This window comes from Nipponia nippon, unplaced genomic scaffold (assembly GCF_047370975.1).
Source record: "Nipponia nippon isolate SJK-2023a ecotype South Korea unplaced genomic scaffold, ASM4737097v1 scaffold_8, whole genome shotgun sequence".
Taxonomy (NCBI): domain Eukaryota; kingdom Metazoa; phylum Chordata; class Aves; order Pelecaniformes; family Threskiornithidae; genus Nipponia; species Nipponia nippon.
This window is the reverse complement of record NW_028262402.1, coordinates 25,908,108-26,047,286: the sequence shown is the minus strand read 5'-3', so window position 1 is coordinate 26,047,286 and position 139,179 is coordinate 25,908,108. Positions and strand designations below refer to the sequence as shown.

General features: G+C 46.9%; 1 protein-coding gene, 1 long non-coding RNA gene and 1 pseudogene across 3 annotated transcripts; 1 reads left to right on the top strand and 2 right to left on the bottom strand.

Annotated features, from left to right (window-relative positions):
• Positions 1-18,113: 18,113 nt before the first annotated feature.
• LOC148050529 (uncharacterized) lies at positions 18,114-50,885 on the bottom strand. The gene is made up of 3 exons (XR_015701070.1): positions 50,788-50,885; positions 48,974-49,257; positions 18,114-20,149 (listed from the first exon to the last, which is right to left on the bottom strand). It is a non-coding gene; the product is annotated as an uncharacterized LOC148050529 (long non-coding RNA).
• A 7-nt stretch (positions 50,886-50,892) lies between these two features.
• On the bottom strand, positions 50,893-56,719 carry LOC148050528 (chondroitin sulfate synthase 3-like). The gene is made up of 2 exons (XM_087742300.1): positions 56,480-56,719; positions 50,893-51,561 (listed from the first exon to the last, which is right to left on the bottom strand). Exons 1-2 carry the CDS (start codon positions 56,717-56,719, stop codon positions 50,893-50,895), a joined length of 909 nt encoding a protein of 302 aa, XP_087598426.1.
• Positions 56,720-60,803: 4,084 nt separating this feature from the next.
• On the top strand, positions 60,804-108,635 carry LOC148050527 (chondroitin sulfate synthase 3 pseudogene; annotated as a pseudogene). The gene is made up of 4 exons (XR_015701056.1): positions 60,804-60,842; positions 61,925-62,406; positions 64,235-64,518; positions 106,614-108,635. The product of XR_015701056.1 is annotated as a chondroitin sulfate synthase 3 pseudogene (transcript).
• The last annotated feature ends 30,544 nt before the right edge of the window (positions 108,636-139,179 follow it).

Here is a 139,179-nt window from a genome sequence, read left to right as displayed (position 1 = left end):
GGGCTCCCTTTGGAGGTCAGAAAGCAGCAGCCGCAGCCCTGGGGCAGGGCAGAGATGCAGGGCTGGGCTGGGATGTGCCTGTGTCTCTGTGCCCCCTTGGAGGTTGGCTGCAGGGAGGGAGAGAGGGATGGAGAGCTGGAGGGAAGCCCGGATCTCTTCCACACCTGCCCAGTGCTCAAGCTGGGATGGGCGAGATGTGCCTGAGAGGGGCGCACTCTGGCAAGCTGTCGGGGTCCCCTGTGGGAAGAGTCCCCATGCGCTCCCCCAGACAGCACCAGGTTCACACAGGGCACGTGCAGTAGGTGCTCAGGGAAGATGGAGGAACTCACCATGAGTCTTCACTGCTGCCGACATCCCCAGCAGCCTCACACCCACCCCCCTGGGACAGGCGTCGATGGGACCTGTAGCACTGCGCAGCTGAGCAGAGGGGAGAGTAGCTCTGGAAGGGGCTGCCTTTGTGCAGTGCCCAGACCTGCTTTTCTCCCCCATGCAAAAGCTGGCAGAGCAAGCCGAAGGTGTTGATGGAGGCTGCACACCTTGTGGAACCTCCCTGCCATGTTTCAGTTTGTGCACAGTGCTCCTATCCCTGGGCGCCACTGGGAATAGCCTGGCTCCGTTGTCTTCGCACCCTCCCTTCAGATATCTTTGCAGCTTGATGAGATCTGCCGTGAGCCTTCTCTTCTCCAGGCTAAACAGTGTGAGCTCCTCCACCTTTCCTTCTGTGGGAGATGCTCTGGTCCCTGCATCACCAACAAAGCTGTTGAACAGTACTGGTCCCAGTATGGACCCTTGAGGGACGCCGCTTGTTACTTATCTGTGTTACTTATCTGTGTTTGGATACTTAGCCATTGACTGCAACTCTTTGGATGCCACTGTCCAGGCAGTTCCTTATCCATGGAATAGTCCATCCATCAAATCCGTATCTCTCCAATGTCTCGGCACGGCTGGTGTGTGGGACTGTAGCAAAGGCCTTACAGAAGTCCAGGTGGATGCCATCAGTTGCTCTTGCCTTATCCACCAACGGATAGAGGACCAGCACATTAGTCAGGTATGATTTTCCATTGGTGAAGCCAAGTTGGCTGTCTCTAGTCACCCCCCTGTCTTCCCTATGCCTTGACGTAGCTTCTAGGAAGATCTGTTGCATGATCTTGCTGGGCGTAGTAAGTTCCCAGGGTCCTCCTTTTTACCCTTTTGAAAAGTGGGCTCAGTGTTTCCCTTTTTCCACTCCTGGGGGACTTCATCTGGCTGCCAGGACTTTTCAAGTATGGTTGAGGGTGGCTTGGCACCTACATGAGCCATTTTCCTCCAGACCCTGGGATGCATCCTGTGGGGTCCCATGGACTGGTGTATGTTGAAGTTCCTGAGATGGTCTCGAACCTGATCTTATGCCATGGGAGGGAGTTCATTCCCGCAGTCTGTGCCTTAAGACTCAGGGACTTGAGAATGTGGGAAAGAGCATTTCTTCTGGAATTTATTAACTGATGCCATTTGATGATGCTTACTTTCTGCCACCCATTGCTACTCTTCAATTGACGTAAAATCCTTCTATTTATCAGGACAAGCGGAATGTATTTGGAGTTCCTTAGCAAAAGGATATTGCTTGTCATTAAGACAGAAGTACAGTAGAGACCTTTAAGACTCTCCTGAAGTGGCTTATGATTTTCTAGAGTGGCTATTAATTATACACAAGACAGTGGGTGAACATAAAGGAGGATTGCAAGACAAGCTGTCTTGACAGCTGGTTTTGTCCTTAGGCGTTGCACCTTTTTGCTGAGAGGTCTTAATGAAACGGACTGTTGCGATTTTGCTGTGATAAAGGGTCACACCCAAAATTGTTATTTGTGTTTGGAATCCTTTTCATCTGGTCTGTTGTCAATTCCTTTATCCTAAAATCTTTGTTGGTGGCTCCCGAGAGCTGGAAAGCAGCAGCCAGAGTTCAGGGTGAATAAAATGTGACAAAAAGAGAGATCCCTCTTAATGTGAAATGCTACCCAAGCTGTAGGTGATGCAGACAGGCAGTTAAAAAGTGCCGCTGTGAGTGATACTGCAATATGTTACTGTGTTGTAAAGGCATGCAGTTCAGGACTTAATTACACGTTTTATGAAGATGTGTGAAGGAGTATGCTGTGCCTTGTTAACCCCGTCATTTATGAGAAATTTTCTGTTTTGTACTTGCTATGGTTATATAGTTGAACTTGGTTTTGCCTGCATGCTTTACAAAGGAAGCAAGGTGTATCTTCAACAACCTAATAATAAAATCGGTGAAAAATTAAATGAAATGGCATTTGAGTGAAATTGAGAGGAACCACGTGTTAAAGGCCGTTTGTTCTTTGTGTGGGGAAGAACTGACTGATGGGATCGCCACACTCTCCAAGTCTCTTGGAAGGCTCAAAACTTGAGGTGGTATGGCATCAGGAGAGACAGGTGAAAGATTGAAAGCAGGGGCAAAGGTAGCTTGTTACTGATTGGAAGCAGCAACAAAACTATGCTTCTTTAAGGCCTTAAGGTGCTAATGGTGTCTCCCTTGATGTGTCTGAGGAGAGAGTGGAGGAGAAGTGATATGAAGTAGGTGGCAATCCTAAAGAGGGAACGAATTAGCTCAAATTGTAGGCAAACCAGGCCTGTTGAGAAGACAAATGAGACAGCAGGGTGGCCTACTAAAAAGCAGTAAAATCCTACTTAGTTCTGTCCTGACAAAAGAGATTAGGGAACTCACTAAATAGTGGATGGTATGTTACTTCTAAGCTTGAAAGAACACGTGGAAATGTTTTTGTTAAAGTTGCTGTTGTACTAGGGAGAAAAATGGGAAAAGTAAAAGAAGGAAAAAAGCAGTAGCAGAAGAGAGGGCAGCCCTCCCTCTCCCTCCCATCTGTAATTTTTTAAAATGAAAGGAGGGGTGGATGGAGGCAGTCTTGTTTCTTCTTTGTTTCCCTATTGTAAATCATTAGTAATAATGTAATCATTTATATTGCATGGGAAAAGAGGAATTAATGTTTTGGAAGAAACATAATAATGAGAATACCCTTAAGTGAAGTTGTCTTTCAAAAAACCTTTTGTATTTTAAGCTATGGAGCATCCTGGCTCTGGTAGTGATCCTAAAGTTGGGCAGGTCAAATGTTGATGCGAACTTGGAGCTGCCCCCAGTCTCGTGGTTATTTCTGATGAATAGTGTCGTGACCGGCTGTTATTTTGGGGTTGCGCGTGCCCCTGCTAGGATCGCCGCTTTTCTGCTTTGAATCAGGACAGAAGCTCCGAGACGTTGGTGTAGTGGCTGGGAACTGGATCCACTAACGCCAGTGCTCTCTGTAATACAGAAGCTGTGTCTGCCTGAAAGGATGAAGAATAGCATGTGGCCTGAAAACTTAGCGGAGAACTCTGGAAGCAATGTCAGGATGGAGAAATGGGCCGGTGACTTTAAGGGCCTTGTCTGTGCTGGGAGAAAGACATTTTTGACCCAACAGATGTGAGTGGATTTCATAAATTTTGCTGAGCGGGTAACAGATTTTAACATTGATGGTAATTCCCGAGAGGGAAAGTGTTTATCTTGGCTCTGAGCCTAGGCTAAATTTGCAGTACTTCCAGTTAGGAAAGGTTTTGGTCTACCACCTGAGCAAATTTGGCATGGAATCTATGAGACAAGATAAATAGTGAACCCCCAAATGCTTTTTCTAGAGTCTTCTTCTGGAATGGAGTCACACTTAAAGGTCATTTCTTCCCGAAGCCATGTGTCTTTTAGAGGATTGCAGGCTAAATTCATGTTTTGATATAATCATTGTAATCTGGATTCACAGGGTCTTCAGCTGGCAAAGCCAATACCGGTTTTAGGAATTACTTGTGGAATAAGGCTGATTTGGCTTTGGATGTTGCAGAAATTGTTCCAGTGGGCAGAATGATGCAATTTCTGTAGTTTGAGTTGGTGTGTATTTCTCATTCGTATCCATGAATAGAAAGGAGAAAAGAAACAATCACGCGATCCCTTTGCAATTGGTGAATACCTACCTGGGAAGTGTAAGTGATGAGAAGTTAATGAAATGCCTCATTGCATCACAATCACAATGTGAGAACAACAGGTGTATGAGCTCAGATTCAAAATAAGATCTAAACTGATGGCCAGAAGGAGGAAAGCCAAAGCATTTTAACCACTTGCCTAGGCAGCCGTTGTGTTTTTTTAATGCAGACCAGATCTCTTCCTGTTAGCTAATAGCTGTATACATGTACGACTATATACAGCAGCGGAAATCAAGGTCCCAATAAAGTTTTCTTATCTGACCTTGCACACAAGTTGAGACTACTCTAATACTTTCTCTGATGCTGTTACAGTTGTGGCAGTGTCAGTCTTTGTACTGCATTAGGGAGTTGAAAGGGGAGTGCTACTTTGTTGCTGTGAAGATGAAAGGCATTCCCCTTCCCTGAAGCTGTGTCCTTCCACAGCCCAGCCCTTTTATAATTCCCGCCGCTGCCAGGGTGTTTGGGCCCTCGCTTTGGAGCTTGTGGGGCTTGTAGGGTGCATTATTACAAATGTAGAGAGAGCACAAGGGAGCAGTAGTATAATGCAGTAGAGAGAAATGAATCTTTTTTTAACTGTGGATTTCCCTCCGACAGACAGACACAGGCACACAGACACAGGCGCAAGCAGACACACTCGCGCAGACACACACACACGCGCACGCGCAGACAGAGACACTCTCTCTCTGCAGTAGAAGCGTAGTCAGTCCTGCTGTTCACTGGTGGCTAGTGGTTTGTTTGGACTTTTTAATGAGGTACTTGAGGGCAGGCGATTGTCCTTGCTTGTTTGGAGGCTGGTGGGACTTGTGGCCAAAGGGCATCGTTCCTGCTGCTTTGCGTCACATGAGGGAAACCCCAGTGCCATCTGGATGTCAAGACCTGCAGTTGCCAGGGTGCTTCTATGTCAGATCATTCATGAGCATAGCACGAATACTTGTGCTGATCTTAAAATGAAGAATTTCTCAGGCCCTATTTGATGGGCATCGCTGAGCGATGAAACTGCCATTTTTGTCTGGGTTTGAAGTCCTGGTTCGAGAGCGGGAAGTGCTACGAAGTAGTACTACCTAAGTACTGCAAATGGAAGAATAGCAAAGGGGAGGATCTTCAGTCCGGGGAAGAAAGTTGTTGCCATTTTCCAACCTTGGACTACTCCCAGGGTTTTCCCTCCACTTGAGTTTTGGAAGTTGTGAGTCTTGGATGTGTGAAGTTTTGGCACACGGTCAGAAAGATTCCCCCCCCCCCTTCCAAGTGGCATGTAAATGGTGTTGGGAGATCTTTTTTCCAACAAATGCAATTCTGCAGTTGGAAAGAAAACTGTTTTGATCCAAGATGCGTCTATTTTAAGCACGTCTCAGTTTGGTCAACTGGAAGTGCGTGTGGGAGACTGGGAGTAGCATGCTTGGTCTGCCTGCAGTTGAAGTCCCAGTGATCGTTGGCTGACGAGACGGTGCTTTTTCCAGCAACACTGATCAACTCGTATTTCCTTAGCACTTAGTGGGGGATGTTTTCCTATTTTCTACTAGATGATAGTGATGTGACTCAAGGCAAAGCTTATAGCGCACAGGTCATGTTTGCAATACGGCGGTGGGTCTTTGGGAGACTTGTATTTTGGACACATGAAAAATGAACTTGCAGGAAGGGATCGACTTGGATCATTACGATACAGAAACTTCAGCAGATCTTTCCTGCCATGTTAATTCAAAAGCAGAGCACAGCATGCTCTGAAGAACTGAAAAGCGTGTAAGTATCTCCAGCATGTTGGAACTGGGCATGTGTTTTGTTTGGTTTGCTTTTTTCTAGGCAAGTAGCTTAGCCACGAGCATACAGCCTCTGGAGCATCAAGAGGTGTGTGGTTTTCTCTTGTGGGTGAGTTCCCATCAGTTTCACTAAGTTAATTGAGCTAGTGGGAGAAACACCTTCGTCTGCTCCAAAACCAGAAAGTTGTGACGATTTTGTTTCTTGAGTTCCCAAATGACTTTGTATTTGGACACTAATTTCAGCTCTCTGTAAAAATACCTAGCGTGCCAAAATCAAACTTTCACCCAAACAAGGTATATCATTCAGTCTGAAACGTACTGTCCTTGATTAGTCATTTGTAAACCAACCCAGAGCTTCCATTGAGCCCAAAGTCATTTGGCAGGCACAGCTCTCGTGCCAAATGTTATGGTAATTCTTACTGGCATGCACAAGTTACATTTTTGTGTTTTAAATGTGCTGCAGCCACTGGGTGGGCCAAGGTTGGGAAGCTTCTCACCCGCCTTATTGTTGTGAATAGGCAGCACCAGCTTTAGGACTACAATAGGAGAAAACATGACTGTTGCTAAGAAATGGGATGGGAAATCCAAAACCAGAGCATTGTCTCTCAGTAGGTGCCTGCACCCCTTGACAGGCTCGGTGGAGGTGCCTGTTGGCTATAATTTGCAAAAGAAACGGTAGCCAGAAGTCAAGCCAGACTTAGAAAAAGTAGACATAGTAAAAAATTCTTCTTGAGACTTTTTTCTTACTAAGAAGTGGAAAAAGAATATTGCCACTGGCCGCTCAGCAGTCAGTACTAGTCAATGTGGAGAGAAGTATATAGATAAAATGATAAAGCATGAACGGAATGTCAATTTTTATTTTAACCTCTTGCATGTTTTCAGGTAGAGGCCAGCAGTGAAATTGAGAGGTATCAAATTTAAAAGCAGTAAGAGGACTTCTCAGTGCAGTGTGTGTGTAAGCTCGGAAAGACAAGCCTGTGAGAGACCACGGTCAAGCACTTAGGAGAAAAAGATAAGTTTTATGGATGAATAGCATCTACAGTTACGTGAAGGATTATTTAAAAAAGCGTTACTCTAAAGTCTTATCATTTATAGCGTAAATTGGCTTTGATTGCCTGAGGCAATGAAGATCCTTCCTTTGTTTGCATGTGTTTCAGGTATGTTTTGGGGCTTCTGGACCTTCTTCTGAACTGTCTGGTATGTCCAGCATATCTAACTGAAAGACAGGATACTGAATGACATGAAGCATGGTCCGTTGATGACAGTTTTTATGAGCCCAAGATCCTAATTCTCGTTTGGAGAAAGCATGACAGAAGAGTTGGACTATTTGAAGAATTCTCTGCTGTTACAGTCACACGGCTGGGACAGTTTGAAATAGAAGTCACAAGAGAAACTGCAAGCTCTGTGTACTTTTTTTCTCGTTTTGAAGATGAAGCTAGCGTTAGGTGGACGAGAATTATAACTGACCTTTAAAAGTACATTGTTTCTGTGATTCTTATATATATATTATAACATTCCCTGCCTATACGGGGATGAGTACTCAGACCATGGCTGTTGTAAAATGAACACATATACTTGGTAGTGTTTGTGTTGTAATTGACCAGAGAATTGTCTGGTGTAGTTCTGTAATTGACCAAAGCAGGTAGTTATCTTTCTCAGAAGGACAGTTGCAGAGAATGATTTTTTTGGAGGTCTGTTCAAGACTAACAGAATTGGTTAGCATAAAAGCCAGAATGGTACTGTTATGCTCCAGTGCTCTAATCCAGCTCTTGCTTGACAGTGAACTTTAACATGCTGACAAAGTTTTATAAGATAGTCTGTAGAGGCTTCAAGAGAAGCAAGAAAAGATTTTTTCTGACCTTCCGGTTATAAAATCAGCATTGGAACAAAAAAAGAATTGCTAGGAAAAGCCTAGGCAACAGAAATAGCCACTGCTTTATCATATAGTTGCATGTAAAATAGCTGTCTCTCTCAGCATAAATGATTGCACTGCTTGCGGTCACTTGCATATGATGTTTGCAAGGCCTGGAGCAGCCGTAAATGAGCCTGTGCTGAGCTGGCCTGCTGAGTTGCTTGGAGTGCTGAGGCTTTCCGAACCTGAACAACTACCAAACCTAAGGCCCTGTTTTTTTGCAGGATGCATACTGACACAGAGCTGGCTTCTGATTCTCTGCTTCGATGAGGATGTGCAAAAGTGTGCTGCAACTGTAAATGCAAATGCTGGATTTTGTTCCTTCTTTGCATTTCACGTTTTAAGCTCGTTAGGTGTACAAAAAGATGTTTGATGGAAAATACTTCAGAAAGGAGAAGTGCAAGTATTCTTTTGTCATGGTTTAACCCCAGCTGGCAACTAAGCACCACACAGCTGCTCACTGGCTCCTTCCCAGTGGGATGGGGGAGAGAATCAGAAGGGTAAAAGTGAGAAAAGTTGTGGGTTGAGATAAAGACAGTTTAATAGGTAAAGCAAAAGCTGCGCAGGCAAACAAAGCAAAGTAAGGAACTAATTCACTACTTCCCATCGGCAGGCGGGTGTTGAGCCATCCCCGGGAAAGCAGGGCTCCATCACACGTAGCAGGTACTTGGGAAGACCAACGCCATCACTCTGAACGTCCCCCCACCCCATCCTTCTTCTAAGTGCCGATATCCATGCAGTCTGTGTTTCGCAGGCTTCAGCTGTGTATGAAGTCCCGTGTTGCCCTGGCATATAAAACTCCCTATCTACAACGATGATCGTATTCCCTCTTCTCCGTTACCCTCGGGGAAAACCACTGCGAGCCTGTGATCCGACTGTACTAATGTAAGTACAGAAGTACAGGTGAAGTACAGAAGTACTACAGGAGTAGAGGGCGAAGGGTGGTACACCTTCCACGGCACGCACATAACATGTTTACTCTCAGTTGTGGTGGCCTGCACAGTTGCTCACAGAAAGGTTGCAGGGTTGGGTTTGTTGACTGAGAGAGGTGGATTAATGTTTCAGGCTTCTGAAATACATGCAGACATTCCCATGGGGAAAAGCGGAGTAGGTTTTATGCTTGGTAAGAGTTGGAGAGTCTCGTGGTTTCTTTCAGCAGTATCAGAGCAAAAAACAGAGATAAGGTGCTCAAAATACACACGAAATACGAGACGGTCTGTTGGTGTTGTGTTTGTCACAATGAAGCAAAGGGATGTTTTTCAGGCGCTTCTGGTGCTGATTTTGACAGTTGAAGTATTTCCTAAATGAGGGTGTTAATAGTTTGGTTTTTTTAATTTTTGCAAGAAGATGAGAACTTCTACAAAGTTGTTTTTAACTCTCCAGTCCTATTTTGCTCCTGTAACTGGGAGACTGGTGTAGTTTAGGGCATGTAAGGGTGTGTCCTTGTTAAGATGGAAGTCCCTTTCCCTAGCTTGACTTCCCTCCTTCCTGCTAGCTGGACTAGTCCACTGAGTCCCCAGATCTTGGAGTTTATTGGAATTTCCCTGAGCTTTTAAAGGCTGTTGCTCCAGCTTGGCTTTGCTGCTTCTCCCTAACGGTGAAGTAAGTGTTGTGTGTTTAGAATACCATGTGTTTGACGCCATGGAAATTATTGTTGTTAATTGTTGAGCACCTGTCGTTGTTGTCCAGTGTTGGGTGCTAGTTTGCTTTTTAGCGAGAAGATCAAGATAAGAGCAAAATCTCAAAAAAATGAAAGGAAGAGGAGCGGGTACGCTTTTACTGTTTTATGGCTGAGTTGTAAGGCATAGTCGCTGCCTTGCCACCTGCAGCAAAATTGCCAGTGAACTGGTACCAACTAGCAAACTGGCAGAGCTGATGACAAGAGAAAGTTTCCTGGAGAGGAGGGGAATGAGCATGTTCATGTATACTGATCTTGATTAACAGGACTTTATTCCACAATACCACAAAATAAGCTTGTCCGATTAAAACAATTATGCTTGCGAGAGTCTGGAGAGCTATTCTAAAGATCATTCTATGTGGTCATTTATATCTAAGGTTTTGGAAGTTGTCTTTAATCTCTAGTGTCCTCACTTGAACGAGCAAACGTACAATACGGAAGTAATAATACTCACATACTGAAAAAATGGCCCCCGGAACATACTTTAAAAATACTGCAAGTGTTTGTGACGCTAGAGCTCCGTTCTGACAACCTTGAAGTGACAGTTAAACGCCCAAATAATTACCGGCAAACTGAGCACCTGCCTGTTCTTTCAAGTAGCGCCTAACTTTACTCCGACGGATGGTGAATGTTTTGCTTTTGTGCTTTTAGAAAGGCACTTCTGAACTGAGTTTTACTATTGCTTCCATGAAGCAGCTCCAGTTGCTGGCGGCCGACTCTTTGGTTTGAGGACGAGAAAGAGCACTTGCCACAGCTAGGATTTGTAAATCCTCGGGATTATACAGAGAGAGATGGAAGCAGGTCCATTGTTGCAATTTCGGTTTGATTTTAGTACGATTAGGTTTCAAGCTTACGTTCTGCTCTTGAAAGCCTGGGGGCTTCCCCCCACAAATGCCAATCAACCACCCCCTCTCTTGCTCTTAGCTGGAAGGATCTGTGCTCACTGGTCTGTAAAGCCATTGTAAATCCATTGTAATCTGGGCAGTAGAATTATGTAGGCCGTTACATAATTTGGGTATATTCAGGAAAGGCATCAATGAAAGATCTTTCAGCCTTCATGAGTCACTGAGCAAAGCACAGTATTAATTGTGTGAACCATCCGTGTGGCGCTTGTTATCTTTTAAGTGCAGAGGTACTGTGACAGGTGGCCGCTTGTACTGTCAAAGGCAGCTTTCTAAGTTACTGCGTCACCATCAGTCCTTTGGGAACCAAGTCATCTCTTGGTTTTCTGTGAGCTTTTATGAAGTTACGCCGTAGCTTCCAGACAAGATGCACTTCAAACACAGGGTTAGTCAAGTTGTAAGAGAAATTGGAAGTCGCTGTACCTTAATCCAAAAGTTTCAGTTAGCACGTGCTGTTCCCTCCTGCTGAGGCTGTGTCACAGGTCAGTTTACTGAACAGAGTACGTGGGGTGGAGTAACCAGAACCTAACTTGAATTTTTTAGCTGCCCTATTTAGCTTTGATATCCTGATGTGGCAGAACGGAGGTCAATATTTTGAAACGTTTAGTCCTGAGTTAAGCAAATGTATGAACTGAAGTAGGGAGAAAATCTGTAATCAAGTAGCCACATGATTCTTGGTGTCTTGTCAAACCACAATTGTTCTTCAGGTGTTAACTGCAGCACATTCGTATTTGTTTATTTATTTCTTAGTTGTGAATTTGATGTGTGTCTTGCCTATATGCAGTCTAAAAGTGTGGTGTCTTCTTTTTTTTTATAGAACAAACGCAGCTTTTTATAGAAACAAACAGGATCGCTACCCATGTTGTAGAGATTTTGTTCTGGTGATCTCTGCCCAGGACAAACAAAACAATGGTTTTATTTTGAAAGCCTTGGCCTTCTACAGTTGTTCAAGGCTTGTCTGACGAGAGACATTTCCCAGCTGTTGGTTTCTTTCTCCAAGCCCTCAGCAGTAAACATTGACTCTCTGACTTCCAGCAACTAAAACTAAGGTCCCAATTCTACGTGGGATGAACTTAGATGCTGAAGACTGACGTGTGCATTCTCACCTGTCCTCCCAGGCCAGGAGAACATCATGAGCACCTGGTGTCCAGGGCTTTATTGTTAGTCATGTCCAGCAGCATTTATTTGGCAGACTTTAGCAGATGTCGTTTGTATCTGAGGCTCTTTGGATTTAACGGTGTGTTTTAATGCTGCAAATTTTACATTAGTGTTAATGCCAAACCCGTCCCAGAAGCGCAGTCAGAGCTAACATCTCTGTCTACTCCGGTAGGTATCTCCATCACAGCCGTGGAGCTGTGCTCCCTTTCTGTTCTCATCAGTTTTGTATTTGTTTTTTTCCAGTGACCCCTCACTTGCAGCCCACAATCCTGGGGAACGGTAAGATTTCAGGCATACCCCTCTCTTAGGTGCTTCATTTGGCTGACTTAATCAGCACACTGAGGCAGGGAGAGGGCAGGGATATTTTAGATGTTACAGTTTTCAATTTTTTTTTCTTAAGCTCTGTGCCCTTTTGATGACTTGTGCAGGGAACTTCACAGGGTAATTTGGGAACGCTTGTACGTTATGACGGCAGAAGCCCAAGAGTTAGGCACTTGTGTGCTCAACATCATCGTGTGTTAGTGTTCTTTCTTGTATCTGGCTCTAAAAGGGCATTTCTGGCAACCTGGTGAGTAAAGCCTGATGTGAAAACAATTCCCCCAAGTATGTCCCTTATCCTTCTTGTGTACGTGATTAGTTGGCACGGACTTCTGTACAGCTATATTGTCCAAGGGTAAGCGATCACCGAGATGGAAGGTGACGGCTTCTGGCATTGGAATGCAAGTCCTGAAGCCCAGAAAAGAGGAGGGGAAAAAGGCGGGAAGCAGCGTAAGAGCCTTCTGCAAGCTATGAGGCAGGAGACTCTTGGGTAGTTTTTCCAGTAGGATAAGATACGGGAGGAGCCATTTGAAAGGACAAGATGACTGCGCAAGTTCAGCATGACATGGGCTTTTAAACCTGGCCCTTGATGCTGCTCATCAAGTCTTGCAGAAGTCACGTTTGTTTGTAATGTACTTGTTTTTCCTCCAGAACTTTCTTTTGTTGCTCTTCTAGCAGTGTGTTTTAGTCTGTTGTCTGCTACCTAGATGGTAGTTATTGTATTTGAAACACTTGTTAAATCTGAAACTTTCCTGAAGATTGTGAAACACACGCTTTTGGTTTTCTACATTCACAGCTCCTCCCGTCAGTGCTTCCACAGTTAGTCTTGTGTTTTGTTGGCAAGACTTACATTTCTCCTTTGAACCTCTTCCACGATGCATTTTATGAAGTTCTTAATACCTCAGTGTGTCAACCAGATACAGTCTTTCAGATAAGCAGGCCCTAAAGCAATGACTTTTGAAGTGGCAGTCTTGCAGCTGTGTCTTGTGACGAGTGCGACTACTGATTGCTTGTGTGATGTTAAAAAGTGGTATGTGTCTATCAGAAGTGCAGGAAGAACTGGCAAAAAAAATGGAAAGACAGAACATTAAAGTTGGTTCATGATGGTTGGAGGCAGCTATTGAGTACCAGGGGGTGCAAAGTGTCAGATTTCAGTTGTTCCTAAAGTGTAAGTGTGGAAGCACTAGCACAGGGGAAAGGAGGCTCGAATGAAAGGAGTTTCTGCTATGCTGATGATCTCTTGATTTTTGCCCTGAAATATTAGGATTTTTTTTTTATTAAATGAGAAAACAATTTTAACTCCTTGAGTTTTGAACTGCTGTGTGATTTTTTTTCCCCTCGAAGCCTTGTGCCTCACAGGAAGAATTTCTTGTAAGGAATGTCTTGTGCTCTTACTCTCTGGATGACATTGGGCACCCCTAAATAGTGCAGGACTTCTGCCAGGAGAAGACCATGAAGTTTGGCCAAAAGCCACAGGTCCAAAGCAGACTATTTTCCAAAAGTCCATGGCATCCTTGTGTAAAGGATAGAGGAAATTCACATAGGCCAAACTTCTTTCCATCTTGAAAACTGGAGACACTTTGAGCTAGAGGAGACACTTTGAATTGGAAAACCAAAATATTTTGTCTTCTCTTAAGGAGCGTTTGCCTTGGTGTTAAAATAGAAATATTTCCAGTGTGACCTTGTCATCACGGTAGTGCAACACAGTGGGTAATGACTAGTATTAATTCCACTGAATTAGGTTTGTTTTCTTTTAATTCCATCATGGAAGGGGATTTAGAAATGTGGATTTTTCCATCACCTTTAATTTTAGTCCATGCTAGAGAGTGAGGTATTAGAGCACAGAAATTTTAAGTCCAGCTGAAGACTTTGGGAAAATTCGATTAGTATACAGCAATGGCAGATGCAAAGTGAAGTTTTCCTTATTCAGCTCAAGAAAATAAAAACTGAGATCCTAAATTGTGCTCTGGGTGTATTAGCTTAGTATTATTTTTTTAAATAAGACTTAGTAAACTAACTTGTGTTTTTATGAAAGAGAAATATATTTAATGGAGGTTCAGGAGCTCTTTGAGTTTTTGCGTAGGGGTAGGATTGTATTTTAACAAGAGTAACAGATCTCTTTTCTGCTTGGATGAGGGTACAGCATAGCTGCCGACATAATGGGAGCACAAGTGTGATCCTCCTCTATGCTTTTGCCCAGCATATGGTGTCATTTTAATTCAACATGTTGTTCCATCTTGTGATACAAGAACAACTTAGCAATAATGGTCAATTTTTCAGAGAACTGCTTGACTTCTTGAATCAAGATTTACTTTGTGGAATACAGCTTTTTTCAAGGCTTGGCACTTGACGTGTAAGCAGTAGAACTTACTGAGGTCATTGCTGTAGTTGGGGAGAAGGCATAGCTCAATGGTAGCTGCTGCACCCTTTGTTTAGTGCTTTTATGCAGGTAAGAAGCCCTGCAGTGTGGCTATTGAGAATATTAGCAGAAATGATGGGGTTTTTGTCTTCCAGTTGAAGCCTTAAGGCAGAAGTTTATATGGTGCTATATTAGAAATATAAAATCATAGAGTCATGGAATCGTTTCGGTTGGAAAAGACCTCCAAGATCATGGAGTCCAACCGTGAACCTAGCCCTGCCAAGGCCACCGCTAAACCATGTCCCTAAGCACCACATCTGCACGTCTTTTAAATACCAGTGAGGCATGGGGACTTAACTGCTTCCCTGGGCAGCCTTTTCCAATGCTCGACAACCCTTTCAGTGAAGAATTTTTTCCTAATATCCAACCTAAGCCTCCCCTGGCACAAATTGAGGCCATTTTCTCTTGTCCTATGGCTTGGTACTTGGGAGAAGTGACCGACCCCCACCTCGCTACAGCCTCCTTTCAGGTAGTTGCAGCGAGCAAAAGGTCTCCCCTCAGCCTCCTTCTATAGTTTATACAATAAGAATGTAACTGTGAATTGATTTGCAAAATAGGTTTTCTTATTTTAGCTCTCAGGCTGGCTTGCAGCGTTTGTAGAAATGTGAGTTAGCTGTCCCAGATGAAAGAACTGAAGCATCAACAGAAGATCTCTGCATATCTGTCTGACAGCAAACCCCCAGAGAAGAGACTGGTGCTAAGTCCGTCTAGCTTTCCTCAGAATTTGTCAAGCCATTTCCCTTGGCTGTCCCTGAAGTAAGTACAGGTTTTCTAATTCCCACTTTGGTGAACAGAAAGTTTTGTTTGGGTACTAGGAGTAATAATGACTATCACAGGACTTGCTGTGTGGTCTGTTTCAAAATTGTATCGTTTGCTTTCCCTTGAACTTTATTTTGCAATTATAATCTTGCCTGCTGCCATTGCTGTATAAACAATTATGCTGCAGCTATGCCTATGGCGTTTCTCTGAGCAGCGTGTCAGTGTCATCTATCCTAAGACAAATTGTCCTTGCTTTGCTCTTACAACTACTTAGAGAGCAATAAAGAGGTTAACTGTTATTAGGCATTTCCTTGCTTGAAATAATTTCCCTTTTATTGTAATTAGTCGTTCTGTTCATCGAGGCATTGCTCTGAACTTTAACAAACATGAGTAGTGTTTGTAGCAAATGTTGTTGCTAAAAGGTTGTGTGAATGACTGCAGCATTTATTACAAATGTGACAAATAGCATCATTTGTCAAAAGCATAAACCATGTTAGTAATAGGTTCCATCATTTGACGTAATTGATGTATATGAATACTATCTTTGCAGTGCTGATTTCACTTCTTTTTTTTTTTATTACTAGACATAAGCCAGTGTAGCATTTCTGCATTTGGAGAGGAAAAGTGGAAATTGACAGGACTAAGACTAACCAGAATTAATCCTATTACAGCCTCTTTTGCACAGAAGTGTAGTGGATAAAGGCTGGTGAGGTGTCAGCTTTCTTCACTCTCTATTTATTCATTTCCCTTTTCGATGTTGTGTCTTGCTAAAGAGTGGTTGGGTTTTTTTCCTGTGATGTTACGGGGTTGGATTGGATTACGGGGAAGTATTTTTTCTTTCTTATGCACTATTCTCTGTTGTTTGGAAGGGAGTTTTGAGTGACTGTAATGACTTTGCTGCAAAGGAGCCCCGGCAGCGGCAGCTCACTATACATCAGTAGTGTGCGTGTTTGGAAGGTACTGAGAAGGTTAGTGTTCTGCAAGGTCCCTAGGCAGTGCTTGAGATCAGGTACTGAAGAGGTGGATTCCTGTGTTGCTTTTGCCTTTGCTGTCTGGAAGGCAACCTGAGTCAAGAGGCTGTTGTCTACGCCTCCTAGACTTAAGCCTCTGCCGTTGTGCTCCCAGTTTTTTCAGCCTGCTGACTCTCCATGCCTTTCTCTCTTGCATTGTCTTTCTTGAGGGCATCAGGTTAAAACGAGGTCCCTTGCTTTCTGCAGCCTGCTGTGTCTTCGTCATAGATAGAGGACTCTGAACAGGCAACTTCAGCCCTCTTCTGGCCTGTGCGTGGCTATGGTGGGTAGCTTGTGGTGTAACACTGGTCACCTGTGTTCAGGAGAATGCAGTATGTCTTGAGAGGTTTTAATTTAATTTAATTTTGTTTATTTCTTCTTGTGCTTTCCATCCTAATACTTGCTAATGATGAGACAGGATATAAACCACATAAAAACAGATGATCAAGCTGTGAAATGACCAAGAAGGATCGTTTACATTCTGCATCTGCCAAGAGGAAATAAACTCTTGGTCTTCTGTGCTAGGAATGTAGCTTGAAAAGCAATGTTACTTTCACATCATCTCACTGGTACTTCCTTGATACTGTGTTTGATGCAACTTTTCCCTACTAGATTTGTTGTGAGAAGATCCTGGGATGGGAGGAGACAGAACCAATTAGAAGAGCTAATCTGCTGGAATGCTGAGAACCCTTGCTTTGGAGGCCTCTCATCTGCGTGGCACCATCAGATGCACTTTGCTTAGGAAACGACAACTTGTTTGTTTTGGCCATGGCTCATGTGAGCAGAAATAGTGAAAAGCCAGGGAATCCAACTGGATAAAGAACATCTGCAAATGGTGTTCTCTTAATGCGTATTCTATCCAGAGAAGCCTTGATGCTTGGTCTCAACTCTGATCTTGGCCACACATGTTGCTTTGTCAGGTTCATTCAGAATCAGCTTTTGTGTCTTGTAAATAAAGGGGGTGCAGAGTCTGTTTCACGCTATTCCACGATAACAGTGTAAACTATTTTAGGAAAAAAACCAAAAACGTTGGGTACATGGAAATCCATTTTTGAACTAACTTAAAAAACTAACTGTGGATTTAGAAGCTTAGTCAAGTCTTTTGCTGTTTGAATCTTGCCTGTATTTTTCTATGTTTTCTCTTACTGTAGTAACTAAAGAAGATGGACTCATTTGGCAATCCATCAATAGAGCGTGAGAAATAAGTTGCCTGATGCTCCATGTTGGAGCCTGATTGGAGGCCAAAAAAAGATAAGATTTTGAAGAATGCTCTAGGTGACTTTAGAGAGGAAATTGGGTCATGTTGCTGCAGGAGGGGCTATTTAGTGTTCTTTGTAAAGTGTGATTTTGATCTGGACAGCTAGGAGGACTGATTTAGGTTGGACTTTTCTGCGATCTTGTTTCTATGGCTACTTGCAAGGTAAAGACACCTAATTCAGTATTCATTACCAGTTATGTGAACTAAGTTGCATTCTAGGACAAAGTAACTGGTCCTTCAGTCTGGTAATCTTTTTCTGAAGCAGAAACATCTCTTTAATTACTCATTTTCATGGTCCTAATGTATTCATAATCGTGAATAACTGGTTATTACAGTTTTATGATTTCTTCCTTCGGCACAAGTGTTCATTCTGTTCAGTTTATTTCTAGTAAGGTGGGATGAGCACAGGTTGTTGCCAGAGGGAAAAATATATACTGTTTTGAGAACAGAGAGTTGGAGAAAATTTGTATTTGGGACAAACTGACATTTAGTTCAATTGCTTGAAACCACAGGCTGAATTTCATGTCCTGCAGAGATACTTTGCATGGACTCACTGGAATCGACAGCTGTTATCACCTCCAAGGAGGTATTGTTGCAAGACCTTTTATGAATCGCCTGTCTCAGGGATTCAACCCCAGGTTTCGGTTATCTTCTCTGGAGCCTTTTTTTAGTGAAGAGAAAAAAAGATTCATCATGGAGTGACCTGTGACACTTTATTTTTTATGGTGTAGTCTCCAACAAGGTAAGCAATAAGTTGACGGCCAGTATTTCACTGTCTAACAACTGCAAACATGTGTATCTACAGTGTCCCCTTACAGGAATTGGCTTGTTTGGTAAATTAAGATAAGATTAAGACAATATAAGACAACATTAAATTAAGATTATAACCTTTATTTATGTTACTACAAATTAATTTACTCTTAAAGCGACTGAACATTTATACAGTTGTTTCAAACTTCATTATACAAATCAGAGGTTTAATATGCATTATTACTTGCGCAATAAACCATAATAAACCAATCAATTAAGCTTTCTTAATTGACTTTCTGAACTGACTGCTGTTGGGTTAATGCAAACATTTTTTCCCTCTTTTGGTTGCTTCTATGTTCTATGTAATGGATCTGTGTGACTTGGCTGACAGTGAGTGTTTCTTGGTTCTTTTTTGTCTCAGCTGAAGTTCTTTGATCCTCTACTTTTATTAAATTGATTCTGTTAAACTGCTAGGGAAAGAACACACATGGGCTTTCTTGGCACTCAGCTGCTGTTAACTAGACCGTGGTGCCGTGTTTCTAGATTATGAAGAACATAGAAGAAGACAGTGAGATTTCCAATATCTTTTCATCTTTATGTGTAATTCCTGTTCTCCCCTCTGCTTTTTCAGTACTAACATTATATTTAAATAATGAAAGGTCTTCACGACTGGAGTGTATCAGACTGACTTTTCAGCAGCTTGGACACTTAAGGGAAAAGAAAGCTTAGAATTGAAGAGATTTAGCTCTTTATACATATATCACTAATCTATGAAAATTTCATTTTGTAGCAACACAATTCTAAGTCAGCCTGTCAAAGTTGTCAGATAGCCTAAGGAGTAGCTGAATGCGAACCAGCTGCACTGGTTCTCTGTCAGCTGGGAGCTCCAGTCGACCTAGGAGACATTTTAGTTGAAAATGCCAGGCTGCTTTCCACTTGAGAAATGCAGAGAATCTGGAAGGCAGTGCAGAATGGACCTCAGTCCACAATGACGGACCGAATAAAACAGCTTCTGGTGAGATATGCTGCCTCTCCCCTCATCACATGAATTACTTAAATTTGAATTCCTGATGATGCACAAACCGAGTTAGCCACTGCAATAGAAACATAATTTAATATTCACCTGGCTTTTGATTCCCACGTAAGTATTTTAAATTTCAACTGGCAAATCAATGGACCTGTGAGCATAAATGATAGTGCTTAACTAGACTTGATTACTAATCTAACAAATGATTTTTTTTAACAGCCCAGATGCTTTTCTGAGGAAGCAGGAGAAAAAAGCTTTCCACAGAGCTGACACCTGAAAGTCTAATTAGCACAAGCTGTTCTGAAGAGCATCCCAGACACTGACCATTCCCAGGAAAAAAGAAAGCCTCATCAGTCATCAGTGAATCAGCAGCCCTTAAACACAGCAGCAATCACACCACCACAGTTAACAAACAAATCTCAAATGCAAACAGAAAAGCCTAGACAGATTTTTTTTTCTTGTTAAAGTGAGAGATATCAACGGTGATGGCAACCATATCTGTATGTGTGTCTTTATAGGTACAAAAGCACATACACCCCAATGCAAGACATCAGAACAACGGGATAACACCGAATCCACTTCTGCGGCATTTTACGCAAACGTAACTCAAATTTTATTCACCTGTTTTGTTAGTTTATGATTTATGTACCTCTTAGAAAACCTAACACTTCCAGGAAAATGCTTTATCAGTATCTCATAAGGATGTGATTTTATGTTTCAGAATAGACTGTTAAGCTTACTCTTCTCCCTTTAAACCAACTGCTGCACTTTAATCCTTAGAGTGGGGAAAAAGTCTAAAAACGGGGAGGGCGTATCAATGTCTGCCATACACGCATGAAGAAATTCTGAATGCGTGATTGTACAGTTTTAGGCCCTTAGTTCTTGCACCTTATGAACAGTCCACCGATGTTTAATATGTTCCTATAGGGATGGGATAGCAGAGCTGCTGGAAGATACCAATTTGCGTCTTAAAGGCAGCCCACATGGGAAACGATTCTCTCAAGATGAATACACAAATGAGACAGTAAGTGAATTTGTCCCCCCACTGTCCACTCCCGGACTTTGCTGACAAGTGGTGTGGAGATGCTCTGAGCTAAAGGCTACATCCATACTGTCATTTTTAGCAGCCACCAAAGCATTTATGCTCCCAGTCTGGGTATTCCTTCCTTTTCTCCACATTTGGCTTTCTGTTGCACCTGTAATGTAGAAACAGAAAAAAACTTAGTTAGATTGTGCATAATTGACGTTGAAGAGGTCCTAAGTCATTCCATTCAGAAGAAAATGTGAAAAAATCACAGTATATGGAGTAATGTGTCATAAAGATTTTCTTTGCTTCACATTTTTGCATACTATTAGTATGAAAGAAAAATCAAACTTAATCTTTCGAAGCAATAACTCAGTCTTCTTCTAAGAAATTGAACTAGTTTGATCCATTACTCTAACTTCCTCATAGCATGGTTTGCAGAAACTATTTTTCTGGATGTTTGTTCTACATGGCATAGAAAATTGTTAATAATCTCGATCTACAGTTGTAAGTTTAACTTTTGGACAGAAGTAGAAAAATGTATTTTTAGGACTTAGACAATAAAGACTTTCAGCCCTTAAATTACGTGGGTAAATTATAAGAGTGCCTCACGAAAGCTTCATGGAGCTCTGCTGTAGACAAACAAATAAGATGGGACTTTGAAAAGGAGACACCTCACTTCTTTGGCAAGAAAACTGAATGGGGCTTTCCAAAGTAAAGCAGAAGTTTGTCACTTAAAAAGCCAGGAACAGGTTTCAAGCTGAGCGCCAGCCATTTCAGAACAGCTCTCACCAAATACATGCATAAATAAATTCTTCTTGAGGATGGGCTTTTCACTGATGCGTTGGACAGACGTAACAGATACACAGTTTACTTCGAAGGAGTACCACATGCCTCAGATCAAGAGTTGGTGCCCGTTTCCTACCATAAAACTCTGTTTCTGTCCGTTGACAAAACCCCTGTTACTCTACGGACAAGATGGGGAGATGATGACAGTGAGCACTGCGGTACCCCACAGGAAGTATTTTTAACAACTCAAACTTGCTTTCTGTGTTTTCCAGCTTGTTCTACAATTACATTTCCTTTACCAGCGGGCGATGTGCCCACGTTGTTTTGCAGTCTTCCAGGCTGTATTTGCAGCTTTCTCTATCAGTCCCTTCCAGGGATCGTATTTTTTCCTGGAGCAAAACTGAACAGGTAAAGCTATTTGTGTGAACTAGTCATTTCCAGTCCTAATGACATCTAAGCGTATCGCAATTCTGATCTTGGGATTAGCTGTAGCGAAACAGGAATGAGAATTTACTCTTTACAAAGAAAAGCTTTTATTATTGTCCATTACTTTCTTATATACATATACAGCATAAAAAAGACCATTAGGAAGAAACATCTTTTAAAACATTATGCTAGATGGAAAAAAGCAGAGCTTGAATTCTGCTTTTCTTTGGTAGAATGAACCCTAACTTAGAAGCTAAGGAAAGACTGCTATTAATGGCTCATCACAATGACTAGAAAATACGTAAACCCAATCAGACATTTCCTTTTCTTTATTTACCTTTGTGGCCACATACACCACCACTCCATATTGGCACCTACAGTTGTATCAAGTGTTACAAGATGGTATGTGCACAGGTGGCATGAAGGTTGCATCTATTCCTTTGACTAACTGTCTCTACATTTCTGTGTGCATATATATACACACACACTTTTCTTTTTTCCTGCTCTTTTGGTCCTTATTTAGCCCATCTTTCATTTTTCTTTTCCACACCTGCTTTACTTAAATAAACGTGTTTGTTTAAACAAAAAAGAAAAAAAAAAGTTTACCTTTATTGTCTGGTCAATAAACCCCTAAAACAGAAGAAGGGTCAGATGAGATGGGCAAGGGCGATGTGCTTATGAAGCTGCAGGAAGAAAGTAGGCAGTGACTGCCCACAGCTGTTGCAAAGAAAGCTGAACTTGTCTCAACAGAAAAGGGACTGGAGGGTTTGTTTTAGGTAAATGCCTGTATCAGTTCAGTGGATTAACTGCTTGTGTAAATGTTTCTCCCTGAGTTAATCCAAAGAGTGTGAATGGCTTCTTGAGTTAGCCAGCCCAGCAAGGGGTAAGTGCATATGTGCCTCAGCCCAACAGAGAGTATAAAAACGGAACAACTGACAAAATGAACTCTGAACAGAGCAAGGGGCTTGAGCTGACTTGAACTCACATATTCCCTCCCGGCACCTGGGGATGTCCAGCATGGTGACGGTGAGCATATGAAGGCCACTAATGGGAATCAGATGTGTATTGCGATCCAGCTGTATATTGCCATGGCTATACTGCATGTGCACTGATTTCAGTACATTGCCGTGTCACTCTGCTGAATCAAAATCCCATGTAACACCAAATATCCTCAGGTAAGTAAATTTTGGTTTAAACATTAAACCCTCCTCATGTGGAATATCTCATACAGCCTGGTCAGAGAGTATTGGATTCTGATAGGCTTGCACTTCTTTGCTCCCCACAGAGGATATTCTTTCAAAGCATGGCAGCAAAAGTAATACTGATCAATACAGCATACACACAGAATTAGCCTTTTCGAAAATACATTTTCTTCCCTACTGTTTCCAGTCTGAGTCAAGTTCTGTTCAGCTGCTGGCAACTAACCTTGTGTCAGAGCATATGGTAGATCCTGAACCTGTCAGGAAGCAAGTAGGACCACTACGAGTATCTGGGATAGGCAGTGGCTGTCTGTGTTTAATAGTGCCACTCAAAAGCCAGGGAGATGGAGGCGTTCTTGAAAGTGGGAAATTCTCTGTGAAGTTCTTCACAGAGAAAAACTATGCTTCAGAAGCATTTAAAAACAAATGTTCCATTGTAAAAACAGGTAACGGGAAAATTATTAGCAGGCCTACATACTTCCTTCTAGAACATTTTTTGAGAAATAAACCACCTGATATATGGGAACAAATATCTTGGAGGATTAAACAGCCTGATGAATAGTGGATGACTCACATCTGGTATTTGTCCATTCAAAAACCTGTAAGGAATAGATGGCATAGACTCACTGTGACAACTACTTAAAAACAGTCCTCTTTCACAGAAAGAGAGGAACAAGTTAGTTTTCTAGCCCAGTATAAATACTTTCTGCAAAGCTTTTTAGAGGCTTACAGACTGAGGCTGCTGCTACAGTATGACTTTAAAAGGAAAAGTAGGAATCACAGACTCTAGACTGAATTCCAAGGGAGGTACCTTTGCCAAAAAGGCAAGTGAAATTTTAGTTTGCCAAGAATACCAGCGTATTACAAGAAATTGCAATTTGAATACTTGCTAGCATTAAGAAACACAAGCTGGCCTCATTTTATGAAGACGACCTTTTCTAATAATTTGGTACAGCTTTGCTATTGTATACTTTCTTGCCACTGCCAATTGTTTAAATTACTTTTTTTCTGTAAGCACTATTTTAAACATACTTTTGTAGAAATAACATACAGAACAGCTTGGTCGAATTAAAAATATTTTAAATGTCTGGAATACATTAAAAAACCCCAACATTTTATTTCAAAGTATATTAAAAAAAGCCTCATCATTTAATGTCAAGGGCCCTGACCCAAGGCAACAGGAAGCACAGTGCACAGAACAGCATGTTTATAAAAATGCTGATGTAAGGGTAGGCTTTAGACTTCCAGGGGAGATATGTCCACTACAGGTACTGTAAAAGTTCCCCTAGTTTTCAAGATCACTTTTGAGGTAGTCTCTACTTTCTAATGGAAATTTTACATAACTTCTGTAACCTCAAAACTTAAGCTGATTGTCATATAATTTAATTTCTGGTGCCTTCTTTCCCTTGTCTTGGCACCATCCTCTGTGCAACACACTGATGTGAAATCGCTCACGAGACCGTATCATTGTCACTCTAACACACCTTTGTTTCTACAACAAACTATGAGGAAAATAAGACTGTCTTGCTTTCTTTTGCTATTTATTTTATTATACTCGTGCTATGGCAATGGCACTGTGTGGTAGAAACATAAAATTGTTCCTTGACAAACAGTGCTTCAGCACAGTAATACAGTTCCTCGTTTTCTGCAATCTGGGTGATTCCTGTAAAACATTTCTCATGTTTTCATGACAAAATGAAGCTAAAAGTGATATGACAGTGATTATTTTACTATTGTTGAGACCCCACGTAAAGAAAACCTTGAGGAATTTTCTTCCTTTTTTTAAAGCAGGGTGTAATCTGCATTCTCTTTGGTGTGAGACAAGGGGAAGCTAAGGGGATTGAAAGAGGTATTAGTCTGCTTTTTGTTTGTTTGCTTGTGTGCTTTTTAGAATAACCTATTACTCTATGGCCGAAGTTTTGAAGCTTGTGACCTTTTAAGTTTTTCCCATCAAGAAATTATACTTTGTTTCACTATTGGAGAGATGGACTCTAAGAAAATGACTGACCTTGGGACTGCTTCCAGCAGGCACCAGCAGCACACCTGCTAGGAAAAGTGAATTCAATAGCTAACTGTTTGTTTCCACAGAAAACACTGTCTAGATGTGGATGGCTAGCTTAACCTGTATCTTTCTGATAAATGAGAACAAAGGCAGAGCTATCTTGAGAAGAATCTTCCATCACCCCTCTTTTCAGCTAAAATGATTTGATTTAGAATTACTACTGCTATCTCCAGGTATCCATCCTGTATTCCACCTTCATTAGTGTAACTAAGCACACATTGTTTCGTGCTGTATTAGCACATGTGATGAAAGTGGTTATGTCCGTGCTAACTGATCCGCGGCCCAGCTTGTACCTGCACCTGATGACTTTCTTCGAGACCATATCTCAATGTTCTTGCAAACTGCTTCCAACTCAAAAATTCTTTGAGTTTGTTCGGATGGTCCTCAAGAAGTTTGAACTCTATGAAAGCAAGCTGAAAAGGCTGGGAGGATCAGGTCTGTCTTCTTCCAGGGAATCCATTTCCCAAACTACCTTTGCAAAGTCTGCAAGACGCAAGGTAACCGAGAACTCGAGGAGGCTCCTGTATCCCACCTGTGCAGCACTAGACCCTGACTAGTCCCTGCTTGAGCAAGCTGAGTAAAGGAAGACTTACTTGATGAGAAACTCGTATTTTATTCAGGGTAGGGTACCATCGTCCTGACAACATAAAACCTTCAGTACAGACTCAAAACAGAAATACAGAAGAACTTGTTGCCATTTAAGTGTCACAAAAGGAAGCTATGAGATGGATTCAAACAGAAAATCTGCCCAAAGGCATTTCAGTGAAGAGTGAGCCTTGGCCCTGGCCCTCTGTTCCTCCCTGCCTGTCTTTGCGGAGCACTCTTGTATTTTGACGGCAGTTAGATGCAGTCTAACTGCAGATACGGATCATCTGCAGTTCTCTCCACCAATATGGAGCTCCTTTTGTTTCCTCCTCAGTTACAGGACCTATGTATGACTGCCTACCCACCCCATTCTTCAAAATCCAGAGGAAAAGATGCATTCATTACATGGTCTATCTAATGCCACTACGCCGATATTTTTTTTTCCATTCTATAGCTACGGGACACAGCAACTGATGCATTAGTCACAACGAGCTACCTGGTCTCTCTCATTTTGAAAAACCTTCAATGCAAAATACTATGCAAGGTTGACCATTGAAATACAACTTTGCAATATTTCTTTTGAAGGGATGAAAATACTATACACAAGCATAGCTACCAAGAGCTAAACACAAGACTCTCATATTAGAGAAACAGCTGGCTAGGTAGAGAACAGGGATACCTTACTTTACAGCCATATACTTTGCATGTCTTTAATTTGTAATATTTGACAGCAACTTTTATTTTTCATTTTCAACATTTAATTGTATGCATGAGACATGAAATGAAGAGCAATTCTTTATACAAACTAATACAGAGTATCTATCAATATTATCGCATGTATATAGAGTAACTGACTATCGATGCAGGATTATTTACAGTTGCCAACCCCCACACTTTTATTATGAATGTACACAAGATTTCATCTAAATGTTTTTCACGTAAAAACGGCCTACAAAAGAGAAGTACTGAAGTTGTAAAATCCAGGAGACAATGAAAACCTCACAGCTGCTTGGGCCTGATTCAGTTTTTCAACCTTTTGGATGAATAAAATGACACAGGATGTAATTCACTGTTCCATGCAGTAAGAGGGTCACTAAATCCCTCGTTCGTTTATCTCTTGCAGTCGGATTGGCTAAAACGGTAAATTTTCTCCTGGTGAAAGAATTTTGGCCAGCAGAGACCTGAGCTTAGTTAAGCCATGCCCACTTCTGTCCTCTGCTTTGTGCCTCGCCACCCTTCCCTAGCCTTGACGGGAGCATCTCTTGCCTACCGAGGCAGTATCGCTCTGATGTTTTACTCGGTTTTCACTTTTGAATCTGGCATGCATAGCTGAAGGTCTCATACATGAAGTTAGAAAGTACACACTATTCACAAGACAAATGCAAATTATTGTGATAATTAGCTGGCCATTTCCTTTTGTTTTCTTTAACACAAAGCAAACATGCCCTGTATAATACTGCAGATTCTTTTGTCCTTACTTGCGAATGCCTTTTTCTGATGGACACAGGAGCTTTGCCTGTGAAAGAAATCAAAGTTCCGGCTCCAAGCACAAATATCCTAAATGTTATTCAGTGTAATGTTAAAACTCTTCACGTATGGTACGTCTCTTTATATTTTAAATCCTTTTAAGACAGAATTTTAAACACCTCGGGTAAGTTGAGACTAAATACAGGAAACGATACAAAGTAAAGACAAGAATTTACCTAGAGATGAAGTAGTATAATCTGTAGAAAATGACAAAGTTATATTACGTTTTCACAGAAGGGACAGGGCTACACATGAAATCATGAAGCACTATGGATGGTATTGCGGCATATTAGAGGACCACTTACTGAGGTCAAGAACCAAATTCAGCAATTGAGCATGTAGTTGACTCTGCTGGGCTTTAAACAGATGTTAAGAACAATCACAGCTTGTTGCCTAAATGAGAAACAGCACCGCTGAATGCATCTGAATTGGCATGTGCAACAAGAATTAGACATGGGTCTGAATGGATGTAATAGTTATTCTTATAATGCAAGAGAAAATGATCTCTAACCTCAGAGATATTTCAAGATAACCACAATAGCTGAAAAAGTTGATTTCTTTAGTAACTGCCAAATTTATGGCATAAGTATAAAATGCGCCTTTAATTCTATCTTAAGTATCCTGAATTTATTTTTAATTTATAGCTATTATACAAATAAATACTGTTAATGACAACCATAAATACCAACACTATCAACAAATACACAAAATTATCCTGCACATCAAGTGAGTAACGTGTTACACTGTTTCATTCTCACAAATTATTATTCCTTGAACCAGAACATCCACAGGCTAACAGAAGTTCAATACGGGTGTCATAGATTTTCTCAGCTCTAGCTAAAATTTACGTACAGATTTCATTATAAACTTCTGAAACTGGATGTGAACATGAAAATTAACTTTCTAGTCTTCCTAAACACATTCAAAGGCCCTACTGTTTCCTGAGACTGATTGTTAACACATACTTGGTAAAGAAAGCAGTAAGTGACTTGTGGAGTATAATCTGAAAAACAAAACAGAAAATATTTTTTTTCCCTTCACTTTCAGCTCTCTAAATGCATTGGCTAACTACTTCAAAGTAAAATAAAATGAAATGAAGAAAAGGAAGGAATTGCCTGAAGCAGTAAGTCCTCGATCAGTTGTTTAAGGCTGAAAAGACTTGGGTTTTAAGCATGATAAGCAGTTAGCAATTAAAAGTAAGCTCAGCCATTATGAAATTGCCATCACGAGTGCATTCAGAGAGACTGATTCTGTGTTACCCTACTACTGTTGAGATTAAGCAAGCTTTAAACACTTAAAATAAAGCACTGGAAAATAAAAAAATCTACTATGTTGTAACCTAGTTATTTTGTGTCTGAGTTACAACACAGCTTGAAAACAAAGGTTTGGCTGTCTTGGCATGAAAACCTAGCTCTCCGGTCTCACTAGAGTGTTGCTATTTAGTCCAACTCAGTAAAACAAGAGGCAAGGTAAGACGGGACTGCATCTTAAAGAATTCTGCTGGAATCAAGAGTGTTAATAATTTTTAAAACTGAATTTAATATATCTAGAAGAGGAATAAAGTCAAGGCTTGCAATAGCAGACGTCTGGATTTGATGACTGAGCATGTGTATTGCAGTCCTAGGTTCTTCTGCTTTCCTGAGAAACTGCACTGAGCATGCCTAATTCATTTGATGTTTTCTGACACGAAGAAGACTAAATTCTATTTCTTTATTTTGTTTTGTTTTCTTACATTTATTGGAATTCACATCTAAGCAGGTTCTGCTTTGCTGTACTTACGGACATGTAACTCACCGACAAAAGCAAGTTTTATTCTGTAGACTCTAGAAGTCAAAATTCCTTAAGATGATTTAAAAAAATCTTGTGTATTAAAGGTATTTGTATACCAGACATACTGTACTCTCTTATGGATACCACTTCCTAGGGAACTTTTGCATTTCTACACTTCTACATAGTTCAAATTATACTAAATAAAACATCCTAGCAATGTCACAGGAGAAACCAATGTTCAGAAGCCATGTGTGAACACTGCAGTTACTCAGGCAGTTGCACATCTGAGCTAGAGTACTTTTACCAATAACAAAAGTTCATTAAGTGAAATTGAGTGAGATCTCCATGGCTAGCTTTTCCACAAAAGCACGTAAAAGATGCTCCTGCTCTCACTGTATGAGGTGTTCCTTTATATAGAGGTCAGTGAACTTATTAACATGAGCTGGCTGTAAAAGAGAATGTTGTAAGAATGCAAGACTCTATGTATTGTAAAAGTCATATGAATGGCTTAGATTATGTCCCACGTTGGAAATCTCCATAGGAAGTCTTTTGCAGATTAAATGGTGAACCCAGTTCTCTGAGTGTCGGCAATCTTACTGACAAAAATTACCTTTCCTTTACACAGGGTATGTTTAGAGTACCTTCTGTTCAGAAGATACTGTTCTGTTGTGTCATTTGGGGTAAACAAATTCACAGGGCAAAAACTCAGAGCTTACAGTGCTCTTACTGCTTTTGCAAATTTTGTGTGGCAGCAAGCTTGGACATGTGTCAGAGAATATTTTTGACCTAGAAAGTTTAACAGACTGCACCTATGCCTTCACTGGGAGAAACTTGCTGTGGTTGCGTCTCCTCATCCAGTCTGTCTGTCCAACTGCTTGTGCTCCCGCTCTGAACTCCCCACGGCACCCAGGAGAGTAACATGCACAACAAAAGAAACCAATTTAATTACACTAGTGATGAATATCATCAGAAAAAATGTTGGTCACAGTGGTCAGATGGAAGGCTAGCTGTACATCTCCAGGTATGGGTGACTCAGTCAACAGAATTTTAAAAGGGTAACCTCGCATAGTATTTCCTTACTTAAAACATAACACTCTTCACCATTATCCAACCTGACTGTGTGGAATGCTAAAATGTTCCAAAAAACAGATGTATGCACACACCTGATAAAACTCATCTTTCTAACCTCCACTGATTTCATTCTCTAAGCCTGCCTCCTACATTTCCCTCCGCAACACTGACAGGACTGCCAACTCTCCCCCCCCACCCCCCACCCGCTATATAGGGACCGGGACCTATGCATAAGTTCTATACTCCGTCCTTTGTAGATGTTGTTCTGGCCCACCCCCTACTTTCAGCCTCATCTGTCTTGTGGAGAAACCTGTTCCCAAAAATGCATGTCAATGCATTGCATTGAATCAGTGCATATAACATACCGTAAATTACAGGCCTCAGAGGCTCAGGGCTTACGGATTCCTGTTTGCCTTGACTGATCAGAAATCTCCCTTGCCCCCTTGCAAGTGTCAGCAACGGAACAACCTACACTATTGATTTGTAACTGCCTTAAGTGCACTTCTTCCACAATTGTGCCTCAACAGAAGAGAAGAAACAAACCAAAAACCCCCTTTCTAGTGAATATAAACAACTGAGGCCCTTGTTAGGATCTTCTAGAAAAACAGACACACGCTGCAGGATCCAGTTCTGATGGTGGGGAGGGCCTGGAAGTGGAGGGACAGGCTTCCTCTTGCTTCTTTATCCCAGTTAAACCAAATATGCCCACTGAAAGCCCAGTGGCAGCCCCTCTTCCCTCCTTTCCCTTCCTCTGGAGAAACACAGTGCAGGTTGCAGTAATCCCAACCTCTCTGGCCGCAGACCAGAACCCAACCACACCAAGTGTTAAGAGAAGCAGGGAGACTAACCCTGCTACTACAGGGCTTATGTCGCAAGGGCTCCTGTTCTGCAGCACACAGATACTTGAACTAGCTTTCCATTAGCAACATCAAGTGCCCAGAGCAGTTCAGCCACAGTGGCATACGGCTCAGCATGAGAGAGTTCACCCTGCTTCTCCGCAAACTGTTACCACTCCCCTAGCTAGTTAGGCTGAGGGCAGCTACGCAAGACTGCAGCAGAGCGATTTTCTGGGTAAGAGGAGGGACAGCGGATGGATACAGAGGAGAAAGCACAGGGAAACAGACTTCTCAAGTTTACTTCTGCAGCGCTGCTGCCCGTGTTCTGTGCGACTTCTTTGGCTGCTTGGTCATTGGCAACGGGCCCTAAGCATTCAGCTTCAATGCTCCCAGCATTAACCTCCACCGGACAACGACAGCCTGCCCAATTCCCTGTTTCTGTCATATCTCTTCATGCATAGGGCTGGACTAAACCTTTGTCCCTGGGGACAAGTTTTGGAGGAAAAGGCCAAGTCCTTTGTATTAAAGATCTATGGCTTTCACATTGTAAAAGAAAAGTAAATAAATCTATCTTTGGCATTTTGCTAAGTTGGATGGAAGATGTGTTCTGTCACTTCATTCTCTTTTGTGATCTTTATTGTGTAGATGTTTTTCTGATTCCTTACCGGTCATTATTTGTATCCACGCTATTTAGATCCTTTGCAACAGAATGAAGACCTGATGGCGCCTCAATTTTCCACTATTGTTTTTCTCTCTGCAACACTAGCTGTTACCAGAGTTAGAAATTTATCATGTACGGTATTTGTACCATCCCCCTAAAACAATCTGACAAGAGTTTTTAAGGGAGTTCTGTTTAGAGATTGCAATGTCAACATTTTCTTGGAAAATGCTTTCTAGTAAACGGTTTAGATGGAAGCATGTTTTTTGGGAAACACTGTTCTTAGAGCTGATGTTTTAACTGAAAACGGTATCTCAAAGTGCAGGATCCAAAGGCACAGTATCAGGTGTTAAAAATAACTTTCTTTCTTTTTTTTCTTAAGGAAACCCTGCTCTTTTGTGATATCCTAAGATACAAAATATTCTTTGAAAACAGCATTTAATTACCTTCTCTCCAGGAGACCACAACGAGAACATTGCACTTACACTCCTCTGAGATCAATGAAATGCCAGAAACCCTGTCTTTCATAAAGCATCAGAAAAGCTCCATTTACTATTCCTGAAAGATCCCATTACTTGGGAATTTCAACCAGGACTAAGAGTACAAGCAAAGGGTATCAGCTTTAAAGGAAACATGTTTGTGCAGAACAATATAGGTGTGTCAGCCGGCGACGTCTTTAAAAAAAAAGAAGCCTCACCCTGCTGCAGTAAGAAGACAGTATTGAAACAATCAACTGAGGTCACTCTATTTAAGGCAAAAGCTATCTTCGAAATGACTCACAATTTTGACATCGTAGGTCAAATGGAACTCAATTTATACATGCTGAGAAAATTCCTGATCTTCCTTTGACAGAGGCATATTTTTTAAACTGAGTGCAGTAAAAGGCTCACGGTAACTGAATCTGGAAATACTACTTTTTTGTTTTCCGTTTTGTTGCAGTCAGTGTTACTAGGACACTTTACTAGCTACCATAAATCTTTCAAAACAGTAACTGTGGTCACAACATTTTACAAAGCCCGTGTTTTACACCTGCGGACTTTTGACAAGGGATGAGAGAAGACATTACCTGAAGAATCAGAGAGCATAAGACAAGGGATAATACAAGGATTCAGGTGCTTAGTGTCTGGTATCTGGAATGGTATATCTTCAATAAAGACTTAGAAAAAAGACAACTACCAGCGGGAACTGCAATTAATATTCACTATAGGATAGTATTACTAAAGCAACAGCTTTCAAATAGTAGAATAGCAGATTTTGGGTCTGCAAATTATTTTCAAGTTCTACATGTTCTTTAAGGATAAATTTACTTGGATCTTTACAACCTACAGTGATATGGCAGCATACCAACATTTTAGATTTTCTTAAAAGCCATGTCATAGGCACTAGAAATGCAGACAATGCAATAGGCTGAACGGAGAAGAAGAACATGCTGCGTTCCCTTCCTGATTCTCTCACTTGCTAATTCATTGATGTTGTGCGGGTCATTCAGCCTGCCACTATTTCCAGCTGTAGCAATTACGCTCGTTCCTATGCCTTTTGAAAACCATTTTGAGGTGATACTGCTGCAAGAACAGCACTATGCATCCCTAAACACTTCCAGGGCATCAGCAAGCTCTCAAGCACCCTCCTAGAACCTTCCCATCAATCTAAACCTACAGCTTTGATGCAACTAGTGAGCTGCATGGAAGCTACGAACCAAATTTTACAGCTAGTGAAGTAAACAATCGCAATCTCCACTAAACCCAACTGCATGTTTGTGCTAAGATTTGCTCAGTCCTTTTGCTGGCAAAAGGAAAGACTGGAAGCGGAGGCAGAGGGATGCTAAACCAAGGCACAAGGCAGTGAGCAGCCTCCAAGCAGGGCAGGCCCACAAAGGACACGGCCTCCCTTAGAAACAGTCATGCCCTCAGTTCCTGCAGATGAATGGGGCTCCCCCTGGATGCCAACACAAGACAAGCATCATTTTACAATCTGCCTGTGCCTGTAACGTTTCACACCAAGAACTTCCTATTATAGTGCTTCCACAGAAGACATTAGCTAGAAGCAAACAACAAATGGAATCCAAAAGAAGTATGTCTCAGAGATTTAAAAGCTTAATTGCTGCAGTAAAAAGGTAGACAAAGGAAGGGAAATCCATATGTGCATACGCTTGCTCCAAGAAATAGTCCTTCTGTGTTTATTTGTTAGCCGAATCCTTGAAGGGAGTGAGAAAATACCTGTTGGTTTCCATCTGCTGCTACTAAGGTTTGGGCAATAATCCACTAACAAGTTGCCCTATGAATCATTGCTCCTTTCAGGTACTTAAATATGACAATACCACAAGATGCATGCACAAGAACAATACAGCAGGTACCAGACCCCAGTTTACATTTCATCTTAATTCTTTTAGTACAGACTTAATTTTCTGGAAATTGACAATGGAATCATTTCTTAGACTTTTCGGAAATTTGTTGAGACATCTACACTCACAATTTTACCTGTCTACAGCACGAGAAAAAGAACAACACTCCACCACAAATTTAAAAGACAGGTCCCTCTGACTAAGCTAACAAAACCTGTTTGGAGGACAGAAATGCCATGATCCCGAAAAACAGTTATCTTCTGGGGGAAATGAATCTTGGACAATTACCGGTCTAAACCAATTTTTTCATTAGCTAAAGTAAATTTAATTTGTATATAAGCATCTTCATATTCTTCCACCCCCAAACAAGCTCTCTGTTTTAATCCAAGTGTGTATCGTACAGTAAAGCAAGGTCTGAAACCTCTCTTTAAGCTACAGAAGACCTGCAAGAATCAGTGGCACAGCAACAGGATCTCACTTCTGCGCAGGAATAGGAGACAGGGGGCATGCACGTGAGCAGAACAGCAGGGGAAAAAAATAGAAATAAAAGAGTGCTGCAACCAACCAACCAACCAACCAGAGGAAGCTCAAGAACACGTGGGTCTGGTCCATTTTGAGCCTAAAACAATTGCCTGGTGGCTCTCCACCCAGAAGGAATTTGACAGGGGCTGTGGCAATTGACAATGCTGACATCAGAACGCCTTAGCTGAAGTCAGTTGACCTGGGCTGACTGACACCACATGAGAGTCTAGCTTATTGCTTTACAGAAACACGAGGTTAGTCAAGAAAGGCATTCCTTAGAGTTACTCTGGATCTACATTGTGAAGTAAGAAACTATCCCCACAACTCCCCTGGCTACAGCAGAGCGTTCCAAACACTTCTAGCCATAGCATAATACTTAAGATAACCCTGAAAAGCATAACATAAAGACATTCTACTTTCTAAACTTCCACACAGTTTGGGAAATTGCATAAAATTCCAGAACTAAGTCTTCTATTTCTGCTTACTTTTCAAAACTATCAGATATGAAGTGTTAACACATTTTGTGTTTCATCACCAAGATAGCCAGAATTTTTTCCTGATTAAGAATGTTAAAATCTGACAAACATTCCACAACGTGTTTTCTATCATGATGGAAAAAAATTCTTGAATTTGTCCACCTTAAACGCTTTTCTGCAGGAATATTTGAAAGACTGGCATCGTGTATTTTGTTTCAAAATCAAGAATGAAATGATAGATTTCTAGGGAGTTTTGACACGTTTTTGATTTTGAGTAAACATTTTTTTCTGGTTGACAGAGTTCTTGGTTAACGTTACCTTTAAACCATTAAATCTTCATATAAATCACTGTTATTTTAAGAGACAATGAAAAAATACTAATTGAAGAGTGTGTAACCTCTGTACTTTGACTAGAACAAGACCGGAAGCACAGAGAAATGTATTATTTGCCGCCTAAATACATGAAAACTTTGTCTAATACTGGCACTCACTGCATCTGGCTTAAGTGGGTACTCACATCCAGCCTGAAAACTGTGAGTCTTGGCATCCAATGAAGAAACAAAAAATCCAGTATTTGTGTCTGTTTAGTATCCATCACTGGGAAGAACTGTGACCCAACATGACAATCCTTTCCAATAAGGACGTCTGTCCTGGAAATATTCCTTTCTCATGACTTTCATTTCCGGATTGTGTAATGCGCTACAAAGATCACCTTGACTGCCTCATGCACATGTACGGTTATGTTAACATTTCACAGAGAATTGCCTTATTCCACTCTTTAAGGTAGACAAAAGTCTGTATTGTGGTGTATTCTTTTGGCGGCTTTTAAGCCAGGGGCAAGCTCTGGACAGCTGGGAATTGTACAGTTGATACTACATTAGCTTTTCTCATCTACTTTCTTTGGCTAATTCTATAGCAGGTTAAACATCCCTGGAATGTGCTGTCTCCTTTTGCCTACAAACATGTTGCATGAAGATGTACAGTAAGATCAAACTGCTCTTGCTTACCTTTCAGCGAACCTTTACTCATGATCCTATCTAAGACTACAAATCACCATTTGGGTTTTCCTAGTGAAGGCAAAGGCAAAAGACAAGATGCCAAAATGAAACCACCATCTACCTACATGTACTTTCAACAATTTGGCATATACACCTGCAATCCTAAAAATATGGACGTAATACATCCATGCCAGTAAGACAATTTAAAAATTCTCTTCAAGAGAAACGCACCGAGTCCTCCCTAGCTTTCCGAACACTCTTCCTTAGACCAGCTCACGGATGATGGTGGACAAGAGCTTCAGAAAGACATTGTCTTCTTAAGAGTGAGCACGGACTTACAGTACTGTAAATGTGCATGGAAGAAACGATACACTGACTTTATGGAAAGGCACTACATTCATCTGGAAAACAAATGATTAAATTCATATAATAACTGATGGAACAACAAGAAATTAATAACCTTAGCTTTTGCTGCACAATTGTAGCTATATGGAAAGAACTGCACATATTTCCGTTCCTGAAGAAAACTGTAAACAAAAAAGTCCACAACAGCCATTCCACAAAATGCCAAATTAGACGGCCAAGATCTCTACTTCATTTTGCTTATCACTATATTAAGACTGCAAACTCTTTACTTCCTGTGCACTTAGGATTAATGCACTGCCTCATGTTCAAGATTCTTCGTCACAGAAATGGGAATGACTGATACCTGAGTCAGTTCAATCTTAGCTCATTCACAATGCCATGGACAAATTCAGAGATAAATAGTCATTCTATTACCTCCAAGGTTCAACCAAAGAGGAAAGGTTTTTCAAGGAAAATCCTTGAATACATTCACTTCATCTGTGAAATCCAGACAGCACCCTATCCAGATTTAGATATGCTGGAAGTACTCCAGATTGGATCTTCAGCTGACATCAGCATAAGATGCGGAAGACCTCTTGTCACATCGCTTCCTCTTTCAGCTGGAAGGAAACATTTTTCCACTTACAAGACAAAAAGAAATGCCTCTGGGCACCAAATACTCATACAAAATTCACCTAAGACCAAGGTACCGACTAGTGGAAGAACACTCTGAATTCTTAACCAGTAACTGCTGTGAGAAACGTTCCATTCTTCATTTAGAAGGATTCTGTATTGATATCCATCCCATAGGCACGCTCACATAGACTTGGGATGATGCAGCAGGAAAAGAAAAGGGACTAGCAAGTAGTGAGGTAATGCAGTTTACATGAGAATTCTCCTCAAATCTTTGCCACAGCTATTAAACAGGAAAAAAATATTCTACTTCTCCGCTACCTAAGAGGGAGCACAAACATGACAATAGTTAATAGTTCATTACTATCATCCTAATCTTACTGAAACAACTTAGGTTCTGAATAGTTGTATTTACATAGAGAACTGTTAAAAGACTTCTATTTGCCAAAAGAAATTCTAGGGTAAAAACATGCCGTGACATCACTCATTGAGTGTTTTCACCCCGAATTACAGCTGAACAGAACAACTGCAACCTTTTGCTACCTTTTCCAGCAGACCTTTACACTGAAGAACTGTCTTCCCAAAAGGGTGTGAACTAAATTAACAACTCGTGATAGAAAAACTTGGTGCAGCCAGCACTCACTTTAATTGAAGACGTCAGAAGATGCCTTGCACATTAGTTCACTTCACAAGTTACATAGTTCATAAACACTGCATTACTCTATATGTTCCATTATATTCTTACGGAAACTTTTTTTAAACAAACAACAACCCCCCCCCCCCCCCCCCCACGTATAGCATCTAAGCAAAATACAACCTAGTTACCTGAACTCCAATCCAACATGTACACAAATAAAGAAGTTTCTGTTCTTTAGCTGTACCACAGAGTAATGGTCTCTGTTTTTACAGAGGAACAGACAGAGGCCAGACAGATTTCATTTTTATGGTCTGTCTATGAAGCTACATAGATATACGCACAGATTGATATGGATGAAGATACACACATATAGAAACACTCGTTTTCCAGGAACAAAATGCAGGAATTGGTTGATGCTTGAGATGAGAGAGTAGACTAGTGATGCTTATCATTTTTACAAATGGAACTACTCCAAGAGCTCTTTGGTTGTTTGTTTCCCACAGACTATTCCCACAGAGTGATTTAGACCTAAAAACAATCTCAAGAGGCTGGCAAACTTCGGACACTTGTCAAAGGCCACACAGCCAGAGACATGGGGTTACATAGCTTTTGATTCTCCAGGCACCATTGCCAGATAATTACCGAGTAGACAAGCAAAACAACAGTGCTAGAAACAAATCTTGCAAATAAACGGCTACAGAAACTCCGGGAATCCACTTAGAAGGGCCCTGGAAATTGAACCAAAGGTGGTGAACGAGAAACTATAATCAGATACAGAAGGGAGTTTTTTTCCTTTTTCAAACCTGCAACAAATTGCATTAATGCACTGGGTTGTAACACAATTCTTTGTTTTGTGCTATGTGACACAAGGGACTTATTGTCTTGTTAAGCAACACGACTTGTGGTGAAGCAAGAGAACATGTGTAAAGGCAATCTAAGGACATAGATTGTCTTCCGCGCACACTCATACAACTACCATAAATATCAACTGATGTAAAAACAAGAAAAAAAAAAAAAAGAGAGCATGCCTTCAAATGTACAAGAATACCACCTGACATTTTAAAACTGCTCATATCCAAGAGGTTGCTGCTTCTGTAATAGCGTTCTCATACACTTACTGAGCTGTTTTCATTTTGGTTTTCCTTCTTGGCTGACTCTGACTATGGTTATGCTATGCATCCAGAGTTTCATTATGGGACTTGGGGAAAACGGTACTGCTATGATTTGGCAAAAGGGAAGTACAATAAACCATTCTTCGTTCCTGATGTACATTGAAAGAATGTAATAGCTCCTTTAATTTCCAAGAATATGAATGCATTACATACCTTTGAGACTAGGCTCATTAGTAAAGATTTACAGCTCTAGCTAGACCTACCAAGGACTCTCACAGAAATTGTTCTCTAATTCCCACACAGTAACTTGAATACTCCATCGTATTATAACTACGTTCCTCTGTGTGTATATAACATACACACATATATACACACACACACACCCCCCTCTACACTTTATATATATCTATATGGAATTGGCATACTGAAAGTACACAAAACAAAAGAGAGGATACGGACTCTTCCAAATAAGAGGAGGTATAAAGTAGAGCAATAGAGCACACTACAAAGCCCTCAGGAAAGCCACTGAGATTATTTGCCTTTCTTCTTTTCCTCCCTTCTCTTAGGACAATAGGGCAAAGGTATTAGCATCACCATTAATGCATATAGAAGCTTTTGTAGTGCAAGTTAGCAGCTGAGTCTAACACTGAAAGCAAGAAACTGGTTAAAGCAGACTAAAGTCCCCTTCTAACCAGTATCCAGCACACAATTTCCATGACTCTAAATGGTTACTTTGCATGCACGTGGAAGGACAAACAAGCCCTTATTCAAGTCAGAGAAGAGGAGCTTTCATGAGATTTAGGACTGATTGCCGAGCTTGAATGAGTTGGCTAACCCCAGAAAGGAATTCTAAGCAGGAATGGGTAACCGCTAATCCACTGTTTCAGAAAATTATATTTACTTAGTGCGTTTTTAATTGACCACATATAGCACTATGGAGGGCCTTCACAGCAAACAAAGACTAACTATCCGATTTCTAGATTTCTAAATATAAAGTATCTCATTACATTCTCTTTGTTAAAATAAATCCTGATGTGGAGATGGGACGTACAACAGAAGACATCAAGAACAGCAGAGGAAGACTGAAGAAGAATCCAGACTTATGTTTCATGAATAGCTTCCACCTATTTGTCCTTTTAGATAAATTTAACACTTCTTTTAGGCATTCTAGTCCAAAGACCTATTTCTTGTGAAGCCAGTTTATCATTTCCTTCCATACGCTACATTGGAGAAAAGAAGAAACAGAAGAGGACAACTAATGGATTTTACCAGTCTACCAAATCTTCATTCTGGCTTTCACCCTATTTTCAATTTCTTAACTTCTCTCATGTCCATAGTTTTGAAAAAAGTAGCGTAGGCTTGAAACTGCAGTCTAACTCCTGCTGTTGTCATTGATTCTAGGACTTACAACTTTCCAAGATGCATTTGAGGCGTATTGCCCAAGCAACAAGTTTTCTCAAATCATAAGGCTTTCATAAAGAATAGTTGCAATTAATGGCCTCCATGGCAAATAACGTTCTCATCACATTGCAAATGCCTACGCTTGCATTGTGCTAAGTGAATAATGACAACAGTGCAGATGTTCTTGTCTCTTCATGTAACAGGACATCCTGAAACGGTTAAACCCACATATAAACCAGGCACATACATACTAACTAAAAAAAAATTAAATGAAAATCAGTTTGGGGGTTAATGAACCACAACATAAATTACACATTTACTGTTCAGTTGGGAATTTCAACAAATAGACAATGTTACTATCGTAGATGCTACTTCAGCAACTGTTTAGTGTTTTGAGGGTAAACCTCAAATGCACCAGTAAGCACTGGACAGTGTATTTTAGTAAATCAGGAAACGCTATATTTAAATACTTTAAATAGTTAAGAAATCACGTAGGCTCCGTAAAGTTGAACTGAGATGAAAAAGGATAATATAAATAGGCCTTCTTCTAAAGCTCATGTTTCAGACAAACTAAAAAATAACAGCTCAGAAGTGTGATAAGTGAACCAATAACCGAATCGAATGTGTAGCTAAGATCTCAAAACAGACCGAAATGTTAGGAAGCCAAGGAAGGTGTTTTCCAGTGGAGTCCAACAGAAGCTAGACTCAGCATTAGCATTAAACAACAATCTGGAAGAAAATAAGAGAGCACTACTGGTGAAGTTTGAAAATTAAATGAGATCTGGCAGAATACAAATAGGAATGAAGACAAATCCATTTTTAAAGATGACTCATCTGAGTAACTTCTATTTTAAGGTAGCCAAAACTGGACCCCCAAACTTTATCACATATGGCAACAGCATGACAACAACAACAAAAAGAGGCGAGCACTTGAAAACACCAGGAGTGAATAGCATCCTTGGGTAAAGACGCAGGAAAATAGCAGACGTGGCACCACTACAACCGTTCACACACTACTGTGCCTAATTTTGGCACTTATGCTTCAAAAAACAATCTGAAAAATAGGAAAAGGTCTGGAAAGAGCTAAGAGAATGATTACATGTCTGGGAAGCAGGCTTAAAAACCTCTCTAAATTAATCTAAGAGAAAGATGAGTTGTGACGTGATCACAAGCCTGCAAGTATTTACATAGGGAGGAGCTTTCTGACAGCTCTTTAGCAGCAAAGGGTATAAAGAGATCCACGGTTGAAAGCTGAAGTAGCAAAAATTAGAAATAAGACACAACTGTCCATTCCGAAAGTAAGTAACTGTGGCAATGGTCTACTTCAGAACACAGTGAATCTTCCTTTCTTTTAAAGCTTTGTCTCAAGACTGTCTAGCTTTCTCATTCACCAGAAAAATAAAATGTCAAAATAACTGACCAAAGTTAGTGTCAGGGATGTGCACTAGATAATCAGAGAATTAAAATTCAGTTTTGGTCTGTGTAATCCTACGTAACAGACCTGTACGAGTGAACGGAACATATGTGGCCTGACCACTGAAGCTCGAAAGAACAAGCTGACAGGAACAGGTAAATTCATGCAGATTATTCTCACATGTATTATTACAAGCAGTACCTCTTCGCAGAGTCAAACACCTTGAACTTAGAGAAGAAAAATCAAAACCAAAACAAACAGCATGCGATGACTTAAAAAAAAAGCGGGATTTTTAAAACACACAAGATAAAAATACATGTCTTAGAGTCAATGTGATAAATACAGGAGACTATGGGTTTCTTTAAAAAGACACCTTTGAGTCTAAAGTATGCTCTTTTCACGGTCCCGTGCTTCCTTCTGCATCTACAATCCTACTAGGAAGTAATTAGTAGTAAGGACATGTGAGATTCTCATGAACTCCCTTGATGTCTGCTGTTGATGTCAAAAGAAAAACAGTAAACACCGTAAAACTTTGCAAGAAATATCAGGAGCGTTGGCAGTATTGAAATTACAGTGATGAAAAAAACACCACCGTGAAGAGAAAACTAAGAAGAATTTCCTCTCTCACCGTGCACTTGCAAGAACTCATTTTTCCAGAGCTGAATTTCACTACAAGTTTAAGGACAGCAGTAGCAGCTTAATGACCCAACCTCTGTCCCTTTACATTTCAACAGTTTTGGACTGCCAAACACTGCACCCTTTTTGGGTGACCCGGTAATGGTAGTTGCTGTGCAGGGGTCATTTGCAGTCTTCTACCTCTGACTTTCTTGAGGACGCATTTTTGCTTCAAATCATCATCATCGTCAGAAAAGAAGTAAAAAGCAAAGTCAGGAAAGGAACTGTACTTGTTGTGTGCGTTGGGAGGTAATAGCAACGCTTAAGAAACTCTTGTCCGAGCTTTGGGGAGCGTTCCAGAGGGTTGCAATGACTGGAAATGAAGCAATAGTTAGCAAATCAAAGTGCTGTTTACGCTACTGCCTACTTTTATAGAATGAGGCACTTTCTTACACTGAAAATGCCTCGCAGTGTTGTTTCAATTATAGATCACCCAGAGCAAAGAGATTTCAGACACTGCAGATCAACACAAACAAACAGCTGATGTACACTATGAACATGGAGCATCATTGCCTATCTGCTGAACAGCAGGAGAATCCGAGATCTACTTTCTGTCACACGCACATGTGAAAACGGCAATTCTGAGATGGAGAATACAGAACTTTTTTTTTTTTTTAATATTTACATGTTTTTCTAAAAAACCACTGTGACGCAGATTGACCTATGCACTGGAAAAGCAGCATGATGCATAATTTTGAAGTCAAGGTATATTCTGCCTCAGTCTTGTATCCTTTTTTTTTTTTAAAAAAAAAAAAACACACTTTGAAGCTTTCATTACCTTGTTTGCAATAGGGGCAATAAAAGAACTTAAGTATCGTCATAGAGCAACTGCGGACGCCATGGGCCTTTTCCTGCCCTACTTTCCGTTACCTCATTCAGGCCAGACAACCTATGCAGTTGGCAGCTGGTAATATCATCTCGGTAGCCACCAAAATCGGGGCTTATCTCTGTGCACTCGCACTCTGTAACTTAAAAGGCAAGGAGAATGTTGATGTGCCGTGGTATGTTTTTTCCTCAGAGAGAAGTACTTCCTGATATGTCTGTCTCTAAAGTCGTAGTGCTGATTTATAACTGTGAATCAGATCGTTTGATCAAGAGAGTCCTCAAAACAATTCCTGTCTTAATTCTCACATTCTCCTTATACATAACCTCCCTGGGGATCTCTTCTGAATACACTATGCAAACTTTTTCTTTCTGCCTTCCTTTTACTGTACGGCACCACATTTTAAACAGGACATTAATTCCTCAGAATAAGCCAATTTAAAGGGAAACTAAACAAAAACTCACAGGCTGAAATAAGACTGCAGTAAAGTGAAATGAACACATTGGTAGCGTATTCATATCATAGAATCATGGAATTGTTTAGGTTGGAAAACACCTTCAAGATCATCGAGTCCAACCGTTAACCTAACACTGCCAAGTACACCACTAAACCATGTCCCTAAGCACCACATCTACGCGTCTTTTAAATACCAATGCGGGACGGGGACTTAACCACTTCCCTGGGCAGCCTGTTCCAATGCTTGACAACCCATTCAGTGTAGAAATTTTTCCTAATATCCAACGTACACCTGCCCTGGTGCAACCTGAGGCCATTTCCTCTTGTCCTGTTCCTTGGTACTTGGGAGAAGAGACAGCCTATTTGGGCAGCAGAGAAAGCTGGGGGGAGAAGCCGATTTTGCCTTCCACTTTATGTAAGAAATGCAAAAATAAGTCTGGAAAAGTACCTTTTTCATGAAAAGGCTAGGACGGCTCTTTGACTGTTGAATAACAGTCTCTGTTACACACATATCATGCTCTTTGTAGTTAGGCATTAAAAATTAGCTCTGCAGAATACTCAGTACTTCCTTGCTAACTCTTTCAGTTACTAGACACAACGGGCACGTGAAAGCACAGGAAAGCCTTTTCAAAGCACCCTTGCTCTTCTATTATCATGCCAGACAAAAAAAGAGGTGTGGTAAGTTTTAGGAGGTCTGCAACAGAATGTGTTAGGTAACCAAAACTTTCCATTTTTATTTGAAAAATACCGAGCAGTTGGTGTTCATGTGTCTAAAGCAAATTATTTCTCTCAATAAAGCACGTCTGCTGCTCAAAGCTCTTTGGAAGTTGTGACAAGGGAGCTTGTTCGGTGTTTGCAAAACAGAATGAGACTCTGAATTAACAAAACCCCGTGGAGCCACACATGGGGTTAGCTATACCATAAACCTGATGATGTGCAGAGGGAGCCTGGATTAGCAAAACATTCCCACAGTCAGCAAACCACACTGGTAGGATTTATTAGCAGCTAAAGCAGCTCTGAGACGGGAGGCAGTAGAGTCCAGAGAATAATACCACTGAAAAAATACAAAAGTCAGAAGAACAGGTCTTTCATTTCTGGCTCCAGCACTGACTTACTATCTGACATCCAACCAATCCCTTCCCTGCTCTCTACTTCAATTTCCTCAATGCTGATCAGAGATTTCCTCCAAAAAAGATATTAAAACTGACAGGTGAAAACTGTAGGCAATGCAAATCAGAATATCATTCTTACTAAGCAAGTCTTACAATGTACTTTTAAAGGTCAGTTATAATTCTCGTCTCTCGTCTACCTAACGCTAGCTTCATCCTCAAAACGAGAAAAAAAGTACACAGAGCTTGCAGTTTCTCTTGTGACTTCTATTTCAAACTGTCCCAGCCGTGTGACTGTAACAGCAGAGAATTCTTCAAATAGTCCAACTCTTCTGTCACGCTTTCTCCAAACGAGAATTAGGATCTTGGGCTCATAAAAACTGTCATCAACGGACCATGCTTCATGTCCTTCAGTATCCTGTCTTTCAGTTAGATATGCTGGACATACCAGACAGTTCAGAAGAAGGTCCAGAAGCCCCAAAACATACCTGAAACACATGCAAACAAAGGAAGGATCTTCATTGCCTCAGGCAATCAAAGCCAATTTACGCTATAAATGATAAGACTTTAGAGTAACGCTTTTTTAAATAATCCTTCATGTAACTGTAGATGTTATTCATCCATAAAACTTATCTTTTTCTCCTAAGTGCTTGACTGTGGTCTCTCACAGGCTTGTGTTTCCGAGCTTACACACACACTGCACTGAGAAGTCCTCTTACTGCTTTTAAATTTGATACTTCTCAATTTCACTGCTGGCCTCTACCTGAAAACATGCAAGAGGTTAAAATAAAAATTGACATTCCGTTCATGCTTTATCATTTTATCTATATACTTCTCTCCACATTGACTAGTACTGACTGCTGAGTGGCCAGTGGCAATATTCTTTTTCCACTTCTTAGTAAGAAAAAAGTCTCAAGAAGAATTTTTTACTATGTCTACTTTTTCTAAGTCTGGCTTGACTTCTGGCTACCGTTTCTTTTGCAAATTATAGCCAACAGGCACCTTCACCGAGCCTGTCAAGGGGTGCAGGCACCTACTGAGACAATGCTCTGGTTTTGGATTTCCCATCCCATTTCTTAGCAACAGTCATGTTTTCTCCTATTGTAGTCCTAAAGCTGGTGCTGCCTATTCACAACAATAAGGCGGGTGAGAAGCTTCCCAGCCTTGGCCCACCCAGTGGCTGCAGCACATTTAAAACACAAAAATGTAACTTGTGCAGGCCAGTAAGAATTACCATAACATTTGGCACGAGAGCTGTGCCTGCCAAATGACTTTGGGCTCAATGGAAGCTCTGGGTTGGTTTACAAATGACTAATCAAGGACAGTACGTTTCAGACTGAATGATATACCTTGTTTGGGTGAAAGTTTGATTTTGGCACGCTAGGTATTTTTACAGAGAGCCGAAATTAGTGTCCAAATACAAAGTCATTTGGGAACTCAAGAAACAAAATCGTCACAACTTTCTGATTTTGGAGCAGACGAAGGTGTTTCTCCCACTAGCTCAATTAACTTGGGGAAACTGATGGGAAATCACCTACAAGAGAAAACCACACACCTTTTGATGCTCCAGAGGCTGTATGCTTGTGGCTAAGCTACTTGACTAGAAAAAAGCAAACCAAACAAAACACAGAGTTGGCAAATACATCAGAACAAGCAGGCATCTTCTGTAGAAGGAACATGAGCCATCCAAAACACAGCGGCTTCTAGCAGACGCTTCCCCACGTTGCAAGGAATTGGACGAGCTTTAGGCTGCGGTCCAACTGGGGCTTCCAGCCAATTCAAACGCAAGCTGCTGCCAAGAAGGGCAGTTTGACACTCTCCTGCCCCTTCATTCCTGGCTGAACCTGACCTTCTGATGCTCCTGCTCAGCAAAGCTCTGCCCTGGGGACCCACTCAGCTGAAGAAAACAACTTGTGGTCAGGTTCAGGTTGCAAGGGGATCCCGCCCCTGCTCCACCTCACCCCAGGGCTGCACAGGTCCTGCACAACAGGACAGCAAGCAAAAGGAGCAACCACCCTTCACGGAAAGCCCCTATTTATGTCCGCTTAGAGCAACTGCCACATTGCAGCCTGAGGGCAGGGGTTTGTCTCCTCCATTCCGCCCACGGGCCCTAAAAACCCTGCTATTACATTCACTCTCTCAGCAATCCCATGACTAATTCTTTATTTAAAGTGGAGGAGCTCCATCAGCAGAGACAGAGGGAGACTCATCCCCTCAGCCGTAAGTCATTTGGTACCTGGGAGACCCAGCCTCTAGCCCTGGCTCCACATCTGGCACAACGAGAAGTAAACTCTAGAAAGCCCCAAGAATCAGAGTGGCTCATTACAGGCTTCTACACCTCTGAAAAAGAATCCACATTGTAACCCTCTCCTTGCCAGCAAGCATATCACGCATATAAGCTAGCCCAGCTTACTAGCTAACTCTGAACGGCAGCAGAATAAGCCCTGACAGGCAGCCAGCCTTACCCACGCCACCTGAGCCACCCAGCAAAGATCAAGCCTTTCAGGTCTTCTCTTGAACACTTGGATTGCTTTCATCCTCACCAAAAAGAGACTTTCCGTTCCAGCTCTTAGAAAAGAAAACTCATGAAAAAAAAAGATGCAACAGTGATTCAACTCTTCTAGAGCTTTGCTGCGTCTATGAATGGTAATGGAACTGTTTCCAGCTTCTCTTAGTCTTCAGCAACACATCCTAAACACAAATCATGCATCTTCCCAAAAGCCGCCAAGTCCATAAAAATCTTGCAGCTCAACAGGACTCGGCTTAATACGTACATACGACAAGAGGACTTCAGGACACAAGTGCAGCTGGCTACGCAGAAAGCACTGGCCCCAATCTCCGTTTGGCGCATGTCTGTCTGATTCCCCTTCTAGCACACAAACAGCGGTGCTCACCTAAGGCAGGAATGAAAAAGCACACAGCAAGAGTTTCAGCGCCCTAGGAAAAAAGTCACCCTTCTCAACGACTCCTTTACCAACCCGCAACACGCCACTCTCTTACAGGTGCAGTACCAGTCTGTTTGAAACAACCAGCTACACAACACAAACCGCGCCAAAGCACGAAGGCAACTTCTCTCTCTCCGGACGCCCCATTTCACTCCTTCCCTTCCACACGGATTTAACGCTGCCATGGAATCCTAGGCAGCTCTGTCTCAATCACCTGCCTCTTCCGGAGCATCACCTGTACCAGCAACAGAGTCAAAGATTCTTCTAACAGACGGAAATACTGCTCAGAAATGAGCAGCTGCTATTGCAATCCTAACACCGTTTCTTCTTTTCCCATTCTTTATCATATAGACCGAGGGCCTTCAAGAGCACCTGGCAGGCAACACTGCTCTCACTCTATTCCAGATCCCATCAAAACACACCTGTTCTCCAAAAAGTTGCCGTTTCCCGGCCCCAATCCTACCATGCAAAGCTGACCTTCGGGGCAGTCATAGAACTCAGTCTCCAAAACGGAAGAAAGTAAACCTAGGCGTCTGCTCGAGCCCACTTGCGCTCAGTGCCTGGAGCCCAAATTCCCTGACGTTCAACAGCCAAATGAATTAGAACCATAGTGATAATGTCATCTATTGGCAGTTTTCTTCCCAAGAAGACAAACCACAAACACAGAACCAAAACCCCTTCCAAGGCACAACTGGCAAGGCAGAACCGCAATTCTGCTGTCTGATCCAGATCAGCAGCCATCACATGCCCCTACGGATCGGAAAATGACCTGGTACACACACAGCCCAAACACCTCCGAGCAAAAGATTAAGCTGCCAACCTAGCGCGCTGCTTGCAAGTCTCATTAAGGACCGCTACTCCGACACTGATACCCAGCTGCGCAAGAAAGGCCTTCCCTGCTCTACCAGTGCAGCGGGTGGATTCTTTTCCATCGGCATTTACAACATTTACTGAAACAGTCTCCGAAAGCACCTCTCCATTCGGAAGGAAAGGATAAGATTGCCACCTCGAAGATTTCCACCTCGTTAGCATCAACTATTCAACATTTACTTTCGTTCACCTGTTCACAGGCACTGTAGCCTACCAAACCCATTCTTAAAATGGCCACCTTGCCCCACGGCCATTCAGAGAAAGACTTACCCACCAAATTAATTCCCTTCCCTGTCTTTTTGTCATTAATAGTGCATACCCTCTTTCAGTGGCCCATTTACATGATTTTTTTCCTGCTTAACGAGGGACTGCCACAAGGGCAAGCACATATTAATAGTAAAGAACCGGTCAACATAACTAAAATCACATTCCTCGTATTAGCCATCGCCCTTTGCCCTTTCTGCCAGGCGCACGCTTAGTCTGTTTTGATCTACAAAGACAGTCTTGCCACTAACCACGCTATTTCCAGGGAAATAGGCCTGAACTTCAGTTACGGCACTGCAAACAAACTTTCTGGCTACTGCAACGCAGCTTTATTACTCCAGAAAATGCTACTATGGAATGAAGTCATTTGCTCCTACGACGACTTCACCGTAGGGAGATGGGTCACGCTGTGTGCGTCCTCCATGCATTTTAACACTCTCTTACACGTCGAGAAACACTGTTAAAAGGGTATCGTAGGCAGAGGCGGGGTAACAACAAATAGCATTTCTGCACAAGAAATAAAAAAAAACAGCCCCTGTTTCCCTGGTTTTCCTTTTGCCAGGAATGAACTCCATTCAAACACAGACGAGTCAATAAGAAAATACAGGCAATTCTTCTTCCAACACCACAACATATTTTAAGAACCTGCAATGCAGAACAAACAGATATGCCGCATGCTTACCCCAAAACAAGCTCTTAAAAAGACCCAACCTGAACAGCATACCTCAAATACAGCAGCACCCTCTCAAGGACTGGATGTAGAAACCCTCACGGTAACGCTTTAGCAACTTACAGCACAGCAATACTGACAACACGGCTGCAGGAACTGGCACCACTCCAAACGGAAAGACGTGAGCAGAAATAAAGATGCTTGCAGCAACCTGCCGTGGATGCTTCCCTCTCTTTTTTCCTTACACTCTGCGGTTTACGTTCGGATGCACGCATTAAAACACAATTGTGGCGGAGAGAGATTGCGGATACAGCCACTTAGGTTGCAAGATGTACAACTCTGTAAACAAACAGCACAAACAGCAATTTACACCCTCACTTACCTCATACCACCAAACACACTCAGTTCCTCCAAACCTTCGGACACGCCTGCCCACCCCCACGTCCTCATCAGTGGCGTACATTTCTCCAAGGCATTCACCTATATGTGGCACCATCCGCCGCAGAACCTCCCGGCTGGAGACCATTCCCGGCCCTCCCAGGCAGAAATTCTCTCCAGGCTCCAGCCCCAGTTTTCCAAGTTCTTCAACAGTACCCAGACCCGTCTCTCCCAAATACAGGGCTTTACTGCTCTTCAGTGAGCGAAGAAACTCCTCCCGTTTTTCACCTGAAAAAGAGAAAAGATTACTGTCATTTCTCTGCCAGCCATCTCTCTGCCCGTACCGCAAGCGTGCTTAAAAACCTCACGGGCACCTGAGACTCTCACGGGAAATCACTGCCAATGCAGTCCCCTATACCGAACTGAAAATACCCTTGCACGAGTCGACCTTGCACAGACTCCTCTGCGTTTCATTATTCATCAACATTACAATGACCTTTGCATTCAGCCAAAAGCCACAATACGACCAGAACTTAATTCTACCAGTGAACCTTCTTCTGCTCAACCAATACTGAGGGAAAGCCCTCCTTTGCCCGTTTAAAACTCGCTCGGAAGCAGGACGCTTTGCCAACCTAGTTCCAGGCTGGGGAGGAAGGGGAGGGCAGGGCAGGGGAGGAAAAACGCCCCGTACTCTTTCAAGAGGATGAAGTTTGGAAGAGACCAGAGCAAACTGAAACTAACCCTGATCAAGAGCTTTGATTACAGAGGAATTGTGGCAACAAGGGAAAACTCCGGCCCCTTCCAGAGCATTTCCAGGGCCGCAATGCCTACCCCCTTTTCCTTCAACCCCCCGCCCCGCTTCTTTGAAGAAACTGCCGTGTCATATTCACTTGAAATTAAAGGCTTCTGGGCAGGTCTAACTCGCAACCTTGGAACCCCTTAAAGACAGCTTCATTGCAACTCCAAAATGAGCCCAGAGAAACCACCGACAACTCCGACGTCTGCCACCCACCGTCTAGACGTACGCACGCACCCGCACGCGTGCCAGCATGTCGCAGACGAACGACAGCTGACGAGCAGCAGCCCGGGAGGCGACTCCAACAAAACCCAGTGACAGCCAGGGAAGCACACCGTCCCCTCCAGTGAACTTCCAGCAGCGCTCGCCACAGCGCCAGCAACCACGCTCCCCGCCCGGGCCTGCGCTTCCAACTCCAGCTGCTCGCTCTTCCCCAGGAGCACGACGCCGCGCGAGGAACGGCAGCAACGCGCGCAGCGCAACAGCACGCGGGCTGCAGAACATCCTTGCCTCGCGGGGCTCCAGAGCTCGCAGGGAAACGGGGCCAGCGCTTTCCAGAGACGCTGCAGAGGAGAACGGCAGCTTTACAAGCAGCCTTCGGCGGCTGCGTTTGCTCCGCCGAAGCGTCAGCGAGCCAGCGGAGAGCTTCTGCCAGCGCCCAAAACGCCGCTGCCCACGAGCGCCGAGCCCAAGCCCTCGGGCTGAGCCGCAGCCGCGGCGGGGGCCGCCCGGCCGGAGCAGGACGCAGCCGGCAGCGCTCCCCGCCGCTGCCGCTGCCGCCCGCCGCCTGCGCGGGGGCGGCGGGACGAGGCGGCACGGCCGCCCCTCGGCTGCGCGGCCGGCCGCGGGACCGCCGCCGCCCCGCCGCTCCCCTGCCCACGCCCAGCCCCGCCGCCCGCCGGGCCGCGCCGGGCCGGGCCCTCTCCGCCGGCCCGGGGCAGAGCCTCGCCCGGACGGCCGCGCCGCCGCCAAGCGCGGGGGCCGCAGCCCCGGCACCCCACGCCCACGCAGGGCCCGCTCACCGCGCCCGCCGCCCTCCAAGCCGCCGCCTCAGCCCCCCGACGCGGCCCGGCCTCCCCAGGGGCGGCCCGGCCCCGCGGGGGCACCTCGGGGCTGCCACCGCCACCTCAGCGCCGCCACGGCGCCCCGCGCCCGGGGGCTCGAAGCGGCAACCGCCTCTCCCGCCCCCCGCGGGACCCCGGGCCGCCGCTCCCCGCCCGCCCGCCCCTCCGCCCTCCCTCCCGCCGGCGGAGGGGCGCGCCCCGCTCCCCTTGAATGGAGACGTCGTCGTCCGCCCGCATGAACCACTCGTACTTGTCCAGGTAGCGGGCGTGCATGTACTTGATCATCAGGAAGGACTTCTTCTGCGGCGGGGAGGAGGCGTCCACGCCGGGCAGGGCGACGCCGGGCAGCGGGGGCAGCCCGGGGGGCGCGGCGGAGCCCTGGCTGGAGAAGAGCTCCACGCGGCCCGGCCCCGAGGGCGCCCACGGCCGCTGCGCCGCCACCGCCCGGCTGCCCAGGGACTTCTGCGCCGTCCTCACCCCCACGGAGAGGAAGTTGCGGGGCTTGGCGCAGCCCGGCGCGCCCCCCCACTCCCCGCTCCCGTTGCGGCTGCCGCCGGGCCGGCCGCTCCGCTTCTCGCCGCCTTCCTCCTCCTCCTCCGGCTCCCCTTCCCCGCCGCCGGCGGGGCCGGAGACCGTGCCCTCCTCCGCCGCCGCCGGAGGCAGCTCCCAGCGGCTGCTCCTCAAACTCGGGCCGCCCAGCACCGCCGCTGCCGCTGCCTCCGCCGGCGCCTGCTGCCCGCCCGGCGCCGCCGCGCCCCCGGCCGCCCCCGGCCCCGCCGAGCGCCCCTAGGAGGAGCAGAGCCTGGCGCCGCGCCGCTTCTTCTCGCTCAGCTCGGCCGCTTTGGGGGCGAGGAGCCAGGGGGCGGCGGGGAAGCCCAGCCCCAGCCCCAGCGCCACGCTCAGCCAGGCTCTCCGCGACCGCGCTGCCGCTGGAGGCGACCCCCGGCCCGCGGCGGCCCCGCCCGCGGCGACTCCCGGCGCGGCGACTCCCGGCGCGGCTCCCTGCCCCGCCGCGGCGGCCCGGCCGCCCGCGCTGCTCCCGACTCCAACTTCTGCGGGCGGGAGGGCGGCGGCGAGGACGGCGGAGCGCTACCGGCGGCCCCTTCGCTCCGCTCCGCTCCGCTGGCACCTTGTCGCCGCGGCGGCGGCTCCCTCCCCGCCCCTCCCACCGCTCAGCCTCCTCCACACGGCGGCGGCGACGGTGGCGGCGGCGGCCCCCGCTCGGCGCTCGCCGCTCAGCCGGCTTCCTCCGCGGCTTCCGAGCGCCTCACCCCGGAGGGCGCCGCCGCCCGTGCCCGAGCCCGAGCCGCGCCGGGGAAGTGGCGGCCGCCGCCGCCGCTCCGGAAGGACACGGTGGTTTTGGGGGCCGCCCGCGGCTCCCCCGCGCCGCGGCCCCGCCGCCCTCCGGCGCCCCCTCCGCCCGCCGGGGCCGGGGCCGGGCGCCCGCGGGGCGGTGGGGCGAGGGTGCCCCCGGCCGCGGCGCTTGGCGCCGGTGCGCCCCGCTCCCGCCGCCGCGTCGGGAGAGGCCGGGGGCTCCTCCGCGGCCGCGGCTTCACATCGCCCGAGGGCGGCCACGGGACGCCGGCTAGCCCCGTCCTGCCCTCGTCTCTCGTCCCAAGGCTGGCCACGGCGAGGCAGGTCAGGGGTGCAGTGCCAGGAGGAGGGAACCCATTGCGGATTTCCTTTGCTGAACACACCAGTGACCTAGAAATCGTTCCTCAACTAAGCTATTCCGTCACTTCCATTATGTAGAGCTCCTTCCAGATGTCGGGGAGCAGGGCTGATACAGGAGTGATACAGAGGGGTACCATCTGGCCACCCAAAGGAAACAGCCACGCAGAGTCCTGCGGGAGGGAATGCACCCCTTGTCTTGACCGGGCTGGTAAGACTGACTGCAATGGCTGCCAAAGCTTACCCTCTGTCGTTTTCCTCAATCAAATCTTTTAAAAAGCAAGAGGGGAAAAAAAAATAAAAAGCCAACAACCAACCAAAGCAAACTTTGCAAGGCTGGAGGTACACCTGCAGGCATAGCTGTGCAGTACAATGGGCAACTATTCAAGGGGGCCACAACCCTTTCCTCCCTGTTCCTGGGACATGGACAGTAAACAGCACTTGATATTGTCCCCTAAAGATATTTTTGTAGGAAAGTTAGTGGTTCAAGTCTATTATTAGCTATATCTGTCTTTATTTCACCAGTAATAGTAAATAAGCAAGCAAGGAATCAGGATTGCTTTGCTCTCGCTGTGTCTCTATCGCTAATCCTTATTTCTGGCTTCTCTCATTCAAGTCATCGCTACTATGAATTTCAAGGCTAGGGCTTATATGTGTCAGCTAACAACTTTTTTCTCTTAACAATACTTTAAACAGATTTCAGGGCTTCAGCAGCTAAGGCAATCTAAGACCGCATCCAATAAGCCATGCCCTGTCATTTGCAGCCTTTAGCTGCTGCCACGGTAGGAAAGGTGATTACTCTGCTAAAACAACTGATACTTAAATCAGTAAGTATAGCTCGTAAGTATTTTTCCTTAGACTAATTGAGCACCCATCAAAAGCCCTGCTACTACCTTGGGGGTAGCGTTCCCCAAACACCATAAGACTGCACAGTTGATTTGCTGGAGAAGAGCATTTGCTAGAGGTTGACCCTCCTACTCTGATGTAAAGGTACGGGCCTCAACTCTCCTCGTACTCTCCCAAAGTGTGATTTCCTGAGCAGAGGGGAGGCAGAGGATTCCTTCTCTGTCTCTTGCAGTGTCAGACAGGAAATTATAGATTCTACTGAATATGGAAGATTTGCCATTCTCTCTTACTTAGTTAGCTTCACTCTTCACCTTCAATACACTCCGTGATTCATCTCTCATGTTTTCAGCGTTACATTTGAAAGCCTCTTCACACTGAAGAGTGCTCAGCGTGCTGCTGAGTAACACATTCTCTTTCGAAAATTCTCTAGGCTTTTAGAAACCTTCACCTCGTCCTCTGTTGTCCCTTGGCGTCCCGTTAGCTGTCTGGGACTTGTATGAACTAAGGTGCTGACCCGTGAGGCCACCGTGCGGTGAGCTGTTGGCCATGATCAGCTGGTGCCAAAGTCCTGAAGCTCCCTGGGATGGCCAGGTTCTGCGCAGCATGAGCACACCATCTTCGTCTCATGCCTCTGTAGAAATTTCGGTCTGGCAGAGGCAGAACAGAACTGAATGCCCTGAGAACGAAAAAGAGTGGCAATACTGGACCATATTTTAAAAATGCAGCAGGTGTAAATGTAGGCATATGTATTATCGATTTGCAATTACCGTCTGCACAAAACTCAGCATAAGTAATCTTGCCTAAGTGTAAACACGGGCAGAAGCAGAGATGCGATTCGTGTACTTAGTGCTGCCACATCTTTCAAACTTTGAAAAGTTTAAACAGTCCAACGTTTGACGAGCTCTCTACTGAAGCATCTTAACAAGTTTTTTTAAGCTTCTTGCAAATCGGCAGTTATTTGGAAGTTATTGCAAGTAGTTCCTGCGGATTACTCCGGTTAATTCCATTTTTGTTAGATCTGCTATATGACGGGGATATGCGTAATCTCCTGAAATAAAGCAGACAAGACAATAGCTGTACAAACCCCAGCAGCTGTAGGAGTAACCTCTCTGCAGAGTGTGGTGAGACAGGAGGATGACATGGAGACCTTGCTGTGAAGCCGTCCACTTCTGAGGACAGTAAAAAAATTAAGGGCTCTCTCTCCCTTGTGACGGATTCTTTCTCCTTGTATAGAGATCCAGTAAAATAATGCTTCAGCATACACTGCATTAAAAGAAAGACCATGGAATGAAATGTGGTCAAATAATGGGACTTAGAATAAAAGTTGTCTGAGCTGAAAGCATGAAAGGAATGTCCAAATGTTTCAGAACTCGATGTGGCTTCTTTTTGCATTTGTCTATCTCCAAGAGGCGTGAGGAGACTGCGTAGTGTATTATAACAGGAATTCAGAATTAAAGATGTGGTAAATCTTACCACCATGATCCTGCTCGGGGCTAGATAGTTCTGTCACCTGCTGATAAAAGTCCAGCCATGACTTCCACGATGGGGTTTTGCTCCCTGGTGGCAATGTTAGGTCTCCGCCAACTCCTGGGACAAATCTGTGTGACAAGGCTTGTGTCGTGTTGTATTGTGTGTTGTGGTGGGTTCTTTTAAGCTCTGCACTAGCTTCAGTCCTCATGGTAGGTTTTACAATTACTGTCAGTACAGTGAAAAGAAACAACTGAGTGTACTTAACGGGACATCCTTCTGAAATTGTGCAGTGAGACTTGATTCTGGAAGCTGCTGACTTGGTTGTTTTTCTAACATGATTTTCCGTTTGGCAGTGAATTAAAAGCATAGAAACAAAAGCAAAGCAAAGAAACTCCATCCATTTAAAAGCATTGGGGTTGCTTTGTCAAGCACTTAAACCTTGGAGCACCAGGATGCAATTCCAATGCGTCTTGCGTGTGTTAGAATAGAATTTCTACTTACAGACTTGCATGTAGGTGTTCTTTCAGTGGATGAAGGTAAACTTTTGCTTCCAAGGATTTTCCCCAAATCACAAACAGGTGGAGCATTCGTTGCTGCCCAATAGCATGTAGTGGCCTTGATGAGGTGGCAGATCCTGGTTTCCCTTGTCTCTAATGCACATCTCCTCACAAATGAGGCCAATCCTAGAAACGGGGTAGTGTGACGAATAACAGGTTCTTCTGTCTAATGCCTATTCCTAATCCTTATGAATGTCTCTTGTAGCCTATAAAACAGCCTAGTCTTCGTAGTCGTCGTCCCCTCAGCCAGAGTGCAGCAGCTGCTCGAAAGGCTGCCTGGAGACTGAGCAGGCATCTCTCCTGCTGGCCCACCGCCGCAGATCTCCCAGGCAAAGCAGAAGCACTGCACGCAGTAGGCCATGTAGGTTGCCTTCTTGATGTCTCCCAGGTAGATGCAGGTGGGAAAAGGGCAGCCGCAGCCCTGGGGCAGGGCAGAGAGATGCAGGAGCGGGCTGGGATGTGCCCCTATCTCTGCGTCCCCTTGGAGGTGGGCTGCAGGGAGGGAAGGAGGGAGGGACGGAGAGCTGGAGGAGATGCCCCGATCTCTTCCACACCTGCCCAGGGCTCAAGGCGGGATGGGCGAGATGGGCCTGAGAGGGGCACACTCTGGCAAGCTGTCGGGGGCCCTGGGGGAAGAGCCTCCATGCTCTAACACACCAAGTTAGCACAGGCTACCTGCAGCAGGTGGTCAGGGAAGGTGGAGGAACTTGCCAGCTACAATGAAATCATGGTGCCCTCCGAGAAATTCTCCCCTTTGCCTTTCCCTCACTGATGAACCAGTGTTGGAAAGCATTCCCCGCGGTGAGTTGCGCTTTGCTCATGAAACGCACGCACCCTGGAAAGCATCAAGGTGTTTATTGGAGGTGGAAGAGGCAGATGCTGAGGGGCCGCAGCTACCCCGTGCCATTGCGTGGGTCCGGAGGAGCAGGAGGGCCAGCCGGGCGCTCGCCTGCACTTGGCAGTCTTCGCGCACGAGATGGCCTCGGCGGGGTTGGCTGCCGAGAAGCGCTGCGTGCGGGAGCCTGCTGGGAGGTGGCGTCGGAGGGCCCCGGAGCTGCACCCCGCCTCTGTGCGCGGTGGGTCCCCGCAGGCTCCCTTCTGCCAGCTGAGGGCTGGTCGTTGGTGGGCCGCCTGCGCAGGTTGTAGCGCTGCTGCGGGGACCGGCTGCGGGTCCTCTCCATGGCCATCCTCCGGCGCAGGCGGGCGGGCAAGCCAACCACATACTCCTCGTAGTTGTCGTCCCCTCTCACCGAGTGCAGCAGCTGCTCCAGCGGCTGCCTGCAGACCGGGCAGGTATCTCTCGTGCTGGCCCACCGTCGGATGCAGGCAAAGCAGAAGCAGTGCATGCAGTAGGCCACATAGGCTGCCTTTTTGATGTCTCCCAGGCAGATGGGGCACTGGGAGTCTGCTGCTGCCTCCGCCGGCCCTGCCCGGGGTGGCTGGCTCATGCCGCCGTCCCTTGCAGCAGAGCTTCTCTCCCCCATGGCTTCCTCAGCGCACGACGCTCTAGCCTGCCAAGAGAGACGTGCAAAGTGCTGGAGCTTGTCTGGCGGGAGGGGCGGCACTCGGCCTTGCTCTCAGCCCACCCCAGGATGCATGGTAGCAGAACCGGTGGAGACGTGGCATCAGAAAGCTGGCCTCCTCCCAGCTGCCCAGGCAGGTGGAACAGCGCTCTTCCAGCTCCCTGGCCATGCTGTCCCCGTGCTGCGCTGGGCTGGGGGAGCTGGGGATGTCAAGCTGCTCCCTCTCACCAGCGCTGCAGCAGCGGGTGTCACGCCAGACAAGGAAGAGAGGCCACAGGCGTTGGCTGGCCTGGGCAGGGGTGGAAGAAATGCCCAGGTCCCTCAGGAAGGAAGCCCTCCCAGCTCCCCAGGGTGACGTTTCCCCACCCAGCTCACCTCTGCTGCTGCAAGCGCACCTCCTGGCTGCCCCGGTTGCCTGAACCTGGCAGGGCTGGAGAAAATCCTCCAACGGCTCTGGGGTCGGGCACTGAGAGCTGCAACGAACAACTCCTCGAGCACGACACCAGTGCCAAAGGCCTCGCTCAACACTCCACACCTCGCCAACTGGCTCAGCTGGAGTGTGGCCACGAGCCAGCTGGCTGAGACTCGGCGCCCAAATATATAGAGGGAGGGGTGCGTGGTCACAATCCATCGCTAGGTGACATCACAGTCCGTCGCTCAGGGACGTCTCAGGTCATGCCTTGGTGACATCAGAACCCATCGCCTGGGGACGGCGCAGCTGGCCATCCTCGCCCATGGCGCTCGCCCCGGCAGCGCTGCCGCCCCAGCACACGGGTCTGCCCCTGCAGCATCACTGCTCGCCCCAGCTCCTCTCTTGTGGTCAGCATCTGTGTCAAACGCCAGCCACCGAGGCTGCAGACTGGGCAGGCATCACTCCTGCTGGCCCACCGTCGGATGCCTCTTTGGAGTTTGGCAGCTGTGTCATTCTGACTCCTTATGAATGTCTCTTGTAGCCTATAAAACAGGCTTTAAGAACAGAACTCTGCACTCTGGTTGACCTTTTCTACGCCAGAGAGCAACTAATGGCTAAGGTAGCCCTGGACTCTGTTTGAGCATGTGTGCAGAGTCAGGGGTCCGTCCTGATTTGACAGCATCCTGGACAGTTCCCTAATTTTGTCGTGAAACGATGGGGTGCACTTCTTCCCGCTCCCCCACCATGTTGTGACATAAACTTGCTCATAAGGTTTCTTTGGGAAGTCCTTCAATTATTTTTAATGGCACTTGAATAAATTCAAGGAAGAAGGGAATAGAAGGAGAGGCAAAACGTGGCATGGGGCATTGTAGTGAGACTGTTTGCCATAATGAAGTCTGCAATGGCACTCTTTGAAAACTTGGTGTTGCTGCAGTACTATAGACTACTACTGCGGCCTAAAGGCGCATTATTTTAGGAAAGGGCACTGACTTTATAATGAGAAAGCAAAATACTCTAGGTGTAATTTTTGCAGCAGTAATACATCTTAAGCGGACAGAAGGATATTCGAATGAATAGTGAATTCCAGAGTAGAAGACAGGACCCAGGAGAAGAAACCTTTAGGAAAAAAAAGGTTCTGAGTGCAGCAGGCGGAGGTGCGTCTGTGCTGGCATCACCTCATTCCTTGTGTAGCTAGTGCAGTTGGCAAGCGGGATGGGGCCCCGTGCTTTTCGTGGGATCTGATACGTTAGGTGGCCGTGCAGGGTCTTGTCCAAAACAGACCTTGCTCTGACTGCTATTAGCTAGCCAGCTTAACAAAGCACACTATTGGATCTAGAGTGGCTTCCTGAGGTGCGTTCGAGCAGCTCAGCATGCCTCTGACTCGACTGTGCAGAGGAGAACATCGTGGCAGGTAGAGCAAAGCCATGTGAGGAGCAGCGCTTGTTCTGACCTAGTGTAACACAGCCCCAGTTTTGGATGAGTGCTAGTAGGTAGTGGCTGACACAAAGCTGATGCTTTGTGCTTGATGCCCTGTGAAGAGGTTGGAGTAACTGAAGAGTCCGTCAGTGTAGGAAAGTGTTGCTACTTGCCTTCCGTTCACTCTACCTAGCCTTTCATGATGTCTGAAATGGGAGAAACTGAGACCCATCGGCCCTCTTTTGTGGACCATCGGTTATTTTGTAGTCACCTGCATCTTTGAATAAAATCGGGTAGTGTTACCTGAGTATGTCCTGTTAATTGCCTGTTCCTTTCACTTGTCGTGGGATGATCCATGAATCTGCACATGATCTATTGCTTGGCTTTGAACGTTCAAAACGTGACAGCTTTGACAGGTTGATAAATGTAAAATTACTTGTATGGAAGTACGACAGGCAAAGCTTGCTGGCAGTGTAAAACCAAAGTGCTGCCGGTCTCGACATCTCAAAGCTATCTGACTACAGTCTGCTTTGTCGTTTCTCTTTGCATTCAGTCCTAGTGAGTTGCCCTTGAGATAATGCTTTAAGGGTTAGGGGAAAATAAGTCTTGGTTATGACAGTAGAGTCTTCTCCAATGGCTGGAACCACCCCTTCCAAAACCAGGATCTTCCAACACGTCCACGTTTATTTTCTTTCCTTCCAGAGTTCTGTCTGTGTCCAACCTGGAACTCTAAAAGGATAAACTTTCTGAGAGAGGTTATAAGAGGAGCATTATTCAGAAGAGTTCAACCAAATGAAAAGACCTTCTCCCGTTTCCTTGCACGTGAGGTAAATTTAAAGGTAGTTGGCAAGGTCAGAGCTTTACTTTTGTGCTGCTTTGAAGAGAGACTCTCAGCAACCTTAAAAAGAGGCAGTGCTGAAGGAGAAAATGGTTGCCATTACCACTGTTCTGTGGAGGACTGTACAATGACTTTTCCAGCTGGCTGATGTGACGTGCGTTGCAGTGTTAAAACAAGTGGGAAGAGAGAGCCAGCCACAAGGTGGCGGGGAGCAGGGAGGGAAGGAGTGGGAGAGAGCAGTTTAAAGTGGAAGCCTCCTCTGGAACGCTGAGGCGCTCCGAAGACTGGAAATCCCTCATGCCATGGTGAAGGCGCTCCGAAGGACAGCCTTCCGCCTTAGCTTGTTGCCTGTTAGTAGCTCGGTGAAGAGAGACCCGGGCTGTGCCACCCTGTTGCTGGCAGAAGATCTCGGGTGGTGGTTCTGTGCCCGGACACGTTCCTCGGGCTGATTTTCGGGGGGGCAGCGGAGTGAATACGCACGTGGGCCTGGTCCCTAGTGCCTCGCTGCTTGGCATTATGCATGCTCCAGCCTGGGTGCGCATAGAGAGGAAATCAATGCTGGGCTGCTTTGGAAAGGGCGCTCGGCCCTGGGCAAGCTAGAGGGTATGCTTCCTGAGCCTGACGCTCGCGCATCTCAAACCCACAAAGAGCACGCAGCCTGCTCCCTGCATGCGGTGGAGGCAGAAGGGAAAACGCAGCAGTACTTCAGTAAGCGACCTCTGCCTAGGTAAAGACTATGCAGAGCAGGCTTTTCTCTTCTGCCAGGTGGGCAAAGGAACTTCTCTCTTTTGGGAAAAATCCTTTCTCTCGCCACTATTCTGTGACTTTTGCTAGCATCACCCAAGACCAGCTTCCCCACTCCTCCTCTCGCCTTGCCACCCGCACCTGACAATCGATGAAGTCCCGTCAAGTGACAGACAGCCCCATAGACTTGGCTGCAAAAATGGGCGGTTTTGCTGACAGCCGATGACACGTACGGATGCTACTGGGTCTTCAGTAAGGCAGATGTATTTGAGTGAAGCGACAAATGCACGCCAGGAACAATTCCTGGCTTTTGCCGGAGACGAGCATCTTGCACAATGAGATCAGGGACGCGCCTCATTAGACACGGGGGCTAGGAGGGAGACCTCACACTTCAGAACTAAGGCTGCCTCTCCAGGCAGAGCGGCCTGGACGTTTCATTCCTGCTGTCCGTCGTCCAGGGCTGCGGCGGCCAGTGCAGTCACCCTGAGGCCGGGAGGATGAGGAGGCTCTGCCCCAGCATCTCGGAGCTCGTGGCAGTAAGAACAAGAGCACGCGCAGGCTGTGGGAATCCACGCCACGGGAAAAGAGGTGGCCGGGGGGCTGCAGTTCTTGGCTGCAAAGGCGTTGGCCGGGCGGGGCCGGGGAGCGGAGGGCAGAGCAGGGGCGGAGGAGGCGGCTTCCCTCCTCCTGGCACTGCACCCCTGACCTGCCTCGCCGTGGCCAGCCTTGGGACGAGAGACGAGGGCAGGACGGGGCTAGCCGGCGTCCCGTGGCCGCCCTCGGGCCATGTGAAGCCGCGGCCGCGGAGGAGCCCCCGGCCTCTCCCGACGCGGCGGCGGGAGCGGGGCGCACCGGGGCCAAGCGCCGCGGCCGGGGGCACCCTCGCCCCACCGCCCCGCGGGCGCCCGGCCCCGGCCCCGGCCCCGGCGGGCGGAGGGGGCGCCGGAGGGCGGCGGGGCCGCGGCGCGGGGGAGCCGCGGGCGGCCCCCAAAACCACCGTGTCCTTCCGGAGCGGCGGCGGCGGCCGCCACTTCCCCGGCGCGGCTCGGGCTCGGGCACGGGCGGCGGCGCCCTCCGGGGTGAGGCGCTCGGAAGCCGCGGAGGAAGCCGGCTGAGCGGCGAGCGCCGAGCGGGGGCCGCCGCCGCCACCGTCGCCGCCGCCGTGTGGAGGAGGCTGAGCGGTGGGAGGGGCGGGGAGGGAGCAGCCGCCGCGGCGACAAGGTGCCAGCGGAGCGGAGCGGAGCGAAGGGGCCGCCGGTAGCGCTCCGCCGTCCTCGCCGCCGCCCTCCCGCCCGCAGAAGTTGGAGTCGGGAGCAGCGCGGGCGGCCGGGCCGCCGCGGCGGGGCAGGGAGCCGCGCCGGGAGTCGCCGCGCCGGGAGTCGCCGCGGGCGGGGCCGCCGCGGGCCGGGGGTCGCCTCCAGCGGCAGCGCGGTCGCGGAGAGCCTGGCTGAGCGTGGCGCTGGGGCTGGGGCTGGGCTTCCCCGCCGCCCCCTGGCTCCTCGCCCCCAAAGCGGCCGAGCTGAGCGAGAAGAAGCGGCGCGGCGCCAGGCTCTGCTCCTCCTAGGGGCGCTCGGCGGGGCCGCGGGCGGCCGGGGGCGCGGCGGCGCCGGGCGGGCAGCAGGCGCCGGCGGAGGCAGCGGCAGCGGCGGTGCTGGGCGGCCCGAGTTTGAGGAGCAGCCGCTGGGAGCTGCCTCCGGCGGCGGCGGAGGAGGGCACGGTCTCCGGCCCCGCCGGCGGCGGGGAAGGGGAGCCGGAGGAGGAGGAGGAAGGCGGCGAGAAGCGGAGCGGCCGGCCCGGCGGCAGCCGCAACGGGAGCGGGGAGTGGGGGGGCGCGCCGGGCTGCGCCAAGCCCCGCAACTTCCTCTCCGTGGGGGTGAGGACGGCGCAGAAGTCCCTGGGCAGCCGGGCGGTGGCGGCGCAGCGGCCGTGGGCGCCCTCGGGGCCGGGCCGCGTGGAGCTCTTCTCCAGCCAGGGCTCCGCCGCGCCCCCCGGGCTGCCCCCGCTGCCCGGCGTCGCCCTGCCCGGCGTGGACGCCTCCTCCCCGCCGCAGAAGAAGTCCTTCCTGATGATCAAGTACATGCACGCCCGCTACCTGGACAAGTACGAGTGGTTCATGCGGGCGGACGACGACGTCTCCATTCAAGGGGAGCGGGGCGCGCCCCTCCGCCGGCGGGAGGGAGGGAGGGAGGGCGGGCGGGCGGGGAGCGGCGGCCCGGGGTCCCGCGGGGGGCGGGAGAGGCGGTTGCCGCTTCGAGCCCCCGGGCGCGGGGCGCCGTGGCGGCGCTGAGGTGGCGGTGGCAGCCCCGAGGTGCCCCCGCGGGGCCGGGCCGCCCCTGGGGAGGCCGGGCCGCGTCGGGGGGCTGAGGCGGCGGCTTGGAGGGCGGCGGGCGCGGTGAGCGGGCCCTGCGTGGGCGTGGGGTGCCGGGGCTGCGGCCCCCGCGCTTGGCGGCGGCGCGGCCGTCCGGGCGAGGCTCTGCCCCGGGCCGGCGGAGAGGGCCCGGCCCGGCGCGGCCCGGCGGGCGGCGGGGCTGGGCGTGGGCAGGGGAGCGGCGGGGCGGCGGCGGCCCCGCGGCCGGCCGCGCAGCCGAGGGGCGGCCGTGCCGCCTCGTCCCGCCGCCCCCGCGCAGGCGGCGGGCGGCAGCGGCAGCGGCGGGGAGCGCTGCCGGCTGCGTCCTGCTCCGGCCGGGCGGCCCCCGCCGCGGCTGCGGCTCAGCCCGAGGGCTTGGGCTCGGCGCTCGTGGGCAGCGGCGTTTTGGGCGCTGGCAGAAGCTCTCCGCTGGCTCGCTGACGCTTCGGCGGAGCAAACGCAGCCGCCGAAGGCTGCTTGTAAAGCTGCCGTTCTCCTCTGCAGCGTCTCTGGAAAGCGCTGGCCCCGTTTCCCTGCGAGCTCTGGAGCCCCGCGAGGCAAGGATGTTCTGCAGCCCGCGTGCTGTTGCGCTGCGCGCGTTGCTGCCGTTCCTCGCGCGGCGTCGTGCTCCTGGGGAAGAGCGAGCAGCTGGAGTTGGAAGCGCAGGCCCGGGCGGGGAGCGTGGTTGCTGGCGCTGTGGCGAGCGCTGCTGGAAGTTCACTGGAGGGGACGGTGTGCTTCCCTGGCTGTCACTGGGTTTTGTTGGAGTCGCCTCCCGGGCTGCTGCTCGTCAGCTGTCGTTCGTCTGCGACATGCTGGCACGCGTGCGGGTGCGTGCGTACGTCTAGACGGTGGGTGGCAGACGTCGGAGTTGTCGGTGGTTTCTCTGGGCTCATTTTGGAGTTGCAATGAAGCTGTCTTTAAGGGGTTCCAAGGTTGCGAGTTAGACCTGCCCAGAAGCCTTTAATTTCAAGTGGATATGACATGGCAGTTTCTTCAAAGAAGCGGGGCGGGGGGTTGAAGGAAAAGGGGGTAGGCATTGCGGCCCTGGAAATGCTCTGGAAGGGGCCGGAGTTTTCCCTTGTTGCCACAATTCCTCTGTAATCAAAGCTCTTGATCTGGGTTAGTTTCAGTTTGCTCTGGTCTCTTCCAAACTTCATCCTCTTGAAAGAGTACGGGGCGTTTTTCCTCCCCTCCCCTCCCCTCCCCTTCCCTCCCCTCCCCAGCCTGGAACTAGGTTGGCAAAGCGTCCTGCTTCCGAGCGAGTTTTAAACGGGCAAAGGAGGGCTTTCCCTCAGTATTGGTTGAGCAGAAGAAGGTTCACTGGTAGAATTAAGTTCTGGTCGTATTGTGGCTTTTGGCTGAATGCAAAGGTCATTGTAATGTTGATGAATAATGAAACGCAGAGGAGTCTGTGCAAGGTCGACTCGTGCAAGGGTATTTTCAGTTCGGTATAGGGGACTGCATTGGCAGTGATTTCCCGTGAGAGTCTCAGGTGCCCGTGAGGTTTTTAAGCACGCTTGCGGTACGGGCAGAGAGATGGCTGGCAGAGAAATGACAGTAATCTTTTCTCTTTTTCAGGTGAAAAACGGGAGGAGTTTCTTCGCTCACTGAAGAGCAGTAAAGCCCTGTATTTGGGAGAGACGGGTCTGGGTACTGTTGAAGAACTTGGAAAACTGGGGCTGGAGCCTGGAGAGAATTTCTGCCTGGGAGGGCCGGGAATGATCTCCAGCCGGGAGGTTCTGCGGCGGATGGTGCCACATATAGGTGAATGCCTTGGAGAAATGTACGCCACTGATGAGGACGTGGGGGTGGGCAGGCGTGTCCGAAGGTTTGGAGGAACTCAGTGTGTTTGGTGGTATGAGGTAAGTGAGGGTGTAAATTGCTGTTTGTGCTGTTTGTTTACAGAGTTGTACATCTTGCAACCTAAGTGGCTGTATCCGCAATCTCTCTCCGCCACAATTGTGTTTTAATGCGTGCATCCGAACGTAAACCGCAGAGTGTAAGGAAAAAAGAGAGGGAAGCATCCACGGCAGGTTGCTGCAAGCATCTTTATTTCTGCTCGCGTCTTTCCGTTTGGAGTGGTGCCAATTCCTGCAGCCGTGTTGTCAGTATTGCTGTGCTCTAAGTTGCTAAAGCGTTACCGTGAGGGTTTCTACATCCAGTCCTTGAGAGGGTGCTGCTGTATTTGAGGTATGCTGTTCAGGTTGGGTCTTTTTAAGAGCTTGTTTTGGGGTAAGCATGCGGCATATCTGTTTGTTCTGCATTGCAGGTTCTTAAAATATGTTGTGGTGTTGGAAGAAGAATTGCCTGTATTTTCTTATTGACTCGGCTGTGTTTGAATGGAGTTCATTCCTGGCAAAAGCAAAACCAGGGAAACAGGGGCTGTTTTTTTTTATTTCTTGTACAGCAATGCGATTTGTTACCCCGCCTCTGCCTACGATACCCTTTTAACAGTGTTTCTCGACGTGTAAGAGAGTGTTAAAATGCATGAAGGACGCACACAGCGTGACCCATCTCCCTACGCTGAAGTCGTCGTAGGAGCAAATGACTTCACTCCATTTTCTGGAGTAACAAAGCTGCGTTGCAGTAGCCAGAAAGTTTGTTTGCAGTGCCGTAACTGAAGTTCAGGCCTATTTCTCTGGAAATAGCGTGGTTAGTGGCAAGACTGTCTTTGTAGATCAAAACAGACTAAGCGTGCGCCTGCCCGAAAGGGCAAAGGGCGATGGCTAATACGAGGAATGTGATTTTAGTTATGTTGACCGGTTCTTTACTATTGATACGTGCTTGCCCTTGTGGCAGTCCCTCGTTAAGCAGGAAAAAAATCATGTAAATGGGCCACTGAAAGAGGGTATGCACTATTAATGACAAAAAGACAGGGAAGGGAATTAATTTGGTGGGTAAGCCTTTCTCTGAATGGCCGTGGGGCAAGGTGGCCATTTTAAGAATGGGTTTGGTAGGCTACAGTGCCTGTGAACAGGTGAACGAAAGTAAATGTTGAATAGTTGATACTAACGAGGTGGCAATCTTATCCTTTCCTTCCCAATGGAGAGGTGCTTTTGGAGACTGTTCCAGTAAATGTTGTAAATGCCGATGGAAAAGAATCCACCCGCTGCACTGGTAGAGCAGGGAAGGCCTTTCTTGCGCAGCTGGGTATCAGTGTCGGAGTAGCGGTCCTTAATGAGACTTGCAAGCAGCGCGCTAGGTTGGCAGCTTAATCTTTTGCTCGGAGGTGTTTGGGCTGTGTGTGTACCAGGTCGTTTTCCAATCCGTAGGGGCATGTGATGGCTGCTGATCTGGATCAGACAGCAGAATTGCGGTTCTGCCTTGCCAGTTGTGCCTTGGAAGGGGTTTTGGTTCTGTGTTTGTGGTTTGTCTTCTTGGGAAGAAAACTGCCAATAGATGACATTATCACTGTGGTTCTAATTCATTTGGCTGTTGAACGTCAGGGAATTTGGGCTCCAGGCACTGAGCGCAAGTGGGCTCGAGCAGACGCCTAGGTTTACTTTCTTCCGTTTTGGAGACTGAGTTCTATGACTGCCCCGAAGGTCAGCTTTGCATGGTAGGATTGGGGCCGGGAAACGGCAACTTTTTGGAGAACAGGTGTGTTTTGATGGGATCTGGAATAGAGTGAGAGCAGTCTTGCCTGCCAGGTGCTCTTGAAGGCCCTCGGTCTATATGATAAAGAATGGGAAAAGAAGAAACGGTGTTAGGATTGCAATAGCAGCTGCTCATTTCTGAGCAGTATTTCCGTCTGTTAGAAGAATCTTTGACTCTGTTGCTGGTACAGGTGATGCTCCGGAAGAGGCAGGTGATTGAGACAGAGCTGCCTAGGATTCCATGGCAGCGTTAAATCCGTGTGGAAGGGAAGGAGCGAAATGGGGCGTCCGGAGAGAGAGAAGTTGCCTTCGTGCTTTGGCGCGGTTTGTGTTGTGTAGCTGGTTGTTTCAAACAGACTGGTACTGCACCTGAAGAGAGTGGCGTGTTGCGGGTTGGTAAAGGAGTCGTTGAGAAGGGTGACTTTTTTCCTCGGGCGCTGAAACTCTTGCTGTGTGCTTTTTCATTCCTGCCTTAGGTGAGCACCGCTGTTTGTGTGCTAGAAGGGGAATCAGACAGACATGCGCCAAACGGAGATTGGGGCCAGTGCTTTCTGCGTAGCCAGCTGCACTTGTGTCCTGAAGTCCTCTTGTCGTATGTACGTATTAAGCCGAGTCCTGTTGAGCTGCAAGATTTTTATGGACTTGGCGGCTTTTGGGAAGATGCGTGATTTGTGTTTAGGATGTGTTGCTGAAGACTAAGAGAAGCTGGAAACAGTTCCATTACCATTCATAGAAGCAGCAAAGCTCTAGAAGAGTTGAATCACTGTTGCATCTTTGTTTTTCATGAGTTTTCTTTTCTAAGAGCTGGAACGGAAAGTCTCTTTTTGGTGAGGATGAAAGCAATCCAAGTGTTCAAGAGAAGACCTGAAAGGCTTGATCTTTGCTGGGTGGCTCAGGTGGCGTGGGTAAGGCTGGCTGCCTGTCAGGGCTTATTCTGCTGCCGTTCAGAGTTAGCTAGTAAGCTGGGCTAGCTTATATGCGTGATATGCTTGCTGGCAAGGAGAGGGTTACAATGTGGATTCTGGGTTTTTTTTTGGCAATTCTTTTTTTGTCAGAATGACTAAGAAAAGAGGTGTAGAAGCCTGTAATGAGCCACTCTGATTCTTGGGGCTTTCTAGAGGTTACTTCTCGTTGTGCCAGATGTGGAGCCAGGGCTAGAGGCTGGGTCTCCCAGGTACCAAATGACTTACGGCTGAGGGGATGAGTCTCCCTCTGTCTCTGCTGATGGAGCTCCTCCACTTTAAATAAAGAATTAGTCATGGGATTGCTGAGAGAGTGAATGTAATAGCAGGGTTTTTAGGGCCCGTGGGCGGAATGGAGGAGACAAACCCCTGCCCTCAGGCTGCAATGTGGCAGTTGCTCTAAGCGGACATAAATAGGGGCTTTCAGTGAAGGGTGGTTGCTCCTTTTGCTTGCTGTCCTGTTGTGCAGGACCTGTGCAGCCCTGGGGTGAGCTGGAGCAGGGGCGGGATCCCCTTGCAACCTGAACCTGACCCCAAGTTGTTTTCTTCAGCTGAGTGGGTCCCCAGGGCAAAGCTTTGCTGAGCAGGAGCATCAGAAGGTCAGGTTCAGCCAGGAATGAAGGGGCAGGAGAGTGTCAAACTGCCCTTCTTGGCAGCAGCTTGCGTTTGAATTGGCTGGAAGCCCCAGTTGGACTGCAGCCTAAAGCTCGTCCGATTCCTTGCAACGTGGGGAAGCGTCTGCTAGAAGCCGCTGTGTTTTGGATGGCTCATGTTCCTTCTACAGAAGATGCCTGCTTGTTCTGATGTATTTGCCAACTCTGTCTTCCTTGATCCTCCAGTTTTGATGATGCTGTAGGGATTAAGGTGTACTAAACCTGGCCAATTTGTCTGAAATGTCTCTGTAAAAAGCCTTCGTTAGGTGTTAGCGACTTCTGCTTCCCCAAGTCAGTAAGAGTAGAGATTAAAAAGGGCCTTTTGCTTTGGTGCTTTCAGAATCCCTATTTCAAGCTAGCACTCTCTCTTCCACTGCCTTTGAAGCCTTGAAATGTCTTTCTTTAAATGAATGAAGAGATGAGCTTGATTTGAGTGACTCGTCCTTGTTTTATTCTTTGGAAAGCGAACTATAGTTAAAAACCTGAGACGCTGTGGTGTTCCTTGCTTTGCTAGTTAGGGGAGACTTGGCTACAGAGGGCCATTTGGACAAAAAGGCTGGCTGCTAGATTGCGTCCCGTCCCCCCTCTTTTTTTTGAGCGATGTTTGTGGTTTCAGAAGACCATTTTGTAATTTGTCACCTGAGTTTGTAACAGATCCAGTAGTGTAGTTCCAGAACAGGACAAAATCAAATGCAAGGCGTGAATTAAGGGGCTATACCAATTCAAGCAGAAATCAAACCTTGTCAGGGTGTAAATACTGACTATCGGAGAATGCTTTCTTCAGCAAATGAAAAATGACAAATGCAGCATGAAAGGATGTAAAGACCATTCGTCAGTGTATTTGGGACATCCATTCTCATGTGAAGTTTGTAAAGCTTTTCTTTTTTCCCTTTCTGTGGGAGAGAAAACCGTAGAAAATACCCTCAAGTTAGAAGGGACCCGTCAGGATCATCAAGTCCGACGCCCGCTACGCTCCTTTGAATCTGAAAAACGACCTCCATACAAAAAACTACATTTGTACAAAAGACCGCATATACTTTCTATCTTTTGGTAATGCATACGTTGATATTGAGGGAAAATATTGTACGTTGTATGGACAAGCAGTCCACATGAATGATTTGTATCTGTTTTCCCATTGTTTTTTTCCTCTTACAAAGTTCTATGACAAGCATAGAGTAGCATCTCATTACTACGACGTTTTGGGTTTTTTTCGTAATACAGCTCTCTAATATCGTATTTGTTACTGATTCCCAGTAGTTAGAGTAAAGAATACAGTAAATGTCCTGGCAAAATGCCTCTTTGGATCAAACTGTATGCTCCAAAGGGTTCCCTTTGCAGTGCACTGGTACTGGGACTGCCTCCGGAGGTGCTGGAACCTTTGTAAGCCGTCTTCTGGCTTCCTCGAAAAATACTTTCTCTTTTCCTTTTTAATGCCAGTTTTCCTTCCTGATGTATTTGAATTTTTCATTTGAGGCTTTGTCTCTCTCTTTGGTGACGATATTGGTGGATCACAACTCAGCTTTGAGTGGAACGCTGCACCAAAGAAGCATTAGAGGTGGATTTGCCTTTGATGATGATAAGATGGTATTTTGCTCATTTGGGTGCTGGAATGATCAGGCTTCAACCAGCGGTACGCGCCCCCCCCCCCTTAATCTGGTGGGTTTGGGCGGCTTCATCAGGTAGTTAACGTAAATGCAGGCATCGATTTAAAAAAGCATAGAGCGAGCTATCAGTGACCCTAGAATAGAACCGCGTGGAAGAGTGGGTAATTAAGATTGTAGCAGGGGTCTCTGAGGGTATACGGAGAGGAACGGGATGATCCCAGAGGCCTCAGAAGGGTTTGCATAAATGGGGAATTAGTGACACAGGATTGTGTATGTGCTCTCTTAACTATTTGTTATTAATAGCTATCTGATTACAGCAACGCTAAAGGTAGTTATCAAACTTTGTTACTTCATCGTGATGCCCAGCTGGGTAGAAAAGCGAGTTATATTTCCGTGGCGTTGTAGTATAGCGTTTCTGTGTGTACAGGACAGCAACTAAAGTGCAACTGCTGAAATGCCTATGGTATTGCAGTAAGCGTGGTGCTAAAATGGGGCCATTGCTCTTGCCCTGCGAGGCTCTGTCTGACGCTCATGTGAGCCGCCTGCCCCTGTTGTGCTGTGCAGACTCCCTGCTCTTTCTCTGGCTTTGTAAATAGCCTCCTGTCATTCCTTTGCTGTTTTACGTGGGGAATTTTGGGAGGCTGCCCAGGGGTGCTGCCTGCCTTGGGTTCACGTACCCTGGGGCCTCCCTGTCTTCTTGCCCGTCCTTGATCCTGCAAGATCAGGTTGTCTGGGAGTTGAGGAAGTTCACGGTGAGAAAAGAGAGTCGTCCCTGGTACTGGCATGTTATTGAGGGTCTAAAGCGTTTCTCCCTGTAGCTGGGCAGGACTGCAGGAGTTGGAGATACCTTTTTGGGGGGCCTTTATTGTGAAGGGTTCAGGTGGTATTGCCAGAGCTAGCGTGGAGGTGTGTGCCAGCACACACAAGCCCGCAGGCAAGGCTGGGGTCCGCTGTGGGATGGCGTCCTTGCTGTGGAGCCGAGAGCTAAGGGGGCTGTTTGTCAGCCTGGCTGAGCGTTAGGTTTTCCTAGGTTTCTGGCTTGTTTGTTTGCAGATGGGGCGTCATGTCTTTCCTGCTGTGCCCCAGGAGGAGATACTGCTCGTGCCTCTTTGGAGTTTGACAGCTGTGTAATTCTGACTCCTGGTACGGAGTTACCGAGGTGCTGGAGGCCTCTGGGGGTGTGTTTTCATGTCCATGGTGTGAAGACAGCATGGATCCACCTTCCGCCCAATGTGCTTTCTTCTAAGATGCCAGCAGCTATTTATGTGCAGGACTCTGTGGGCTAGCTAACAGCTTTCCAGTCTGTTTTGAATGTTTGTACATTCTTAAAGGAAATATTTCAAAGGTTTTCCGCTGTAAGAATAAGCTCGTGTTTGAATTAGCAAAGCATCCCACAGCCAAGCAGAAGACAAACATAAGGAGAAGTTCTTAAATGATTAAAAATGTGGTTTTAGTTCTGCATATGGATATCGTGAACCATCTCTCAGCCTGTATGGAAATTTAAAGCTAGACAGGTTCAACTTTTGTCTCATGTTTGCTCTCATTTTATTGGCAATGTTTTCTCCAGACTTTTGTGCGATTGGCATATTGGAGGTGGTATTTCCACGCAAGTCTAGTGCGGAAGGCTAGCTGTTCAAGTGTGTTTAAGGCTAGTGTTCGACATGAGGCGACGCAGTGGTGGCGGAACTATTGTAAGAGTCACCTCGTTTAAACCCATCGCATCATCACTCTTGATGGTGCCTGTCACATTATACAAGGAAGAAGCTTGAGTTTTGAAAAGGGACTTGCAGATGAAGAACTTGTCTGCTTTAGGGTCAACAGTGGATTCAGTGCTTGAAGTGCATCCATGAAACAAAGCGTGGTGAAACCCTGACGTTCTCACTTTTTGCCCTGAAATAGTTTTCTGTACTTTACCTTAAAATCAAGTAAACCAAACCACATGGGAAGCCTTGGTTTCTATAGATATTGCGGCAGATGACCAGGTGACTGAAATAGGACAGAGTTGCTCCAAGTGTCTATAGTCTTCTCAAAGACACTGATAGCCCACAGGTTGTTTCCTCCCGCTGGCTCCCAAGCCCCAGAGGTGATGGGTTTTGTTCCTTTTTCTGGACTGTTCTTTGTACCTCCTCTTGTCCCGACTGAGGAAATGTCCCAGAGAGAACGTTTTTTCTGACTTTCACTTTCCAACTTGCCGTCTTTTGGTGAGATCAAAAGCGGGGCTTCTGCTGCAATAGGAAGTGCTCAGAAAGAGAGAAGGTCGCAGTTGTAAACAGGGAGAGTTACAGAAATTATTTGAAGGAAGGGCTAATTCCGTGTACTTCTATTTCCCTTGGTATTTCATGAGATGTCAAACGCAGGCTATATTTCTTTTTTTAGGAGAATAAGCTTTCAAGGTGCTCTTCCAGTGCTGTATGTTTCTTGGGAGCTTTCTGCAAGTAGACAAATAGGTATGAAGTGCAGCTGGATCATTTTAGGTCTTCCGACTTGCTTTCTTCTGTGGTTGTCATGGCCAAGGTGGTTTCCACCTATTTTCCGTTCTTACGTGAGAAGGTATGTATGAAGTCATTGGATGTGCCGCTGTAACATAGGCTCTCACATACGCTTTTATTTAATGATTTGCTTTCATCATGTAACATGAACTATTCAAAGAATACATATATTGATTTGAAGTGGAGCAAGAACAGCTACGCTCTGAGGAGTTTATTCCATCTGAGGAGTGCCGGCCAATGATTTCAGCTGGAGATGAGTGCACGGGTTGGTTACTCTTCCGTGCGTGTTTGGAACTGGGCAGCAAGCAAATGTGTAGTTCCACCCCAGCTGCAATCTGTTTGGCTTGCTGGGTATCAGCCTAAGGGAAGATTTTTGGCCTGCTTTTAGGAATTCTTGTAAAGCATGCATATACTTTAGGAAACAAAGAACATCTGAAAGTAAAGGTATACTTTTAGGAAGTTGTGGAGGAGGAGAAGCAGCCTGGTAACTGACGACAGGCTTCTTGAATGCTGTTTTATGTATGACGTAGTCTTGAAATGAACCTAGGGAAGGGAAGGTTACCTTTCCGTTTAGTTTTTATTTAGCGCTTTCGAGACACGTTTTCCACAGTCACTTTCCCCATTGGCTGAAGTTTTACCTTTCGTAAACCAACCTTTGTGAGCATTTAAAAATGAAAAAAAGAAGAGGCTGACGTAAGTCTCTTCTGGAATGTGCTGGTCTAATCAGGCCGTTGGAATATTGAAGAATAACACCTGAGGTACTGACGGGACAGATTGTTTGGTTTTGTGGTTTTTTTTTAATTTTCAGTTTGTGATAAATGATTTAGAAACTTGGAATTATTCCTTTTAATAGCTTTCCAAGAGGATTGTCATTTGGTGCCTTGTTTTTTTTTTTTTTTGTGCGCTTGACACTTGGAAAGATTTTATATTTTGAAGATTGCTTTAAAGTTCGTTTGAGTCCTTCAACGTTTTTGCTTTTTGTTTCTTTATTATTTTTTTGACACCCATTCAAGGGCAAAAACAATAGCAAGGACAATCTGTGTCTTGTATGTTTTCTGCCGGTGGTGAAATAGTTGCAGGCAATGCTAACCCCGACTGCAAAAGCTGCTTTTCCATTCTGAGTTTGGAAAGAAAAGGCATTTTCAACAAAAAATGTTTCCGTAATGCGAGGAATTTGTCCCTTTTGCAAATTTCGTTTTGTCGCGATTTTGGTTTTCTTGATTTGTTTAGTTTTTAATTGCTCACGCCTCATTGAAATGGCCTGGGTGGCTGAGGTGTTTGCTAATGAGAATGCCGTTGCAATGAGCACCCACTCAGAACGATGTCACCGCCACTCTAGCAATAATCTTTACTTTTTATACTCCGTATCTTAGGCGCAAATCATGACCTGTTTTGAAAGTCAGCCTGAAAAGTTTTCCCTGGAGGAGTTCTTTTTCCTTTCCTGTAGTTTTTTGTGGTTTTGAGTAGTCTTTTACTTAAGCACCAGGTTTAGACGTGCAAAATGGAAAAGGTACAAAAGAAGGGAGACGACTGAATGTGCCAAGGTGTGCGCAGCAGGAAGGAGTTGTCCGGTTGTGTTGGGGTGAGCAGGTGTTGCACACTACTCGGACAGCTCAAATCCTCAGGGATGACTGCAGAACATTGCCCACAGGAGGCAGATAGCAAGGCAAAGATGCAAAGGGAAAGAAGGTAATCAAGAGGAGTTAATGTTCTGGAGGCAAGCAGTGCTTGACCAGCCTTACCGCCTCTGTGGCGAAATGACAGGTTTTGCGGGTGAGGGGAGAGGGGTGGACTGAGTTTCCTTTGACTTGAGAAGACTCTGATGCTCGCGTGCTATTCCCATTTGTAAGCTGAAGGAGTATAAGCTGGATGAACAGAGCGCTAGGTAGGCTGAAAACTGGCCTGAGGGCTGGACCTAATGGGAGTAAGTGTGATGGTTCAAGGTCCAGTTAGTGTCTGGTGAAAAGGGGTGTACCCTCAGGGTGCAGTTCTGGGTGCAGTATAGTTCAGTGTCTCTCTCAAGAGGCTGGTGGCCGAGATGGCAAGGAAGACTGTACCGTGGGCAGGTCTGCAGGGAACATGAAACTGGGGGAGTGAGAGAGGCGGAAGAGGTGAGGTGCGGTACGGAGGGCCCTTGAGACGCCTGAGGAGTGGGCCTTTGGAAACGTCGTGAGTCAAACAAGGCATATTGCAGAGCTCTGCAGATGGGGTGAAGTAGCCCCATGCTCTGTGCAGCCTGGGAGGGGCGTGGCTGAGGAGCAGCTGCGCTGCCAAGGACTTGAGGTTTCCCGTGGGCGCCAGGTTGGGCGAAAAAAGGAGTATGCTCCCATTGCAACTAGAGCAAGCCCCATGTTGGCCTGCATTAGGAGGAGCACGGTCAGTAGCCTGCAGGAAGACTCGGTCCCCTCTGTTCCCTGCTGGAAGGCTTATGCTCAGTTCTGAGGGAAATGTAACAGTGGCCTTTTAAAAAGAGTAGAAGGGCAGTTAGAAAGAGGCTGGAGCTGAGCTCTAGGCAGTGTAAGAAGGGGAGAGGTGTCGGAAGCTGTGGCTTGGGAGGGTCACGTTGCACCTTGGGAACTTTTCCCTGAGGAGGGCAGGGCAGTAGTGGGCCAGGTTTCGGCGGGGGTTGTGCAGTCTCCGCGGAGGAAGGTTTGGCAGCTGCGCTTCAAGCCAGCGGCTGGCGTGGGTGATCCCCTAGGCCCCTGCAAATCACCGTGTCTGTGAAGAGAGGGTGCTCTGAAGAATGGGGAAGAAACAGGGCACGTCGGATGATGGTGAGATCTGGGCAAAGCTCACGTGGGGTCCAAGGCGGTAAGGCAGCACACTCGTAAGGTAGCTCTGAAGCAGACGGTCGCGGTCTTCGAGCCAGTTCTGCTTGTGTGGTATCTAAAGCAGTCAGCCCCTGAAGAAAAGAGTGAGTGCGAGATGCATTGAAAATTGCAGGCTTGTGTTTATGTGTGCTGCTTCTCCCATAAAAGAGTAACAACTTTGTTAGACTTTGTTAGACTGCTCTGGTTAGTCAAGGGATCGAGGCCTGCTGGAGGCTCTGCAGGTCTGGTTGGTCTACAGAGGCAAAATGCTGAAAACGGAAAAAAAATGTGTTACGGTTATCAGCTTGTATCCTGAGTCTAAAGATATGGCTGTAGGGAGTAAATGAGTCTGGTAAGAAGTGGTTTTGTCTGTGTCTGAGCGTAGGCTTGCTGCATGTGCCTGAGGTAGATGAGTGGGGAGAACAACAACCTAGTAAGAAAAAATGGGAGGAGGCTTGGATTGTAATGCTGTTTGAATGGCAATACTCTGGGTTAAGCAACATGCCGAAAAAATGGGGGAAAAGATGTACTTTTTTTTCTTAATAGAAAATAGTAAGTGAATGGAAAAGGTCGATGCCTTGGGTTGCAAACGCAGCCTTGGATTTACTATTTAACCAGCCAAAAGTGGGAACTGAGTATTGTAGGTCAGGGATGTTTGTGTTCATAGTCTCTGCATACGGGCTCTTTTTCTTCCTTGACCAAGGAAAGACATGTGCTCTGCTTGGTTACTTGCCGGCCTACTAATGTGGCCTTCTCTGTTTTATTTACTGTGACCAGACTTCTAGGGAAGGCAAATGAAGTCTTTTATATTGGTCCAGCTCGAAAGGCTGCCTGGAGACTGAGCAGGCATCTCTCCTGCTGGCCCACCGCCGCAGATCTCCCAGGCAAAGCAGAAGCAGTGCACGCAGTAGGCCATGTAGGTTGCCTTCTTGATGTCTCCCAGGTAGATGCAGGTGGGAAAAGGGCAGCCGCAGCCCTGGGGCAGGGCAGAGAGATGCAGGAGCGGGCTGGGATGTGCCCCTATCTCTGCGTCCCCTTGGAGGTGGGCTGCAGGGAGGGAAGGAGGGAGGGACGGAGAGCTGGAGGAGATGCCCCGATCTCTTCCACAGCTGCCCAGGGCTCAAGGCGGGATGGGCGAGATGGGCCTGAGAGGGGCACACTCTGGCAAGCTGTCGGGGGCCCTGGGGGAAGAGCCTCCACGCTCTAACACACCAAGTTAGCACACGCTACCTGCAGCAGGTGGTCAGGGAAGGTGGAGGAACTTGCCAGCTACAATGAAATCATGGTGCCCTCCGAGAAATTCTCCCCTTTGCCTTTCCCTCACTGATGAAACAGTGTTGGAAAGCATTCCCCGCGGTGAGTTGCGCTTTGCTTATGAAACGCACGCACCCTGGAAAGCATCAAGGTGTTTATTGGAGGTGGAAGAGGCAGATGCTGAGGGGCTGCAGCTACCCCGTGCCATTGCGTGGGTCCGGAGGAGCAGGAGGGCCAGCCGGGCGCTCGCCTGCACTTGGCAGTCTTTGCGCGCGAGATGGCCTCGGCGGGGTTGGCTGCCGAGAAGCGCTGCGTGCGGGAGCCTGCTGGGAGGTGGCGTTGGAGGGCCCCGGAGCTGCACCCCGCCTCTGTGCGCGGTGGGTCCCCACAGGCTCCATTCTGCCAGCTGAGGGCTGGTCGTTGGTGGGCCGCCTGCGCAGGTTGTAGCGCTGCTGCGGGGACCGGCTGCGGGCCCTCTCCATGGCCATCCTCCTGCGCAGGCGGGCGGGCAAGCCAACCACATACTCCTCGTAGTCATCGTCCCCTCTCACCGAGTGCAGCAGCTGCTCCAGCGGCTGCCTGCAGACCGGGCAGGCATCACTCCTGCTGGCCCACCGTCGGATGCAGGCAAAGCAGAAGCAGTGCATGCAGTAGGCCACATAGGCTGCCTTTTTGATGTCTCCCAGGCAGATGGGGCACTGGGAGTCTGCTGCTGCCTCCGCCGGCCCTGCCCGGGGTGGCTGGCTCATGCCACCGTCCCTTGCAGCAGAGCTTCTCTCCCCCATGGCTTCCTCCGCGCACGACGCTCTAGCCTGCCAAGAGAGACGTGCAAAGTGCTGGAGCTTGTCTGGCGGGAGGGGCGGCACTCGGCCTTGCTCTCAGCCCACGCCAGGATGCATGGTAGCAGAACCGGTGGAGACGTGGCATCAGAAAGCTGGCCTCCTCCCAGCTGCCCAGGCAGGTGGAACAGCGCTCTTCCAGCTCCCTGGCCATGCTGTCCCCGTGCTGCGCTGGGCTGGGGGGAGCTGGGGATGTCAAGCTGCTCCCTCTCACCAGCGCTGCAGCAGCGGGTGTCACGCCAGACAAGGAAGAGAGGCCACAGTCGTTGGCTGGCCTGGGGAGGGGTGGAAGAAATGCCCAGGTCCCTCAGGAAGGAAGCCCTCCCATCTCCCCGGGGTGATGTTTCCCCACCCAACTCACCTCTGCTGTTGCGAACGCGACTGCTGGCTGCCCCGGTTGCCTGAACCTGGCAGGGCCGGAGAAAATCGTCCGACGGCTCTGGGGTTGGGCAGCGAGAGCTGCAACGAACAACTCCTCGAGCACGACACCAGTGCCAAAGGCCTCGCTCAACACTCCACACCTCGCCAACTGGCTCAGCTGGAGTGTGGCCACGAGCCAGCTGGCTGAGACTCGGCGCCCGAATATAAAGCGTGAGGGGTGCCGGGTCACAATCCATGACTCGGGCATGTCACAGGCCATCGCTAGGTGACATCACAGTCCGTCGCTGGGGGACGTCTCAGTCCATGCCTTGATGACAATGGAACCCATCGCTTAGGGACATCACAGCGGGCCCTCCTCGCCCATGGCGCCCGCCCCAGCAGTGCTGCGGCCCCAGCACACGCGTCTGCCCCTGCAGCATCACTTTCCGCCCCAGCTCCTGTCTTGTGGTCAGCATCTGTGTTAAACGCCAGCCACCGAGGCTGCAGACCAGGCAGGCATCTGTCCTCCTGGCCCTCCGCCGGATGCAGGGAAAGGAGAAGCAGTGCATGCAATAGGCCACGTAGGCTGCCTTTTTGATGTCCCCCAGGGAGATGGGGCACTGGGAGTCTGCTGCTGCCTGCGCTGGACCTGCCTGTGGCGGCTGGCTTGTGCTGCCGTCCCTTGCAGCAGCGTTCCTCTCCTCCATGGCTTCCTTGGTGCCCGATGCCATGTCCTGCCAAGAGAGACGTGCAAAGTGCTGGAGCTTGTCTTGTGCTAGGAGCGGGAAAGCCAAGGACGCCCCAGAAGTCTGTGGGAGAGGGGAGGTGAGGTTTTCCTGAGGGCTTCCCTTGGAGGTCAGAAAGCAGCAGCCGCAGCCCTGGGGCAGGGCAGAGAGATGCAGGGCTGGGCTGGGATGTGCCTGTGTCTCTGTGCCCCCTTGGAGGTTGGCTGCAGGGAGGGAGAGAGGGATGGAGAGCTGGAGGGAAGCCCCGATCTCTTCCACACCTGCCCAGTGCTCAAGCTGGGATGGGCGAGATGTTCCTGAGAGGGGCACACTCTGGGAAGCTGTCGGGGTTCCCTGTGGGAAGAGTCCCCATGCTCTAACACACCAAGTTAGCACAGGGCACCTGCAGCAGGTGGTCAGGGAAGGTGGAGGAACTTGCCAGCTACAATGAAATCATGGTGCCCTCCGAGAAATTCTCCCCTTTGCCTTTCCCTCACTGATGAACCAGTGTTGGAAAGCATTCCCCGCGGTGAGTTGTGCTTTGCTCATGAAACGCACGCACCCTGGAAAGCACCAAGGTGTTTATTGGAGGTGGAAGAGGCAGATGCTGAGGGGCCGCAGCTACACTGTGCAATGGCCTGGGTCAAGAGCTAGTAGTAATGTGTTGTCGTGCTGCTAACATAATGTTACTAACGAAGGCAACGGAAGCCTAGTTTCTTTGACGTTTGCAGTAACTGATGATGTCTTATGCTCTGCTCTACCTGGTGAGTGTTCTCTCTCGCCTGATGTTTCTTCTGGGTGTTCAATAATAAAAAAATGATGGGGAACTTGCAACGTTCAGTTTCCGTTATCTCCTGATAAAAGTAGGCTTGTGCAGTCTTCAGAAAACAATCCAAGCATTTTTGTGGCACTTCAGGGGTGCTCCATTTGGGAACCTGAATGTCCAAAGGCTGAGGCAGCCATTTAGGGATTCGGCAGTGCGCTCTTCCCATCATTTTGAAATGAAGGCCGCAAGAAAACAGACTGTGAAATCTGAAGGAGGAAATAACTGTAAAAGAAGCGGTTTTAGCAGGAAAATTAAATAAACTGAATACCTGCTTCTTATGACCAGGTATTTAGCCATCATCTTTTTTTTGTCAATCCTGTGCTGCCTTTTACCACAAATCGATGATCTTGCATTGGGGTTCCCAAGGGCTTCTATTGTAAGGTAAAGAAGATACTCTTTTTCATGAATCTCCCGATCTTCAGCAGATACTGTAACATTGGTTTTAAATTCTCCCTTAGAGTTTGTGGACAACAATACGATTTGGAATGGTGTTTGATTTAGAAGAGTACTTTGGCATCGAAAGGTATGCCTAATGTTAGCTACATGGTTGTACCTGCAGACGCCTAAACACTACTGTAAATCTTGTCCTAGCGTATTTGCTGCAGAGAAGATGTGGTTGGTTTTTTTTGCTACGGCGTCTCCTCAAGCTTTTCTTTCTGTCACTTAGTTATTTCGGAGAGCTAAGATGACAACAATGCATTACACGGATTAGGTTCTTCTGCTAGCACAGTCTGACCCGGCTGTGTTTCTGGCAAGAGAAACACTCTCAGGTTAAATTGGCAGGATGTTACCCGATGTCACATTTGTAGAACCTTTTGCGACACGATCCTGTTTGAATACGTTATTACCTGGGATGAGCACTGCAGAACTGTTTGCATTCTTCCACAAACTCTGCTCCCATTCCAAATGTTCTGGGCGTCTCATTTTCTTAAACAGTATTTTTAGCAGAATTATGGAAGATGACTACTGACGTCAAATGCTGTGCAAGTCAGGAACATGCTGGCATTTTCTGTCGTCTGTGGAAAAGTGCGTTCAGAGTCCCTGTTTTTGAAGGGAGGGCAAAACCCCTGACAAATCTGGACGTTCCCTGAGTGAAAATTGCCCTGCAAGTTCAGAGTGCCCTGAGAGTGGGGAGTGTCTCAAGTAGTTTATTTTGGAGGACTGCGGCTGAACTATGGAGCTGAAGTCGGCCATTATTGCTTGGGCTATGGAGATGAGCCAAGCTGTCTGCAGTGTCTAATTTATGCAGCCTCAGCAGAGTCCTAGTACTTTTATGGCACGCAACTCCTTCTCGGTGCAGGCATCGCTAACTGTTTAATCTGAGTACTGATTTGCCTCCTTGCCCTCACTGTTTTTACTAATGATGCGGAGACAATGCCATTGCCTGTTCTGACAACTGCCGTTATTTTTTTCTGGTTCCCAAGTGGGGAATTTTGAAGCTGTCCACCAGCAGGCAAGGTTCTGCTTCAGTCACCTGAGGCAGAAGCGGTGAGAGTTTTTGTGAGAGATGTCCTTTGAGAAGCAGGCCTCCTAAGGCAGACGGACAGTTCTCCAGACGGGGAAAGTTGTTGTTTGTGACCCAAGTGCTTTCACTTTCCTCCTCCTCCTCCTGAAGGCGGGTGTGACAGGCACGGAGGAGGGAAAAACTGGGGACGCAAATACCAAAAGCCAGCTGTGTCGCAGCATGGGCGCCGCTTTCCTCTTTCGCCTCACCGTTGACGATGTCTTTCTTTGTCGATTTCGACGGCAGGTTCAAACTAATCGCAGTCAGCGTAGGCGCCATTCAGGAATTAAGGCTATGCTCGCCGAGGCGGTCGGCTCCGGCGCCGGCGCCGGCTCGGCCCGCAGCGGGGCGGCTGCCGGCGGCGGGCAGGCGGCTTCCTCAGGCGGGAAACGGCGCGGCGGGCGGCGCGAGGAGGCGGCCGCTGTGGCCAGCGAGGCTGAGGAGAGCGGGGCGGGGCCGAGCAGCCGCGGCCCCGCCCCCAGAGCGTAAAAGGCGGCGGTAGGGCGCGGCGGCGGCGGCGCGCGCGGGCGGGCGGTCAGCGGCGGCCGTTGGCGCGGCAGCAGGGCGGCGTGCTCTGCCTGCTGTGGGTGGGCGCCATGAGGCCTTCTGAGCAGAGGGGTGGGCGGCCGTGTCAGAGCGGCAGCTGGGGTTCCCGCAGGGAGGACCCGCAGAGGTGCGATGCTTCCGCCCCGGCAGAAGTGCTAGGGAAGGAGTTTGCGGTGCAGCCGTCAGGTTGCGCGGAGTGTCCAGGCCTTCCTCCTGAGGCACAAGCAAGTACCTGCGAGAGATGGAAGGAGGCCGAGGGTCTGTCACGCCAGGTGGCTGAGTTAGAGGAGACAGGGAGAAGATGGTGTGGCGTTAGAGGGGCTGAAGAAGAAGAGCTAGACAAGGGGCTTCCCAACCAGTCCGTTCGGGTTGACGCTACTCAGAGCGAGGCACCGCGGACCCTGGTGACCCAGAGGAGCGGGACTCCGCTTCGCTCTCCACCCTCCTGCGTAACAACCAGGACCAGATAGGGTGTTTTAAGAGGTGAAGACACCTGTGAGCAAGCTCTGCAGGGAGAAGCCGTACCTGCAGCACACACTGGAAAGCAGAAAAAGAAAGGACGAGTGCTCGTAGCGTGTGACTGTCTGGTAAGGGGCACCGAGGCACCCATTTGTCGGCCTGAGAGGGAATCCCGTGAAGCTTGCTGCCTTCCAGGTGCTAAGGCCCGGGATGTCAGTGAGAGGAGGCCTCGACTCGTTAGAAACACGGACTGTTATCCAGTGTTGTTTTTTTACACGGGCACGAATGACAGAGCAAGCTGGAACTGGGGCAGAATCAAACAAGCCTGCAAAGTTCTGGGGGTGCAGTTGAAAGGGATTGCTGCTCAAGTTGTCTTTTCCTCTCTTTTACCAGCTAGAGGAAAGGGTGCGGGCAGGAAGAGAGGCCTCACGCACATCAAGGCTTGGCTTTGTGGCTGGTGCTGTGGCCAGGGTTTTGGCTTTTGTGATCGTGGGACACTCTTGGATGACTATAACCTGCTAGGGAGAGGTGGGATGCACGTGACTAGAAAAGGCAAAGGAATCTTTGCCAACAGGCTAGCAAATGTGGTGAAGTGAGCTTTGAACTGCCAAGCCTGGGGGATGGGGTCCATAGTGGCGACACCTGTGAAGCTGAAAGCAAGAGGGTAAAAAGCCAAGCCAACCGGAGCAGCAATGAATGCTCCTTAGCCATCTCAGGTAGGGGCAGGGGATGGAGATGCCCGTGGCAGCAAAGACGCAAGGGTTGCCGATGCGGTAGAAACCACAGAAGCACCTGACAACAGTCACACAGGACTTTGGGCTTCTCCCCCAAAAGAGATGGCGGGATGAAGAGCGCAACTGAAGTGCGTCTACACCAATGCACCCAGCATGGGCAACAAAGAGGAAGAGTTGGAAGCCCTCGTGCAGCTGGAAAACTACGATAGCATTGCAGCCACAGAAACATGCTGGGAAGACTCGCCCAGCTGGAGCGCTGCAACGGATGTTTGTAAAAACTTGAGAAGGGATGGGCAAGGAAGGCGAGGGGGTGGGGCAGCCATGTATGTTAGGGAGCGTTTTGACTGTTGAGAGTTGATGATGGTGACGAAAGGGTCAAGTGGGATTTCTCACAGCCGGCCTTGCTTGTAAAGACGGAGACAAGGCATTCAGTACCTCAGCCTTTTCCATGTGCTGCGTCACCAGGTCTCCTGCCTCATTCAGCAGTGGGCCCACATTTTCTCTAGTGTTCTCTTTGCCCCTTACGGATGGAGGGAAGCCCTCCTTGTTGCCTTCTTGTTGGCGTCCCTCGCCAGATTCAGTTCCAGGTGAGCTTGCAAGGCTCTCTGGCAAGACGACGACACCTGCAGCTCAGCACACCACTGGCCACCTTTGGCACAAGGGCACGGTGTTGGCTGATGTTCAGCTCGCTCTCTACCATTCCCACGGGTCCTTTTCTGTAGAGCAGAGATGGGTCACCCTGAGAAGCCCTGCGTGGGGGCCTTGCAGGCTGAAGGGGGTCACCGCCTGCAGTGCTGGAGGTGCCCTTGCAGGATGCAGGGCAAAACCACTTGGCTGTGCGCAGACTTTCCAGGGTGATGTTATTCAGGGGCTTGTGGAGACATGCGATGCTCATGTGGGGATGTCTCTGAGGAGACCCAAAGGCGGAGGAAGGGGATGGGTCCAGCAGGATGGGGGAGGCAGCGGCGTGGAATGAGAGATGGAAAATGATGGACCCCTAGGAAAGGGCAGGTTGGAAAGGACACCAGTGCCTGTCACCCGATGCCATGTCCTGCCAAGAGAGACGTGCAAAGTGCTGGAGCTTGTATGGCGGGAGGGGCGGGAAAGCCAAGGAAGCCCCAGAAGTCTGTGGGAGAGGGGAGGTGAGGTCCTCCCGAGGGCTCTCCTTCCATGTTGGAAAGCAGCAGCCACAGTAATGGGGCAGGGCGGAGAGGTGCAGGGCTGGGGCGGGATGTGCCCCTGTCTCTGCGTCCCCTTGGAGGTGGGCTGCAGGGAGGGAGGGACGGAGAGCTGGAGGAGATGCCCCGATCTCTTCCACAGCTGCCCAGGGCTCAAGGCGGGATGGGCGAGATGGGCCTGAGAGGGGCACACTCTGGCAAGCTGTCGGGGGCCCTGGGGGAAGAGCCTCCACGCTCTAACACACCAAGTTAGCACAGGCTACCTGCAGCAGGTGGTCAGGGAAGGTGGAGGAACTTGCCAGCTACAAAGAAATCATGGTGCCCTCCGAGAAATTCTCCCCTTTGCCTTTCCCTCACTGATGAACCAGTGTTGGAAAGCATTCCCCGCAGTGAGTGGCAATTTGCTCATGAAACGCACGCACCCTGGAAAGCACCAAGGTGTTTATTGGAGGTGGAAAAGGCAGATGCTGAGGGGCCGCAGCTACCCCGTGCCATTGCGTGGGTCCGGAGGAGCAGGAGGGCCAGCCGGGCGGTCGCCTGCACTTGGCAGTCTTTGCGCGCGAGATGGCCTCGGCGGGGTTGGCTGCCGAGAAGCGCTGCGTGCGGGAGCCTGCTGGGAGGTGGCGTTGGAGGGCCCCGGAGCTGCACCCCGCCTCTGTGCGCGGTGGGTCCCCGCAGGCTCCCTTCTGCCAGCTGAGGGCTGGTCGTTGGTGGGCCGCCTGCGCAGGTTGTAGCGCTGCTGCGGGGACCGGCTGCGGGCCCTCTCCATGGCCATCCTCCGGCGCAGGCGGGCGGGCAAGCCAACCACATACTCCTCGTAGTTGTCGTCCCCTCTGACCGAGTGCAGCAGCTGCTCCAGCGGCTGCCTGCAGACCGGGCAGGCATCACTCCTGCTGGCCCACCGTCGGATGCAGGCAAAGCAGAAGCAGTGCATGCAGTAGGCCACATAGGCTGCCTTGTTGATGTCTCCCAGGCAGATGGGGCACTGGGAGTCTGCTGCTGCCTCCGCTGGCCCTGCCCGGGGTGGCTGGCTCATGCCGCCGTCCCTTGCAGCAGAGCTTCTCTCCCCCATGGCTTCCTCAGCGCACGACGCTCTAGCCTGCCAAGAGAGACGTGCAAAGTGCTGGAGCTTGTCTGGCGGGAGGGGCGGCACTCAGCCTTGCTCTCAGCCCACGCCAGGATGCATGGTAGCAGAACCGGTGGAGACGTGGCATCAGAAAGCTGGCCTCCTCCCAGCTGCCCAGGCAGGTGGAACAGCGCTCTTCCAGCTCCCTGGCCATGCTGTCCCCGTGCTGCGCTGGGCTGGGGGGAGCTGGGGATGTCAAGCTGCTCCCTCTCATCAGCGCTGCAGCAGCGGGTGTCACGCCAGACAAGGAAGAGAGGCCACAGGCGTTGGCTGGCCTGGGGAGGGGTGGAAGAAATGCCCAGGTCCCTCCAGAAGGAAACCCTCCCATATCCCCAGGGTGATGTTTCCCCACCCAGCTCACCTCTGCTGCTGCGAACGCGACTGCTGGCTGCCCTGGTTGCCTGAACCTGGCAGGGCCGGAGAAAATCGTCCGACGGCTCTGGGGTTGGGCACTGAGAGCTGCAACGAACAACTCCTCGAGCACGACACCAGTGCCAAAGGCCTCGCTCAACACTCCACACCTCGCCAACTGGCTCAGCTGGAGTGTGGCCACGAGCCAGCTGGCTGAGACTCGGCGCCCGAATATAAAGAGTGAGGGGTGCCTGGTCACAATCCATGACTCGGGCATGTCACAGGCCATCGCTAGGTGACATCACAGTCCGTCGCTGGGGGACGTCTCAGTCCATGCCTTGGTGACATCAGAACCCATCGCTTGGGGACATCGCAGCTGGCCATCTTCGCCCATGGCGCCCACCCCAGCAGTGCTGCGGCACCAGCACACGGGTCTGCCCCTGCAGCATCACTGCTCGCCCCAGCTCCTCTCTTGTGGTCAGCATCTGTGTTAAACGCCAGCCACCGAGGCTGCAGACCAGAGGGGCGCACTCTGGGAAGCTGTCGGGGTTCCCTGGGGGAAGAGTCCCCACGCTCTCCCCCAGACAGCACCAGGTTCACACAGGGCACGTGCAGTAGGTGCTCAGGGAAGATGGAGGAACTCACCATGAGTCTTCACTGCTGCCGACATCCGCAGCAGCCTCACACCCACCCCGCTGGGACAGGCGTCGATGGGACCTGTAGCACTGCGCAGCTGAGCAGAGGGGAGAGTAGCTCTGGAAGGGGCTGCCTTTGTGCAGTGCCCAGACCTGCTTTTCTCCCCCATGCAAAAGCTGGCAGAGCAAGCCGAAGGTGTTGATGGAGGCTGCACACCTTGTGGAACCTCCCTGCCATGTTTCAGTTTGTGCACAGTGCTCCTATCCCTGGGCGCCACTGGGAATAGCCTGGCTCCGTTGTCTTCGCACCCTCCCTTCAGATATCTTTGCAGCTTGATGAGATCTGCCGTGAGCCTCCTCTTCTCCAGGCTAAACAGTGTGAGCTCCTCCACCTTTCCTTCTGTGGGAGATGCTCTGGTCCCTGCATCACCAACAAAGCTGTTGAACAGTACTGGTCCCAGTATGGACCCTTGAGGGACGCCACTTGTTACTTATCTGTGGTACTTATCTGTGTTTGGATACTTAGCCATTGACTGCAACTCTTTGGATGCCACTGTCCAGGCAGCTCCTTATCCATGGAATAGTCCATCCATCAAATCCGTATCTCTCCAATTTCTCGGCACGGCTGGTGTGTGGGACTGTAGCAAAGGCCTTACAGAAGTCCAGGGGGATGCCATCAGTTGCTCTTGCCTTATCCACCAACGCAGTTGCTCCATCGTAGAGGACCAGCACATTAGTCAGGTATGATTTTCCATTGGTGAAGCCAAGTTGGCTGTCTCTAGTCACCCCCCTGTCTTCCCTATGCCTTGACATAGCTTCTAGGAAGATCTGTTGCATGATCTTGCTGGGCGTAGTAAGTTCCCAGGGTCCTCCTTTTTACCCTTTTGAAAAGTGGGCTCAGTGTTTCCCTTTTTCCACTCCTGGGGGACTTCATCTGACTGCCAGGACTTTTCAAGTATGGTTGAGGGTGGCTTGGCACCTACATGAGCCATTTTCCTCCAGACCCTGGGATGCATCCTGTGGGGTCCCATGGACTGGTGTATGTTGAAGTTCCTGAGATGGTCTCGAACCTGATCTTATGCCATGGGAGGGAGTTCATTCCCGCAGTCTGTGCCTTAAGACTCAGGGACTCGAGAATGTGGGAAAGAGCATTTCTTCTGGAATTTATTAACTGATGCCATTTGATGATGCTTACTTTCTGCCACCCATTGCTACTCTTCAATTGACGTAAAATCCTTCTATTTATCAGGACAAGCGGAAGTATTTGGAGTTCCTTAGCAAAAGGATATTGCTTGTTGTTAAGACAGAAGTACCGTAGAGACCTTTAAGACTCTCCTGAAGTGGCTTATGATTTTCTGGAGTGGCTATTAATTATACACAAGACAGTGGGTGAACATAAAGGAGGATTGCAAGACAAGCTGTCTTGACAGCTGGTTTTGTCCTTAGGCATTGCACCTTTTTGCTGAGAGGTCTTAATGAAACGGACTGTTGCGATTTTGCTGTGATAAAGGGTCACACCCAAAATTGTCATTTGTGTTTGGAATCCTTTTAATCTGGTCTGTTGTCAATTCCTTTATCCTAAAATCTTTGTTGGTGGCTCCCGAGAGCTGGAAAGCAGCAGCCAGAGTTCAGGGTGAATAAAATGTGACAAAAAGAGAGATCCCTCTTAATGTGAAATGCTACCCAAGCTGTAGGTGATGCAGACAGGCAGTTAAAAAGTGACGCTGTGAGTGATACTGCAATATGTTACTGTGTTGTAAAGGCATGCAGTTCAGGATATAATTACACGTTTTATGAAGATGTGTGAAGGAGTATGCTGTGCCTTGTTAACCCCGTCATTTATGAGAAATTTTCTGTTTTGTACTTGCTATGGTTATATAGTTGAACTTGGTTTTGCCTGCATGCTTTACAAAGGAAGCAAGGTGTATCTTCAACAACCTAATAATAAAATCGGTGAAAAATTAAATGAAATGGCATTTGAGTGAAATTGAGAGGAACCACGTGTTAAAGGCCGTTTGTTCTTTGTGTGGGGAAGAACTGACTGATGGGATCGCCACACTCTCCAAGTCTCTTGGAAGGCTCAAAACTTGAGGTGGTATGGCATCAGGAGAGACAGGTGAAAGATTGAAAGCAGGGGCAAAGGTAGCTTGTTACTGATTGGAAGCAGCAACAAAACTATGCTTCTTTAAGGCCTTAAGGTGCTAATGGTGTCTCCCTTGATGTGTCTGAGGAGAGAGTGGAGGAGAAGTGATATGAAGTAGGTGGCAATCCTAAAGAGGGAACGAATTAGCTCAAATTGTAGGCAAACCAGGCCTGTTGAGAAGACAAATGAGACAGCAGGGTGGCCTACTAAAAAGCAGTAAAATCCTACTTAGTTCTGTCCTGACAAAAGAGATTAGGGAACTCACTAAATAGTGGATGGTATGTTACTTCTAAGCTTGAAAGAACACGTGCAAATGTTTTTGTTAAAGTTGCTGTTGTACTAGGGAGAAAAATGAGAAAAGTAAAAGAAGGAAAAAAGCAGTAGCAGAAGAGAGGACAGCCCTCCCTCTCCCTCCCATCTGTAATTTTTTAAAATGAAAGGAGGGGTGGATGGAGGCAGTCTTGTTTCTTCTTTGTTTCCCTATTGTAAATCATTAGTAATAATGTAATCATTTATATTGCATGGGAAAAGAGGAATTAATGTTTTGGAAGATAGATAATAATGAGAATACCCTTAAGTGAAGTTGTCTTTCAAAAAACCTTTTGCATTTTAAGCTATGGAGCATCCTGGCTCTGGTAGTGATCCTAAAGTTGGGCAGGTCAAATGTTGATGCGAACTTGGAGCTGCCCCCAGTCTCGTGGTTATTTCTGATGAATACTGTCGTGACCGGCTGTTATTTTGGGGTTGCGCGTGCCCCTGCTAGGATCGCCGCTTTTCTGCTTTGAATCAGGACAGAAGCTCCGAGACGTTGGTGTAGTGGTTGGGAACTGGATCCACTAACGCCAGTGCTCTCTGTAATACAGAAGCTGTGTCTGCCTGAAAGGATGAAGAATAGCATGTGGCCTGAAAACTTAGCGGAAAACTCTGGAAGCAATGTCAGGGTGGAGAAATGGGCCGGTGACTTTAAGGGCCTTGTCTGTGCTGGGAGAAAGACATTTTTGACCCAAGAGATGTGAGTGGATTTCATAACTGTTGCTGAGCGGGTAACAGATTTTAATATTGATGGTAATTCCCGAGAGGGAAAGTGTTTATCTTGGCTCTGAGCCTAGTCTAAATTTGCAGTACTTCCAGTTAGGAAAGGTTTTGGTCTACCACCTGAGGAAATTTGGCATGGAATCTATGAGACAAGATAAATAGTGAACCCCCAAATGCTTTTTCTAGAGTCTTCTTCTGGAATGGAGTCACACTTAAAGGTCATTTCTTCCCGAAGCCATGTGTCTTTTAGGGGATTGCAGGCTAAATTCATGTTTTGATATAATCATTGTAATCTGGATTCACAGGGTCTTCAGCTGGCAAAGCCAATACCGGTTTTAGGAATTACTTGTGGAATAAGGCTGATTTGGCTTTGGATGTTGCAGAAATTGTTCCAGTGGGCAGAATGATGCAATTTCTGTAGTTTGAGTTGGTGTGTATTTCTCATTCGTATCCATGAATAGAAAGGAGAAAAGAAACCATCACGCGATGCCTTTGCAATTGGTGAATACCTACCTGGGAAGTGTAAGTGATGAGAAGTTAATGAAATGCCTCATTGCATCACAATCACAATGTGAGAACAACAGGTGTATGAGCTCAGATTCAAAATAAGATCTAAACTGATGGCCAGAAGGAGGAAAGCCAAAGCATTTTAACCACTTGCCTAGGCAGCCGTTGTGTTTTTTTAATGCAGACCAGATCTCTTCCTGTTAGCTAATAGCTGTATACATGTACGACTATATACAGCAGCGGAAATCAAGGTCCCAATAAAGTTTTCTTATCTGACCTTGCACACAAGTTCAGACTACTCTAATACTTTCTCTGATGCTGTTACAGTTGTGGCAGTGTCAGTCTTTGTACTGCATTAGGGAGTTGAAAGGGGAGTGCTACTTTGTTGCTGTGAAGATGAAAGGCATTCCCCTTCCCTGAAGCTGTGTCCTTCCACAGCCCAGCCCTTTTATAATTCCCGCCGCTGCCAGGGTGTTTGGGCCCTCGCTTTGGAGCTTGTGGGGCTTGTAGGGTGCATTATTACAAATGTAGAGAGAGCACAAGGGAGCAGTAGTATAATGCAGTAGAGAGAAATGAATCTTTTTTTAACTGTGGATTTCCCTCCGACAGACAGACACAGGCACACAGACACAGGCGCAAGCAGACACACTCGCGCAGACACACACACACACGCGCACGCGCAGACAGAGACACTCTCTCTCTGCAGTAGAAGCGTAGTCAGTCCTGCTGTTCACTGGTGGCTAGTGGTTTGTTTGGACTTTTTAATGAGGTACTTGAGGGCAGGCGATTGTCCTTGCTTGTTTGGAGGCTGGTGGGACTTGTGGCCAAAGGGCATCGTTCCTGCTGCTTTGCGTCACATGAGGGAAACCCCAGTGCCATCTGGATGTCAAGACCTGCAGTTGCCAGGGTGCTTCTATGTCAGATCATTCATGAGCATAGCACGAATACTTGTGCTGATCTTAAAATGAAGAATTTCTCAGGCCCTATTTGATGGGCATCGCTGAGCGATGAAACTGCCATTTTTGTCTGGGTTTGAAGTCCTGGTTCGAGAGTGGGAAGTGCTATGAAGTAGTACTACCTAAGTACTGCAAATGGAAGAATAGCAAAGGGGAGGATCTTCAGTCCGGGGAAGAAAGTTGTTGGATTTTTGTGGTTTTGGTTATTATTCTTTCAGGTAACGTTGTGTAAGTGTTCATTGGCTTTTGAGCTGTGTCTTGTGGTTGCTGAGTGGAAGCAGGCACCTGCGCTGTGGAGCTGCTGCATGACAGGTGAGGGGACGGTCTCCCTGGGGGAGCCCCTGCATGGTCCTCTGTGTTCTTAGCTTCACTCCATGGTGAGCCAGCGGTGGCTACCGCCTTCTTCTGTGATCCACGCAGAGGTTAAGCCTCAGGGAGACATTGCCATTTTCCAACCTTGGACTACTCCCAGGGTTTTCCCTCCACTTGAGTTTTGGAAGTTGTGAGTCTTGGATGTGTGAAGTTTTGGCACACGGTCAGAAAGATTCCCCCCTCCCCGCCAAGTGGCATGTAAATGGTGTTGGGAGATCTTTTTTCCAACAAATGCAATTCTGCAGTTGGAAAGAAAACTGTTTTGATCCAAGATGTGTCTATTTTAAGCACGTCTCAGTTTGGTCAACTGGAAGTGCGTGTGGGAGACTGGGAGTAGCATGCTTGGTCTGCCTGCAGTTGAAGTCCCAGTGATCGTTGGCTGACGAGACGGTGCGTTTTCCAGCAACACTGATCAACTCGTATTTCCTTAGCACTTAGTGGGGGATGTTTTCCTATTTTCTATTAGATGATAGTGATGTGACTCAAGGCAAAGCGTATAGCGCACAGGTCATGTTTGCAATACGGCGGTGGGTCTTTGGGAGACTTGTATTTTGGACACATGAAAAATGAACTTGCAGGAAGGGACCGACTTGGATCATTACGATACAGAAACTTCAGCAGATCTTTCCTGCCATGTTAATTCAAAAGCAGAGCACAGCGTGCTCTGAAGAACTGAAAAGCGTGTAAGTATCTCCAGCATGTTGGAACTGGGCATGTGTTTTGTTTGGTTTGCTTTTTTCTAGTCAAGAAGCTTAGCCACAAGCATACAGCCTCTGGAGCATCAAGAGGTGTGTGGTTTTCTCTTGTGGGTGAGTTCCCATCAGTTTCACTAAGTTAATTGAGCTAGTGGGAGAAACACCTTCGTCTGCTCCAAAATCAGAAAGTTGTGACGATTTTGTTTCTTGAGTTCCCAAATGACTTTGTATTTGGACACTAATTTCAGCTCTCTGTAAAAATACCTAGCGTGCCAAAATAAAACTTTCACCCAAACAAGGTATATCATTCAGTCTGAAACATACTGTCCTTGATTAGTCATTTGTAAACCAACCCAGAGCTTCCATTGAGCCCAAAGTCATTTGGCAGGCACAGCTCTCGTGCCAAATGTTATGGTAATTCTTACTGGCCTGCACAAGTTACATTTTTGTGTTTTAAATGTGCTGCAGCCACTGGGTGGGCCAAGGCTGGGCACCAAGCTTCTCACCCGCCTTATTGTTGTGAATAGGCAGCACCAGCTTTAGGACTACAATAGGAGAAAACATGACTGTTGCTAAGAAATGGGATGGAAAATCCAAAACCAGAGCATTGTCTCAGTAGGTGCCTGCACCCCTTGACAGGCTCGGTGAAGGTGCCTGTTGGCTATAATTTGCAAAAGAAACGGTAGCCAGAAGTCAAGCCAGACTTAGAAAAAGTAGACATAGTAAAAAATTCTTCTTGAGACTTTTTTCTTACTAAGAAGTGGAAAAAGAATATTGCCACTGGCCACTCAGCAGTCAGTACTAGTCAATGTGGAGAGAAGTATATAGATAAAATGATAAAGCATGAACGGAATGTCAATTTTTATTTTAACCTCTTGCATGTTTTCAGGTAGAGGCCAGCAGTGAAATTGAGAAGTATCGAATTTAAAAGCAATAAGAGGACTTCTCAGTGCAGTGTGTGTGTAAGCTCGGAAACACAAGCCTGTGAGAGACCACGGTCAAGCACTTAGGAGAAAAAGATAAGTTTTATGGATGAATAGCATCTACAGTTACATGAAGGATTATTCAAAAAAGCGTTACTCTAAAGTCTTATCATTTATAGCGTAAATTGGCTTTGATTGCCTGAGGCAATGAAGATCCTTCCTTTGTTTGCATGTGTTTCAGGTATGTTTTGGGGCTTCTGGACCTTCTTCTGAACTGTCTGGTATGTCCAGCATATCTAACTGAAAGACAGGATACTGAAGGACATGAATCATGGTCCGTTGATGACAGTTTTTATGAGCCCAAGATCCTAATTCTCGTTTGGAGAAAGCATGACAGAAGAGTTGGACTATTTGAAGAATTCTCTGCTGTTACAGTCACACAGCTGGGACAGTTTGAAATAGAAGTCACAAGAGAAACTGCAAGCTCTGTGTACTTTTTTTCTCGTTTTGAGGATGAAGCTAGCGTTAGGTAGACGAGAGACGAGAATTATAACTGACCTTTAAAAGTACATTGTAAGACTTGCTTAGTAAGAATGATATTCTGATTTGCATTGCCTACAGTTTTCACCTGTCAGTTTTAATATCTTTTTTGGAGGAAATCTCTAATCAGCATTGAGGAAATTGAAGTAGAGAGCAGGGAAGGGATTGGTTGGATGTCAGATAGTAAGTCAGTGCTGGAGCCAGAAATGAAAGACCTGTTCTTCTGACATTTGTATTTTTTCAGTGGTATTATTCTCTGGACTCTACTGCCTCCCGTCTCAGAGCTGCTTTAGCTGCTAATAAATCCTACCAGTGTGGTTTGCTGACTGTGGGAATGTTTTGCTAATCCAGGCTCCCTCTGCACATCATCAGGTTTATGGTATAGCTGTATTGTTCTTGTGCATGCATCTTGTGGTATTGTCATATTTAAGTACCTGAAAGGAGCAATGATTCATAGGGTAACTTGTTAGTGGATTATTGCCCAAACCTTAGTAGCAGCAGATGGAAACCAACTCACTCCCTTCAAGGATTCGGCTAACAAATAAACACAGAAGGACTATTTCTTGGAGCAAGCGTATGCACATATGGATTTCCCTTCCTTTGTCTACCTTTTTACTGCAGCAATTAAGCTTTTAAATCTCTGAGACATACTTCTTTTGGATTCCATTTGTTGTTTGCTTCTAGCTAATGTCTTCTGTGGAAGCACTATAATAGGAAGTTCTTGGTGTGAAACGTTACAGGCACAGGCAGATTGTAAAATGATGCTTGTCTTGTGTTGGCATCCAGGGGGAGCCCCATTCATCTGCAGGAACTGAGGGCATGACTGTTTCTAAGGGAGGCCGTGTCCTTTGTGGGCCTGCCCTGCTTGGAGGCTGCTCACTGCCTTGTGCCTTGGTTTAGCATCCCTCTGCCTCCGCTTCCAGTCTTTCCTTTTGCCAGCAAAAGGACTGAGCAAATCTTAGCACAAACATGCAGTTGGGTTTAGTGGAGATTGCGATTGTTTACTTCACTAGCTGTAAAATTTGGTTCGTAGCTTCCATGCAGCTCACTAGGTGCATCAAAGCTGTAGGTTTAGATTGATGGGAAGGTTCTAGGAGGGTGCATGAGAGCTTGCTGATGCCCTGGAAGTGTTTAGGGATGCATAGTGCTGTTCTTGCAGCAGTATCACCTCAAAATGGTTTTCAAAAGGCATAGGAACGAGCGTAATTGCTACAGCTGGAAATAGTGGCAGGCTGAATGACCCGCACAACATCAATGAATTAGCAAGTGAGAGAATCAGGAAGGGAACCCAGCATGTTCTTCTTCTCCATTCAGCCTATTGCATTGTCTGCATTTCTAGTGCCTATGACATGGCTTTTAAGAAAATCTAAAATGTTGGTATGCTGCCATATCACTGTAAGTTGTAAAGCTCCAAGTAAATTTATCCTTAAAGAACATGTAGAACTTGAAAATAATTTGCAGACCCAAAATCTGCTATTCTACTATTTGAAAGCTGTTGCTTTAGTAATACTATCCTATAGTGAATATTAATTGCAGTTGCTGCTGGTAGTTGTCTTTTTTCGAAGTCTTTATTGAAGATATACCATTCCAGATACCAGACACTAAGCACCTGAATCCTTGTATTATCCCTTGTCTTATGCCATCTGATTCTTCAGGTAATGTCTTCTCTCATCCCTTGTCAAAAGTCCGCAGGTGTAAAACACGGGCTTTGTAAAATGTCGTGACCACAGTTACTGTTTTGAAAGATTTATGGTAGCTAGTAAAGTGTCATAGTAACACTGATTGCAACAAAACGGAAAACAAAAAAGTAGTATTTCCAGTTTCAGTTACCGTGAGCCTTTTACTGCACTTAGTTTAAAAAATATGCCTCTGTCAAAGGAAGATCAGGCATTTTCTCAGCATGTATAAATTGAGTTCCATTTGACCTACGATGTCAAAATTGTGAGTCATTTCGAAGATAGCTTTTGCCTTAAATAGAGTGACCTCAGTTGATTGTTTCAATACTGTCTTCTTACTGCAGCAGGGTGAGGCTTCTTTTTTTTTAAATACGTCTCTGGCTGACACACCTATATTGTTCTGCACAAACATGTTTCCTTTAAAGCTGATACCCTTTGCTTGTACTCTTAGTCCTGGTTGAAATTCCCAAGTAATGGGATCTTTCAGGAATTGTAAATGGAGCTTTTCTGATGCTTTATGAAAGACAGGGTTTTTAGCATTTCATTGATCTCAGAGGAGTGCAAGTGCAATGTTCTCATTGTGGTCTCCTGGAGAGAAGGTAATTAAATGCTGTTTTCAAAGAATATTTTGTACCTTATGATATCACAAAAGAGCAGGGTTTCCTTAAAAAAAAAAAGAAAGAAAGTTATTTTTAACACCTGATACTGTGCCTTTGGATCCTGCACTTTGAGATACCGTTTTCAGTTAAAACATCAGCTCTAAGAACAGTGTTTCCCAAAAACATGCTTCCATCTAAACCGTTTACTAGAAAGCATTTTCCAAGAAAATGCTGACATTGCAATCTCTAAACAGAACTCCCTTAAAAACTCTTGTCAGATTGTTTTAGGGGGATGGTACAAATACCGTACATGATAAATTTCTAACTCTGGTAACAGCTAGTGTTGCAGAGAGAAAAACAATAGTGGAAAATTGAGGCGCCATCAGGTCTTCATTCTGTTGCAAAGGATCTAAATAGCGTGGATACAAATAATGACCGGTAAGGAATCAGAAAAACATCTACACAATAAAGATCACAAAAGAGAATGAAGTGACAGAACACATCTTCCATCCAACTTAGCAAAATGCCAAAGATAGATTTATTTACTTTTCTTTTACAATGTGAAAGCCATAGATCTTTAATACAAAGGACTTGGCCTTTTCCTCCAAAACTTGTCCCCAGGGACAAAGGTTTAGTCCAGCCCTATGCATGAAGAGATATGACAGAAACAGGGAATTGGGCAGGCTGTCGTTGTCCGGTGGAGGTTAATGCTGGGAGCATTGAAGCTGAATGCTTAGGGCCCGTTGCCAATGACCAAGCAGCCAAAGAAGTCGCACAGAACACGGGCAGCAGCGCTGCAGAAGTAAACTTGAGAAGTCTGTTTCCCTGTGCTTTCTCCTCTGTATCCATCCGCTGTCCCTCCTCTTACCCAGAAAATCGCTCTGCTGCAGTCTTGCGTAGCTGCCCTCAGCCTAACTAGCTAGGGGAGTGGTAACAGTTTGCTGAGAAGCAGGGTGAACTCTCTCATGCTGAGCCGTATGCCACTGTGGCTGAACTGCTCTGGGCACTTGATGTTGCTAATGGAAAGCTAGTTCAAGTATCTGTGTGCTGCAGAACAGGAGCCCTTGCGACATAAGCCCTGTAGTAGCAGGGTTAGTCTCCCTGCTTCTCTTAACACTTGGTGTGGTTGGGTTCTGGTCTGCGGCCAGAGAGGTTGGGATTACTGCAACCTGCACTGTGTTTCTCCAGAGGAAGGGAAAGGAGGGAAGAGGGGCTGCCACTGGGCTTTCAGTGGGCATATTTGGTTTAACTGGGATAAAGAAGCAAGAGGAAGCCTGTCCCTCCACTTCCAGGCCCTCCCCACCATCAGAACTGGATCCTGCAGCGTGTGTCTGTTTTTCTAGAAGATCCTAACAAGGGCCTCAGTTGTTTATATTCACTAGAAAGGGGGTTTTTGGTTTGTTTCTTCTCTTCTGTTGAGGCACAATTGTGGAAGAAGTGCACTTAAGGCAGTTACAAATCAATAGTGTAGGTTGTTCCGTTGCTGACACTTGCAAGGGGGCAAGGGAGATTTCTGATCAGTCAAGGCAAACAGGAATCCGTAAGCCCTGAGCCTCTGAGGCCTGTCATTTACGGTATGTTATATGCACTGATTCAATGCAATGCATTGACATGCATTTTTGGGAACAGGTTTCTCCACAAGACAGATGAGGCTGAAAGTAGGGGGTGGGCCAGAACAACATCTACAAAGGACGGAGTATAGAACTTATGCATAGGTCCCGGTCCCTATATAGCGGGTGGGGGGTGGGGGGGGGGGAGTTGGCAGTCCTGTCAGTCTTGCGGAGGGAAATGTAGGAGGCAGGCTTAGAGAATGAAATCAGTGGAGGTTAGAAAGATGAGTTTTATCAGGTGTGTGCATACATCTGTTTTTTGGAACATTTTAGCATTCCACACAGTCAGGTTGGATAATGGTGAAGAGTGTTATGTTTTAAGTAAGGAAATACTATGCGAGGTTACCCTTTTAAAATTCTGTTGACTGAGTCACCCATACCTGGAGATGTACAGCTAGCCTTCCATCTGACCACTGTGACCAACATTTTTTCTGATGATATTCATCACTAGTGTAATTAAATTGGTTTCTTTTGTTGTGCATGTTACTCTCCTGGGTGCCGTGGGGAGTTCAGAGCGGGAGCACAAGCAGTTGGACAGACAGACTGGATGAGGAGACGCAACCACAGCAAGTTTCTCCCAGTGAAGGCATAGGTGCAGTCTGTTAAACTTTCTAGGTCAAAAATATTCTCTGACACATGTCCAAGCTTGCTGCCACACAAAATTTGCAAAAGCAGTAAGAGCACTGTAAGCTCTGAGTTTTTGCCCTGTGAATTTGTTTACCCCAAATGACACAACAGAACAGTATCTTCTGAACAGAAGGTACTCTAAACATACCCTGTGTAAAGGAAAGGTAATTTTTGTCAGTAAGATTGCCGACACTCAGAGAACTGGGTTCACCATTTAATCTGCAAAAGACTTCCTATGGAGATTTCCAACGTGGGACATAATCTAAGCCATTCATATGACTTTTACAATACATAGAGTCTTGCATTCTTACAACATTCTCTTTTACAGCCAGCTCATGTTAATAAGTTCACTGACCTCTATATAAAGGAACACCTCATACAGTGAGAGCAGGAGCATCTTTTACGTGCTTTTGTGGAAAAGCTAGCCATGGAGATCTCACTCAATTTCACTTAATGAACTTTTGTTATTGGTAAAAGTACTGTAGCTCAGATGTGCAACTGCCTGAGTAACTGCAGTGTTCACATATGGCTTCTGAACATTGGTTTCTCCTGTGACATTGCTAGGATGTTTTATTTAGTATAATTTGAACTATGTAGAAGTGTAGAAATGCAAAAGTTCCCTAGGAAGTGGTATCCATAAGAGAGTACAGTATGTCTGGTATACAAATACCTTTAATACACAAGATTTTTTTAAATCATCTTAAGGAATTTTGACTTCTAGAGTCTACAGAATAAAACTTGCTTTTGTCGGTGAGTTACATGTCCGTAAGTACAGCAAAGCAGAACCTACTTAGATGTGAATTCCAATAAATGTAAGAAAACAAAACAAAATAAAGAAATAGAATTTAGTCGTCTTCGTGTCAGAAAACATCAAATGAATTAGGCATGCTCAGTGCAGTTTCTCAGGAAAGCAGAAGAACATAGGACTGCAATACACATGCTCAGTCATCAAATCCAGACGTCTGCTATTGCAAGCCTTGACTTTATTCCTCTTCTAGATATATTAAATTCAGTTTTAAAAATTATTAAGACTCTTGATTCCAGCAGAATTCTTTAAGATGCAGTCCCGTCTTACCTTGCCTCTTGTTTTACTGAGTTGGACTAAATGGCAACACTCTAGTGAGACCGGAGAGCTAGGTTTTCATGCCAAGACAGCCAAACCTTTGTTTGCAAGCTGTGTTGTAACTCAGACACAAAATAACTAGGTTACAACAGAGTAGATTGTTTTATTTTCCAGTGCTTTATTTTAAGTGTTTAAAGCTTAATTAATCTCAACAGTAGTAGGGTAACACAGAATCAGTCTCTCTGAATGCACTCGTGATGGCAATTTCATAATGGCTGAGCTTACTTTTAATTGCTAACTGCTTATCATACTTAAAACCCAAGTCTTTTCAGCCTTAAACAACTGATCGAGGACTTACTGCTTCAGGCAATTCCTTCCTTTTCTTCATTTCATTTTATTTTACTTTGAAGTAGTTAGCCAATGCATTTAGAGAGCTGAAAGTGAAGGGAAAAAAAATATTTTCTGTTTTGTTTTTCAGATTATACTCCACAAGTCACTTACTGCTTTCTTTACCAAGTATGTGTTAACAATCAGTCTCAGGAAACAGTAGGGCCTTTGAATGTGTTTAGGAAGACTAGAAAGTTAATTTTCATGTTCACATCCAGTTTCAGAAGTTTATAATGAAATCTGTACGTAAATTTTAGCTAGAGCTGAGAAAATCTATGACACCCGTATTGAACTTCTGTTAGCCTGTGGATGTTCTGGTTCAAGGAATAATAATTTGTGAGAATGAAACAGTGTAACACGTTACTCACTTGATGTGCAGGATAATTTTGTGTATTTGTTGATAGTGTTGGTATTTATGGTTGTCATTAACAGTATTTATTTGTATAATAGCTATAAATTAAAAATAAATTCAGGATACTTAAGATAGAATTAAAGGCGCAATCATTTGGCAGTTACTAAAGAAATCAACTTTTTCAGCTATTGTGGTTATCTTGAAATATCTCTGAGGTTAGAGATTATTTTCTCTTGCATTATAAGAATAACTATTACATCCATTCAGACCCATGTCTAATTCTTGTTGCACATGCCAATTCAGATGCATTCAGCGGTGCTGTTTCTCATTTAGGCAACATGCTGTGATTGTTCTTAACATCTGTTTAAAGCCCAGCAGAGTCAACTACATGCTCAATTGCTGAATTTGGTTCTTGACCTCAGTAAGTGGTCCTCTAATATGCCGCAATACCATCCATAGTGCTTCATGATTTCATGTGTAGCCCTGTCCCTTCTGTGAAAACGTAATATAACTTTGTCATTTTCTACAGATTATACTACTTCATCTCTAGGTAAATTCTTGTCTTTACTTTGTATTGTTTCCTGTATTTAGTCTCAACTTACCCGAGGTGTTTAAAATTCTGTCTTAAAAGGATTTAAAATATAAAGAGACGTACCATACGTGAAGAGTTTTAACATTACACTGAATAACATTTAGGATATTTGTGCTTGGAGCCGGAACTTTAATTTCTTTCACAGGCAAAGCTCCTGTGTCCATCAGAAAAAGGCATTCGCAAGTAAGGACAAAAGAATCTGCAGTATTATACAGGGCATGTTTGCTTTGTGTTAAAGAAAACAAAAGGAAATGGCCAGCTAATTATCACAATAATTTGCATTTGTCTTGTGAATAGTGTGTACTTTCTAACTTCATGTATGAGACCTTCAGCTATGCATGCCAGATTCAAAAGTGAAAACCGAGTAAAACATCAGAGCGATACTGCCTCGGCAGGCAAGAGATGCTCCCGTCAAGGCTAGGGAAGGGTGGCGAGGCACAAAGCAGAGGACAGAAGTGGGCATGGCTTAACTAAGCTCAGGTCTCTGCTGGCCAAAATTCTTTCACCAGGAGAAAATTTACCGTTTTAGCCAATCCGACTGCAAGAGATAAACGAACGAGGGATTTAGTGACCCTCTTACTGCATGGAACAGTGAATTACATCCTGTGTCATTTTATTCATCCAAAAGGTTGAAAAACTGAATCAGGCCCAAGCAGCTGTGAGGTTTTCATTGTCTCCTGGATTTTACAACTTCAGTACTTCTCTTTTGTAGGCCGTTTTTACGTGAAAAACATTTAGATGAAATCTTGTGTACATTCATAATAAAAGTGTGGGGGTTGGCAACTGTAAATAATCCTGCATCGATAGTCAGTTACTCTATATACATGCGATAATATTGATAGATACTCTGTATTAGTTTGTATAAAGAATTGCTCTTCATTTCATGTCTCATGCATACAATTAAATGTTGAAAATGAAAAATAAAAGTTGCTGTCAAATATTACAAATTAAAGACATGCAAAATATATGGCTGTAAAGTAAGGTATCCCTGTTCTCTACCTAGCCAGCTGTTTCTCTAATATGAGAGTCTTGTGTTTAGCTCTTGGTAGCTATGCTTGTGTATAGTATTTTCATCCCTTCAAAAGAAATAGTTGCAAAGTTGTATTTCAATGGTCAACCTTGCATAGTATTTTGCATTGAAGGTTTTTCAAAATGAGAGAGACCAGGTAGCTCGTTGTGACTAATGCATCAGTTGCTGTGTCCCGTAGCTATAGAATGGAAAAAAAAATATCGGCGTAGTGGCATTAGATAGACCATGTAATGAATGCATCTTTTCCTCTGGATTTTGAAGAATGGGGTGGGTAGGCAGTCATACATAGGTCCTGTAACTGAGGAGGAAACAAAAGGAGCTCCATATTGGTGGAGAGAACTGCAGATGATCCGTATCTGCAGTTAGACTGCATCTAACTGCCGTCAAAATACAAGAGTGCTCCGCAAAGACAGGCAGGGAGGAACAGAGGGCCAGGGCCAAGGCTCACTCTTCACTGAAATGCCTTTGGGCAGATTTTCTGTTTGAATCCATCTCATAGCTTCCTTTTGTGACACTTAAATGGCAACAAGTTCTTCTGTATTTCTGTTTTGAGTCTGTACTGAAGGTTTTATGTTGTCAGGACGATGGTACCCTACCCTGAATAAAATACGAGTTTCTCATCAAGTAAGTCTTCCTTTACTCAGCTTGCTCAAGCAGGGACTAGTCAGGGTCTAGTGCTGCACAGGTGGGATACAGGAGCCTCCTCGAGTTCTCGGTTACCTTGCGTCTTGCAGACTTTGCAAAGGTAGTTTGGGAAATGGATTCCCTGGAAGAAGACAGACCTGATCCTCCCAGCCTTTTCAGCTTGCTTTCATAGAGTTCAAACTTCTTGAGGACCATCCGAACAAACTCAAAGAATTTTTGAGTTGGAAGCAGTTTGCAAGAACATTGAGATATGGTCTCGAAGAAAGTCATCAGGTGCAGGTACAAGCTGGGCCGCTGATCAGTTAGCACGGACATAACCACTTTCATCACATGTGCTAATACAGCACGAAACAATGTGTGCTTAGTTACACTAATGAAGGTGGAATACAGGATGGATACCTGGAGATAGCAGTAGTAATTCTAAATCAAATCATTTTAGCTGAAAAGAGGGGTGATGGAAGATTCTTCTCAAGATAGCTCTGCCTTTGTTCTCATTTATCAGAAAGATACAGGTTAAGCTAGCCATCCACATCTAGACAGTGTTTTCTGTGGAAACAAACAGTTAGCTATTGAATTCACTTTTCCTAGCAGGTGTGCTACTGGTGCCTGCTGGAAGCAGTCCCAAGGTCAGTCATTTTCTTAGAGTCCATCTCTCCAATAGTGAAACAAAGTATAATTTCTTGATGGGAAAAACTTAAAAGGTCACAAGCTTCAAAACTTCGGCCATAGAGTAATAGGTTATTCTAAAAAGCACACAAGCAAACAAACAAAAAGCAGACTAATACCTCTTTCAATCCCCTTAGCTTCCCCTTGTCTCACACCAAAGAGAATGCAGATTACACCCTCCTTTAAAAAAAGGAAGAAAATTCCTCAAGGTTTTCTTTACGTGGGGTCTCAACAATAGTAAAATAATCACTGTCATATCACTTTTAGCTTCATTTTGTCATGAAAACATGAGAAATGTTTTACAGGAATCACCCAGATTGCAGAAAACGAGGAACTGTATTACTGTGCTGAAGCACTGTTTGTCAAGGAACAATTTTATGTTTCTACCACACAGTGCCATTGCCATAGCACGAGTATAATAAAATAAATAGCAAAAGAAAGCAAGACAGTCTTATTTTCCTCATAGTTTGTTGTAGAAATAAAGGTGTGTTAGAGTGACAATGATACGGTCTCGTGAGCGATTTCACATCAGTGTGTTGCACAGAGGATGGTACCAAGACAAGGGAAAGAAGGCACCAGAAATTAAATTATAGGAAAATCAGCTTAATGGGGTATCAAGGCTGGAACCTTTGTACGACCAGGAAGAGCACCAGTGATCTGTTATGAGTAGATCAAATCGGTAAGGGGCGTTGGTGTTACACAAGGCTTGGAAGCATATTCAGAAAAAAAAAAAAAGAGTTGATGGAACGAGACAGGTGAATTCAAAGGCATTGCAATGTGCATAGGTGTACAGAACACGGGGGCAACTTCAGCGACTGCACATTTTATGAATGTGAGAATTGAAACCCAGATGTCAGGAAGGCAAGGAGAGAGATAAGCACCTGGGTGAATATTTTCACTATTTGGACGGAGTGACATCGTTCTAATTGCCCCCAGTATATCTTTTACTCTGTGATGCTGATGTATTTTGACGCAAGTGTTCAGAGTTGTAGGCTTATAGTATTTTAAAACATGTTAAAGTGAAGTCACACTTCACAACAGTGGAAGGAGTTCTGACAACTAACTGGACCATCTTCTGTTGCAGGATAACATCTATTCATCCCATTTCTTCTGGGGAGAGTCCGGTTTTCTCAGAAGCAGCATGAGAGACAAAAGACGGTTTTAAAAGTACAGCATTTGCATTAAAGTAGGACTGCAATAAGTATTTTCTGCTTTTTTTGACAAATTACAGAAAACATTTGATCATCTTGAAATGACATACACGGTTAAGTTTTCAGGTCAGTTAAGTTTTGAGGTTACAGAAGTTATGTAAAATTTCCATTAGAAAGTAGAGACTACCTCAAAAGTGATCTTGAAAACTAGGGGAACTTTTACAGTACCTGTAGTGGACGTAGCTCCCCTGGAAGTCTAAAGCCTACCCTTACATCAGCGTTTTTATAAACATGCTGTTCTGTGCACTGTGCTGCCTCTTGCCTTGGGTCAGGGCCCTTGACATTAAATGATGAGGCTTTTTTTAATATACTTTGAAATAAAATGTTGGGTTTTTTTAATGTATTCCAGACATTTAAAATATTTTTAAATCGACCAAGCTGTTCTGTATGTTATTTCTACAAAAGTATGTTTAAAATAGTGCTTACAGAAAAAAAGTAATTTAAACAATTGGCAGTGGCAAGAAAGTATACAATAGCAAAGCTGTACCAAATTATTAGAAAAGGTCGTCTTCATAAAATGAGGCCAGCTTGTGTTTCTTAATGCTAGCAAGTATTCAAATTCCAATTTCTTGTAATACGCTGGTATTCTTGGCAAACTAAAATTTCACTTGCCTTTTTGGCAAAGGTACCTCCCTTGGAATTCAGTCTAGAGTCTGTGATTCCTACTTTTCCTTTTAAAGTCATACTGTAGCAGCAGCCTCAGTCTGTAAGCCTCTAAAAAGCTTTGCAGAAAGTATTTATACTGGGCTAGAAAACTAACTTGTTCCTCTCTTTCTGTGAAAGAGGACTGTTTTTAAGTAGTTGTCACAGTGAGTCTATGCCATCTATTCCTTACAGGTTTTTGAATGGACAAATACCAGATGTGAGTCATCCACTATTCATCAGGCTGTTTAATCCTCCAAGATATTTGTTCCCATATATCAGGTGGTTTATTTCTCAAAAAATGTTCTAGAAGGAAGTATGTAGGCCTGCTAATAATTTTCCCGTTACCTGTTTTTACAATGGAACATTTGTTTTTAAATGCTTCTGAAGCATAGTTTTTCTCTGTGAAGAACTTCACAGAGAATTTCCCACTTTCAAGAACGCCTCCATCTCCCTGGCTTTTGAGTGGCACTATTAAACACAGACAGCCACTGCCTATCCCAGATACTCGTAGTGGTCCTACTTGCTTCCCGACAGGTTCAGGAGCTACCATATGCTCTGACACAAGGTTAGTTGCCAGCAGCTGAACAGAACTTGACTCAGACTGGAAACAGTAGGGAAGAAAATGTATTTTCGAAAAGGCTAATTCTGTGTGTATGCTGTATTGATCAGTATTACTTTTGCTGCCATGCTTTGAAAGAATATCCTCTGTGGGGAGCAAAGAAGTGCAAGCCTATCAGAATCCAATACTCTCTGACCAGGCTGTATGAGATATTCCACATGAGGAGGGTTTAATGTTTAAACCAAAATTTACTTACCTGAGGATATTTGGTGTTACATGGGATTTTGATTCAGCAGAGTGACACGGCAATGTACTGAAATCAGTGCACATGCAGTATAGCCATGGCAATATACAGCTGGATCGCAATACACATCTGATTCCCATTAGTGGCCTTCATATGCTCACCGTCACCATGCTGGACATCCCCAGGTGCCGGGAGGGAATATGTGAGTTCAAGTCAGCTCAAGCCCCTTGCTCTGTTCAGAGTTCATTTTGTCAGTTGTTCCGTTTTTATACTCTCTGTTGGGCTGAGGCACATATGCACTTACCCCTTGCTGGGCTGGCTAACTCAAGAAGCCATTCACACTCTTTGGATTAACTCAGGGAAAAACATTTACACAAGCAGTTAATCCACTGAACTGATACAGGCATTTACCTAAAACAAACCCTCCAGTCCCTTTTCTGTTGAGACAAGTTCAGCTTTCTTTGCAACAGCTGTGGGCAGTCACTGCCTACTTTCTTCCTGCAGCTTCATAAGCACATCGCCCTTGCCCATCTCATCTGACCCTTCTTCTGTTTTAGGGGTTTATTGACCAGACAATAAAGGTAAACTTTTTTTTTCTTTTTTGTTTAAACAAACACGTTTATTTAAGTAAAGCAGGTGTGGAAAAGAAAAATGAAAGATGGGCTAAATAAGGACCAAAAGAGCAGGAAAAAAGAAAAGTGTGTGTGTATATATATGTACACAGAAATGTAGAGACAGTTAGTCAAAGGAATAGATGCAACCTTCATGCCACCTGTGCACATACCATCTTGTAACACTTGATACAACTGTAGGTGCCAATATGGAGTGGTGGTGTATGTGGCCACAAAGGTAAATAAAGAAAAGGAAATGTCTGATTGGGTTTACGTATTTTCTAGTCATTGTGATGAGCCATTAATAGCAGTCTTTCCTTAGCTTCTAAGTTAGGGTTCATTCTACCAAAGAAAAGCAGAATTCAAGCTCTGCTTTTTTCCATCTAGCATAATGTTTTAAAAGATGTTTCTTCCTAATGGTCTTTTTTATGCTGTATATGTATATAAGAAAGTAATGGACAATAATAAAAGCTTTTCTTTGTAAAGAGTAAATTCTCATTCCTGTTTCGCTACAGCTAATCCCAAGATCAGAATTGCGATACGCTTAGATGTCATTAGGACTGGAAATGACTAGTTCACACAAATAGCTTTACCTGTTCAGTTTTGCTCCAGGAAAAAATACGATCCCTGGAAGGGACTGATAGAGAAAGCTGCAAATACAGCCTGGAAGACTGCAAAACAACGTGGGCACATCGCCCGCTGGTAAAGGAAATGTAATTGTAGAACAAGCTGGAAAACACAGAAAGCAAGTTTGAGTTGTTAAAAATACTTCCTGTGGGGTACCGCAGTGCTCACTGTCATCATCTCCCCATCTTGTCCGTAGAGTAACAGGGGTTTTGTCAACGGACAGAAACAGAGTTTTATGGTAGGAAACGGGCACCAACTCTTGATCTGAGGCATGTGGTACTCCTTCGAAGTAAACTGTGTATCTGTTACGTCTGTCCAACGCATCAGTGAAAAGCCCATCCTCAAGAAGAATTTATTTATGCATGTATTTGGTGAGAGCTGTTCTGAAATGGCTGGCGCTCAGCTTGAAACCTGTTCCTGGCTTTTTAAGTGACAAACTTCTGCTTTACTTTGGAAAGCCCCATTCAGTTTTCTTGCCAAAGAAGTGAGGTGTCTCCTTTTCAAAGTCCCATCTTATTTGTTTGTCTACAGCAGAGCTCCATGAAGCTTTCGTGAGGCACTCTTATAATTTACCCACGTAATTTAAGGGCTGAAAGTCTTTATTGTCTAAGTCCTAAAAATACATTTTTCTACTTCTGTCCAAAAGTTAAACTTACAACTGTAGATCGAGATTATTAACAATTTTCTATGCCATGTAGAACAAACATCCAGAAAAATAGTTTCTGCAAATCATGCTATGAGGAAGTTAGAGTAATGGATCAAACTAGTTCAATTTCTTAGAAGAAGACTGAGTTATTGCTTCGAAAGATTAAGTTTGATTTTTCTTTCATACTAAGAGTATGCAAAAATGTGAAGCAAAGAAAATCTTTATGACACATTACTCCATATACTGTGATTTTTTCACATTTTCTTCTGAATGGAATGACTTAGGACCTCTTCAACGTCAATTATGCACAATCTAACTAAGTTTTTTTCTGTTTCTACATTACAGGTGCAACAGAAAGCCAAATGTGGAGAAAAGGAAGGAATACCCAGACTGGGAGCATAAATGCTTTGGTGGCTGCTAAAAATGACAGTATGGATGTAGCCTTTAGCTCAGAGCATCTCCACACCACTTGTCAGCAAAGTCCGGGAGTGGACAGTGGGGGGACAAATTCACTTACTGTCTCATTTGTGTATTCATCTTGAGAGAATCGTTTCCCATGTGGGCTGCCTTTAAGACGCAAATTGGTATCTTCCAGCAGCTCTGCTATCCCATCCCTATAGGAACATATTAAACATCGGTGGACTGTTCATAAGGTGCAAGAACTAAGGACCTAAAACTGTACAATCACGCATTCAGAATTTCTTCATGCGTGTATGGCAGACATTGATACGCCCTCCCCGTTTTTAGACTTTTTCCCCACTCTAAGGATTAAAGTGCAGCAGTTGGTTTAAAGGGAGAAGAGTAAGCTTAACAAGTCTATTCTGAAACATAAAATCACATCCTTATGAGATATTGATAAAGCATTTTCCTGGAAGTGTTAGGTTTTCCAAGAGGTACATAAATCATAAACTAACAAAACAGGTGAATAAAATTTGAGTTACGTTTGCGTAAAATGCCGCAGAAGTGGATTCGGTGTTATCCCGTTGTTCTGATGTCTTGCATTGGGGTGTATGTGCTTTTGTACCTATAAAGACACACATACAGATATGGTTGCCATCACCGTTGATATCTCTCACTTTAACAAGAAAAAAAAATCTGTCTAGGCTTTTCTGTTTGCATTTGAGATTTGTTTGTTAACTGTGGTGGTGTGATTGCTGCTGTGTTTAAGGGCTGCTGATTCACTGATGACTGATGAGGCTTTCTTTTTTCCTGGGAATGGTCAGTGTCTGGGATGCTCTTCAGAACAGCTTGTGCTAATTAGACTTTCAGGTGTCAGCTCTGTGGAAAGCTTTTTTCTCCTGCTTCCTCAGAAAAGCATCTGGGCTGTTAAAAAAATCATTTGTTAGATTAGTAATCAAGTCTAGTTAAGCACTATCATTTATGCTCACAGGTCCATTGATTTGCCAGTTGAAATTTAAAATACTTACGTGGGAATCAAAAGCCAGGTGAATATTAAATTATGTTTCTATTGCAGTGGCTAACTCGGTTTGTGCATCATCAGGAATTCACATTTAAGTAATTCATGTGATGAGGGGAGAGGCAGCATATCTCACCAGAAGCTGTTTTATTCGGTCCGTCATTGTGGACTGAGGTCCATTCTGCACTGCCTTCCAGATTCTCTGCATTTCTCAAGTGGAAAGCAGCCTGGCATTTTCAACTAAAATGTTTCCTAGGTCGACTGGAGCTCCCAGCTGACAGAGAACCAGTGCAGCTGGTTCGCATTCAGCTACTCCTTAGGCTATCTGACAACTTTGACAGGCTGACTTAGAATTGTGTTGCTACAAAATGAAATTTTCATAGATTAGAGTAGTGATATATGTATAAAGAGCTAAATCTCTTCAATTTCAAGCTTTCTTTTCCCTAAAGTGTCCAAGCTGCTGAAAAGTCAGTCTGATACACTCCAGTCGTGAAGAAAAAAGACCTTTCATTATTTAAATATAATGTTAGTACTGAAAAAGCAGAGGGGAGAACAGGAATTACACATAAAGATGAAAAGATATTGGAAATCTCACTGTCGTCTTCTATGTTCTTCATAATCTAGAAACACGGCACCACGGTCTAGTTAACAGCAGCTGAGTGCCAAGAAAGACCATGTGTGTTCTTTCCCTAGCAGTTTAACAGAATCAATTTAATAAAAGTAGAGGATCAAAGAACTTCAGCTGAGACAAAAAAGAACCAAGAAACACTCACTGTCAGCCAAGTCACACAGATCCATTACATAGAACATAGAGGCAACCAAAAGAGGGAAAAAATGTTTGCATTAACCCAACAGCAGTCAGTTCAGAAAGTCAATTAAGAAAGCTTAATTGATTGGTTTATTATGGTTTATTGCGCAAGTAATAATGCATATTAAACCTCTGATTTGTATAATGAAGTTTGAAACAACTGTATAAATGTTCAGTCGCTTTAAGAGTAAATTAATTTGTAGTAACATAAATAAAGGTTATAATCTTAATTTAATGTTGTCTTATATTGTCTTAATCTTATCTTAATTTACCAAACAAGCCAATTCCTGTAAGGGGACACTGTAGATACACATGTTTGCAGTTGTTAGACAGTGAAATACTGGCCGTCAACTTATTGCTTACCTTGTTGGAGACTACACCATAAAAAATAAAGTGTCACAGGTCACTCCATGATGAATCTTTTTTTCTCTTCACTAAAAAAAGGCTCCAGAGAAGATAACCGAAACCTGGGGTTGAATCCCTGAGACAGGCGATTCATAAAAGGTCTTGCAACAATACCTCCTTGGAGGTGATAACAGCTGTCGATTCCAGTGAGTCCATGCAAAGTATCTCTGCAGGACATGAAATTCAGCCTGTGGTTTCAAGCAATTGAACTAAATGTCAGTTTGTCCCAAATACAAATTTTCTCCAACTCTCTGTTCTCAAAACAGTATATATTTTTCCCTCTGGCAACAACCTGTGCTCATCCCACCTTACTAGAAATAAACTGAACAGAATGAACACTTGTGCCGAAGGAAGAAATCATAAAACTGTAATAACCAGTTATTCACGATTATGAATACATTAGGACCATGAAAATGAGTAATTAAAGAGATGTTTCTGCTTCAGAAAAAGATTACCAGACTGAAGGACCAGTTACTTTGTCCTAGAATGCAACTTAGTTCACATAACTGGTAATGAATACTGAATTAGGTGTCTTTACCTTGCAAGTAGCCATAGAAACAAGATCGGAGAAAAGTCCAACCTAAATCAGTCCTCCTAGCTGTCCAGATCAAAATCACACTTTACAAAGAACACTAAATAGCCCCTCCTGCAGCAACATGACCCAATTTCCTCTCTAAAGTCACCTAGAGCATTCTTCAAAATCTTATCTTTTTTTGGCCTCCAGTCTGGCTCCAACATGGAGCATCAGGCAACTTATTTCTCACGCTCTATTGATGGATTGCCAAATGAGTCCATCTTCTTTAGTTACTACAGTCAGAGAAAACATAGAAAAATACAGGCAAGATTCAAACAGCAAAAGACTTGACTAAGCTTCTAAATCCACAATTAGTTTTTTAAGTTAGTTCAAAAATGGATTTCCATGTACGCAACATTTTTGGTTTTTTTCCTAAAATAGTTTACACTGTTATCGTGGAATAGCGTGAAACAGACTCTGCACCCCCTTTATTTACAAGACACAAAAGCTGATTCTGAATGAACCTGACAAAGCCCCATGTGTGGCCAAGATCAGAGTTGAGACCAAGCATCAAGGCTTCTCTGGATAGAATACGCATTAAGAGAACATCATTTGCAGATGTTCTTTATCCAGTTGGATTCCCTGGCTTTTCACTATTTCTGCTCACATGAGCCATGGCCAAAACAAACAAGTTGTCGTTTCCTAAGCAAAGTGCATCTGATGGTGCCACGCAGATGGGAGGCCTCCAAAGCAAGGGTTCTCAGCATTCCAGCAGATTAGCTCTTCTAATTGGTTCTGTCTCCTCCCATCCCAGGATCTTCTCACAACAAATCTAGTAGGGAAAAGTTGCATCAAACACAGTATCAAGGAAGTACCAGTGAGATGATGTGAAAGTAACATTGCTTTTCAAGCTACATTCCTAGCATAGAAGACCAAGAGTTTATTTCCTCTTGGCAGATGTAGAATGTAAACGATCCTTCTTGGTCATTTCACAGCTTGATCATCTGTTTTTATGTGGTTTATATCCTGTCTCATCATTAGCAAGTATTAGGATGGAAAGCACAAGAAGAAATAAACAAGTTGGGCTGTGCTGCTGCTCCTCAAAGCATTAAAACCTCTCAAGACATACTGCATTCTCCTGAACACAGGTGATGAGTGTTACACCACAAGCTACCCACCATAGCCACGCACAGGCCAGAAGAGGGCTGAAGTTGCCTGTTCAGAGTCCTCTATCTATGGCTAAGACACAGCAGGCTGCAGAAAGCAAGGGACCTCGTTTTAACCTGATGCCCTCAAGAAAGACAATGCAAGAGAGAAAGGCATGGAGAGTCAGCAGGCTGAAAAAACTGGGAGCACAACGGCAGAGGCTTAAGTCTAGGAGGCGTAGACAACAGCCTCTTGACTCAGGTTGCCTTCCAGACAGCAAAGGCAAGAGCAACGCAGGAATCCACCTCTTCAGTACCTGATCTCAAGCACTGCCTAGGGACCTTGCAGAACACTAACCTTCTCAGTACCTTCCAAACACGCACACTACTGATGTATAGTGAGCTGCCGCTGCCGGGGCTCCTTTGCAGCAAAGTCATTACAGTCACTCAAAACTCCCTTCCAAACAACAGAGAATAGTGCATAAGAAAGAAAAAATACTTCCCCGTAATCCAATCCAACCCCGTAACATCACAGGAAAAAAACCCAACCACTCTTTAGCATGACACAACATCGAAAAGGGAAATGAATAAATAGAGAGTGAAGAAAACTGACACCTCACCAGCCTTTATCCACTACACTTCTGTGCAAAAGAGGCTGTAATAGGATTCATTCTGGTTAGTCTTAGTCCTGTCAATTTCCACTTTTCCTCTCCAAATGCAGAAATGCTACACTGGCTTATATCTAGTAATAAAAAAAAAATAATGAAATCAGCACTGCAAAGATAGTATTCATATACATCAATTACGTCAAATGATGGAACCTATTACTAACATGGTTTATGCTTTTGACAAATGACGCTATTTGTCACATTTATAATAAATGCTGCAGTCATTCACACAACCTTTTAGTAACAACATTTGCTACAAACACTACTCATGTTTGTTAAAGTTCAGAGCAATGCCTCGATGAACGGAACGACTAATTACAATAAAAGGGAAATTATTTCAAGCAAGGAAATGCCTAATAACAGTTAACCTCTGTATTGCTCTCTAAGTAGTTGTAAGAGCAAAGCAAGGACAATTTGTCTTAGGATAGATGACACTGACACGCTGCTCAGAGAAACGCCATAGGCATAGCTGCAGCATAATTGTTTATACAGCAATGGCAGCAGGCGAGATTATAATTGCAAAATAAAGTTCAAGGGAAAGCAAACGATACAATTTTGAAACAGACCACACAGCAAGTCCTGTGATAGTCATTATTACTCCTAGTACCCAAACAAAACTTTCTGTTCACCAAAGTGGGAATTAGAAAACCTGTACTTACTTCAGGGACAGCCAAGGGAAATGGCTTGACAAATTCTGAGGAAAGCTAGACGGACTTAGCACCAGTCTCTTCTCTGGGGGGTTGCTGTCAGACAGATATTCAGAGATCTTCTGTTGATGCTTCAGTTCTTTCATCTGGGACAGCTAACTCACATTTCTACAAACGCTGCAAGCCAGCATGAGAGCTAAAATAAGAAAACCTATTTTGCAAATCAATTCACAGTTACATTCTTATTGTATAAACTATAGAAGGAGGCTGAGGGGAGACCTTTTGCTCGCTGCAACTACCTGAAAGGAGGCTGTAGCGAGGTGGGGGTCGGTCACTTCTCCCAAGTAACAAGCCATAGGAGAAGAGAAAACGGCCTCAAGTTGCGCCAGGGGAGGCTTAGGTTGGATATTAGGAAAAAATTCTTCACTGAAAGGGTTGTCGAGCATTGGAAAAGGCTGCCCAGGGAAGCAGTTAAGTCCCCATGCCTCATTGGTATTTAAAAGACGCACAGATGTGGTGCTTAGGGACATGGTTTAGCGGTGGCCTTGGCAGGGCTAGGTTAACGGTTGGACTCCATGATCTTCGAGGTCTTTTCCAACCGAAACAATTCCATGACTCTATGATTTTATATTTCTAATATAGCACCATATAAACTTCTGCCTTAAGGCTTCAACTGGAAGACAAAAACCCCATCATTTTTGCTAATATTCTCAATAGCCACACTGCAGGGCTTCTTACCTGCATAAAAGCACTAAACAAAGGGTGCAGCAGCTACCATTGAGCTATGCCTTCTCCCCAACTACAGCAATGACCTCAGTAAGTTCTACTGCTTACACGTCAAGTGCCAAGCCTTGAAAAAAGCTGTATTCCACAAAGTAAATCTTGATTCAAGAAGTCAAGCAGTTCTCTGAAAAATTGACCATTATTGCTAAGTTGTTCTTGTATCACAAGATGGAACAACATGTTGAATTAAAATGACACCATATGCTGGGCAAAAGCATAGAGGAGGATCACACTTGTGGTCCCATTATGTCGGCAGCTATGCTGTACCATCATCCAAGCAGAAAAGAGATCTGTTACTCTTGTTAAAATACAATCCTACCCCTACGCAAAAACTCAAAGAGCTCCTGAACCTCCATTAAATATATTTCTCTTTCATAAAAACACAAGTTAGTTTACTAAGTCTTATTTAAAAAAATAATACTAAGCTAATACACCCAGAGCACAATTTAGGATCTCAGTTTTTATTTTCTTGAGCTGAATAAGGAAAACTTCACTTTGCATCTGCCATTGCTGTATACTAATCGAATTTTCCCAAAGTCTTCAGCTGGACTTAAAATTTCTGTGCTCTAATACCTCACTCTCTAGCATGGACTAAAATTAAAGGTGATAGAAAAATCCACATTTCTAAATCCCCTTCCATGACGGAATTAAAAGAAAACAAACCTAATTCAGTGGAATTAATACTAGTCATTACCCACTGCGTTGCACTACCGTGATGACGAAGTCACACTGGAAATATTTCTATTTTAACACCAAGGCAAATGCTCCTTAATAAAAGACAAAATATTTTGGTTTTCCAATTCAAAGTGTCTCCTCTAGCTCAAAGTGTCTCCAGTTTTCAAGATGGAAAGAAGTTTGGCCTATGTGAATTTCCTCTATCCTTTACACAAGGATGCCATGGACTTTTGGAAAATAGTCTGCTTTGGACCTGTGGCTTTTGGCCAAACTTCATGGTCTTCTCCTGGCAGAAGTCCTGCACTATTTAGGGGTGTCCAATGTCATCCAGAGAGAGTAAGAGCACAAGACATTCATTACAAGAAATTCCTCCTGTGAAGCACAAGGCTTCGAGGGGGGAAAAAAAAAAAATCACACAGCAGTTCAAAACTCAAGGAGTTAAAATTGTTTTCTCATTTAATAAAAAAAAAAATCCTAATATTTCAGGGCAAAAATCAAGAGATCATCAGCATAGCAGAAACTCCTTTCATTCGAGCCTCCTTTCCCCTGTGCTAGTGTTTCCACACTTACCCTTTAGGAACAACTGAAATCTGACACTTTGCACCCCCTGGTACTCAATAGCTGCCTCCAAGCATCATGAACCAACTTTAATGTTCTGTCTTTCCATTTTTTTTGCCAGTTCTTCCTGCACTTCTGATAGACACATACCACTTTTTAACATCACACAAGCAATCAGTAGTCGCACTCGTCACAAGACACAGCTGCAAGACTGCCACTTCAAAAGTCATTGCTTTAGGGCCTGCTTATCTGAAAGACTGTATCTGGTTGACACACCGAGGTATTAAGAACTTCATAAAATGCATCGTGGAAGAGGTTCAAAGGAGAAATGTAAGTCTTGCCAACAAAACACAAGACTAACTGTGGAAGCACTGACGGGAGGAGCTGTGAATGTAGAAAACCAAAAGCGTGTGTTTCACAATCTTCAGGAAAGTTTCAGATTTAACAAGTGTTTCAAATACAATAACTACCATCTAGGTAGCAGACAACAGACTAAAACACACTGCTAGAAGAGCAACAAAAGAAAGTTCTGGAGGAAAAACAAGTACATTACAAACAAACGTGACTTCTGCAAGACTTGATGAGCAGCATCAAGGGCCAGGTTTAAAAGCCCATGTCATGCTGAACTTGCGCAGTCATCTTGTCCTTTCAAATGGCTCCTCCCGTATCTTATCCTACCGGAAAAACTACCCAAGAGTCTCCTGCCTCATAGCTTGCAGAAGGCTCTTACGCTGTTTCCCGCCTTTTTCCCCTCCTCTTTTCTGGGCTTCAGGACTTGCATTCCAATGCCAGAAGCCGTCACCTTCCATCTCGGTGATCGCTTACCCTTGGACAATATAGCTGTACAGAAGTCCGTGCCAACTAATCACGTACACAAGAAGGATAAGGGACATACTTGGGGGAATTGTTTTCACATCAGGCTTTACTCACCAGGTTGCCAGAAATGCCCTTTTAGAGCCAGATACAAGAAAGAACACTAACACACGATGATGTTGAGCACACAAGTGCCTAACTCTTGGGCTTCTGCCGTCATAACGTACAAGCGTTCCCAAATTACCCTGTGAAGTTCCCTGCACAAGTCATCAAAAGGGCACAGAGCTTAAGAAAAAAAAATTAAAAACTGTAACATCTAAAATATCCCTGCCCTCTCCCTGCCTCAGTGTGCTGATTAAGTCAGCCAAATGAAGCACCTAAGAGAGGGGTATGCCTGAAATCTTACCGTTCCCCAGGACTGTGGGCTGCAAGTGAGGGGTCACTGGAAAAAAACAAATACAAAACTGATGAGAACAGAAAGGGAGCACAGCTCCACGGCTGTGATGGAGATACCTACCGGAGTAGACAGAGATGTTAGCTCTGACTGCGCTTCTGGGACGGGTTTGGCATTAACACTAATGTAAAATTTGCAGCATTAAAACACACCGTTAAATCCAAAGAGCCTCAGATACAAACGACATCTGCTAAAGTCTGCCAAATAAATGCTGCTGGACATGACTAACAATAAAGCCCTGGACACCAGGTGCTCATGATGTTCTCCTGGCCTGGGAGGACAGGTGAGAATGCACACGTCAGTCTTCAGCATCTAAGTTCATCCCACGTAGAATTGGGACCTTTGTTTTAGTTGCTGGAAGTCAGAGAGTCAATGTTTACTGCTGAGAAAGAAACCAACAGCTGGGAAATGTCTCTCGTCAGACAAGCCTTGAACAACTGTAGAAGGCCAAGGCTTTCAAAATAAAACCATTGTTTTGTTTGTCCTGGGCAGAGATCACCAGAACAAAATCTCTACAACATGGGTAGCGATCCTGTTTGTTTCTATAAAAAGCTGCGTTTGTTCTATAAAAAAAAAGAAGACACCACACTTTTAGACTGCATATAGGCAAGACACACATCAAATTCACAACTAAGAAATAAATAAACAAATACGAACGTGCTGCAATTAACACCTGAAGAGCAATTGTGGTTTGACAAGACACCAAGAATCATATGGCTACTTGATCACAGATTTTCTCCCTACTTCAGTTCATACATTTGCTTAACTCAGGACTAAACGTTTCAAAATATTGACCTCTGTTCTGCCACATCAGGATATCAAAGCTAAATAGGGCAGCTAAAAAATTCAAGTTGGGTTCTGGTTACTCCACCCCACGTACTCTGTTCAGTAAACTGACCTGTGACACAGCCTCAGCAGGAGGGAACAGCACGTGCTAACTGAAACTTTTGGATTAAGGTACAGCGACTTCCAATTTCTCTTACAACTTGACTAACCCTGTGTTTGAAGTGCATCTTGTCTGGAAGCTACGGCGTAACTTCATAAAAGCTCCCAGGAAACCAAGAGATGACTTGGTTCCCAAAGGACTGATGGTGACGCAGTAACTTAGAAAGCTGCCTTTGACAGTACAAGCGGCCACCTGTCACAGTACCTCTGCACTTAAAAGATAACAAGCGCCACACGGATGGTTCACACAATTAATACTGTGCTTTGCTCAGTGATTCATGAAGGCTGAAAGATCTTTCATTGATGCCTTTCCTGAATATACCCAAATTATGTAACGGCCTACATAATTCTACTGCCCAGATTACAATGGATTTACAATGGCTTTACAGACCAGTGAGCACAGATCCTTCCAGCTAAGAGCAAGAGAGGGGGTGGTTGATTGGCATTTGTGGGGGGAAGCCCCCAGGCTTTCAAGAGCAGAACGTAAGCTTGAAACCTAATCGTACTAAAATCAAACCAAAATTGCAACAATGGACCTGCTTCCATCTCTCTCCGTATAATCCCGAGGATTTACAAATCCTAGCTGTGGCAAGTGCTCTTTCTCGTCCTCAAACCAAAGAGTCGGCCGCCAGCAACTGGAGCTGCTTCATGGAAGCAATAGTAAAACTCAGTTCAGAAGTGCCTTTCTAAAAGCACAAAAGCAAAACATTCACCATCCGTCGGAGTAAAGTTAGGCGCTACTTGAAAGAACAGGCAGGTGCTCAGTTTGCCGGTAATTATTTGGGCATTTAACTGTCACTTCAAGGTTGTCAGAACGGAGCTCTAGCGTCACAAACACTTGCAGTATTTTTAAAGTATGTTCCGGGGGCCATTTTTTCAGTATGTGAGTATTATTACTTCCGTATTGTACGTTTGCTCGTTCAAGTGAGGACACTAGAGATTAAAGACAATTTCCAAAACCTTAGCTATAAATGACCACATAGAATGATCTTTAGAATAGCTCTCCAGACTCTCACAAGCATAATTGTTTTAATCGGACAAGCTTGTTTTCATGCACAGAAATGGAACCTTCTCCTGCCCTCTCAATTAGAGCACCCAGAGCCTTTGGCACCCAACACTGCTACACCCTCTTGAAAGATGGCACTGTTACTCCCTCCGTAGTCAGTCATTAGTTATGGTTACTAAACCATAACTTAGGGTTGTACTTGGTACCATTTCAAGCAGAGCACTCTATGGTATTGTGGAATAAAGCCCTGTTAATCAAGATCAGTATACATGAACATGCTCATTCCCCTCCTCTCCAGGAAACTTTCTCTTGTCATCAGCTCTGACAGTTTGCTAGTTGGTACCAGTTCACTGGCAATTTTGCTGCAGGTGGCAAGGCAGCGACTATGCCTTACAACTCAGCCATAAAACAGTAAAAGCGTACCCGCTCCTCTTCCTTTCATTTTTTTGAGATTTTGCTCTTATCTTGATCTTCTCGCTAAAAAGCAAACTAGCACCCAACACTGGACAACAACGACAGGTGCTCAACAATTAACAACAATAATTTCCATGGCGTCAAACACATGGTATTCTAAACACACAACACTTACTTCACCGTTAGGGAGAAGCAGCAAAGCCAAGCTGGAGCAACAGCCTTTAAAAGCTCAGGGAAATTCCAATAAACTCCAAGATCTGGGGACTCAGTGGACTAGTCCAGCTAGCAGGAAGGAGGGAAGTCAAGCTAGGGAAAGGGACTTCCATCTTAACAAGGACACACCCTTACATGCCCTAAACTACACCAGTCTCCCAGTTACAGGAGCAAAATAGGACTGGAGAGTTAAAAACAACTTTGTAGAAGTTCTCATCTTCTTGCAAAAATTAAAAAAACCAAACTATTAACACCCTCATTTAGGAAATACTTCAACTGTCAAAATCAGCACCAGAAGCGCCTGAAAAACATCCCTTTGCTTCATTGTGACAAACACAACACCAACAGACCGTCTCGTATTTCGTGTGTATTTTGAGCACCTTATCTCTGTTTTTTTGCTCTGATACTGCTGAAAGAAACCACGAGACTCTCCAACTCTTATCTAGCATAAAACCTACTCCGCTTTTCCCCATGGGAATGTCTGCATTTATTTCAGAAGCCTGAAACATTAATCCACCTCTCTCAGTCAACAAACCCAACCCTGCAACCTTTCTGTGAGCAACTGTGCAGGCCACCACAACTGAGAGTAAACATGTTATGTGCGTGCCGTGGAAGGTGTACCACCCTTCGCCCTCTACTCCTGTAGTACTTCTGTACTTCACCTGTACTTCTGTACTTACATTAGTACAGTCGGATCACAGGCTCGCAGTGGTTTTCCCCAAGGGTAACGGAGAAGAGGGAATACGATCATCGTTGTAGATAGGGAGTTTTATATGCCAGGGCAACACGGGACTTCATACACAGCTGAAGCCTGCGAAACACAGACTGCATGGATATCGGCACTTAGAAGAAGGATGGGGTGGGGGGACGTTCAGAGTGATGGCGTTGGTCTTCCCAAGTACCTGCTACGTGTGATGGAGCCCTGCTTTCCCGGGGATGGCTCAACACCCGCCTGCCGATGGGAACTAGTGAATTAGTTCCTTACTTTGCTTTGTTTGCCTGCGCAGCTTTTGCTTTACCTATTAAACTGTCTTTATCTCAACCCACGACTTTTCTCACTTTTACCCTTCTGATTCTCTCCCCCATCCCACTGGGAAGGAGCCAGTGAGCAGCTGTGTGGTGCTTAGTTGCCAGCTGGGGTTAAACCATGACAAAAGAATACTTGCACTTCTCCTTTCTGAAGTATTTTCCATCAAACATCTTTTTGTACACCTAACGAACTTAAAACGTGAAATGCAAAGAAGGAACAAAATCCAGCATTTGCATTTACAGTTGCAGCACACTTTTGCACATCCTCATCGAAGCAGAGAATCAGAAGCCAGCTCTGTGTCAGTATGCATCCTGCAAAAAAACAGGGCCTTAGGTTTGGTAGCTGTTCAGGTTCGGAAAGCCTCAGCACTCCAAGCAACTCAGCAGGCCAGCTCAGCACAGGCTCATTTATGGCTGCTCCAGGCCTTGCAAACATCATATGCAAGTGACCGCAAGCAGTGCAATCATTTATGCTGAGAGAGACAGCTATTTTACATGCAACTATATGATAAAGCAGTGGCTATTTCTGTTGCCTAGGCTTTTCCTAGCAATTCTTTTTTTGTTCCAATGCTGATTTTATAACCGAAAGGTCAGAAAAAATCTTTTCTTGCTTCTCTTGAAGCCTCTACAGACTATCTTATAAAACTTTGTCAGCATGTTAAAGTTCACTGTCAAGCAAGAGCTGGATTAGAGCACTGGAGCATAACAGTACCATTCTGGCTTTTATGCTAACCAATTCTGTTAGTCTTGAACAGACCTCCAAAAAAATCATTCTCTGCAACTGTCCTTCTGAGAAAGATAACCACCTGCTTTGGTCAATTACAGAACTACACCAGACAATTCTCTGGTCAATTACAACACAAACACTACAAAGTATATGTGTTCATTTTACAACAGCCATGGTCTGAGTACTCATCCCCGTATAGGCAGGGAATGTTATAATATATATATATAAGAATCACAAAACCAATGTACTTTTAAAGGTCAGTTATAATTCTCGTCTACCTAACCTTCATCCTCAAAACGAGAAAAAAAGTGCACAGAGCTTGCAGTTTCTCTTGTGACTTCTATTTCAAACTGTCCCAGCCGTGTGACTGTAACAGCAGAGAATTCTTCAAATAGTCCAACTCTTCTGTCGTGCTTTCTCCAAATGAGAATTAGGATCTTGGGCTCATAAAAACTGTCATCAACGGACCATGATTCATGTCATTCAGTATCCTGTCTTTCAGTTAGATATGCTGGACATACCAGACGGTTCAGAAGAAGGTCCAGAAGCCCCGAAAAATACCTGAAACACATGCAAACAAAGGAAGGATCTTCATTGCCTCAGGCAATCAAAGCCAATTTACGCTATAAATGATAAGACTTTAGAGTAACGCTTTTTTAAATAATCCTTCACGTAACTGTAGATGCTATTCATCCATAAAACTTATCTTTTTCTCCTAAGTGCTTGACCATGGTCTCTCACAGGCTTGTGTTTCCGAGCTTACACACACACTGCACTGAGAAGTCCTCTTACTGCTTTTAAATTCGATACTTCTCAATTTCACTGCTGGCCTCTACCTGAAAACATGCAAGAGGTTAAAATAAAAATTGACATTCCGTTCATGCTTTATCATTTTATCTATATACTTCTCTCCACATTGACTAGTACTGACTGCTGAGTGGCCAGTGGCAATATTCTTTTTCCACTTCTTAGTAAGAAAAAAGTCTCAAGAAGAATTTTTTACTATGTCTACTTTTTCTAAGTCTGGCTTGACTTCTGGCTACCGTTTCTTTTGCAAATTATAGCCAACAGGCACCTTCACCGAGCCTGTCAAGGGGTGCAGGCACCTACTGAGACAATGCTCTGGTTTTGGATTTTCCATCCCATTTCTTAGCAACAGTCATGTTTTCTCCTATTGTAGTCCTAAAGCTGGTGCTGCCTATTCACAACAATAAGGCGGGTGAGAAGCTTGGTGCCCAGCCTTGGCCCACCCAGTGGCTGCAGCACCTTTAAAACACAAAAATGTAACTTGTGCATGCCAGTAAGAATTACCATAACATTTGGCACGAGAGCTGTGCCTGCCAAATGACTTTGGGCTCAATGGAAGCTCTGGGTTGGTTTACAAATGACTAATCAAGGACAGTACGTTTCAGACTGAATGATATACCTTGTTTGGGTGAAAGTTTTATTTTGGCACGCTAGGTATTTTTACAGAGAGCTGAAATTAGTGTCCAAATACAAAGTCATTTGGGAACTCAAGAAACAAAATCGTCACAACTTTCTGGTTTTGGAGCAGACGAAGGTGTTTCTCCCACTAGCTCAATTAACTTAGTGAAACTGATGGGAACTCACCCACAAGAGAAAAACCACACACCTCTTGATGCTCCAGAGGCTGTATGCTTGTGGCTAAGCTACTTGACTAGAAAAAAGCAAACCAAACAAAACACATGCCCAGTTCCAACATGCTGGAGATACTTACACGCTTTTCAGTTCTTCAGAGCATGCTGTGCTCTGCTTTTGAATTAACATGGCAGGAAAGATCTGCTGAAGTTTCTGTATCGTAATGATCCAAGTCGATCCCTTCCTGCAAGTTCATTTTTCATGTGTCCAAAATACAAGTCTCCCAAAGACCCACCGCCGTATTGCAAACATGACCTGTGCGCTATAAGCTTTGCCTTGAGTCACATCACTATCATCTAGTAGAAAATAGGAAAACATCCCCCACTAAGTGCTAAGGAAATACGAGTTGATCAGTGTTGCTGGAAAACGCACCGTCTCGTCAGCCAACGATCACTGGGACTTCAACTGCAGGCAGACCAAGCATGCTACTGCCAGTCTCCCACACGCACTTCCAGTTGACCAAACTGAGACGTGCTTAAAATAGACACATCTTGGATCAAAACAGTTTTCTTTCCAACTGCAGAATTGCATTTGTTGGAAAAAAGATCTCCCAACACCATTTACATGCCACTTGGCGGGGAGGGGGGAATCTTTCTGACCGTGTGCCAAAACTTCACACATCCAAGACTCACAACTTCCAAAACTCAAGTGGAGGGAAAACCCTGGGAGTAGTCCAAGGTTGGAAAATGGCAATGTCTCCCTGAGGCTTAACCTCTGCGTGGCTCACAGAAGAAGGCGGTAGCCACCGCTGGCTCACCATGGAGTGAAGCTAAGAACACAGAGGACCATGCAGGAGCTCCCCCAGGGAGACCGTCCCCTCACCTGTCATGCAGCAGCTCCACAGCGCAGGTGCCTGCTTCCACTCAGCAACCACAAGACACAGCTCAAAAGCCAATGAACACTTACACAACGTTACCTGAAAGAATAATAACCAAAACCACAAAAATCCAACAACTTTCTTCCCCGGACTGAAGATCCTCCCCTTTGCTATTCTTCCATTTGCAGTACTTAGGTAGTACTACTTCGTAGCACTTCCCGCTCTCGAACCAGGACTTCAAACCCAGACAAAAATGGCAGTTTCATCGCTCAGCGATGCCCATCAAATAGGGCCTGAGAAATTCTTCATTTTAAGATCAGCACAAGTATTCGTGCTATGCTCATGAATGATCTGACATAGAAGCACCCTGGCAACTGCAGGTCTTGACATCCAGATGGCACTGGGGTTTCCCTCATGTGACGCAAAGCAGCAGGAACGATGCCCTTTGGCCACAAGTCCCACCAGCCTCCAAACAAGCAAGGACAATCGCCTGCCCTCAAGTACCTCATTAAAAAGTCCAAACAAACCACTAGCCACCAGTGAACAGCAGGACTGACTACGCTTCTACTGCAGAGAGAGAGTGTCTCTGTCTGCGCGTGCGCGTGTGTGTGTGTGTCTGCGCGAGTGTGTCTGCTTGCGCCTGTGTCTGTGTGCCTGTGTCTGTCTGTCGGAGGGAAATCCACAGTTAAAAAAAGATTCATTTCTCTCTACTGCATTATACTACTGCTCCCTTGTGCTCTCTCTACATTTGTAATAATGCACCCTACAAGCCCCACAAGCTCCAAAGCGAGGGCCCAAACACCCTGGCAGCGGCGGGAATTATAAAAGGGCTGGGCTGTGGAAGGACACAGCTTCAGGGAAGGGGAATGCCTTTCATCTTCACAGCAACAAAGTAGCACTCCCCTTTCAACTCCCTAATGCAGTACAAAGACTGACACTGCCACAACTGTAACAGCATCAGAGAAAGTATTAGAGTAGTCTCAACTTGTGTGCAAGGTCAGATAAGAAAACTTTATTGGGACCTTGATTTCCGCTGCTGTATATAGTCGTACATGTATACAGCTATTAGCTAACAGGAAGAGATCTGGTCTGCATTAAAAAAACACAACGGCTGCCTAGGCAAGTGGTTAAAATGCTTTGGCTTTCCTCCTTCTGGCCATCAGTTTAGATCTTATTTTGAATCTGAGCTCATACACCTGTTGTTCTCACATTGTGATTGTGATGCAATGAGGCATTTCATTAACTTCTCATCACTTACACTTCCCAGGTAGGTATTCACCAATTGCAAAGGCATCGCGTGATTGTTTCTTTTCTCCTTTCTATTCATGGATACGAATGAGAAATACACACCAACTCAAACTACAGAAATTGCATCATTCTGCCCACTGGAACAATTTCTGCAACATCCAAAGCCAAATCAGCCTTATTCCACAAGTAATTCCTAAAACCGGTATTGGCTTTGCCAACTGTAGACTATGTGAATCCAGATTACAATGATTATATCAAAACATGAATTTAGCCTGCAATCCCCTAAAAGACACATGGCTTCGGGAAGAAATGACCTTTAAGTGTGACTCCATTCCAGAAGAAGACTCTAGAAAAAGCATTTGGGGGTTCACTATTTATCTTGTCTCATAGATTCCATGCCAAATTTCCTCAGGTGGTAGACCAAAACCTTTCCTAACTGGAAGTACTGCAAATTTAGGCTAGGCTCAGAGCCAAGATAAACACTTTCCCTCTCGGGAATTACCATCAATGTTAAAATCTGTTACCCGCTCAGCAAAATTTATGAAATCCACTCACATCTCTTGGGTCAAAAATGTCTTTCTCCCAGCACAGACAAGGCCCTTAAAGTCACCGGCCCATTTCTCCATCCTGACATTGCTTCCAGAGTTCTCCGCTAAGTTTTCAGGCCACATGCTATTCTTCATCCTTTCAGGCAGACACAGCTTCTGTATTACAGAGAGCACTGGCGTTAGTGGATCCAGTTCCCAGCCACTACACCAACGTCTCGGAGCTTCTGTCCTGATTCAAAGCAGAAAAGCGGCGATCCTAGCAGGGGCACGCGCAACCCCAAAATAACAGCCGGTCACGACAGTATTCATCAGAAATAACCACGAGACTGGGGGCAGCTCCAAGTTCGCATCAACATTTGACCTGCCCAACTTTAGGATCACTACCAAAGGCAAAGAACATGTCGGATCACACACACAGAGCCAGGATGCTCCATAGCTTAAAATACAAAAGGTTTTTTGAAAGACAACTTCACTTAAGGGTATTCTCATTATTATGTTTCTTCCAAAACATTAATTCCTCTTTTCCCATGCAATATAAATGATTACATTATTACTAATGATTTACAATAGGGAAACAAAGAAGAAACAAGACTGCCTCCATCCACCCCTCCTTTCATTTTAAAAAATTACAGATGGGAGGGAGAGGGAGGGCTGTCCTCTCTTCTGCTACTGCTTTTTTCCTTCTTTTACTTTTCCCATTTTTCTCCCTAGTACAACAGCAACTTTAACAAAAACATTTCCACGTGTTCTTTCAAGCTTAGAAGTAACATACCATCCACTATTTAGTGAGTTCCCTAATCTCTTTTGTCAGGACAGAACTAAGTAGGATTTTACTGCTTTTTAGTAGGCCACCCTGCTGTCTCATTTGTCTTCTCAACAGGCCTGGTTTGCCTACAATTTGAGCTAATTCGTTCCCTCTTTAGGATTGCCACCTACTTCATATCACTTCTCCTCCACTCTCTCCTCAGACACATCAAGGGAGACACCATTAGCACCTTAAGGCCTTAAAGAAGCATAGTTTTGTTGCTGCTTCCAATCAGTAACAAGCTACCTTTGCCCCTGCTTTCAATCTTTCACCTGTCTCTCCTGATGCCATACCACCTCAAGTTTTGAGCCTTCCAAGACACTTGGAGAGTGTGGCGATCCCATCAGTCAGTTCTTCCCCACACAAAGAACAAACGGCCTTTAACACGTGGTTCCTCTCAATTTCACTCAAATGCCATTTCATTTAATTTTTCACCAATTTTATTATTAGGTTGTTGAAGATACACCTTGCTTCCTTTGTAAAGCATGCAGGCAAAACCAAGTTCAACTATATAACCATAGCAAGTACAAAACAGAAAATTTCTCATAAATGACGGGGTTAACAAGGCACAGCATACTCCTTCACACATCTTCATAAAACGTGTAATTATATCCTGAACTGCATGCCTTTACAACACAGTAACATATTGCAGTATCACTCACAGCGGCACTTTTTAACTGCCTGTCTGCATCACCTACAGCTTGGGTAGCATTTCACATTAAGAGGGATCTCTCTTTTTGTCACATTTTATTCACCCTGAACTCTGGCTGCTGCTTTCCAGCTCTCGGGAGCCACCAACAAAGATTTTAGGATAAAGGAATTGACAACAGACCAGATTAAAAGGATTCCAAACACAAATGACAATTTTGGGTGTGACCCTTTATCACAGCAAAATCGCAACAGTCCGTTTCATTAAGACCTCTCAGCAAAAAGGTGCAATGCCTAAGGACAAAACCAGCTGTCAAGACAGCTTGTCTTGCAATCCTCCTTTATATTCACCCACTGTCTTGTGTATAATTAATAGCCACTCTAGAAAATCATAAGCCACTTCAGGAGAGTCTTAAAGGTCTCTACGGTACTTCTGTCTTAACAACAAGCAATATCCTTTTGCTAAGGAACTCCAAAGACATTCCGCTTGTCCTGATAAATAGAAGGATTTTACGTCAACTGAAGAGTAGCAATGGGTGGCAGAAAGTAAGCATCATCAAATGGCATCAGTTAATAAATTCCAGAAGAAATGCTCTTTCCCACATTCTCAAGTCCCTGAGTCTTAAGGCACAGACTGCGGGAATGAACTCCCTCCTCCCATGGCATAAGATCAGGTTCGAGACCATCTCAGGAACTTGAACATACACCAGTCCATGGGACCCCACAGGATGCATCCCAGGGTCTGGAGGAAAATGGCTCATGTAGGTGCCAAGCCACCCTCAACCATATTTGAAAAGTCCTGGCAGTCAGATGAAGTCCCCCAGGAGTGGAAAAAGGGAAACACTGAGCCCACTTTTCAAAAGGGTAAAAAGGAGGACCCTGGGAACTTACTACGCCCAGCAAGATCATGGAACAGATCTTCCTAGAAGCTATGTCAAGGCATAGGGAAGACAGGGGGGTGACTAGAGACAGCCAACTTGGCTTCACCAATGGAAAATCATACCTGACTAATGTGCTGGTCCTCTACGATGGAGCAACTGCGTTGGTGGATAAGGCAAGAGCAACTGATGGCATCCACCTGGACTTCTGTAAGGCCTTTGCTACAGTCCCACACACCAGCCGTGCCGAGAAATTGGAGAGATACGGATTTGATGGATGGACTATTCCATGGATAAGGAACTGCCTGGACAGTGGCATCCAAAGAGTTGCAGTCAATGGCTAAGTATCCAAACACAGATAAGTAACACAGATAAGTAACAAGCGGCGTCCCTCAAGGGTCCATACTGGGACCAGTACTGTTCAACAGCTTTGTTGGTGATGCAGGGACCAGAGCATCTCCCACAGAAGGAAAGGTGGAGGAGCTCACACTGTTTAGCCTGGAGAAGAGGAGGCTCACGGCAGATCTCATCAAGCTGCAAAGATATCTGAAGGGAGGGTGCGAAGACAACGGAGCCAGGCTATTCCCAGTGGCGCCCAGGGATAGGAGCACTGTGCACAAACTGAAACATGGCAGGGAGGTTCCACAAGGTGTGCAGCCTCCATCAACACCTTCGGCTTGCTCTGCCAGCTTTTGCATGGGGGAGAAAAGCAGGTCTGGGCACTGCACAAAGGCAGCCCCTTCCAGAGCTACTCTCCCCTCTGCTCAGCTGCGCAGTGCTACAGGTCCCATCGACGCCTGTCCCAGCGGGGTGGGTGTGAGGCTGCTGCGGATGTCGGCAGCAGTGAAGACTCATGGTGAGTTCCTCCATCTTCCCTGAGCACCTACTGCACGTGCCCTGTGTGAACCTGGTGCTGTCTGGGGGAGAGCGTGGGGACTCTTCCCACAGGGGACCCCAACAGCTTGCCAGAGTGCGCCCCTCTCAGGCACATCTCGCCCATCCCAGCTTCAGCACTGGGCAGGTGTGGAAGAGATCGGGGCTTCCCTCCAGCTCTCCATCCCTCTCTCCCTCCCTGCAGCCAACCTCCAAGGGGGCACAGAGACACAGGCACATCCCAGCCCAGCCCTGCATCTCTGCCCTGCCCCAGGGCTGCGGCTGCTGCTTTCTGACCTCCAAAGGGAGCCCTCAGGAAAACCTCACCTCCCCTCTCCCACAGACTTCTGGGGCTTCCTTGGCTTTCCCGCTCCTAGCACAGGACAAGCTCCAGCACTTTGCACGTCTCTCTTGGCAGCACATGACATCGGGCACCAAGGAAGCCATGGAGGACAGGAACGCTGCTGCAAGGGACGGCAGCACAAGCCAGCCGCCACAGGCAGGTCCAGCAAAGGCAGCAGCAGACTCCCAGTGCCCCATCTCCCTGGGGGACATCAAAAAGGCAGCCTACGTGGCCTATTGCATGCACTGCTTCTCCTTTCCCTGCATCCGGCGGAGGGCCAGCAGGCGTGATGCCTACCTGGTCTGCAGCCTCGGTGGCTGGCGTTTAACACAGATGCTGACCACAAGACAGGAGCTGGGGCGGACAGTGACGCTGCAGGGGCAGACGCGTGTGCCGGGGCCGCAGCACTGCTGGGGTGGGCGCCATGGGCGAAGATGGCCAGCTGCGATGTCCCCAAGCGATGGGTTCTGATGTCACCAAGGCATGGACTGAGACGTCCCCCAGCGACGGACTGTGATGTCACCTAGCGATGGCCTGTGACATGCCCGAGTCATGGATTGTGACCAGGCACCCCTCACTCTTTATATTCGGGCGCCGAGTCTCAGCCAGCTGGCTCGTGGCCACACTCCAGCTGAGCCAGTTGGCGAGGTGTGGAGTGTTGAGCGAGGCCTTTGGCACTGGTGTCGTGCTCGAGGAGTTGTTCGTTGCAGCTCTCAGTGCCCAACCCCAGAGCCGTCGGACGATTTTCTCCGGCCCTGCCAGGTTCAGGCAACCAGGGCAGCCAGCAGTCGCGTTCGCAGCAGCAGAGGTGAGCTGGGTGGGGAAACATCACCCTGGGGATATGGGAGGGTTTCCTTCTGGAGGGACCTGGGCATTTCTTCCACCCCTGCCCAGGCCAGCCAACGCCTGTGGCCTCTCTTCCTTGTCTGGCGTGACACCCGCTGCTGCAGCGCTGGTGAGAGGGAGCAGCTTGACATCCCCAGCTCCCCCCAGCCCAGCGCAGCACGGGGACAGCATGGCCAGGGAGCTGGAAGAGCGCTGTTCCACCTGCCTGGGCAGCTGGGAGGAGGCCAGCTTTCTGATGCCACGTCTCCACCGGTTCTGCTACCATGCATCCTGGCGTGGGCTGAGAGCAAGGCCGAGTGCCGCCCCTCCCGCCAGACAAGCTCCAGCACTTTGCACGTCTCTCTTGGCAGGCTAGAGCGTCGTGCGCTGAGGAAGCCATGGGGGAGAGAAGCTCTGCTGCAAGGGACGGCGGCATGAGCCAGCCACCCCGGGCAGGGCCGGCGGAGGCAGCAGCAGACTCCCAGTGCCCCATCTGCCTGGGAGACATCAACAAGGCAGCCTATGTGGCCTACTGCATGCACTGCTTCTGCTTTGCCTGCATCCGACGGTGGGCCAGCAGGAGTGATGCCTGCCCGGTCTGCAGGCAGCCGCTGGAGCAGCTGCTGCACTCGGTCAGAGGGGACGACAACTACGAGGAGTATGTGGTTGGCTTGCCCGCCCGCCTGCGCCGGAGGATGGCCATGGAGAGGGCCCGCAGCCGGTCCCCGCAGCAGCGCTACAACCTGCGCAGGCGGCCCACCAACGACCAGCCCTCAGCTGGCAGAAGGGAGCCTGCGGGGACCCACCGCGCACAGAGGCGGGGTGCAGCTCCGGGGCCCTCCAACGCCACCTCCCAGCAGGCTCCCGCACGCAGCGCTTCTCGGCAGCCAACCCCGCCGAGGCCATCTCGCGCGCAAAGACTGCCAAGTGCAGGCGACCGCCCGGCTGGCCCTCCTGCTCCTCCGGACCCACGCAATGGCACGGGGTAGCTGCGGCCCCTCAGCATCTGCCTTTTCCACCTCCAATAAACACCTTGGTGCTTTCCAGGGTGCGTGCGTTTCATGAGCAAATTGCCACTCACTGCGGGGAATGCTTTCCAACACTGGTTCATCAGTGAGGGAAAGGCAAAGGGGAGAATTTCTCGGAGGGCACCATGATTTCTTTGTAGCTGGCAAGTTCCTCCACCTTCCCTGACCACCTGCTGCAGGTAGCCTGTGCTAACTTGGTGTGTTAGAGCGTGGAGGCTCTTCCCCCAGGGCCCCCGACAGCTTGCCAGAGTGTGCCCCTCTCAGGCCCATCTCGCCCATCCCGCCTTGAGCCCTGGGCAGGTGATGGAAGAGATTGGGGCATCTACTCCAGCTCTCCGTCCCTCCCTCCCTCCCTCCCTCCCTCCATCCCTGCAGCCAACCTCCAAGGGGACGCAGAGACAGGGGCACATCCCGCCCCAGCCCTGCACCTCTCCGCCCTGCCCCATTACTGTGGCTGCTGCTTTCCAACATGGAAGGAGAGCCCTCAGGAGGACCTCACCTCCCCTCTCCCACAGACTTCTAGGGCTTCCTTGGCTTTCCCGCCCCTCCCGCCATACAAGCTCCAGCACTTTGCACGTCTCTCTTGGCAGGACATGGCATCGGGTGACAGGCACTGGTGTCCTTTCCAACCTGCCCTTTTCCTAGGGGTCCATCATTTTCCATCTCTCATTCCACGCCGCTGCCTCCCCCCCCCCATCCAGCTGGACCCATCCCCTTCCTCCGCCTTTGGGTCTCCTCAGAGACATCCCCGCATGAGCATCGCATGTCTCCACAAGCCCCTGAATAACATCACCCTGGAAAGTCTGCGCACAGCCAAGTGGTTTTGCCCTGCATCCTGCAAGGGCACCTCCAGCACTGCAGGCGGTGACCCCCTTCAGCCTGCAAGGCCCCCACGCAGGGCTTCTCAGGGTGACCCATCTCTGCTCTACAGAAAAGGACCCGTGGGAATGGTAGAGAGCGAGCTGAACATCAGCCAACACCGTGCCCTTGTGCCAAAGGTGGCCAGTGGTGTGCTGAGCTGCAGGTGTCGTCGTCTTGCCAGAGAGCCTTGCAAGCTCACCTGGAACTGAATCTGGCGAGGGACGCCAACAAGAAGGCAACAAGGAGGGCTTCCCTCCATCCGTAAGGGGCAAAGAGAACACTAGAGAAAATGTGGGCCCACTGCTGAATGAGGCAGGAGACCTGGTGACGCAGCACATGGAAAAGGCTGAGGTACTGAATGCCTTGTCTCCGTCTTTACAAGCAAGGCCGGCTGTGAGAAATCCCACTTGACCCTTTCGTCACCATCGTCAACTCTCAACAGTCAAAACGCTCCCTAACATACATGGCTGCCCCACCCCCTCGCCTTCCTTGCCCATCCCTTCTCAAGTTTTTACAAACATCCGTTGCAGCGCTCCAGTTGGGCGAGTCTTCCCAGCATCTTTCCGTGGCTGCAATGCTATCGTAGTTTTCCAGCTGCACGAGGGCTTCCAACTCTTCCTCTTTGTTGCCCATGCTGGGTGCATTGGTGTAGACACACTTCAGTTGCGCTCTTCATCCCGCCATCTCTTTTGGGGGAGAAGCCCAAAGTCCTGTGTGACTGTTGTCAGGTGCTTCTGTGGTTTCTACCGCATCGGCAACCCTTGCGCCTTTGCTGCCACCAGCATCTCCATCCCCTGCCCCTACCTGAGATGGCTAAGGAGCATTCATTGCTGCTCTGGTTGGCTTGGCTTTTTACCCTCTTGCTTTCAGCTTCACAGGTGTCGCCACTATGGACCCCATCCCCCAGGCTTGGCAGTTCAAAGCTCACTTCACCACATTTGCTAGCCTGTTGGCAAAGATTCCTTTGCCTTTTCTAGTCACGTGCATCCCACCTCTCCCTAGCAGGTTATAGTCATCCAAGAGTGTCCCACGATCACAAAAGCCAAAACCCTGGCCACAGCACCAGCCACAAAGCCAAGCCTTGATGTGCGTGAGGCCTCTCTTCCTGCCTGCACCCTTTCCTCTAGCTGGTAAAAGAGAGGAAAAGACAACTTGAGCAGCAATCCCTTTCAACTGCACCCCCAGAACTTTGCAGGCTTGTTTGATTCTGCCCCAGTTCCAGCTTGCCCTGTCATGCGTGCCCATGTGAAAAAATGACAGTGGATAACAGTCCGTGTTTCTAACAAGTCGAGGCCTCCTCTCACTGACATCCCGGGCCTTAGCACCTGGAAGGCAGCAAGCTTCACGGGATTCCCTCTCAGGCCGACAAATGGGTGCCTCGGTGCCCCTTACCAGACAGTCACACGCTACGAGCACTCGTCCTTTCTTTTTCTGCTTTCCAGTGTGTGCTGCAGGTACGGCTTCTCCCTGCAGAGCTTGCTCACAGGTGTCTTCACCTCTTAAAACACCCTATCTGGTCCTGGTTGTTACGCAGGAGGGTGGAGAGCGAAGCGGAGTCCCGCTCCTCTGGGTCACCAGGGTCCGCGGTGCCTCGCTCTGAGTAGCGTCAACCCGAACGGACTGGTTGGGAAGCCCCTTGTCTAGCTCTTCTTCTTCAGCCCCTCTAACGCCACACCATCTTCTCCCTGTCTCCTCTAACTCAGCCACCTGGCGTGACAGACCCTCGGCCTCCTTCCATCTCTCGCAGGTACTTGCTTGTGCCTCAGGAGGAAGGCCTGGACACTCCGCGCAACCTGACGGCTGCACCGCAAACTCCTTCCCTAGCACTTCTGCCGGGGCGGAAGCATCGCACCTCTGCGGGTCCTCCCTGCGGGAACCCCAGCTGCCGCTCTGACACGGCCGCCCACCCCTCTGCTCAGAAGGCCTCATGGCGCCCACCCACAGCAGGCAGAGCACGCCGCCCTGCTGCCGCGCCAACGGCCGCCGCTGACCGCCCGCCCGCGCGCGCCGCCGCCGCCGCGCCCTACCGCCGCCTTTTACGCTCTGGGGGCGGGGCCGCGGCTGCTCGGCCCCGCCCCGCTCTCCTCAGCCTCGCTGGCCACAGCGGCCGCCTCCTCGCGCCGCCCGCCGCGCCGTTTCCCGCCTGAGGAAGCCGCCTGCCCGCCGCCGGCAGCCGCCCCGCTGCGGGCCGAGCCGGCGCCGGCGCCGGAGCCGACCGCCTCGGCGAGCATAGCCTTAATTCCTGAATGGCGCCTACGCTGACTGCGATTAGTTTGAACCTGCCGTCGAAATCGACAAAGAAAGACATCGTCAACGGTGAGGCGAAAGAGGAAAGCGGCGCCCATGCTGCGACACAGCTGGCTTTTGGTATTTGCGTCCCCAGTTTTTCCCTCCTCCGTGCCTGTCACACCCGCCTTCAGGAGGAGGAGGAGGAAAGTGAAAGCACTTGGGTCACAAACAACAACTTTCCCCGTCTGGAGAACTGTCCGTCTGCCTTAGGAGGCCTGCTTCTCAAAGGACATCTCTCACAAAAACTCTCACCGCTTCTGCCTCAGGTGACTGAAGCAGAACCTTGCCTGCTGGTGGACAGCTTCAAAATTCCCCACTTGGGAACCAGAAAAAAATAACGGCAGTTGTCAGAACAGGCAATGGCATTGTCTCCGCATCATTAGTAAAAACAGTGAGGGCAAGGAGGCAAATCAGTACTCAGATTAAACAGTTAGCGATGCCTGCACCGAGAAGGAGTTGCGTGCCATAAAAGTACTAGGACTCTGCTGAGGCTGCATAAATTAGACACTGCAGACAGCTTGGCTCATCTCCATAGCCCAAGCAATAATGGCCGACTTCAGCTCCGTAGTTCAGCCGCAGTCCTCCAAAATAAACTACTTGAGACACTCCCCACTCTCAGGGCACTCTGAACTTGCAGGGCAATTTTCACTCAGGGAACGTCCAGATTTGTCAGGGGTTTTGCCCTCCCTTCAAAAACAGGGACTCTGAACGCACTTTTCCACAGACGACAGAAAATGCCAGCATGTTCCTGACTTGCACAGCATTTGACGTCAGTAGTCATCTTCCATAATTCTGCTAAAAATACTGTTTAAGAAAATGAGACGCCCAGAACATTTGGAATGGGAGCAGAGTTTGTGGAAGAATGCAAACAGTTCTGCAGTGCTCATCCCAGGTAATAACGTATTCAAACAGGATCGTGTCGCAAAAGGTTCTACAAATGTGACATCAGGTAACATCCTGCCAATTTAACCTGAGAGTGTTTGTCTTGCCAGAAACACAGCCGGGTCAGACTGTGCTAGCAGAAGAACCTAATCCGTGTAATGCATTGTTGTCATCTTAGCTCTCCGAAATAACAAAGTGACAGAAAGAAAAGCTTGAGGAGACGCCGTAGCAAAAAAAACCAACCACATCTTCTCTGCGGCAAATACGCTAGGACAAGATTTACAGTAGTGTTTAGGCGTCCGCAGGTACAACCATGTAGCTAACATTAGGCATACCTTTCGATGCCAAAGTACTCTTCTAAATCAAACACCATTCCAAATCGTATTGTTGTCCACAAACTCTAAGGGAGAATTTAAAACCAATGTTACAGTATCTGCTGAAGATCGGGAGATTCATGAAAAAGAGTATCTTCTTTACCTTACAATAGAAGCCCTTGGGAACCCCAATGCAAGATCATCGATTTGTGGTAAAAGGCAGCACAGGATTGACAAAAAAAAGATGATGGCTAAATACCTGGTCATAAGAAGCAGGTATTCAGTTTCTTTAATTTTCCTGCTAAAACCGCTTCTTTTACAGTTATTTCATCCTTCAGATTTCACAGTCTGTTTTCTTGCGGCCTTCATTTCAAAATGATGGGAAGAGCGCACTGCCGAATCCCTAAATGGCTGCCTCAGCCTTTGGACATTCAGGTTCCCAAATGGAGCACCCCTGAAGTGCCACAAAAATGCTTGGATTGTTTTCTTACGACTGCAAAACCCTACTTTAATCACACTCTTATCAGGAGATAACGGAAACTGAACGTTGCAAGTTCCCCATCATTTTTTTATTATTGAACACCCAGAAGAGACATCAGGCGAGAGAGAACACTCACCAGGTAGAGCAGAGCATAAGACATCATCAGTTACTGCAAACGTCAAAGAATCTAGGCTTCCGTTGCCTTCGTTAGTAACATTATGTTAGTAGCACGTCAGCACATTACTACTAGCTCTTGATCCAGGCCGTGGCACAGTGAAGCTGCGGCCCCTCAGCATCTGCCTCTTCCACCTCCAATAAACACCTTGGTGCTTTCCAGGGTGCGTGCGTTTCATGAGCAAAGCGCAACTCACCGCGGGGAATGCTTTCCAACACTAGTTCATCAGTGAGGGAAAGGCAAAGGGGAGAATTTCTCGGAGGGCACCATGATTTCATTGTAGCTGGAAATTTCCTCCACCTTCCCTGACCACCTGCTGCAGGTGCCCTGTGCTAACCTGGTGTGTTAGAGCATGGGGACTCTTCCCACAGGGAACCCCGACAGCTTACCAGAGTGTGCCCCTCTCAGGAACATCTCGCCCATCCCAGCTTCAGCACTGGGCAGATGTGGAAGAGATCGGGGCTTACCTCCAGCTCTCCATCCCTCCCTCCCTGCAGCCAACCTCCAAGGGGGCACAGAGACACAGGCACATCCCAGCCCGCTCCTGCATCTCTCTGCCCTGCCCCAGGGCTGTGGCTGCTGCTTTCTGACCTCCAAGGGAAGCCCTCAGGAAGACCTCACCTCCCCTCTCCCACAGACTTCTGGGGCTTCCTTGGCTTTCCCGCTCCTAGCACAAGACAAGCTCCAGCACTTTGCACGTCTCTCTTGGCAGGACATGGCATCGGACACCAAGGAAGCCATGGAGGAGAGGAACGCTGCTGCAAGGGAAGGCAGCACAAGCCAGCCGCCACAGGCAGGTCCAGCACAGGCAGCAGCAGACTCCCAGTGCCCCATCTCCCTGGGGGACATCAAAAAGGCAGCCTACGTGGCCTATTGCATGCACTGCTTCTCCTTTCCCTGCATCTGGCGGAGGGCCAGGAGGACAGATGCCTGCCTGGTCTGCAGCCTCGGTGGCTGGCGTTTAACACAGATGCTGACCACAAGACAGGAGCTGGGGCGGAAAGTGATGCTGCAGGGGCAGACCCGTGTGCTGGGGCTGCAGCACTGCTGGGGCGGGCGCCATGGGCGAGAAGGGCCCGCTGCGATGTCCCTAAGCGATGGGTTCTGATGTCACCAAGGCATGGACTGAGACGTCCCTGAGCGACGGACTGTGATGTCACCTAGCGATGGCCTGTGACATGCCCGAGTCATGGATTGTGACCCGGCACCCCTCACTCTTTATATTCGGGCGCCGAGTCTCAGCCAGCTGGCTCGTGGCCACACTCCAGCTGAGCCAGTTGGCGAGGTGTGGAGTGTTGAGCGAGGCCTTTGGCACTGGTGTCGTGCTCGAGGAGTTGTTCATTGCAGCTCTCAGTGCCCGACCCCAGAGCCGTTGGAGGATTTTCTCCGGCCCTGCCAGGTTCAGGCAACCGGGGCAGCCAGCAGTCGCGTTCGCAGCAGCAGAGGTGAGTTGGGTGGGGAAACATCACCCCGGGGAGATGGGAGGGCTTCCTTCTGGAGGGACCTGGGCATTTCTTCCACCCCTGCCCAGGCCAGCCAACGCCTGTGGCCTCTCTTCCTTGTCTGGCGTGACACCCGCTGCTGCAGCGCTGGTGAGAGGGAGCAGCTTGACATCCCCAGCTCCCCCCAGCCCAGCGCAGCACGGGGACAGCATGGCCAGGGAGCTGGAAGAGCGCTGTTCCACCTGCCTGGGCAGCTGGGAGGAGGCCAGCTTTCTGATGCCACGTCTCCACCAGTTCTGCTACCATGCATCCTGGCGTGGGCTGAGAGCAAGGCCGAGTGCCGCCCCTCCCGCCAGACAAGCTCCAGCACTTTGCACGTCTCTCTTGGCAGGCTAGAGCGTCGTGCGCTGAGGAAGCCATGGGGGAGAGAAGCTCTGCTGCAAGGGACGGTGGCATGAGGCAGCCACCGCAGGCAGGGCCAGCGGAGGCAGCAGCAGACTCCCAGTGCCCCATCTGCCTGGGAGACATCAAAAAGGCAGCCTATGTGGCCTACTGCATGCACTGCTTCTGCTTTGCCTGCATCCGACGGTGGGCCAGCAGGAGTGATGCCTGCCCGGTCTGCAGGCAGCCGCTGGAGCAGCTGCTGCACTCAGTGAGAGGGGACGACAACTACGAGGAGTATGTGGTTGGCTTGCCTGCCCGCCTGCGCAGGAGGATGGCCATGGAGAGGGCCCGCAGCCGGTCCCCGCAGCAGCGCTACAACCTGCGCAGGCGGCCCACCAACGACCAGCCCTCAGCTGGCAGAAGGGAGCCTGCGGGGACCCACCGCGCACAGAGGCGGGGTGCAGCTCCGGGGCCCTCCAACGCCACCTCCCAGCAGGCTCCCGCACGCAGCGCTTCTCGGCAGCCAACCCCGCCGAGGCCATCTCGCGCGCGAAGACTGCCAAGTGCAGGCGAGCGCCCGGCTGGCCCTCCTGCTCCTCCGGACCCACGCAATGGCACGGGCTAGCTGCGGCCCCTCAGCATCTGCCTCTTCCACCTCCAATAAACACCTTGATGCTTTCCAGGGTGCGTGCGTTTCATGAGCAAAGCGCAACTCACCGCGGGGAATGCTTTCCAACACTGGTTCATCAGTGAGGGAAAGGCAAAGGGGAGAATTTCTCGGAGGGCACCATGATTTCATTGTAGCTGGAAATAAATTTCCTCCACCTTCCCTGACCACCTGCTGCAGGTAGCCTGTGCTAACTTGGTGTGTTAGAGCGTGGAGGCTCTTCCCCCAGGGCCCCCGACAGCTTGCCAGAGTGTGCCCCTCTCAGGCCCATCTCGCCCATCCCGCCTTGAGCCCTGGGCAGCTGTGGAAGAGATCGGGGCATCTCCTCCAGCTCTCCATCCCTCCCTCCTTCCCTCCATCCCTGCAGCCCACCTCCAAGGGGACGCAGAGATAGGGGCACATCCCAGCCCGCTCCTGCATCTCTCTGCCCTGCCCCAGGGCTGCGGCTGCGCTTTTCCCACCTGCATCTACCTGGGAGACATCAAGAAGGCAACCTACATGGCCTACTGCGTGCACTGCTTCTGCTTTGCCTGGGAGATCTGCGGCGGTGGGCCAGCAGGAGAGACGCCTGCTCAGTCTCCAGGCAGCCTTTCGAGCTGGACCAATATAAAAGACTTCATTTGCCTTCCCTAGAAGTCTGGTCACAGTAAATAAAACAGAGAAGGCCACATTAGTAGGCCGGCAAGTAACCAAGCAGAGCACATGTCTTTCCTTGGTCAAGGAAGAAAAAGAGCCCGTATGCAGAGACTATGAACACAAACATCCCTGACCTACAATACTCAGTTCCCACTTTTGGCTGGTTAAATAGTAAATCCAAGGCTGCGTTTGCAACCCAAGGCATCGACCTTTTCCATTCACTTACTATTTTCTAGTAAGAAAAAAAAGTACATCTTTTCCCCCATTTTTTCGGCATGTTGCTTAACCCAGAGTATTGCCATTCAAACAGCATTACAATCCAAGCCTCCTCCCATTTTTTCTTACTAGGTTGTTGTTCTCCCCACTCATCTACCTCAGGCACATGCAGCAAGCCTACGCTCAGACACAGCCAAAACCACTTCTTACCAGACTCATTTACTCCCTACAGCCATATCTTTACTCAGGATACAAGCTGATAACCGTAACACATTTTTTTTCCGTTTTCAGCATTTTGCCTCTGTAGACCAACCAGACCTGCAGAGCCTCCAGCAGGCCTCGATCCCTTGACTAACCAGAGCAGTCTAACAAAGTCTAACAAAGTTGTTACTCTTTTATGGGAGAAGCAGCACACATAAACACAAGCCTGCAATTTTCAATGCATCTCGCACTCACTCTTTGCTTCAGGGGCTGACTGCTTTAGATACCACACAAGCAGAACTGGCTCAAAGACCGCGACCGTCTGCTTCAGAGCTACCTTACGACTGTGCTGCCTTACCGCCTTGGACCCCACGTGAGCTTTGCCCAGATCTCACCATCATCCGACGTGCCCTGTTTCTTCCCCATTCTTCAGAGCATCCTCTCTTCACAGACACGGTGATTTGCAGGGGCCTAGGGGATCACCCACGCCAGCCGCTGGCTTGAAGCGCAGCTGCCAAACCTTCCTCCGCGGAGACTGCACAACCCCCGCCGAAACCTGGCCCACTACTGCCCTGCCCTCCTCAGGGAAAAGTTCCCAAGGTGCAACGTGACCCTCCCAAGCCACAGCTTCCGACACCTCTCCCCTTCTTACACTGCCTAGAGCTCAGCTCCAGCCTCTTTCTAACTGCCCTTCTACTCTTTTTAAAAGGCCACTGTTACATTTCCCTCAGAACTGAGCATAAGCCTTCCAGCAGGGAACAGAGGGGACCGAGTCTTCCTGCAGGCTACTGACCGTGCTCCTCCTAATGCAGGCCAACATGGGGCTTGCTCTAGTTGCAATGGGAGCATACTCCTTTTTTCGCCCAACCTGGCGCCCACGGGAAACCTCAAGTCCTTGGCAGCGCAGCTGCTCCTCAGCCACGCCCCTCCCAGGCTGCACAGAGCATGGGGCTACTTCACCCCATCTGCAGAGCTCTGCAATATGCCTTGTTTGACTCACGACGTTTCCAAAGGCCCACTCCTCACGCGTCTCAAGGGCCCTCCGTACCGCACCTCACCTCTTCCGCCTCTCTCACTCCCCCAGTTTCATGTTCCCTGCAGACCTGCCCACGGTACAGTCTTCCTTGCCATCTCGGCCACCAGCCTCTTGAGAGAGACACTGCACCCAGAACTGGACCCTGAGGGTACACCCCTTTTCACCAGACACTAACTGGACCTTGAACCATCACACTTACTCCCATTAGGTCCAGCCCTCAGGCCAGTTTTCAGCCTACCTAGCGCTCTGTTCATCCAGCTTATACTCCTTCAGCTTACAAATGGGAATAGCACGCGAGCATCAGAGTCTTCTCAAGTCAAAGGAAACTCAGTCCACCCCTCTCCCCTCACCCGCAAAACCTGTCATTTCGCCACAGAGGCGGTAAGGCTGGTCAAGCACTGCTTGCCTCCAGAACATTAACTCCTCTTGATTAC

Excerpts from the sequence above, each read along its gene's own strand:
- LOC148050528 (XM_087742300.1), bottom strand. The coding sequence starts at position 56,719 with ATGCACTGCTTCTGCTTTGCCTGCATCCGACGGTGGGCCAGCACGAGA. Across the intron at positions 51,562-56,479 it reads CCACCAACGACCAGCCCTCA|CAGGCGCCGGCGGAGGCAGC; the intron begins GCTGGCAGAAGG and ends CCGGGCGGGCAG.